The 138,236-nt window shown below is 41.7% G+C and overlaps 3 protein-coding genes across 7 annotated transcripts; 2 read left to right on the forward strand and 1 right to left on the reverse strand.

Moving 5' to 3' along the window:
- Positions 1 to 12,781: 12,781 nt before the first annotated feature.
- LOC308281231 (leucine-rich repeat-containing protein 24-like) lies at positions 12,782 to 29,243 on the forward strand (the record flags this gene model as incomplete). Its single annotated transcript, XM_080721359.1, has 7 exons — positions 12,782 to 12,946; positions 13,615 to 13,701; positions 17,502 to 17,693; positions 18,311 to 18,479; positions 21,550 to 21,812; positions 26,843 to 27,433; positions 28,830 to 29,243. 7 exons carry the CDS (start codon positions 12,782 to 12,784, stop codon positions 29,241 to 29,243), a joined length of 1,881 nt encoding a protein of 626 aa, XP_080577485.1.
- An 8,902-nt stretch (positions 29,244 to 38,145) lies between these two features.
- Positions 38,146 to 43,063, forward strand: ahsg1 (alpha-2-HS-glycoprotein 1). Its single transcript, XM_080721744.1, has 7 exons — positions 38,146 to 38,384; positions 38,993 to 39,103; positions 39,189 to 39,273; positions 40,592 to 40,761; positions 41,688 to 41,801; positions 42,142 to 42,219; positions 42,546 to 43,063. Exons 1-7 carry the CDS (start codon positions 38,187 to 38,189, stop codon positions 42,909 to 42,911), a joined length of 1,122 nt encoding a protein of 373 aa, XP_080577870.1. The 5' UTR covers positions 38,146 to 38,186; the 3' UTR covers positions 42,912 to 43,063.
- Positions 43,064 to 51,547: 8,484 nt separating this feature from the next.
- On the reverse strand, positions 51,548 to 109,948 carry nfic (nuclear factor I/C). Of its 5 annotated transcripts, none has more exons than XM_080721064.1 (14): positions 109,790 to 109,948; positions 90,190 to 90,360; positions 88,758 to 88,934; positions 87,636 to 87,819; positions 72,334 to 72,405; positions 71,046 to 71,120; positions 69,805 to 69,949; positions 69,152 to 69,273; positions 68,949 to 69,041; positions 66,962 to 67,075; positions 66,127 to 66,284; positions 65,483 to 65,651; positions 64,850 to 64,938; positions 51,548 to 61,069 (listed from the first exon to the last, which is right to left on the reverse strand). In XM_080721064.1, exons 1-14 carry the CDS (start codon positions 109,868 to 109,870, stop codon positions 61,049 to 61,051), a joined length of 1,671 nt encoding a protein of 556 aa, XP_080577190.1. In that variant the 5' UTR covers positions 109,871 to 109,948; the 3' UTR covers positions 51,548 to 61,048. The 5 variants fall into 5 exon arrangements, with proteins under 5 accessions (XP_080577190.1, XP_080577191.1, XP_080577189.1 ...); XM_080721065.1 differs by having other exon boundaries at positions 68,949 to 69,038; positions 72,334 to 72,408; XM_080721063.1 differs by having other exon boundaries at positions 72,334 to 72,408.
- Positions 109,949 to 138,236: the final 28,288 nt, after the last annotated feature.

Here is a 138,236-nt window from a genome sequence, read left to right on the forward strand (position 1 = left end):
TTAAGTATTCAGGCTTTAATGGGACTGCAAAATGAAATCCAGACTCCTTCAGTGTAATTTATTTGGCATATATATAGCAGGTAGCAGAAATATTCCTCTATCAATCCAAACATATAGCTATCACCCTATTTTCCATAACAAATGTTTGGCAATGCTGGTATCCAAGTTTTCTCATAAAGTAGCATACAGTATGTCTGGGGAGTAGAACAAAGACAAATGCAAGATGTCATGGTTCGCAATGTTGTTGACTGAATGAAAAAGAAAGATACCATCAAATGAAATACCTTTCATTGCATAAGATCATGTTTTTGTTGTTGTTACACCCAGGAGACCTTGGGCTCTATTTTGATTGTCTTAAGTACCAGTTCTTATGCCATAACTACTGTCTCCGAACACCAAACCTTTCGTCTGAGAGTTCCGACTTTCCGACGTGCAGCTTTCCGAACTCTAAATCGGGGTAATGCTTTTCAGAAGATGCGAGTGACGTCATTTTGTAGTTGAACCGGACCTTTCAGACGAAAGGTTCAGTGGTCGGAGACAGTATGGACAGGCCTTTAAGTTAAAGCATAAGAGCTGGTACTTAAGACAATCAAAATAGAGCCCTAGACTCTCATACAGTATCTGTTCACACACTAAACCAGGTGGGCACACTGTACTAGGGTTATATAGGCCTAATGTGCAGGAGAAATGATGTTAGAATATTAGATAGGAAGATTAGTGAGCGCTTGAAATACTTCGGATCAAGATTTCCACAAACATGAAACCTATTTCTTCATGCTAAGGAGGAGGAGTTAAAAATCAAAGACAAACAACCTGATTCCTGATATCAATAAGTTACGGTAGGGCTTATCAAATGAACAATCATTAAACAGAGGACTTTTGGCAGGAAAAAACATACCAACAGGTATTCATCCTATTACAGCTGGAGCACTAACTTTTACAACTGAGTCACCAGCTGCAAGTATACTGTAGGTAAAAGTTCAGGCCACTACGTGCGTAGCTGCAATTACAACAACACCTGCTGTAGCATTGGGTAATAGGGATTCCAAGACAACTTTTGTTTGTGCCTGTGTTGTTTCTCTATTTGCAAGTAACAACATACAGTAACAGAATATAAGGAATAAGTAATAAGTAATAGCTTACTCACATTACAGTGTAAGAATCTGGGTTATAAAATTAAAATATAACGTTCTTTGCAAGTAACATACAGTAACAGAATAATAAGGAATAAGTAATAAGTAATAGCTTATTCACATTACAGTGTATGAATCTGGGTTATAAAATAATGAGTGCTGTTGTGTAACAGCACAAAGTTACTATAAAGTGTACAAAAGTCAAGTGTACATTTGCGTTGTGTTGTTGCACCCTTTTAAGCCAATTCCAGCGTAATCTTAAGAAGGTATACTGTACTGAATATGCACAGTATTAATTTGTAGGATACTTACAAGATTTCCGCTAGGGTAATAAACACAATAACATATTGGAATATGTTCATTGAATAGTAGAATACCAAATTGAATGTTGTATTATTAAATATTATTGAACATATTTTATTATTATATTATTAAACAGACACTTGTACTGTCTGCTGCAAGATACTGTACTTTATAGTCAGACTTACTCATTTATTGACAATGGTTCATCTTTCTCCTGCAAATCCAACCATCTGACCCAACATGATCAGGTCAATGATCTATGTGTTGTTAACAAGAGAACCTGCTCAAATTGGGTTAATGGCTCTTGCTGTGTAACTACATTAAAGTTTTACTTTAAATGTAAACCATTGGTCTAGATGTATTTATGGAGAATTCCCACAAACACATGTGGTTTGGTGCTCTTACTGGCAATGTGCTGCTGACTGAGTGCTGTTCTGGCTGATAGTATGAGGAAAAGGCTGTGTGAAAGCAGGGAGAGTGAGTTTGTGCAAACGGCAGCCAACAGGCCATTTCCTGATGTGGTATTAAAGATGAGGATTATTATTTACAATGAACATGCACCTTGAATTGAATATCAAAATATACATTGCCTTTCAATATTGTTTGAGAGGCATTGGAAATTAGATTCCTTTTTAGAATAGTGTAACCCCATGCATTTGCATTCATAAACCTTTTTCTAGCATTAACATCCATTTCACAATGAGATATAAACGTTTAACTGAATTTGTGTGTGTTAGAATTATTATCATTGTTCATTGAAACCAGTGGGTTAGACATTTTCCAAACAACCGTTGGTGAGATAAAAAAGTTAGAATAGAATTGAGCGTAATCCTGAGACTGCACATAAAGAATAAGACTTGCATGGCTGTCTTTTTACGGAGAACTCCAAAATTAAAAGCTCTCATTTCACCGTAAAGTACTTACAGTAGGATTAAAGTAACATCCTGAGGGGGGAAATTGCCTGGCATTAACCAATGTTGTGTTTTGTAGCCTGTTCCAATAGCCCTGTGATGTTTTGCCTGGAGCATAATAATTACTGTGATGAAATCTGCATTCAACTCAATGACTGTTGTTCTGACTACATAACCACCTGTGTTGCAAGTAAAACACATCTTACCATACAGCACATCTAGGGTGTGAGAGCATTATTTGTCAAAATATAATCCATAGTGAACCTGTTGAACAGTGAATACCTTTCGAATGTTGTCATTTTCTCATGCTTGAACAGGCTGCCAGTCATAACAGAACAGGGTTAGCTGCCCATTATGTGAAAATTGTCTCCTCAAAATGATAATTTACTGATACTAATGAATCATTAGAACCTGCAAGGCAAGCAGAAAAGGGGTCGCCCAAGAAACACCCGACAGTCACCAGGACCATGAAGATGACCTGGAACCAATAGAGCAGAGATGCATGGAGATCGCTTGTTGCCCCAGAAGGGGTAGTAGGCGTAACCAACCAATTAATCCTATCTGTCTTGTCTCTTTTTCAGACATTAAGCCAGTGGTTGTCCGTTTCAAAATCTTTGTTAGGGGTCCATCAACATCAGCAAATTCTGCTTTTCTTGCACTTCTCTGAAATGTGAGTTTAGTTTATAGTTAAAAATGTCCCAAAAGTCCCAAAATATCTCTTTGAAAAGAACATTGTGTGCAAGTTATTAACGCTGTCAGCAGTATGTTATTCTACCAAGGCAGCAGCATAATGCAGCTCTCTGCCTGCAACAATCATCAACCTTGGCCATTGAAGATATCCTGTTATGTTGAAATGTTTTGTCAACCAAGGGAATTGCATATGAGCATTCTCAAAATCACCCTCAGATTTGAGGCAAATGGTCATCAAAATTGCATTTTTGCTCATTTAGAATTAGCTGGGCTGTATTAACCATTGGGCCGGTGGGGCCGTTGCCAGGGGCCCTTGGCTCTCAGGGGCCCTTGGGGGAACTGGGCCGTGTGGTCATTGACAATTTACTAAAATTGAATGTATACATTAATTACAAATCTAATGTGTGGGCCCCTCCTCTGTTGTCTACAGGTGCTTTCTTGGCCCACAGATGATAATTATGGCTTAAAATACGAGCTGGGTAGTATGCATTGGGAGGGAGGGGAGGTTTTGATGGAGGGTGGGGGGCCCAAAACAATTATTGGCCAGGGGCCCTCGCAGGGGTTAATCCGTCCATGAGAATTAGAATGTGGTCATTTTAGGTCCATTGTGCCCTAGGCTAATGACACTCAAGTCCCATCCCCATACAGTATACAGTACATGGATAATTAAGGACTGTGGCACAATGGGCCTAAATTAAGAAATCTTAGATAAAACATCAGAATAGCATTTTGATTAAGTGTGCTATACGTTTTGTGTGATTTTGAGGTGTCAACATAACTCAAGAGCTAAATTAACACTTACTTAAATTGTAGGCCTACCTTATTTACTGAATGCTTACATATAGCCCCTCACTCTGTCTGTCTGACTGAATGTTGTCCCTGCTGCCTTTCTTTCTAACTTGTCTGTTGTTCGTCTGTGTTCCTCTGTTCTGTGTATATTGTCAGGGTGTGATGACACTGGGAGACTACCTGAAGAACAACACAGATCACATTGATTCCTTCAGAATCTTAAAGATTGGAAATGTGTGATTTTAGAGTGGTGCATCAGATAGCCTAATTGTGTCCGCCAGGCTCAAGGCATGGCTGAGACTATGATTTTGCCACTGTCAATCCGTATGTGTTTTTCTTTCTTTTCTTTTTTCTTTTTTTATCCCACAATTTTGTAAACCATTTTTCACCCAATGCCTAAACTGTAATCCTGGGTGCTACATTCCCTCTGCCAACCTGGGGAGGGCCCCGAACTGAGCTCATGCTTCCTTCAGTACATGAGGAGTGAGCAGGCCGCTTCTTATCACCTGACAGGGGGGGAGTTTCCCCAGTAGGACGTAGGGTGTGGAATGAACACGTTATTCCAACCAGTTCCTTTCCCCTCCATCAGGCGCCCCGGCTGACCAGGGGGAGGCATTATAGAGACCAGGATTACTGCATTTTTTTCTGTGAGGGTACCTAGGGAACACGGGGAGAACATGCAAACTCCACACAGAAAGGCCCTTTCGCCTACCCCACCTAGCGTATGGGCACTGATGACGTGGAGGAGGGAACACGCCCCCAGCGTCCACAGCATCCCCAGCCAGGACCTTCTAGCTTTGAGGCAACAGCACAACCGACTGTGCCACCGTTGGACCAGTCGTTGTAAAACTAACTGTGCACACACATTCCCTGGAGGCCAGAGCAAAACCACATTTTTCATATCAGCCTGTAAAAGGGCCACCAGGAGCAGGAGGTAAATGTAAATCATGTAAATCGGTACACATTATCTCTTTAGTCATGTGATCAAGACGGATCTGTCCGATTGTTCATATTCCATCCTGATTTTTGACATCTAAAGTTTGCATGTCTGTGCAATAACTTCATCAACATTAATCCCTCAACGTCTACAGATTCCACTCTACTCTATAATGTCTGAATTCCAAACATTGCTGGCCCAAAATAATCTTCCTATACCTGACCTGGCGGAGAGACCCGGTTGTATTATCAGATCTAAAATATATAACTAATATTTGTATGGTGATTTAATCTGGTGCATCTAAGAGTGTGAAGTTGTGTTGGTGCTGAAATAGAACCCATTTGTCCCAAGAATGTTTTCAAACAAAAGAAAGAATGACATTTCTCTTCTATAATAGGCCTATGTCACACCATGCATTAGGGTAAAAAAAAGAAGCTAAATGCTAAATATAACTGTTTTGTGTCCATATTACACGTAGGCCTATGCTGTTTTGCATTGAGAAATATTAGGCCTGCTGATTTATGTGCTTTTATCTGTTTATGTAATGTGCATCATGTGCATGCATGGACTAATCTATATTCTGCAACACAATCATAAAAACCCTGCATCAAGAATAGATCAGACTATGTTCTGAATAATTCTGGATAGCTATACGTGTACTGACTGTGGAGTGAGAGCTAACAGCAAGCGAAATAACGAGACGGATAGGGAGTAGGAGAACCGACTCGGGAGGGAGGGAGAGAGAGAGTGATGGTGATGGCGAAGGGGGAAGGGAGGGGCCATCGTGGGGAGCGTGGGGAAATGTGATGACACGGTGCGTGCGCAAGGAGGCTGACAAGAAGATAACTGGATGGGATTTATGAAAGAGGATGACCACCAGGTCCATATAATTGTATATATAGCCTATATAAACCCATACATTTCCAGTCATGTAACGTTACTTTAGGCTTATTGTGGCCAATGCTCGTCGTGGTTCTGGTGTTATATTCTGCTAGCCTGATCTTATTTTTCTAAAGATGCGATGGATGGATCCGTCCAGATGGTCTGACCACCTCTGCATGATATGCATGCTCGTGGTTGCATGAAGCTTAGCAGGCTACTGTTTTGATGGCTTGGTCAGCAAGGCTCAAGTAGCCTAGCCTATTTACAAATAAAAAGGCGCCGTGGTGGACGGACATATTCTCCAGGTTCGCCATGCAGTGAAAAGCATCGCCTCGATCATCTCATCCTCCATCTACTGGGTATGTACAATGAATATGCATGCAGTCGTGCGCCTTTTATTTATTTTTTATATCAGTGATGGAATTGTGCTCATCAAATGGAAAACATTGGATAATCATGGCGTGTAATATCTATAGGCTACAATATGAGATTGATGTGTAGCCTAATTTCCACATTAGGCTACTATGAGGCTATGTAAAATGACTAATGACATGCATGACGTTAAACATTTCCACTATGTTTCAGTTACATCATTATGATTTGATCCTGCCTCCCATGGTAGCTACACTACAGTTAGTCTACATTCACATTTAAAACATTTGCTGCAGGATTGAGGAGTTAAGAATTAGAATGACACATAATTAGATTACAATAAATTAATCACTGCATGTGAATCACTTTCAGTGTGATCTCTGGTATAGGTATCATTTTAAACACATGAAAATGTTGACCACCATGCCATTACGGGTGTTGTGTGTAAGTATGCAAAGGTTATATAGACAGTTGTCTGATGAACAATTTCAGAAAAGAAATTTAAGAAAAGTAGGCGTCACCTTTCAGGTCAACAAACTAAAATCTAGACTTTACAGGCAAACAGCATGGGAGAAAGTTGTCTTAGCATCTGTTGTGACACAATAGCCTCCACTGTCCACAGTCCACACCATTGCTCAATGAGATATTATGACTAGTAGTAGTTTATAAAAGTAGTTTTTAATGACGAGAGATGAGAGGATATTGGTATATCCAGACTGTTCATGTTCACGAATCACAGGAGAACTGGCAAGTCAAGACAAGTTGCCTGCTGTCCATTGTTGTGTGCTATAGGACACAACAAAATACATCAGTTTTTAGTGACTTGTTAGGCTGGTGCCTGTTTCATACTGCATTTGTGCATTTTAATGTTTGATATGATCATTTCTGCATGTGCCAATCCTTTATATTGCACAGACTTTGATATTGACATTGAGGAAATAAGTAGCCGCCAGTGTGTTCTGTGCATGGGTCCCTTACATGGTCTTTTTGAGAAGAGCAGTGGAAGCAGGCTGGCATGGTGAAAGTGTTTGCATATTCCATTAAGAATGTGTATTTAACTTTTTTTAACCATTAGAAGATGCAGGGACCATCATTCATTCAGACCTACTTGGAAATGTAGTTAAGCTTGTAGAGTAGACCAACACTGATGTGAGATTGTTCACCTATAATAGAATAGATAGAATAGGAATGCTGTAGGGCTATTTGTGTGTGACCGTAATTGTGTTGTTCTGAAATCACACTATTTCTCTGGCAATATTATCAAATGATCCAGACAGAATTATTCACAAATGCAAGTACGTTTAAGTCGCTTGAGTCGAGAGACAGAGTATAATTGCAGACAAGGCGGAGATGGGATAGAGACAATTAAAATGTGGTCTGGAGAATGGACTCAGACTGGGGCCACTGAGACCAGTCTAGACTCACAGTGCTACTGTAAGTAAAAGAGCACTTAAAGAGAAGGATGTTACTGTAACTCATCATGCATTACTACAGAAAGCCATAACATCCTGAAACCTCTATGACACACTATAACACACACTACTGTATTACTGTAGCTCCTGAGACTTGCAACACTTGAATTCCACCACAGGCAAAATCAAACCAAAAGAAGAAGAGCTAGAAGCAGTGCTCTTCCGAGCACAGGTCTCCGCCAGGTCAGGTAGGTTATTGTGGCCTCCTGGTGGCGCTATAACAGGCCAATGTGAAAAGGGTGGCACTTGATCTTTGACCTATTGGGAATGTGCGTGCAAAATGTCACGGAAATAGCACTCTGTGTTCATGATTTGAGGCATTTTGTTCAAAGGTTTGGAAGCCAATCTTAATAATAGTTACCTACTCCTCCCGCGAGGGAAATTCAGATATCGCAGCCCAACCCAGCTGCTTTTTTTTCAGCTTAACCCAGCTGAACCCAGTGCTGCCCACAAGGAGCGCGAGGGGGAGGGGAGCAGTGATAGCTGGAGCGGGGAATCGTACCTGCGACCTCTGGGGCCCGTTCAGAGTCCTAGGTATGGACACTAACCACTCAGCCATCACTGCTCTGAATCAATTAGGATCAATCAGGATGGAATATGAAAAATCTGAAAGACCTGTTTCGTTTAATGACTATAGAGATACTGTGTACTTTGCGTAGTTTTTGGACAAAATCTGTCCAAAAATGTGTTTTGCACAAATCCGCCTCCTGGTGGCCCTGTAACAGGCCCATGCGAAAAATTGGGGGAGTGTGCGTGTACGGTTTCGCTGCCATCGTGCCAACGGTGCCGGAGATTAGCTGTCCACAGACAGAAGGGCACACACGCGGAAGGACACGTGGACGGACGGACGGATGGACAGGGGTGAAATCATAGTCTCGGATTCTCTGCCATGCCTTCGGCCTGCCGGAGACAATTAGACCACCACTACAACTTTATCTTGATTGTATCTTTGAAAGTGGCAAAATAAACAACACACCAGCATTTAAGCAATTAAATATTTAATATAAAATCGATGTAATCAATGAAAGCAAGAGAGTATGTTCACTATCATATCCTTTATTGTGGATGGTAAGAATAAATTTTGAAGCAACACATTGCATATTTTTAGCTGAAGGGGTGCAATTTGTTATGCTTACTTTCAACTGGAAACCAAAATTAGCATTTTGTGAACTTATCACATGTTGATTATAGTATGATTTTTGTAATACTTTATATCCAGTTTATAGAATCATGTAGGTTCTAAAAGTGGATTCCAGGGACTCTAAATTGATCTAAATTGAACCATACGAGTCTGTAACTCTGGCAGCGTACAAATGGAACCAAATGAACCCTCACGGCCGGGTTCATTTGGTTCCATTTGTACACTGTCAGAGTTAAGGAGAGACCTTGAAATTTGAAAGTTTGAGAAACACAGATGTAGGACGTGTCAGAGGCCAATAGGGTTCCCAGTTCCCGCAGCGTGAGAACTGGGAAGGAAGTGTACCTCCATAATGAGTTACAGTCAGTAGAGAGAAGGAAGTAGGACAAAAAAAGACAACAAGAGAGGGACTCTGGATGGCATAAGAGACATAAAAGTACCCCTCTATGTGAGGATTACATCATGTGTCAAAGTAGTCATCGGAGGAGTAGTTCACCCCCAAAATAACTTTTTTTTCAATTGATTACACCCACCATGGAGACTTGAGTTCAATAATATTTTTGGGGGTTTGTCGCATTCCTAAGACAAAAATGTGATTACAATAAATGTACCCCCATTGATTCCGGATGGGGACCCAAATAAAAAAATGTCTTAGGAATGCGAGAAATACAAAAATATATTATTGAACTCAAGTCTCCATGATGGAGTACAGGTAATCAATTGAAAAAAAAAAATATTTTGGGGGTGAACTACTCCTTTAAGTATAGACTCAGGATTTGCCTGAGCTGTTAGACTCAAGGCTTGCGTATTAAATACAGATACTAAAAATGGAAACAGAGGATGTCTATTTCAACGTATAACTTCAACCCATATAATAATTCACTTAGTCATTCTGGTCTTTGAAGTGTTGCATGATCCAAGCCAAGGTCATAATAAACTTTTGAATTTGAGTTCTTCAGATTCTTCGGCTAAACAGCACTTTGAGTGTGTGAATAGTCAAACTATGCTGGGATTGGGGAAGCATTAAATTTAATTTAATTTAATTAAATGTAATTACATTTAATTTATATTGTGTTAATACTAGCTGATCTGCTTTGGTGCTGTTGATAATTTATGTTTCTAATTAGAATATTTCTCTTTGTCATATTTTATCCAACATTGTATTGGCCATACCTCTGTGTTAGCAACAGATTTGTTTGTAATTGATGACCCATCTGTTTAAATCTATGTTTAATAATGAAATGTAAGTGTTACTGAATCCACTATATACACGGCCATGAAGTTATGTCTATAATCACTGGCATGATCATTCATTTTAATATAGAATCCATTGAAAGGCAATTACCTGCCAGCATTGATTAATGTTAGGAGATTAATGGTGGAGCTGCCATAATTATCTTTGTTAACTGATTGTTTGTACGTGTATGTGTGAGCAATGAGCATCAATGTTGTGGAAACAACAGTGTTTGTGTTGGACTGCATAGTGTATGCATACTGTGCATGTGTGCATTTCTGTCTACTCTACTGCATATTAAGCTGTGATGTATCCTGACAGATTTGGTATCAGTGGTCAGTGTTTAGTGAACTAAAACAATATGACATGGTTTTATTTATTTATTTTTCATTTGGTAACATTATATGCTTTTAGGAGTTTGAGATTATTTGTATATGGCATTAGTGTACCTGCCACCATGGGAGTGTAACACTAAGGAAGTTATTCAATTCTGATGCATTTAAAAGTCCCTTTAAAATTGAACCCAGAATATATGGTTGTTTTCAGATATCACCTAAATTGTTTATCAAATATTGTTCTATCATGTAGGTTATGCCAGTCTAGTGTCACGATCTGAGTCAGAGGTGCAGGACCCAAGTGCAGTACAAAAACAGAGGATGAGGCAGACACAGGGCAGCTCTAATGCAAGGTGGTTTATTCACCAAATAATAGAAGAACAGGAACACGAAAACAGAGGATGAGGCAGACACAGGGCAGCTCTAATGCAAGGTGGTTTATTCACCAAATAATAGAAGAACAGGAACACGAATAGACTAGGTAAGACACATGACTACATACGGTGACTTACTTTTACGAACGAACCAAGGTAAATAGAGAGGTAAAGACAGCCACGCCCCTTTCGCTATCTCGCAGTTCCAACCGGCAGATTCGTCGCACCATGGGTGCCAAACTGCAGCCGGAAGTTCGGTGGAAGACTGTGGAGCAGCCTCCCAGGCTCCCAGCAGCTCATGAAGTTCATGAACAAACACTATTTATGAAAAAGTGAGACCTTTATAACATACTCAGAACAGGAAAATAAAAGAAGGCGATGATGTCACACATTTTTTTGTGCTGCGTGGATTTTCGATGTGTGCACGGTGTCATTTTATAGCAGTATCTAAAGAGCAAAAAGTATGTTTCTAAACGTGCCAAGTATCGCAAGACTATCCACCGTTTCCTGTCTGGGAACCAAATCTCGCGATACTTCGGAGACAGAAACGATTATTATTTACTGTTATTATTATTATTTCATTATGTACTGTGCACATCGAAAAGCAAGTGATTGTAAAAATACCTTTGATAGGCGCGGGAGTGTGGGAAGCCTATTGCCCATCGGCCCCCACCGTTGCGCTCAGGGTCACTGGGAAAACTGCGGTCACTTCACTGACATGTATTTTATCGTACTTCCGGTGCGAGTTCTGGCACCCATGCTGAGCTCCATGATGCATGCCCAGTGGTCACGTGTTTCCATTCCTTCTAAAATAACTTCCTTGGAACGAACAAGGAACTGAAAATACAAGGGCATATCCACAATTTTCCCCGGGGGTTTACTGGAGACTATCAGGACCAAACTTCCGGGTTTAACAGCAGACATACAAGCTCACGTCGCGCCGCAGATGCAACCCGTTGTGAGCTTGTAAATCGGCGGCGGAAGCTCGAAGCAGACGTTTGCGCAATGCACTATGGGGCGTTGGAAAATCGTGGATAAATAGACTAGACACAGGTGAACACTGACAATCAACACTGGGATAGGCTGGGGGACTAAGTGGACACAGGTGGAGGAAACGTAACAATCACAGAGAAGCGAGACAGGACAGGAAACAAATACTAGGCAAGGACAGGAAATACTAGGACTAATACTACAAAACAAGATACAAGAAAGTAAAGCAAAACCCAACAAGGAAACAAGGAATGCAACATTACTTCAGAATAAAAGTAACTCGACAGAAAGGCAGCTGTCTCAGACCATATGTCAACAGAATCATATTCCATACATTCAACTGTCGATTAGAATACAAGACTGAAATAGAACAGGAATACACAAGATAAAATCCAAAAAACAATGACGAAGTCACGGTCCTTAGCAGCGGACTGTGAAATCTAGATTATCTCATCTAACTCTCTGCCTCACTTCCTGGTGCAACTGTATGTTTACTTACAATATGTTCTATCCCCCCTCCCACTCATCAACATATCTTTTTTTTGTTGTTATACTTTATAGCATGTGGTATATACCTGCTATGTTGTTCATGCATATTATGTCTAACCTCATACATACTACTGTACTGAATGGATATGCTACTGTACAAGATGCACACCCTTTACTTTGAAAGATTTCCTTCAAAATACATTTTTCATGAATTTCTGCAACCTAAGAACTTGAATAAGTCTTAGGTCACATGACTTTGATAGCTAAATCTTTGTTCAGATTGTCTGTCAGTCGTTTTTACAAGATGCACACCCTTTACTTTGAAAGATTTCCTTCATAATATATTTTTCATGAATTTCTGCAACCCAAGAACTTCAATAAGTCTTAGGTCACATGACTTTGATAGCTAAATCTTTGTTCAGATTGTCTGTCAGTCATTTCTACAGTATGTGTATGTATAATGTAGATAGATTTTTTAGATTATTCTGTCCCAGTCTGACTCATACCCCCTGAGCTCCAGGCATACATATTGCACTGTCCAACAGTGATTATTCACCTCATCTCCAGTAGCACTGGCACATAATTGCAGAAAAGAGGAAATTGCAGTCAGTGTGTGCAGCCAGGAATGCCGTTTGAGCAATAATAAAGAAACTATTGCTAACGTTACATCAGCACATTTATTTATTTTTTATTTCCTCCCTCCTCTCTGCAGTCCTGCACCTCCTTCTTGCGATGGCTCTGACGTCTGTGGTCCTGCTCTCCCTGCTCCTGCCCCTACCTGGCCCGGGACAGGGCTCTCTGTCCTGCCCAGGCGGCTGTCGCTGCTACAGCCTCACCGTGGAGTGTGGATCCACCAGCCTCCGAGACATCCCCAAGCACGTCCCGCCCTCCACGCAGGTAGGGCTGTCACCATCAGGAGGACATTTTACATGACGATTAATTGTCGCTCAAATAATTGCGATTAACGATCTCATTGTGTTTTTGTGGTTGATAATTACATTTCTAGTTCGTTTTTTTAGGTTTTGAAGTTGCACAAGGCAGATGTGACACATAACCTAAATATACACTACCGGCCAATCACAGCGCGTCTTGCCGTCTCTGCAAGAAGTAGCTTCCGTCAGCAACAGTGTTTACGTTTGTGAAGGAATCTTGCCTCATACTCCCCCAATTCTGGTCTAAAAATGACGGGAGACGGCTCTACGGATTCGTATAGGCGAGGCGGAGGCGATCGCGGTGGTTTGCGGCCCCGTTCTGGTGGTCCGCGGCGACTCCGGGCGAAAAACGGCCAAAAAAAGCAATACTGCTACTGACCAGTAGTTGAGCAACTTACATAGTATAGCTTCAAGAAGTGTTAAATGCCTAACTTGTAAATCGCCAATCCAGAAGGGAAATACTGTAGAGTAGACGACACAAGTACACATTCATACACACCTGAAACACACATGTATGCTCACATTATGTACTGTACGACTATGTGATTATGAACATGCTTTTTTGCCCTGTTTAGATTGATTGATTCGCCCATTCCTGTCCTCTCATTTTTACTACCGCCTTACTCTTTCCAGACCATCTTCCTCCAGGACAATGTTATTGGTCAGATCCGTAGACAGGACCTCTCTCAGCTAGGGAGACTGCACTACCTCTACTTGCAGGTACTGTACCATGCTCATATGCGCACGCACGCACGCACGCACGCACGCACGCACGCACGCACGCACGCACGCACGCACGCACGCACACACACACACACACACACACACACACACACACACACACACACACACACACACACACACACACACACACACACACACACACACACACACACACACACACACACACACACACACAGTCTTATGTCATTGATTGGTCACATGAAAAGTCTGATATCCACATTAGACCACACCCCTTATTGGACCCCATCGGGAAGGAAAAAAAATTACAAAATGGTATGAGCCCATCTCTAGTAAGAATAAACGTGTCTGCGACGCTGAACCGATGGTGATCCATAAAACACGCCCTTCTTTCAGAGGCCACGTCCCCGCCAGTTCTTCTGACAAGCCAATAAGCCAACACACATCAACAACCTTATTTCAAGCACATGAAACTTAAAATAAAAGAAAACTAATACTAAGCAACAAGGTTTGCACACAACAGCATCAATGTACTGCCCTGTGAAACAAAGCAAATGCAACTAGAAGCAGTGCTCTTCCGAGCACAGGTCTCCACCAGGCCATGCGTCCTGATGGTGCTACTGTATAATAGGCCAATGTAAAAAGGCTGGCATATGTTCTTCACCTTAGACCTTTCATGGCAATCGGACACTGCATGCATGATTTGAGGCATTGTGTTCCAAAAACTGAGCAATCCTGCAAACTTTGGAAGCCAATATTAGCCAATTAGGATGGAATATGAAATATCAGACGGATCGGACTTGATCACATGACTATAGAGATACTGTGTACCGATTTGCATGATTTTTGGATAAAATCTCAAGGAATAATAGGAAAAATTGTGTTTTACATAAGTCGGCCTCCTGGTGGCGCTATAATAGGCTGATGTTAAAAATGCAGGGAATGGGTTTTTCCTTGGCCTATAGGGACTGAGCTTACAAAGTTTGAAACTGATCGGTGGAGTTATAGGTAAAACCACGAATCGGCCTGTTATAGCGCCACCATGAGGCTAATAAAAAAAAATGCTGTGGCATTTCTTCCTCGACCTAGTGGGAACGTGTGTGCACGATTTCATGATAATTGCACTTTGCGTTTGGGATTTGAGGCATTTTTTTCAAAACGGCCAAATCCTGCAAACTTTGGAAGCCAAAATGTGCCAATCAGGATGGAATATGCTAAATCGGACAGATCCGTGTCGATCACATGACTGTCGAGATACTGTCTACCGATTTGTAGGATTTTTGGACAAAATCTGTAAGAGTAGTGCACAGAAATGTGTTTTGCAAACATCGGCCACTAGGTGGCGCTAGAAAAGGCCCATTTGAAAAATTTAGGGCAGAGGTTCTAGATTAACATCCAGGGAGTGTGTGTGCTCACTTTGGCAGCGTCCGGGCCAACGGCGACTGAGATTAGGTGCTCACAAACTGCGAGGACGCACGCACGCACGCACGGACGGACGGTTTGGAAGCCAACCTTAGCCAATCAGGATGGAATATGCTAAATCGGACAGATCCGTGTCGATCACATGACTGTCGAGATACTGTCTACCGATTTGTAGGTTTTTTGGACAAAATCTGTAAGAGTAGTGCACAGAAATGTGTTTTGCGAACATCGGCCACTAGGTGGCGCTAGAAAAGGCCCATTTGAAAAATTTAGGGCAGAGGTTCTAGATTGACATCCAGTGAGTGTGTGTGCTCACTTTGGCAGCGTCCGGGCCAACAGCGACTGAGATTAGGTGCTCACAAACTGCGAGGACGCACGCACGCACGCACGCACGGACGGACGGTTTGGAAGCCAACCTTAGCCAATCAGGATGGAATATGCTAAATCGGACAGATCCGTGTCCATCACATGACTGTCGAGATACTGTCTACAGAATTGTAGGATTTTTGGACAAAATCTGTAAGAGTAGTGCACAGAAATGTGTTTGCGAACATCGGCCACTAGGTGGCGCTAGAAAAGGCCCATTTTAAAAATTTAGGGCAGAGGTTCTAGATTGACATCCAGGGAGTGTGTGCGCTCACTTTGGCAGCGTCCGGGCCAACGGCGACTGAGATTAGGTGCTCACAAACTGCGAGGACGCACGCACGCACGGACGGACGGACGCACGGACGGACGGACGCACGGACGGACGGACGGAGGGGAAAACATACTCTCCCCCATGCCTTCGGCTGGTGGAGACAATTAATTCAACAAGTGCCAGTAGCAGCAGCTGATTCATTTGGATTAGATTAAATAATGGGTCATTCCGACTTCTGTGTAATGTTACAAAATATCCAGATTTTCTTTACCAAATGTGGATATGAGGCCAGCCAATGAGCCAATGAGAGAAAGTAACACGAAATATGGCTATGGCTGGCCCCATAGCCATATTTGGTAAAAATTCAGGAGAATGTGCATTTAAACGCCTACAGACTGAGAATCAGGTTGCTCCACAACACAGTCAAACCAATTTTAATTTTCAAACAAATGTGTACCAGCACTCGATTAGGCTGACAACCTATAGTTTCTGAAATGCCATAGTAGGTCCATAAGCATGATGTACTGCAGAATTAGATTCATAGCATGTACCACTTTTATTCCAAAAGTGGATTCTGATTCCTCTTTTGACTCTAAATAGACTTCTGATAGAGAGTGATAGTGCAATCATAGCTTCCTCACACCACAGCGATCGATGTCCTTTGAGACCAGTCACAGTTTGCAGGGGGAGGCATATTACTGGCCCTAATTCCCATCATCTAGAGCTGTGGTGACCTGAGGGATAGTTATTCGGCACATTGGAATGTAGACAGCCCATTTTGTATTCAGCAAAATGAAGGTCATTTTGCTGAATACAACACACAGTCAATTACTGCAAGATAGCAGAAATAGAACATTGTACATGTACTGGGGTTCACAATGCAGTGCTGTAACCTATTTTCATAATTAACGCTTAACTCACTGAAACAAGTCTTTGATGATACCCCAAACCTACATCAGTATGTGGACACCCCCCGCCCCCTATACTCATCTCCCCCCTCTTCTCTAGAGCAGCGTCAGGATCAAAACAGAAGCAGGTTCAGAGCACTTTTTTTCCCTTCTTCCAATTATATGTTTATTATTAGCCGAGCTCTGTGCCTGTAACGACGTGTCTCAATGTGATCACTCCCTTAGTCTTTTTTCTTAGTTTAGAGGTATTCTCTTGCCCGACCAACCCTGGGGCGTCAATTGGGTATGCAGGGTATGCAGCTGCCATACCCTGGGTCCAGAGGGGAAAATTTAAGTTACTTTTAAATATAAATCCATGAATGTCTCTTTGTCCATCTGTGCTGGTTATTATGTTGTTACTTAAATTACAGTAAAATAACTACAAATGGTCACTTTATCAAAGTATAATTATATTCTCCACACTTTTATTCTCCCCATCTTGACAAAATGGTATATTCCCAGGTTCCGCAGGTCAGCTGCACAGGTGCAATGCATTATTGTTAATTGTGGCATGTTTAATAACATGCCAAGTTTAGAGCTCTGCACTTGAACAACCATTCCAGGCTGCCATATCCAGCCCAAGAAACCATAGAAATGGGGGGGGAAAAAATGTACTTCTTAAAATAAATGTATCATGCCTCTTGCGAAGGTACAGTATGGCAACATGACTTGTCAAGACACCAGTCATGTTGCCATACCGTAGCTTTTTCTGAACTGACGCCACTGCACCAACCACCCTTCAAGCACATTTTGTCAAAGAAATACAGATCCACCAGCCTCATTCTCCTTTCCATTGTTCCTCTCCTCTCCAGAACAACACCATATCAGCAGTGGAACCCGGCTCTTTCAGGAAGCAGGGTCAGCTGCTGGAGCTGGCGCTCAACGGGAACCGGATTCACCTGGTGACGGCCGACATGTTCCATGGGCTGGATCACCTCCGCATCCTCTACCTGGCAGGAAATGACATCACACGTCTGCAGGATTACACCTTCCGGGGCTTGCAGGTGAGGCAGAGCCGGGCCCTCATGCATCCATTTTAAATCTGCGTCATACACATTTGACATAACTGTATGCATTACAGATTGTTTTCTATAAATGTATGTATTACTATTAATTTGACCTTACTAAAGGGATTCTTAGTTCTCAGATGAGCAAAGGAGGTTTTCCAGTTCCCTTTTGGTTTCATGACAATTAAGCTCCAACCACTCTATTACAGTGGTTCTCAACCTTTTCAGGCTGTGACCCCAAAATGATCATATTTGAACTGGGGACCCCCCCCCCCCCCCCATTACATTTTGTATAACATGGTTCTACTGTGAAAATAGCCGATCTACATGCTCACAACGCCTCGCAACACCATTTCTGCCTCTAATATTTGACAATTTGGCCAATGTTCAATTTGTAATTTTAGATGTATTAAAAAGTCCTTAAATTGTCACTTTAGAAATGTGCAGATACACTTAAACCGTATGTTGGTTTGTTGATTGAGAAAACAATGTTGCACATTAAGTTAATCATCTGGGGACCCCCCCCCCCAAATAACTGGTCCCGACCCACAGGTTGAGAACCACTGCTCTATTATCACTACAATTATCTAAACTAGCACATTCCTGCTCCACAGCGCCTGCAGGAGCTCCACCTGCAGCACAACAGCATAGAGATGCTAGCCGACCAAGCCCTTGTTGGCTTGACTTCCCTCGCCCTGCTGGACCTCAGCAGGAACAACCTGCACACCATGGGCCCGGCCTCCCTGCGGCCACTGGTCAGCCTGCAGGTTCTGCGCATCACAGGTAAGACCAAGACATTTAGGACATGATCATGAAAATCTGTCATTTCGTTTTTGATCGTTTTTAATATATGAGATCTCTATCTCGCTGTTTGACACAGAAATTGGGAATGTGCCTGACTTGCCTCCACCGGTGTGCAAATCTGCGTGAATAAGTGAAAGTAATGCATATTGTAAAGAGCTTTGGATGAAAGGTGCTATACAAATGCAGACCATTTGCATAATACAATAAAGCCATAAAGTGCTTGGCGCTGATACATTCGTTTTGAAGTGCTTGTTGCTTTGTGCTGTTCCCTACCTACTTTTTAAAGTGCTTGTTGGCTAATGCTTGCTCTGACAAAAGTGCTTGCGTGTCAGAGTTCAAGTATCAAACAGCTTCAATGTGCTGTTCTTCAGGCGAGATATCCTACGCCTAAAAAGCTGAGATCTGGGGTGAGAGGAGTCCGCAATCACCTTCTTCATCTTGAGTCGGATACGTGTGTTAGGCCTATATACAGAGGCGGGCACATGCAGAGAATGTTAGGGAGGCAGGGCTGGCAGGGGCTGACATTTCTAAAAGGGCCTTTTGGTAAAAATATCGAAAATATTTTCAGTGCTTGATACCACACTGAACTAACCATAATCAAGTCAATACTGGAGATGTGGCGTAACGGCATGGATTTCTAAACAGAGAGGGCAATTCTTTCAACATAAGATGCTGCATTCAAGTTCAGGAGAGTTTGGACAAGGCAATTCTCTTGAATGCTGCCTTCAGGTATGGCATGGAAAGAGAGCATTTGCATTTCTTTCACCATAGTAAAAACAGCATTCATGGTCTGGAGAGGGCACTTTTTAAAGACGGATAAAAGGTCAGGGGCTCAAGCCCCCTTTGATGTCTATGTGTGCACGTGCCTGTACAGAGGAGACAGAGGGAAGGTCACAGCGAGGGATATATTAGACACTGTGAGTACAACTATTTCCAGCTGTGCCCTCTCATGGGTGGTTGTGTTGCCATACAGTACAACACTGTGACTGGGCGAGGACACTGCACACAGCACTGTAGTGCAGCATCGCCTGCCCAGACACACCAGCCTTTCAAGCTGACGCAGGAAGTGAAGCCTTCAGTGAAGCCTTCATGGGCCTTATGTGTGGGTGCTGGTCTCCCAGAAGATTACATAGAGTTGAACTACTGCAAAGTACCTGTGTGAAGCCGTGTTGATTTTGATAGGAAATTCTGATTTAGTTTAGTCTTAGTCTTTCTTAAAGGTGTTATGTCGCGCACCGAAATATTACATTATGCTACAATAGGTCACGTGGTCTTTCTCCAAACAGTCTGAAAAGGGCTAAAAGTATCAGTTAGTAGTGAATGTATAATTCGTCCGTCGTACGGTGCCGCACACAACACGGCGCGTTTGGGACACGTTGTGAGCTTTTGAAGGACGGTTATTTTCTGTCACCACATGGACACACACACGCGCGCGCACACACACACGCACACACATGCACACACACGCGCGTTGTGTTGGGGGAGAAGTCACTCATGCAGAACAGTCACAAGCTCCACCGACGCTCCGGTTGCTAGAGAGCAGGACACAGTCGCTAAACATGCCCCGAGCATGGGAGGAGAAAAGCGTGCGCTTGGAAACTCATTTTTGACAGCTAGTTTGTTGAAAACAAACTAACAAACTAGGGAAATATGCCATGAATCTTTATAATTTTTACACCTACAACTGCTAGTGTTTTCTAAATTCGCATTTTCACCTTGCACAGCTTCTGTGGGGGTAGTTTCAGAATACAATGATATGCACGCTCAACTCCGGCCCCCTCCCTCTATACTAGCCAATCAAATTCATTTATTGCAGTTACTGTACAGAAAGTACTACTTTCAGTAATCAAAGGTAGGTTTACTTGACATCATCACAAATTTTAGATAATTAGATAGCCTGATTTAGCCGTTTTGAGTGTGTGCCTCCCACTTTAATAACACTTAATTTAGTTTTAGTAACATTAAATGTTACTAAATTAACTAAATGTACAGTTGTACAAATGTACTACCTCCTGTGGCTCAGGAGGTAGAGCAGGTCATCCAATGATGCATGGGTCAGCGATCAAAATCCCGGCTCCTCCTGTCCACATGTCGAAGTGTCGTTGGGCAAGAAGACACAGAACCCCACATTGCTTCCAATGAGTCGTTCAGTGCCACCATTGGTGTGTGAATGTGGGAAGTGAGGACGCTTCTCCCCCCAATGTATGAATTAATGAACCATTGTAAAGCGAAACCGTTGGAGAGAGACTGAGATGACTCTGGGTCTTTGTTAAAAACTGTTCCAGTAAAGTCAGGCATGGAAGTTCTGTTCTACTCAGTGGTGGTAAAAGTATCAATATTGCAAAATGTTTGAAAATAGCTAATCTACAAGCTTGTGAGCTTGTAGATCGGCCATTTTCAAACAGCCTAGGTATAAAATAGGGCTAAAGTGGTTAATGTATGTTTTAAATATTACAATTTATATCTGCAAAGTAACTAGTAACTAAGTTTGCAAATAAATGTAGTGGAGTAAAAGTACAGTATTTGGAGCCGAGATGTAACAGAGTAGAAGTATAGAAAGCGTTGGATTGGAAATTGGAAATAACTCAAGTAAAGTACAAATACCTCAAAATGTACAGTACTTAAGTAAATGCACAGTTATTTACACCAGTGGTTCTCAACCTGTGGGTCGGAACCCACAGGTTGAGAACCAAGATGATTAACTTAATGTGCAATGTTGTTTTGTCATTCAACAGTAAACAAACCAAAACAAAGTTTAAGTGTATAGAGGGTATCTACACATTTCTAAAGTGATAATTTATGGACTTTTTAATACCTCTAAAATGACAAATTAAACATTGGCCAAATTGTGAAATATTAGAGGCGTTGTGAGCATGTAGGATTGTCTATTTTCACAATAGAACTGCTATGCAAAATGTAATGCCTCAACTCTTAGTGCTCGTCAGGGTGGGGGGGTCCCCAGTTCAAATATGATTATTTTGGGGGTCGCGGCCTGAAAAGGTTGAGAAACACTGATTTACACCACTGGTTCTGCTCCTCTCCCATCCAGACAATCCATGGCGGTGTGACTGTGCGCTCCACTGGCTGAGGAGCTGGATCGATGAGGAGGGCCAGCGGCTGCTCAGCTCGGCGGAGCGTCGTCTGGTCTGCACGGAGCCACCGCGTCTCTCCCACCTCAGCCTGGTGGAAGTGCCTCTCAACAGCCTGGTGTGCATCCCGCCGGTGGTGCAGCTGGAGCCCAGGAGGCTAGCCGTGCGCCTCGGAGAGAGCCTGCGGGTGTCCTGCCACGCCTCTGGATATCCCCGACCACAGGTGTGGTTATAGTGAAGAATAACGGCGAAACATTGCATGTGGTCCATGGGCCATACTAGTCCAGGTGTTTCGGGCAGTATTTTGTAGCGGGGCTGTTAAGGAGAACAATACTTCAGTTCTGGAAAGAAGCACCACAATTTTACAGAGTGTACCTCTTGGGTCATTCTTTAGAAAAATCACATTAGACACTTAATTTTCAAAATGTCCGCCAGTTTTAAAGATGGCCGCCTTTTCGGATATGTTTTACAGTACGCCAGCCAGTTAATATCGAATTTTCATAATATTAGAGTTGTTTTGTAGGTTTTAAAACATCCTGAGTTCATTTATTACACTTTTAAAGCAGCCAGAATAACCTTTCTGACTTTTGGTTGGGGTCTTTCCTCACCTGGGACCCCCCAGACAGACCCCTGAGCCTATTTCAGTAATCGCTCTGCTCCTGCACCAGAACAATGTTAAATTAGATCTGAAATATGCTCTGAAATAAAAAATGACTAGTAGCAAATAACAGAGGTCTTCCACGGGGGGTCCGGGACCCCTGGGGGGGTCCTCAGAGCTATTACAGGGGGCCTGCCAAATCTCGATGAGATCTTTTTTTTTTTTTTTTTTTTTACATTTGAAACTTTGAATGTTTTTATGTATCCTGGTTTTATGTATTGTACTTTGATGGTTTATTAGTATTCTCAGTATTATTTATAATGTTTTTTGTGTTAAAACAGTTATGGTTGACAGCTGTTACTGCAGGGATTGCAATAATGAAGGTATTGCAACTTTTCACTTTGGGTGCAGAACAACATTTCCATTTATTGCACTGCACTCACACTGACAACACATACACACACACACACACACACACACACACACACACACACACACACACACACACACACACACACACACACCTAGGCTGCCAAATATGAAAACAAATAGTCTGCACCTGTACCCCAGCTCTGAGATCGTATTTAGGAGAGGTTGGTATTTAATGACCTTGGTCATGAAAGCTTCCTCTAGGCTAGGGTCAAAGGTGCAGGCCATCTCCAATACAGACACTTCCCTGGACTCTTCATCAACCACAACAACATCTGGTGTATTAGCTGTCAAAGATGCAAACATTTCCAAGTTATCACAGAGATGAAACATGGATGGAATGACACGGGAATGTTTGTACACACACACACACACACACACACACACACACACACACACACACACACACACACACACACACACACACACACACACACACACACACACACACACACACACACACACACACACACACACACACACACACACACACACCTCTTTGTTATTGTCACCCCAAAACCCTCACCTTATCCTCTTATAGAGCCCATGGTTAATTACGCCCAAAGAGATTCACTACACTACAGTAATTTCAGACATGCAGGATATATTCGTCTTCATCATCATCATCATCTTCAATGTCCAACCTAATAGTGTTGACACAGTCTCCACCATAGCATAGAGTGAAAGGCAGGTTATTTGAGCAGCTGCACCGTCCCTTACAACCTGCTTTGCAGACACATTTGATGGGCTCAAGTACTGCCTTTGGAGCAGGGAGAGCAAGAAAACTGAAACCTGGAATATACCCTCCACTCTCTGAATTCCATCTATTTTCTTCGATTGGTGGAAGCACAGGGAAATTTGTCAGGTATGATTTATCCTGCATTGTGACGGAGTTGGCACGGAGGTAATGTGGTAGCAGTGCAGCACGAGTTGGAGGTAGCATCTCACCCTCCAAGTTATTTGACAGAAATAGTTCCCATCTGAGTAATCCCAGGGTTGTTGGACCTTTTGAACTGTAAACATGGCATGCAAAATGTTCGGACTGCAATGTTGATGGAAGCTCACAATTTATAAGCTCAGGAGGAATGGCCAATGACCTTGCCAAGGTCCTTGAAGCGGTTAGTGGCTTGGTCATCATCATCATCATCATCATCATCATCAAGTAGGCATTGACCCATGTCTTTTTGGTGATTCCAACAAATGTTCTTCCCCAGTCAACACCTGAAAAACGCAAAGGAACCCTTGACATTTGTAACATCAACTTGAACTCACTCGAATATATCAATTCCCTTTTTTTGTACCGGAGGCAAGGACTTGATAAGGAATCGGGGTATCAGCCTCTTCATGTGTTTGCACTTCCTCAAAATCATGTCCCTTGATGAAGGTATCGTATTATGATGCCTACTTCGTCATACCTGACAAATTGCCCTGAGCTTCCATCAATTGAAAAAATAGATGGAATTCAGAGAGTGGAGGGTATGTTCCAGTCAGGTTTCTTGCCATCCCTGCTGCAAAGGCAAAGCTCATCAAATGTGTTTGCAAAGCAGGTTACAAGGGACGGTGCAGCTGCTCAAACAATAACCTGCCTTGCACTCTCCTCCCTGCAAATGATATAGTGGAAACTGTCAACATTATTAGGGAGGACATGTATAGTAGTGAATTTCTTTGGGTACAATTGACCGTGAGCTCTTTAAGAGGATAGGGTGCGGGTTTTGGGGTGACGATAACAAAGAGGTGTGTGTGTTGTGTTGTCAGTGTTAGTGCAATGCAATAAATGGACATGTTAGACTGTGCGCCCAAAGTGAGAAGTTGCAATACCTTAATTCTTGCAATACCTGTGAACCTGTCTGTCTAACACACACATGTTATAAATAATACTGAGAATACTAATAAAAACAGTTTCAAATGTAAAAATATATATACATATAAAAAAAAGGAACTTCCCCATCAAGATTCGGCAGGCCTCCTGTAGTAACTCTGAGGACCCCCTAGGGGTCCGGGACCCCTGTGGAAGACCCCTGGGTATTTGCTACTACTCATTTTTGCTTTCAGAGCCCAGTTACAACAACTTTAATGCTTCAGTTATGATCTAATTTAACATTGCTCTGGAGCAGGAGCAAAGCGACTACTCAGATAAGCTCAGGGGTCTGTTTGGGGGGTCCCAGGTGAGGAAAGACCCCAACCAAAAGTCAGAAAAGTTATTCTGGCTGCTTTAAAAGAGTAATAAATGAACTCACGATGTTTTAAAACCTACAAAACAACTCTAATATTATGAAAATCGGACATTAACTGGCTGGCGTACTGTTCTGAGGCAGCCATCTTGGAAACATGGCAGCCATTTTGATTTTTCAGTGTCTAACGTGTTTTATCATAGGAACAACCCCTAAGGAGTACTTGTGAAAAGTTTTAGGTTTCTTTCCACTTGTGAAGTATTTTAGTGCAAAAATGCATTTACCTGCCCCGCTAGATGGAATCGTGCACTTTATGAAAGAAGCATGAGATTTGGCACACAGTTAGAACATGCCATATGGAACATTTTTGGCTATAGGGACATCGCAGATTTGTCTTGGGAAACTTGTGGGAGCCAATCAAAGTTGGGCTCTCATAGACTTTACTATAGAGTAAAATAATACAAAAAATAAATATGTTTTAAGTAGCATGTAAGGGGTCAAACTAGGTGTTTTTCGGGATTCTGAATCCAATGCAAATATTTGTTTTGCAGGAAAAACATTCCTTGGGCTAAAAACGGACCCCATAAAACTATGGTTTAGTAATGAGTCATCACTTTTCACAGTTTTGTGGCGGCCGTTTCTCGGAAAGGAATGTTTCTCGTGCAAAACAAATGCTTGCATTGGATTCAGAATCCCGAAAAACACCTACTGTAGTAGTTTGACCCCTCACATGCTACTTAAAACATATTTATTTTTTGTATTATTTTACTCTATAGTAAAGTCTATGAGAGCCCAACTTTGATTAGCTCCCACAAGTTTCCCAAGACAAATCTGCGATGTCCCTATAGCCAACAGTGTTCCATATGGCATGTTCTAACTGTGTGCCAAATTTCATGCTTCTATCATAAAGTGCACGATTTTTGCCTGAAACACTCGGCTATACGAGAAGTCGCTCTCGGAAAGGTGGCAAAGGTTACTTAGCATTTTTGAGAAGCTCTATATCTGTAGATATATTTTGGTATGAGAACCCTTCCTGAGTCACAGCTAAATTGGTGTTAAAGTTGCTAAAGTTGGTGTCCCATTAACTTTACTATACAGGAAAAAAAAATGCAAAAAATGTATCTGCTTTAGGTAGCATATGAGGGGTCAAACTAGGGTTTTGTCATGATTCTGAATCCATTGCAAGCATGTGTTTTGCACGAAGAACATTCCTCTGGCTAAAAACGGCCCCACAAAACTATGGTTTAGTGATGAAAAGTGATGAGTCATCACTTTTCACAGTTTTGTGGGGTAAATTTTTAGCCCAAGGAATGTTTTTTGAGCAATACACATGCTTGCAATGGAACTTTAGCAGCTGATAACACCAATTTAGCCGCGACTCAGGAAGGGTTATCATACCAAAATATAATCTACAGATATAGAGCTTAAAAGTAACCTTTGCCACCTTTCCGAGAGAGACATCTCGTATGGCCCAGGGACTAATGTTAGCCAGAGGGCGTCTGCGACGACGATGTTGTTGATGGCAATGCTAACGGCAGTGGTTGTCAACCAGTCGTCCGGGGACCACCAGTGGTCCTTGAGGGGGTTCCAGGTGGTCCCCAGCTAAATGATGGAGAGTTGGTAACCTGGACCCTTGTAGACCCTTATAGATCTTTAATATCTTGAGAGTTAAATTATTGTTAAACATCTGCATCACTTAATCAGTGTGGGCAACACACTATAATATTTTTACTTTATTCCTAGATAAACTTTTAGCCAATGAGGAAGCAGCTTTCTCGGTGACATCACCTTAGTGATTGAGTAACCCCATTGTCTTGAATGGGAAAGTGTAAAAACGGCAACCACACCGCAATTTCCCAGAATTGCATCTTTCTAGTTCATATGAATTCTACACAATTAGAGAATGTATAAGAATTGTTATTTTGGGTCTGAGAGGCTAAATCTCATCAAATGGTGGTCCGTGGCACAAATGCAGAATAAATAATGGCCCTTGATATGAGAAAGGTTGAAAACCACTGCTCTAATGGGGGTGGGGGGAAACTACTTTTACTGCAGGTGACCTGGAGGAAGGCTTCCCAGGGTAAAGTGGCTCTCTCTCCCAGAAGCCTGGTGCAGGAGCTGGGGGCTGGAGGAGCAGCTGGAGGGGTCGCTGCGGCGGGAACAGAGGAGCACTCCGAGGAGGGCAGAGTCCGCCTGCAGAAGGTGGACGGGGAACGCTTCGACCCGGACACGGGCAGCGGCATGCTGTTCCTCAGCAACGTGACCGTGGCTCACGCGGGCTTCTACGAGTGCGAGGCGTGGAACGCGGGCGGTGTGGCACGGGTGACCTTCCAGCTGGCCATCAACTCCTCCACCTCCTCCTCGTCCTCCTCTTCCTCCTCCATCTGGGCCTCCTGGTCCCAGGTCTCCTCGGCGTACGCCCCCTCGTGGCCGCGGCTACGGAACCATCGTCCCGCCGTGGGCTCGGATGTCAGCCGCGAGCCTCTGTACGCCATGGGCAGCATGGCCTTCAGCGCGCTGGGGCCGGCCACCCAGACGGCCATAGCTATAGGGATCTCCCTCCTGGCGCTCACTGCACTCCTGTTGGTGGCCATGATCTACAGCCGGCACTACCAAAGAGAGAAAGAGGCTGACGGTGCAGAGAAGGTGCGTTTCGTCTGTTTGTGTTATATGGTTCACGGATGGTTAAAAATGTGGGCAAACAACCATTATGATGGTATTATATCTGATTAGATAGATACCTTTATTATCCCAAGGGGGAAAATCAGTTGCAGGATCCAGGGGGAAAACTTGGTGCAGGATCATACCGATGTTATTGCATGTTTTGCATACCGGTATATGAATATTTGACATTACTACTGGCAATTTTCCAAAGCATACACAGTTTTAAAAATGCAGTAGTTCATATTGCGATTTAGATTATTTATTTCGTTATTTATTTATTTATTATAGGATGTAACATACTTTTTGCGTCCTGAATTGGATATCATTCTGGGGACTGATAGTGATCTCTTATGTTTTTAAAATGTTTAAAATCAGGTGTTTATGATCACACTATTCTGATAATTGGCACCGTCTTGTTGGAGATTGGGGTAATCTGCGTCACACAACATTCAGTCATTTTCATAGATTATAAATAATAGTGCTGAACTGATGATGCATTGGGGTGCGCCGCCGTTTTAAAATAGTGCGCCATCAACCTGCTATTAAACAATTACGTAATTTTGGTTTCTACAGTTATAGTTAGATCTTTTGTGCTGCATCCATGACGGTATGCAAATTGGTATAGATCTACATTGTTTTGCAGTAGTGGCGTTTCCATAAAGCAGTTTTTTGCGCATTAAGGCTTATCCGCATAATTTTATGGAAACACTTAAATGTAAAAAAAAAAAACTTTTTGCGCTTGGAGGAGGTGGATTTTGGGGCTTAATCGAAAAAAACTAAATGCGCATCAGTGCAATGGAAATGGGTCTCTGTTCTAGTCGAGGAGGGTTTCTGAAATACACAGCGCAGTGAGCTGTGAGCGCGCACACACACACACACACACACACCGCAGCCCTCCGCTGTTCTCGGAGAGGCAGGGGAGGTGTGCTCAGCAATGGAGTAGAGAGAGAAGATGACCAGTCTCACTCAAAGACAAAGTAATGGTGAAAATAAGCATCGGACACAGTAGGCTACAGGTCTAAAGTCCCGGGCAGATTTGGTCCATTTTATGATCGGATCCAATATAATGCGGCTCCGTTTCGGACCGGATCCACTCTCGGTGCCGTACATTCGGTCCAGATATCCTCGGCTCCCATTTGTTGGACCCGTGCTACCCTCTATCTTGCAGACCAATAGCCTAGGCTACAAAGCTGTGAGTCTGTGTATAATGTTTTTGTATAAAAAGTTAAATGCATGTCCAATAATGTGTCTCACTTGACATTGGCATTTTATCATTGAATGGAAACAGGCAAAATGTGCAACTAGTGACACTGAAATATTCTCAACCAATTCTCTAACCCTAACCCAAAAGTGGTTGTCCTGCTATCTTAATATGCAGGAGGAGAGCATCCTGTATGTGAATGACTACTCAGACGGCCCGACTACATTTGCCCAGCTGGAAGAGTACAGAGATGAGCGTGGCCACGAGATGTACGTCCTCAACCGGGCCAAACCGGTGTTGCCACCTGCACCGCCCACAGCTGTTACCACCACTAACCTGGGTTACCCTGCCCCATCGGAGACCCTGTCCTCCAGCCCCGCCCTCTCCTCAGGGCCTGGCCAGACCACAAGCCCAGTGCTCGCCCCCACCAAGCAGCAGCAGCTACAAGAGCCGGACATACGGACAATGCGGAGGATGGCAGGGGAGGGAGGGGAGGCCGAGCCTGTGATCACGTCAGAGGCTGAGGGGATGTTTCTCAACCATACGGGTCTGTTCATGGACTCACAGATCGCCTACGAGATCCACTGCTGAAGGAAGGGGACGATCCAGACAGAATGAGGTTCTGGCGTTGCAGTGTGGTACTGTATAGTAGGGGTGGCTTTAACACAGCAGGTACTCTGTACTCCAGGTCAGTAAAGACTAACATATCTGAGACGGAAAGAGATTGGGAGTTCACTCCTGGGAACTGGATCCTCAAGGAGAACACTCATCCTCAAGGAAAACGACTGGAGGTGGTAAGGTAAGGAGAGAACCAATCGTACTGTTGGTGGGTCACAAATGCAAAAAGGGTGAAGTTACAATCACACTTTTGATTTGGTACAACAAGACTCATGCTTACTTAACGGAGGCAGAGACAGTGAACACACTGTGGCCATGAGATGGGTTTACTGTGAGCCCACACTCCAATACAAGTCAAAGGAAATTAGGTTCATACTGAAGATGGATACACTGTGACCCAACAATCCAGTATGAGTCAAGAGTAACTATACTAGGCTGCTTGAGGTGGGTTATACTAAGCTGGTGGCAACCAGGACAAAGGGAAGATGTATTCCATATGGCTGCATAAACCCTTGACTACACTGCTGATTGTGTTAACAGTATCTTGTTTAAATGGTAACTTCACTGGTATTTAACTTGAACCCCTATAGTTCTGACAAGGACATGGAAATCGACGTAAAGCTCATCGAAATGTTTACATTGGCAGGCACCAATTTCCTAGCACAAGCTGGCGACGGAACACATTTGGAAGTGTTATGTCCCATTTTGACACGTTCTCCTCGCAATAGGATTACATTAAGTGTCAACAAAGTTTGCTTTTAACCTCTGGCTATTTTCCTGGCATCCTTGGATCCTTTCATCATCTTTACTGTGCCACAGCTTAGAACTAGTATCTGCTGGGTCGCGAAATTAAAACTCATGTCGAACCTCACAAGATGTGTGCTGGGTGAAGTGAAGAAAGAGGAAAAACAGGATGAAAGTGATTGTTGTCAATGACTGAACACATTTCAGGATGTCGCCCTTCATAACTTTATCTGTGCAGCTGCAGACATGTTGAATTTTAAAGGCTTTGAGGTGGAAAACTCCGAAACAATGTGTTCAAAAACATTGGTCAAAACAGGGAAAATGTGACCAAGAAGAGAGGTTTTCAAAAATGTATTCTAGTGGTGGTGAGTTAAGGACTGGGAGGTTAAGCCAACACAGCTGATCTGTGCTGCCGTACTTATAGACACTGTGGATACAAAGAAGGAGTTGACCTCAAAGGGACATCTTTATATTTCAAAATGTATATTATTTTCTTGACCAAGCACATGCCAAAATGTGTTGAAAAGACTAGTTTTAATGGTTCAGTTGCCCTGAAGATTCCCCCTTTGGCATTGTATGCATTAATGTATACTGACTGCTTACAGTTAATGGAATCTGGTCAGTGTTAATGAGGCTGAAAGACAAGTAATCTTGATGAAGCTTAAGGAAAGTAATGCAAAATCCATTTTAGCATTTTTACTAGAACAGCGTTCTCAAGTAAAGTGATTGGAATATTAAAGTAGGCTATTCTTTTAGACAGCAATTCTCTATACATCTTTACAGAACAGACTTCACTGAAAGGTTTTGTGAAAAACAACAGGAAAAGAGAAGCGTTAAATACACTACACAGACCACATTATATCGCATAAAAGCAAGTATACTTTGTCATATTTATTTTTTTGATTTGTTTGATTCTGCATTTATACCAGTTTAAAATGCAAGCTGCAACTCTCAACTGTTCTTCCTGATACTTTATGACCCTTTGGCCAAATATTTAATGTTTGACTTTTTTGTAATTTATTTTAGGAATGTACATTTTATGGTATCTATCACTGATGGTGGTGGTCTTTCCAATACCTGTCATTAGCTATCCACTGCTTTAGCCATATTTAATACAATTTCCTGTTAATTTATGTATTATGTATTTATTGATTTCAGGGTTCTTACATTTTTCTCCATAGTCATTAATACATGACCAAACTTACTAGAATAATTCAGTCAATGTTGGTTAAATCATTGTGTAGTTAAAACGTAATGGGCATTTGAAACAGGGACAGTTTTTGGCCAAATTTAAGATGCATCAAACATAAAGTGCTATAAAGTTTGAATGAAATGAATGGAATCCTATGGCTTCCTTGAAAATAAAACAAATGATGGCATGCTTTGGAAAGTGTTTAGCATCAACGTATAAGTACTGTAAGTCATATTCTGGTATGGTCCTTTAAAGGCCCCATGAAATGACTCGACAGAACGCCATTTGATTCTGCATATTAAATTGTTCCCTTTAAACCCATTAAGACCGATTCCACAAAATGCCTTATTAATCGGTAGTCCTGACACTTTCAAGATTTACAAAAATGTTCAAAAATATCTAATGTACAAGCTTGCACGAAGTGACCCGCTGTGAGCTTGTAAAAGTCTAAAATGACTTAGATGCTTTTTCCGCGGTTTTAATGGGTTATAAACAGGAAGATATAAGCTATTGGTAGCCAAACGGATTCACGAAAAACCAAGTGATTCACCCGGAGGCGGTGCCTTATGGCTCTCAGTGGGTCATCTTCTCAAGCTTAGCTATAAGCTAACAAAACCAGAATCTAAAAAGTTGATTATTAACATGGTTACACCCACAGGATAGGCTACCTCACACATAATTATAACTTCAAATAAAACATTGTGATAATTGATTGACAAAGATACCACTTGCTGCTGAAGCCTGGTGGTCAGAGAAACTAAAAGCTTGGCATTGTATGGGTCTGTATGCCAACCACAGATAGCAATGATGTCCTGTGGACTGTGCAGTCAGCAAATAGCAGAATTTATAAAAAATGGAGGCAGGACATAAATCTATACAATTATTTAATTGGATAGACCCGTAAGTGCATTTTGTAAGTGCACGATGAGCCAACATTTTAGTTTTGTTTTCAAGGAAAAGACAAACTAGGTTACGTTCAGCGCAAGAAATAGAGTATGTGGTAAACAGACTTGATTTTGATTGCATGGGGACTGTTGGTATGCTGAAAGAATGCAAAGGAAATGCTACTTTTTTACAAGACGTTCCTGCTATTTTTTACAAGACTTCCTAAGGTTACACACTAAAATCCTCTGTGTTCATTTATCCATTTGTAACTCTGTGACCGTGTACAAATGTAAATAAATGGACCTAAACCCCTTTTGGCGTTCCATTGGGATTTCGAGCAGTGATTCTGTAATGGATTGGAAAGAAGTTTGACAGCCAGCCCCACTTCAGACCTCACCGGTACCAGTAATAGGTTTGGATGGGAAAATACCAATAGGCCTATTCAAATGCATCCATACCAAATAAAACGTGGCACACAACACAAAGAAAGAACACTATAATGGTTGCACTGTGGGTACAGTGCAAACATTATAGTGTTCTTTCTTTGTGTTGTGTAATTAATATTAACCAACATATTTTAGGTGTACTGTATGGGAAGAGAAGTCGTTATAAACAGACAGAGGACACCAAACACTGTGTGAGATGAAATATGTTTGAACTGATGGGAGTATTGCTTGCTTTGGTCATGAGGGAAGGAGAAACTCCTTCTGAACATTAGTTTAAAATCTATTGACTTTGTCATTTCATTGTGTGCCAAACGTCTTTAAATGCGGTTCATAACCTGTTTCTTTTTTCAAAGATATATTTTCAGGAACCCTTTAAATTGCAATATGCTGGTTTCTTTCTTTACTCTTTTTTTTTACTGTTCTCAAGATTTTACCAGAGCTGTGTTAGAATGTTTGGTTTTTCCCATCTTATTGCATTGAAAATGACAGAAAACAGAGTTATGATAGCCTGGTTCCAGACCATGGACCCCGCCCTCTCAGAGTGGACTGTTTGAGCAGAGTCTGAAATCAGGCTAGAGTTATGAATGAAAATGTAACCAATTCATTTTTGTATAGTCCTGGACTACATCCTTTGACAGATCCCTACACTGTTTTTGACCTACACATTTTCTACAGCGTCAACATGATTATAAAGGGGTAGTAAACTGATATCTAACTCAGAATGACCCAATTATTCTTGTTTTTCCCGTTTCAAGTCAGCCATTGTATTTTTCCTAAGACTTCACACACAGAACTTGAATGGAGAGATAAATGCAACTACTGCTGGGTTTACAATGGCACAACCCCCTGTGGCACAACAACAGTCTGCTATGGGGCTTTAATGGTGCTGTCACAGAAGTAACATGCTTTTATGTCAGCATAACTGCTGCTGGGAGGTCGAGACAAACAATGGGCTTACAGAGCCTTATATGCACCAAAGTCATTCTCAGTGAAAGAAATTATTAAACATTGTATGGCAGTTATATTAAGGCTGCGCTGGGTGGGCATCCACTGGGAGCCTCTTAATTGCAGTACTGACCACACTGCAGCATGTTCCCGAATCCCAACGCCTCTTTTGTTATCATTCAGCTCCTCACACTTCTAGCGGCTTGTTAATAGTTGCATAGCAACAGTAGCCATGCCCGGCACCAGCTCTAAAATAAATCATCTGTTCAATACCGCTTTGCTAAGAGAAATAAATAAATAACGTTTGCACAGCGAACACAGAGGAGAGCCCAATTTGCTGCACCAGCCGAGGCCGAGCCCATCCCAAAAGACGTGTGATGTACTGTAAGCAAGAACGCACAATCTTTCCAGTCAAGTTCTGAGGTGTCAGAGAGAGCGATCCCATCGTTGCTGTCCTCCTCACACAATCACATATGAGACATTTACCAACCTAGATGTACAGTGTGGACATGCATGTGACATTCGAGGGCATTAGCTATCAGTCCTGTAATTTACTAAATGATGGTCCCAAACGTTTCTAACTTTAATTGTCCTGTACAGAATCGTGGGATTAACTGGTTTAATGAATGTGCTCTGTCACCCTTTCTATAGACCTCAAGCCATTGATCGTTAACCAATCACAATGCCATGCCATGTTACTTTTACTGGTAACGTATACATTGTGAACAGTAGGCTCTACCACTGGGTAACCAAATCTCACTTGTTAATTTGGGGTTAAATTGCCTTATACATTCCAGTTCATGATTGTAATGTGACTTGTAGTGTGATCATCACAGTCAATCGACGCTATTATTTAAAGACGTGCATCTAAATGCTTTTTTCTCCCTCCAACCTAAACTGATTCACGAGGTTTGTCAGTAATTAATGATTGTAAAGAAAAAGTGTAATCGGATTACTGTGATTTTACCTATGTATAATCTGTTAGCCTAAAGCCCTGTTTTGCCATGCTAAAGTATCTTCATCTTATGTTACTCTATTCGGTCAGTATCGGAGAAAAATAAGACATTTACTTAAGCCCCAATGTTGAGCCTCATGAACCAATTTAGGTGTTGAATTTTTATATTCGTAACTAGCATCTTGTTTGTATATTGTTATTTTGTTATTTATTTATTTATTTGTTTATTTATTTATTTATGAAAGAGTTTTTTGTATCAGTTACTAGTTTTTACTTATTCAAACATTCATGTTTCAATCATTTGTCTATTACATTATTTATTCGGTGGGATTTATACTGTCGAGTGTGTGCTGTTCTCTATTTCCAAATAAAGACAGTGTTGTTCCAACTGTGGATGTATAGTGCCATTCATGAGGTTACTTCAGGTAGTCAATGTGGTTGTTCATCTGTTGTATCAAATACATACACTCCGGTTGTTGATGTGCATTTCAACTAATCTTTGATGATGTCTCGAAAACATTTTTTTTTTATGATACATCTCATATTGACTCAACTCAACTTTCCCCTCCCTGTCTATTTATCCATCCATTATCTCTGTGTTCCTTCAAACCCATAATGCATTTTGAGCGTAAAAATTATGCCAATTTTTTTCTTTTTTTTTTCTTGTTTGTTGCCGCCATATCTATAGCCTAGATATGGCGGCATATTCATAGCTGCCATTACATCATCCGGATTTATATTTTCTGATGTCAAGATTGTTTCGTACATTATTTATACAGGACAGGTTGACTGTGCATACATGCTCTTCCATTGCAATGCCTTGTCCATACAGAATGAGCATGCACGTCGTATGTGTGCAGGGGCGTCACAAGGGGTAGGAAAGTGGGACTGAGTTACCAGGGCCCAAGGTGGAGGTGCCCTAGTAACTTTAGCTATTGAAAAATAGCAGATATACAAGCTCACAGCGCGGCACCGAGTGCCGCGCTGTGAGCTTGTAGATCTGCTATTTTTTTAAAGTCGTGAAAATGTGCGCAAATCTTTGAATATATGTATTTTTTAAGTGAAATGGTAAATGGTAAATGGTGCATTTATATAGCGCTTTTAATCCAAAGCGCTTTACATAGATTGTGCATTACATTCACCCATTCACACACACATTCATACACCGGTGGCGGAGGAAGCCATGCAAGGCACCAACCTACTCACCGGAGGCAATTAGGGGTTCAGAGTCTTGCCCAAGGACCCTTCGACATTAACTCAGGGGGAGCCCGGATTCGAACTGGGAACCCTTCGGGATTTATACCCTTCGTGCTCTAATACCAGTTTCTCTACCCCTGAGCTATGCCGCCCCTCACATTTGTAACTCAAATTTTGCTTCTGGGGGGTCCCTGGAACTAAATATTTTGAGATGGGGGGTCCTTCACATGAAAAGGTTTGAGCATCACTGACATGGAAACATAGGTTTCTTGGCACACATTTTCACGATTTTTCAAAAATAGCAGATCTACAAGCTCGCAGCGCGGCACTCGGTGCCGCCCTGTGAGCTTGTATATCTGCTATTTTTCAATAGTTAACATTCATGGGGGGCCCGCAGTGAATCCTTGTACCCAGGGCCCAGAATTTGGTGTGACGCCCCTGTATGTGTGTGGGAGGAAAGTGGAGCGCCCAGTGGAAGCCCACATTAACTTGAGGAGAACATGCAAAGGCTACACAGAAAAGATCCCAATGAGATTCAAAGCTTGCTGTGAGGCAACACTGCTAACCCGTAACCACTGAGACCACTGACCCTTGATGTTTGAATAACAGCTTCACTCCCCCAAACAGCATGACACGTGAACATGAATTAAACACACATTTCTAAAATGGTTTACGTTTCAGGGTCAAAACATTAACCAAAACTACAGACCATATAGATGCTTTCCTCATTTTCATAATTTTACCTTTTTTCCTGTCCATTTCTATCTTGCAATGTTAATACTGAATTCAACATTGAAATATTGATAAAAAATACCTAGTTAATGATTAAGCATGGCAGAATATCTATCCTAATTACCTCTACCTGATCCAGTCCATATCGATCAGCCAATTGTTAACCTTGAAACATTGTGTAATAAACAAGGTACAATGTTGGCCTCTGGCACAGATACCTCACATGACATTTATCTAAAATAGGTTTCTCTGTCTTATTTATAAAAAACATTTATGCTATTCTCAGTCATTTATATTCTCTCGGATAACTGTAGCTAAATCAATGCTTATAGCCTTAGCATGTCAATGACATTCCTGCCAAATACATACAGTAAATGTAATGTTTAAATTGAGTCAATCAATGTTAGTAATTACTACTTCCATTTGCATTTGCAATACTATATGATTGAAGTTCATGTCTTGGCCCCTCCAAGTAGATACTTCAGCTGCAAGAATGGCCATTCTACATGCTATGCAAAAAGATGCATTTGAAATTGAAGATTAACAGTAATATTCTGATTTGGACACGCACGCGCGCACACACACACACACACACACACACACACACACACACACACACACACACACACACACACACACACACACACACACACACACACACACACACACACACACACACACACACACACACACACACACACACACACACACACACACACACACACACACACACACACACAGTACAGTAAGACAATATTTTCTGCAGAACGTTTCTGTCTGGCACTTTCAGATAACAGAAGAGAGAGAACGTTTCTGTCTGGCACTTTCAGATAACAGAAGAGAGTTAATGACAGGCAAACGTCCAATGTAAAATCATTTACAAACTCCACTGCCTGGTTAAAGTCTCTGTTTGTACATACTGTGACAGCTGTCTGTTCAGTCCCCCCCAAAAAGGATACAGATCAAGAGAATGATTTTTCTGTACCCTTTGTGGCCTCCCCCCACTTTATCCCTCCCTGTTCATTTCTTTCTCACAGTCTCTCTCTCTCCCTCCCTCCTCTGTCCTCCATCCTGTCCACGGTTGCCAGATTTTGGAAGAGAAATAAGCAGCCAGGTCTATGAAAACGTGCCCAAAATAAGCTACTGTATAATAACCTATGTACAAAAACGGCTATGTCAGAATAGATGATCTAAAAGCTCATATTGCGGCGCATTGTGAGCTTGTAGATCTGCTATTTTCAAAAAAGATCTGAAATATTTTTGAAACATTTTAAAAACACAAATCTGGTACAAAATGTTTTCATATGGGGGATACGCGACTATAGGGTACCGTGTAGGCGTGTACCGATTTGCGTGTTTTGATAAAATCAGCCTCCTGGTGGCGCTATAACAGGCCGATCTGAAAGATTCAGGGCAGACGTTCTGCTCTGGCATCCAGATTGTGTGTGTCCACTGTTTCACTGCAAATGGCTCAACTGTGCCGGAGATTAGCTGTTCACAGACGTACACACAGACACATGGACGGGCGGACGGGTGGACGGACGGACGGACGGACGGACGGACAGGGTGCAAAACATAATCTCGGCCATGCCTTTCGCCCTGGCGGAGACAATAAGCAACTACAAGCCCCAAAAAACGCAACCATCAAACTAGCAATACAAGCCACTTTACAGAAAAACAAGGCCAAAGTCGCTTATAATAAGTGGACAACTGGACATGGCAACCCCGATCCTGTCCATCCTTAAGCTCTCTGTGTTTATATAACTACCCTAGCAGCAGTGCCCATATCAGTCCTGTGTGTCTCTGTCTGTCTGTGTGCCATGAAGCCACTGTTGGTGTTGGTAAGCTCGCTGCTTGCGGTGCTGACATGCAGGGCTGCTCCAGCTGTGGAGCCAGTAACCTGTGCAGACGATGGGGGGATTGCAGCAGCGCGCCTGGCCCTGCACACCATCAACCAGCATCACAAGCATGGTTACAAGTTCCAGCTCGACAAGATCCGCACAAGCAAAGTGGAACAGGTACAGACTACAGAGAGTGACAGTGTGTGTGTGTGTGTGTGTGTGTGTGTGTGTGTGTGTGTGTGTGTGTGTGTGTGTGTGTGTGTGTGTGTGTGTGTGTGTGTGTGTGTGTGCGCAATACTGTATAGGGAAGACTGTTGTTGTGGGGGCACTGGGGGCCATACTAAGGAGAGGTGGGGGACATTGACCTAATTTTGCATGGACAGATGAGAGATACAGGTAGCCTATACGGCAAAGGGATGATGATCAAATACTGGAATTATAGACATTTATAGACAACTAATGATGACATAGTAGATGTTAGATAGTAGATATTATAGTAGTAGAATAATATAGAGTATTAGAGGAATATTATATGTAGAGAAGGAATTGCGTCATACAGTAAGTGCTGTGATAGTAAGTCAACAGAATAAGATGTGCAATATTCATATTTTAATTACATCCCTACCCCCTAACTAATTAAAATATAAATAGCCCTATGGGAAAGACATTTACTGTTATGTATGTTACCAAGACACACATTATTAATAAATATTATGTCTACCAGCCTACATATCTTGTAATAACAATATTAAATGTGGATTGTGGATGTATCTGTTTCTTTCCAGGTTCAGGGAGAGTGTAACATTGAGTTGATGCTGGACCTGAATGAGACAGAGTGTCAAATTATCAACCCCAAACATTTTGAGGAATGTTTTTACAGAAACGAGGCTGAAACGGTACAATATTTCTCAACTGTTCAGTAGTCTGTGGAGAATGTGAAAGGTTTCTGTCATTAAGCTGACATTTACGTCTCTTTTCCAGAACGTGATTGCAGCATGTAGTGTCTCTGTGACTGTCAAAGACGGTGTCGCCAACGTCACCAAATATAGCTGTGACACCAAACGAGGTGGGCTTCTCCTCGAATGCATTGAAAGCCACGCAGGGATAGCCAATTAATTGAAAGCCAAGCAGTGCAAAGTGCAATTACATAAGTATAAAAAGATAATTAGACACCGTTTAAAACAATATATTATTTACAGTATGTATTCAAAAGGTTCAGTCTGATTTCTAGCTCCTTTAAAATCTGTGTTACTAATGTAGCACAGATTCATACCACTGTTCTTTAGCAATAAAAACCCACAGTGTGTTCTGCACTGTAATTTCAGGAAAAACACTGGTATAGGCAAGTACACACTAGAAGCTGAGTGCATTCAGCATTACAGAAATGTCCATAATCACAGTAGAATACTGAAGAACTCTCAAAGGCACTGTTGGAATAACTTGATTAAAAGTGGTACTGTATAAAACAATAGAAAGCCAGCAGGATTGCTTAAATAGGCCCCAAGCTTATTGTTTTGTATCATCAGCATGTAAATTGGAGTGTGAAAATAGTTATTGCTTGTAAAAACATCTTTACAAGACAAGTAGGAAGTTAACGAGTGTGATCAAAAAAGGTCTTGTGGGGGATTGTGTGGAACTATAATGCACTGCATCGCAATAAGTTGTTGTGAGCTTAGATCTGCAATTGTTTTGGTTCACGACACCGATGCACAGTCAAGTATAAATCCACTGTGGCTTTGCACAGGCCTACATACAGTACATGAAATACATACTGGAGGTCTCCCTTTATTGGAGCATTTTGAGAGTAATGTACTGTGCAAAGAATGTTAGTGTGGATTGCTCTTATTATTCACCCCACCCATTCCATTCACTCAAACCACTGCCCAGGGGGCCTCACTAAAGTATGGAGACATATTTTGAGTAAGGTATCCTTTAAAGTCGAATGAGGATTTCCTTCTTCTTCAAAAGGAATATTACTGTAGATGTACAATACAGATACATACTGGATACAGTATAGTGCAATAGTGCATGTACCCTCAAAGGACTGCAAACCCTGTTCTATTTGAAATAACTTAAAGGGGAATACCGCTCATTTCAACATCAAACCATATATCTATATACGTATATATATATGGACATGGTTCAATGTTGAAAACAAGTGGTATTACCCTCTAACTGATTGGCATTTGTTTGACCACATTCCAGGTTTAGAGGAAGATATTTTGTAGAGAGTATAACTCCTTCACAGCAGTCACATGCTATCAGTCTCAATTATTTACACAGAGCCAAACATTCACACAAGACAAATTTACTGATGTTTGTTGACTCAGTTTGTGTATTGTATGTGCGTGTGCGTGTGTATGCACGTGCGTCTGTCTGTGTAGGAATAACGGATGAGGAATTAAAGAAGAAATGTCCTGACTGTCCCACCTTGCTAGCGCTCAATAATGCAGATGGTCTGAAGTATGTGCGTAAAGGCGTTACTCTTGTGAACCAGAACGTCACCAATCCACGCTACTTCATTCTGATGGAAGTGGGACGAATGTATTTAGGGGTACAAGCACACAAAACGAACATGCACACATTCATATACTTTACACATGCCGTTTTGACTCCAACCCGGATGTCTTCAGTGGTTCAAAATTACACTAGAAAGGGGTGCTCTGTGGAGCACAAATCACCACCGGGGGGCACACCTCTAAAATAATAATTCACCCTTTGTCAAGTCCTGCCCGTTGTCCCGCCCCTCTTCACACCCATTGGTTGCTGTGTCTTGGTGGGACATTCCATCCACTACCATTTTAATTCAGTTGCTTCGTATTGTTATTCTGTGTGTTCAATTCTAATTTCAAACTTGGTTTCAGTCAAATGGAGCTGCTCAGTGGCAGTATAGTGACTCAGCATGTTTTTAAATGTTTTTATTTCTCCAAAAATTATGTTAATAGCAAATTCAATATAAAAAAGGCGGAACCAGGGCAGGACAAGGCAGATAGAGCTTGCTGGTTGGTCAGTCAAGCAGGGACTCAGGGACCAACCAGAAAACTAACAAAGGGTGAATTACACGTGTTTGTCCCTGATGCAGCAACACGTCAGGCAGAAACCTTGTAACTCCAAGTTTCAAAATAGTATGTTATTTCATGAACTAAAGCCCTACTTCATCATACAAGAGTGCTGCACAAAAGTAGTGAAAACAGCAGATCTACAAGCGCACAACGCCACAATGCCAACACAGTACATGTGACATATTATGTGCCACAAGGTCTCCGTCTGTATACAGTGTTCTTCATCATCATACAGCTTGACTGAGACCGGAATATTTTACACCAGTCTGACACTGCAAAAATAAGAAAGAAAAAACAAAACTCACTTCTCTGGCCGGGTCACCCATTATAAAGGCATGTTTCGTTTTTTATTGATGTAAATATGACACTCTGAATTAAATTCAATGTTTCCAACTTACTCCTTCTCTTCCCCTGCTAGTTCATGATGGGAACGATGCACCACTATGCAGAGTTTGCCCTTGTGGAGTCACACTGCCCAATGGGGACCAGAATAGTTATCGAGGCATGTGTGCCCCTTTGCCGTGACAGAGCTGTAAGTGCAATGCACCCGTGGTTCTCAAACCTTATCATTTAAAGGACCCCCAGTTTGGTTTTATATTATAGTCCACGGACCCCATAACTCTTGAGTGTACAAATGGTACTAGATCGATCTATAAGGGTCCATTCGGTTGCATTTGTATACTCTCAAGAGATACAGATCACTGAGGGGCCGTTTGGCTCCTTACTAGGAGTCATTTACATGAGGAGCCCAGGACACCTGGGGGTCCCTGAACCACACTTTGAGGACCACTGCAATAAACACACAAACATATTGGGCCCTCACAAAGACACAGGAGTCATTCTCACTATCATAACCTCATCTTTTATTGCAGCGTCACGCCAGCTGCCAATCCACTTATAGCATATCAACAGGAGAACAGCAGATTGAGTGTGAGTTCTATCCACCAGAGGTATGTCCAGTTCCACAAATCCAAATGACATTCATAATGTTTCAATATTGCATTTTGGTCAAGTCACCCATGTAACTTCCTCTTCTTAAAATTCTTAAAAACCTGTTCAACCCTATTAATACACTATGGTACTAATACTTTAACACTAATAAAACTCTCAAAACTATCAACATTCTTACTTCTTAGCAATCCCAGACTGTTCAGGAACAGTACGTTCAAGTTTGCTTTTATTCTCTCCAAATACCACACCCTTCTTTGTTGCTGTTATGTTAATATTCTGCTCAGAAAGACAGCACTATCCATTATGTTTTTTTTACTCTCATCAGAACACCACTGCTGTGGACATTGAGCCCAAATGTGGACGCCCACACCGCAGACCCCCTCCCATGACTCGTCCTGGACCACCTCCATTTGATAAAGAACAACGCCCAGAAGGCCCCCCACCCCACGCTGGAGGCCGCCCACCCCACCCACCCCACGCAGGGGGCCCCCCACCCCTCCCACCCCACGGGTGGGGCCCCCCACCCCACCCACCGCATGCTGGCGGCCCCCCACCCCACCGACCATGTCCGCGTCCGGGGTCCTTCATCGACTACCATCCCTTCCATCCCTTCCATCCCTGCCCCCAGGCCAATCAAGACGGTGCTATCCATCCCATCTGCCCCTGGCCCCTGCCCCACTGCACACAGTGAATTCATATGTACACCTGCAAATAGTTGCTGTTGGGGCGGAAACCCCGGAAACCGTTACTTTTCAGGAAATTGGAAAAAGAATCCATGTTCCATGAAGTTATTATTTAAAAAATGAATAAAGTTAAAATCTGGGACAGATCGGATGCTGCGTTCATGATTTGTCGCCTTTTTTTTAACTAAATGGGCACCTCCCGCAAACTTTGTAAGCCAATAGCCAACTAAAATTAAATATGACTAATCTGACTGATACATCTTGATAAAATAACTCCAGAGAGAATGTGTACCGATTTGAGTGAGTTTTTTTAAATCAATCGGAGTAGTAGTAAAAAGTGTGTTCGCTAAATAATGGCAAATCTTGTCAGGCGGAAATGGGTGTGGTCTATATGGGGAGTTTTGTACGATCTACGGTTCAAGAGTTATAGGCCAAGGAAGTTCAATTCCGCGTCATGGTGAAGACTTGACATTTGTCCTATAACTCTTAGATATAGATAGATTGTACAATAAAAACGTAACTTCCCATATAGACCACACCCATTTCCGCCTGACAAGATTTGCCACCATTTAGCGATTACTGGTACTTCAAAACACACTTTTTACTGGGATATTGGGAGAAGTTTCACACCAAACTGTCCAGCGGGGTCCAACATAAGCTGCACCTAGACAGACACACTCACGGACAGGGGAGAAAACATAATCCTGTGTTCTTTGGATAAGCTTCAAACACCTACAAACACCTAAAAAAGCCTAGTCATATCATATACTGTACCTGCTTTACTTTATAGAGACGTCATCTTCAGTCTTCTTAAGCTTCTCCCCCAAGGAAAGGTTCTCCTCCTGAAATATTCAAAAGATGGTTTTCGTACAAACGTGGCTTGGATACGATCACAAAACTGCAAGGTGAGGGTAAGAACGTCTGCATTTAAATGAGAACTTTTTCAAAACCCCTGTTTGGGGAAATCTCGCTAAATAACATGTAGCAATGTGCCTCGTGCTCATTGAAGGTTAGATGAGTTAACATAATGCTTTTTATTATGCTTCTGGTTTAATGATAGAACTCACTCAATTGAGTTTTTTAGCTTGAAGTAGTATTTGTCTCAACCAGAGTGAAGTTAGCAGAGCTGTCAAGCACTGGGGACTGACTTAACTGCAGCAGAAATGTGGAAAGCATGAAAAAGGAATAAGGAATAATAATAAAGCATGAATAAGGAATAATTTTAAGATTATCTTTTAAGGCAATAGCTTTTTCAAATCAGAATAATCACATTATGAATTTATACTGTTTGTACCTTGGATTATCAGTCTGCAGAGATTTAAGGTCAATGAATCTCTGATGAGATATTATTTGAAGCTCATCAACACCTGCGGAACCTTTAAACCTATGACAAACAAACACCTTTTCAGTGAGGAAAACCTTTGAGTAAGTAAACACTCATCAAACTCTTCAACAGCATTGTAGTGAGCAGCACAATGTGTTTGTAATTCAAATGCTTACCTTTGGATGTCATCCTCTGATATGGAGAGGCTCAACAGAAAATACGGGTCAGTATCAGCATCTGTTACTGTTATTTTAAAGTAGTAATGAAATAAAGTGGTATGAAATCCTATATTGTTGCAACGCTTACTGGATTTTTAAGTGTGGCATAAATGGGTACAGTGTTTGTAGTCCTAAAACCCAGATACAAGTTCATCATGGGCTTCCTTGTCAGAATTCAAATACCACAGGGTTTTCAAAATAAAATATTTAATGTTTTGGACTATGACGCAAATTACACCTGTCTCGACTGTGAATTTTGAAGCTGTTTGGTGTCATTTCTTTGTCCCTGTGTGTCAACTCTCATCCCTTTGTTTTTGGAAGGTGTTTTGACTTTATAACGTGAATTTGTGCTTTAACGTTTTAACAAAAAAAAAACATAGTTTAAGCAAAAAATATCACTTACCAATCCTAAATTAGTGGAGCCCATTTGTCTCTTCAAGAGTAGACAGTCTAGAGACTCTAGACACTACCGTGTATGTACAGATGGCTACCGTCATCACAATCATTGCACCTCTAGGCCCCTTCACTTGCTAACCTTTCTTACCGTATTGACTGAACCACAGAACGCATAGGGTCTCGTTTAGATTTTGAAACAATGCTGGTCTGGATTTGTTAGCCTAGGCCCTAGGCCTAGGGGAACTGTGCAACCTGAAACTTTCTAAAGTATGGAACCCCTCTCTCCTTAACTCCCAAAGAATTACCAGCCATCAGGAAAGTCAGTTATACAATGGGTTATATTTTCTATAAAAGCTTCAGAATGGGTGACGGCTAAATAAGAACCAAAAGTTACCACCCTAAATTATCTCTCTAAAATAATATAAATGGTAAATGGTGCATTTATATAGCGCTTTTATCCAAATCGCTTTACAATGTGCATTACATTCACCCATTCACACACACATTCATACACCGGTGGCGGTGGAAACCATGCAAGGCACCAACCAGCTCACCGGAGGCAACTTGGGGTTCAGTGTCTTGCCCAAGGACACTTCGACATGTAGACAGAAGAAGCTGGGATTTGAACCGCTGACGCATGGAGCATTGGCCAACCCACTCTACCTCCTGAGCTACAGCCACCCAATATAACCAAAAGACATCGATAAACCTAACTCCTAACCAACAAAACAGGATTAATAAATGCTACCCACCCCTACAGTTCAATTTCTTTGCACAATATGTGTTTGCTGAGAGAGGAGAATGCAGGAGCTCTCACCACCAGCCTCTTACACACTTCCTTCCTAGTAGGCTGCAACCAATCATCTCCCTGGCGCCACCTACAGTCTCAATCATCCACTTAACTCATTCATTCATTCACTCACACACACACTCACTCACTCAGCTCCAGGCCCCTGCAATCAGGGGCCGGGCCCCCTCACACAGACCACCTTGCACCTCCCCCGTGCATCTGTGAAACCGGCAAGTACTCGAAAATAAAGGCGAAACACACATTTGCATAGTGGTCGCAATCTTAAGCTCACGGATGGTCCCCTAAGTATAAAGCCATTGAGTCCTGCCGCCGGGCCTGCTCAGCTCACACACCTGCCAACTCCACAGGAGCACCTCACACACGGACAAGAGGGTTATTATTATTATTATTATAACTTAATTACATTTTTATCCCACCATTATGTAACCCATTTTGTCACCAGTGTCAATTATCTAATGTAATCCTGGGCGCTCTCTGCCAACCTGGGGAGAGCAACGGACTGACTTCATGCATGCTTCCTTCTATGCATGGAGTTTACCCGGTTGGACGTAGCGCATGGAAGGAACGCGTTATTCCACGCAGTTCCTTTCCTCTCCATCAGGCAGTATAGAGACCACGATTACTGCATGTTTTTATGGGGATACCTACCCTAGGAGACACGGGGAGAACATGCAAACTCCACACTAGGATATGGGCACTGATGACGTGGAGGGGAGAACAGCGTCCCCAGCGTCCCCAGCAGGAATCAAACCCAAGACCTTCTAGCTGTGAGGCGACAGCACTACGGACTGCGCCACTGTGCTCTGCAAAGAGGGTTATTATACCTTTATCCACAACTTTCCAACGTCCCATCGTGCATTGCGCAGAAGGTGTGCGGCAGCTTCCGGCACCGCAGCCGAGTGTGATCTACAAGCTCACAACGGTTGCATCTGCGACGCATGTGAGCTTGTATGTCCGCTGTTAACCGGAAGTGTCCCACAGATAATGCTACAGTAAATTCTCGCGGAAACAGGTGGATACACATAAGATGCATTAGAAGACCCTAGGGTCGTAACAGGGTTGAACAGGAAGTAATCCAACCAGTAATGAAGGTGGGATGTGCAAATCTCGGCTTGTACAGTGTTTGTTTATTGCTTGCTCACCATCATTTTACGCAGCATGAACAGTCAGACCGGAAGAGCCATGACACCATCAAATATGGTGCGGAAAAGGCCAAGACACATCAAACATCTTTAGTTAGTAAAATATCTCACTTTGACCCTTGATGGAAGTATTATTGTGACGCATGGGACAAGTCATTAAGTTTCGAATGACTTAAACCAAATAATATCCTTGCCTGGTAAAGAGATTGACCTGACTCCAAACACTCCATGTCCAGGTGAGGTAGGGTAGTCAAGTCACAATGACAAGGCAAGGGATGTCATCATCATATTAGGCCACTAGAGGGCACTGTTACATTACAGCAGCTGACCGTGTCTCACTATAATAATTATAGCCTACATTTATAGGAATAGTATTCCTATAATAATAATATATATAGGAATACTATTCCTAAAATAATATATATTATTTCAAACTATTCCTGGAAAAAAAATATTATTTTAAATGGGATTATTAGAGTAACTATAATGGTTTCCTTAAGTGTGTGTGTGTGTGTGTGTGTGTGTGTGTGTGTGTGTGTGTGTGTGTGTGTGTGTGTGTGTGTGTGTGTGTGTGTGTGTGTGTGTGTGTGTGTGTGTGTGTGTGTGTGTGACATCTTCATTAATTAGCCACCAAAAGGCTCATGATGAGTCAGGCACATGAGCTATGTTGCTCTCTCCTTCTGTCTGAAGTCAGATCAAAACTGCTCTTATCTACACTACACCTCATTACATTGACTCCATTTATAAATGGACTATAGTCTTACACAATGTTCAGCTAATGTCCTACTACACCCTTACCACTGCTTACAGCCACAGCCTAACAAGAACAGCTGACTCTGCTAGCTTGAAATGGCCCATTCTGTAAATTAAATGGTGTCAACTGAATAGGTACCTGTATTTGAAGACTATTCTTTCTTGTGGGTATTAAACACGTCTGTGAAGCCTGGTGGCCTGGTGTTTCTGCTGTGCGCACTAATGTTTAATTGTCCCTTTTAAAGAAGTAGTTTTAAGCAGTATCAATATCTGTTACTGGTTACTGCTCTTAAGAAAATGCTCCTACATAAGAATCAGAATAGAACAGTTTATTGTCAAATCACAGGTTTACAGAGGTTATTTATCCACCTGTTTCCGCGGGAGTTTACTGGAGATTATTTGGATCACACTTCCGGTTTAACAGCAGACATACAAGCTCACATCGCGTCGCAGATGCAGCCCTTTGTGAGCTTGTAAATCACACTCGGCTGCGGCGCCAGAAGCTCGGTACAACGTCTGCGCAATGCACTATGGGGCGTTGGAAACCCGTGAAAAATTTAAAACAAAATATATCTATATAGCCTACACACATGGCATATCCAGCCGGGACAGTATTGTACTGACCCTGAAAGAGATCGGGCCGTAACTCGCTCATCCAAGGGAGCTAGCTCGCTTGGCGTTGCAGGTTGCTTGCCAGGTCTGCTGAGTGGGGCGCCCGTGTTCGTCCCCGGTTGGAAGCAAACTTCAGTCTGCTAAACGTTACATTGGTGTCAGAAGTAGGATCCGTGGAGCCTGCCCTCGCGTGAGGGACCGGCCAGGTTGGCAGTGAAGTGTGAAGTGCGGGGGCGGGTCTGTGAGGAGGAGGTAGTGTAACGACCCTGCAAGAGATCAGGCCATAACTCGCTATGACAAGCAAGCTAGCTCTCTTGGCATTGCGGGTTGCTTGCCATGCCTGCTGAGTGGGGGGCCCAGGTTCGCCTCCCGGTTGGAGGCGAACTTCCCCACTCAGTCTGCTAAACGTTACAATATGTAGGCCTACATGAGGATAGACATAGGGTGCATGAACATAGCAGCAGGTATGTGCACGACTGCACGTGCTGTACATGGTACCAGTAAGACTCCCAAATCGGGAGATGCATGTATACACAAATTGGCCTGTAAGTGGCATTGGTTCTGGGTACATACAGTTAGCACTTCAGTCCAACAGTATATAGACTTTGAGGTTAGAGATAGTGTGTACCGCTTTGCGTGATTTGTGTGCAAAGTCAGTAGGGTGAGTGGCAAAATATGTCTTTTGCTAAAATGGGCCACATGGTGGTGCTAGAAGAGGCCCATGTGCAGGTAGATGTGAAGATTTTAAGTGGAATGTATGCCAATCCAGCAAACTTTAGAAGGCAATCGTAGCCTATCAGGAGGGAATATAAAATCGTCCACATGGTGGCGCTAGAAGAGGCCCATATGGGAAAAGGTACAGATGCATGTTGCAGACATGAGTTGCGAGATAGTGTGTACCACTTAGCGTGATTTTTAGGCAAGATCTGTAGGAGTGGTGGCGCTAGAAGAGGGGCATGTGAGACATGAGACATGAGACATGACGGACAGACGGACAGTTAGTGGAGGTTTTGATAGTAACTGCGACCTGACGGTCGCAATTAGACACTAAGCTGCAAAAAAGAGTATCAGTGCATGGTACATGATATTAAGGTGCAAAGAAATCTGCACATTGTCAGGTTCAACCCCATAGTTCACAAAGGGCGGTAACTTTTACAGGTAGCCTACAATCCACATGGTAGATCCACAAGGAAAGGTCCATGGCCATTCTGGTGACAGGCGGTGGTCACGCCTTGTTTAACGGTCTTAGCAGGAGAGGAAACAATAGATTCACCTACCCTGGGTGGAACTGTATGAGACTTGGTATGTTCTTTGTGCCGGTAGCTATAAGGATTTACGACACACACTTTTGATGCTCACAACTGTCATATAACTTGGAATAAAAGATTTACCAATGTACCAAGGACTCTGACCTCTAATGACACTTATTGTACTGATCGCACTGTGGACACTCACTTTTCTTTGCATTGCACTGATTGTGTGGACACTGTAACCTGGTGTTGTTGTTTTTCTGCATAGTGTAGGATAGTTGTATAGGTGTATACTCTTGTATACTGTTGTTCTTAATTGATGGTGCTTTGTATTGTTATTTCTTACCTTTGTATTGCTGTATCAGACAGTACTTTCCTTACTCTGTATCTGTAACTTTGTAACTGTAACTGCTGTGCTGCCTCTGGGCAGGATCAATAAAGGTATGTATCTAGTCTAATGGTAGCTGGTGGAACCAGGTGGTCTTGCCCTTGCCACTACGGCAGGCCTCCTTGCCTGGCTGCAGTCATTGTAGGAGAATGAACAGTTTGTGGCTGGTCCTGTCCTGATGATACGCTGGGCTTTGACTACACACATCTCTTGCAGTTCCTGGAGGGAGGGAAGCTCACCTCACATTATATGTGCTCGGCCGACCGCACCACTCATTGTAGGTTTTTCTGTTTGCGGGTGGTGCAGTTTCCGTACCAGGCAGTAACCCAGCCTGACAGAACACTTTCAATGGAGCTGTTGTAGTGAGACTGCCTACTGCGTACATCTACAGGCGACAGACCAGTATAGTCACTGCTGAGCCTTTTTCTCACATGCGTGTTGTGTGTGTGTGTGTGTGTGTGTGTGTGTGTGTGTGTGTGTGTGTGTGTGTGTGTGTGTGTGTGTGTGTGTGTGTGTGTGTGTGTGTGTGTGTGTGTGTGTCCCACTTGAGCTCCTCCTCGATGTGTACTTGCTGACCCTTTCCTCCTGGGGAATGTATGTATTTATTTAGGCACTTTGAATTGGGGAAATAATACTTAATTAATAAGATTGGTTCTCCCCTGTACTAAGGGGAAAAAGCATAAAATACTGCATAAAATAATGACTGTTTACATCTAATTATTCAGATTATCTGACAATACTACAGTATAGTACATCAATGCATTATCAATAGTGTCAATACACAGCATGTCTTATTTCCAGTGTAGAGTGTAGGCTGCTCACACCCTCTTCATGAGACTTCAGCACCTTGGACAGTGACCATTTCCTAAAGTGTAAAAGGTTAGGTCAGAGTTCTTAACTTTGGCTATTGCTAGAATTGTTAGATCATTACTGTAATCATAATAACCATACCAAACCAAACTCATGCATAAACCTAACTAAACTGGATTATTTAAACCACACCATTGATTGGTCAGGGGTAATGTCAATATTATTCTTCTATTCCTACACTTCGTACAGAAGCTACAGTAATGACTTGTGTCTTCATCAGTCTAGTTGTCTCTCAGGGACTTACACTATATACCTTGAAAGATTGAAAACAGGTTGTTCAGTTGGACAACCCTGGATTAGATCATGAATGAAAATAAGGATCTGCAAAGATGGCAGGTCTCCTCTGCAATTCAGTTAATATGACTTTATAATCCGGAATATTCTAATTTTGATTGATAAATACCTACAACTGCTATTGAATTACCTTATTGGGATACATTGAAAGGATTGACAGAGAGACTGGGCATGGGATGAAACTGTATTAATATGGTAATGGCGTATAGTTCTGTCCTTGTATGCCTCAGCCCAGTCTCTTGTGTTAGTTTCCTGAGGCCCTTTTTTACAGAACTGATGACACTCCATTTTGAAGTAGATCTCAGCCTGTGAAAAACCTCAGTATGTCGATCCCCTTTCTGTTCTCCCTCCAACATTTAATTAGCTCCATTTGTGTTTGGACCTCTAAATTGTCATGCTCTGTCTTCAAGCATCCCTGTTTTGTTAGCCAGCACACCACAAAAAAGAAATAATAATAATAATAAATAAAATAAGTTAAAACAGCATTTACGGAAGATAACGTGAGCAAATGCTGCCTGAAAACGTTGATACAATCTCAAATAAATGAAACTATGTAGAAATAACTGGAATAACCAACACAATTGAGTTGTGGCATAGCTTGTTTATTAATGGTATATTTTGCATAGGGAAACATACTCACTTCCAGTAATGAATTCATCAGCATCTGCTGATAGCAATGGCTGAATAGGGTTATAATGAAATATTATCAAAGCTCTTAATATTCCCCACACCAGCTCAATAACATCAGTTCGGGAAACGTTACTCTTAAGGTCAACTGTTAAGCCTAATTTATATTTCATCTTACGACTGAGTTACTTGTCAAAATGTACTGATTTTCAACTAAAAATGTTGACACCTCGTGCTTTTTAGTGGAAAACCAGTTCATTTTGTAAAGTAATTTTTGACTTTATAGGCTGTATTAAAATGGCAAGAGAAAACTAAGCCCTCTGAAGAGGACATGTTTTATTCACTGGTCACATCATTTATGTCAGATTCTTTTAATCCTATATGTATAAATGTAGCCTTTGAGTGAAATTCGAAATATTGAAAAGTAAAGTTTATGTTTATAACTGACTTTTGTTTCAACTGAAAAACTAAACTGTATCATTCTTGAAACTGTTACTGAAGTTATGCTATAGTATAGCTGGTCTGTAGACATAATTGTTCAACACCTTGAGCTCTAAATTTGTACTGCAGTTAATAGCTGGATACAGTACTTCATAATTTGGTTTCTTTCGAGCAGGCAAATTTATACACATAATTAATGCTTAATTATCACATAATTTAAGATGAGTTCATCATCAATTAAGTGTTAATTGCAAAGATGAATGTGCATGCTCAAGTAAAGTGTTACAGATAATTTACTCCCTTTTCAAAGGTCATTAGATGGCCCAGATCAATTCTAATACTGTTGATAGTGATAGCTAGCACTGCTGCAGGGCAAGTAAAGTGAATGCTGCCTTGAAGTCAGGGCTAGCCCACTTTAGTGCCAGTGTGAATGGGAAGTTAGCCAAAGGCAAAAAGCTCTACTAGCCGGGTTTACAAAGATTGACTTTTAAATGGCTGTCTTTAACTACTGTTTCATTTATACTCTGCCGTATGACAAATATAAATCAGGCTTAAGTAAATTGTGAAAAGGCAAATTTGACTCTGGGCTTTGTTGTCTAATAGCAGAGCTGTTCCTCCTTATGTTCTCTCTGGTGTGGGGGACATATGTCTGGCGGCAAGCAAAGCAGTCCTTTACAATAATATTATCTGAAAAGTTATAATGAGAAAAAAAGTCCTTAAAATATGACACTGCATTAAAAATGTTCTCTGAGAAACAAATAATGTTTCTTCCCTTCTTTAGAAACTGTCTACAGCACATGGAGAAAACTGCGTGCAGAAACAAAGTACCAACAGATACAGAAATGAACCAATAAAGCACTGCTGTCAGAGGAAAACCTTGCATCTCTACAAAGTCAGAATTTACATAATTAAGAAATATGGAAATTTGTTATTTTCCAACTTCTGTATATTGTCGGAACTACATAAAAATTGTTTTTTTGTGCCTGTGCCAGGGCCAGGAAGCTTAGCACACAATGAAAAATTCAAGTATGAAAATAAAAAATGGAAACTGACAATATTAGAGTTACTTGGTTTTCAGTCAACAGCAGTAACAGAGTGGAGTAGAACATAGGGGAATCACATAAACTGTTATAGAAAAGAGCCCTCTATGAAAACCAACATAACACTTGAATGTTTCAATAGCTAATTCAAACCAGCCTCTATACCTCTTATTGCATCCAGCCATAAGTTTGGAGAGATCTGAGTCATTCCTCTGCCAACAACGCAAACAGAAATAATCAAGAACCATTATAATGGCTTACTTGAAACACCCAGAAACCCTTTTTGTTGTTGCTAATAATGCTAACAGTGATCATCCATAACCATTATAACGGCTGACAAATACTTTAAGAATATGTCAGAATAGTTATAATTGGTAACAATTCTAGCCAATCATTGTTAGCAGTATCGGCACCAGTGTGCTGGTGTTTTCCTCGCTAACAATGCTAACAGTGATTACCCAGAACAGCACTTACGTTTTTATCAGAGTAAAACAAAAAAAATAGAGAGAATTCTGAAGACATAAATCAGTGTCCCAGTGAAAATCTCGATCTAAAATGGATTCAAATGAGATGATCTGTAATGATGTGCTTTGTCAAACTGCCCATTGTTACAGTGCATATTTCTAAATGAAATCGGAAAATGTGGTTGTAGTTGTTTTTTTGTTTTTTTATTTTTTTGTTAGTTTTTCAGCTCATCTTTTACACTTCTAGGTGGCCCTTTTTTTATTTCCCCCACTTTCCGTTCTCTCTATTTTTTTATACTCTTTGGTTTGTATGGCTTGTCACCTCAGGACCTGCATGGCCCATTTCTATTGGCCAGGGCTGGTGATGACCTCATCGCAGTCCACCGTCCCCTCCAGACTACGATGTGTCATATGACCATGCGATATTTGAATACAACAGTACTGCACAGCTTAGCATACAAAACAATTCAAATTAAATCAGCAGTAACATAATAGGCACTGCTTGTTGAGATCATTTTTGGTTTTTTCAGTTTTCAAGCTGTTGACCTGCTGGTTTTTTTTTTAAATAGAGGCGAGAGAAAATGAACACTGTCCATGCCAACTGGAAAGGGGCAATTTCTTTGACCTGATGAGAGAACCATGGAAGGCTAAACATGGAGGTAGAACATCATATTCAAAGCAAATTTTCATCAACCCTAGTTCAGTCTCTGGTGATGTCAACATTCTCATCTTGATAAGTAAGTGGGACATTAACTAGTAGTTCCCAGTTGCTCAAACACACACCAAATCAGTTTACCAACCTCAGTTATAATGGTAATGTTGTTACATCGTTTATAATGGTGTTACATCGTTCAAAATGGCGTTACATTGTTTAAAATAGTGCTTTTCTTGCAGTGCTTGTTTGATATATCTTGTCAAGTCAACCATGGCATTAGTGTTTCACTGTTCGATCAAAATCATTCATTTTTGTAGACAGAACACATACGATTTCTCGACCTGGCATGTTGTTGTCATAATCAGCATACCCAGACAGGGCGGTGAACAGCTAATCAAAATAAAATAAGAATGTTTCAATTACAATCTAATGCAAGATGGTGATTTATGTAATCTGTACTTTTTTGATGACGATGACTGCACAGGCTGATGGGTAAAAAAGACCACAAATAAAAGCCAGTCAGTGACAACAGCAGATCCCTAGCACCATTTAAGCCTCACTTTGCATAATAACACAGATCACCTCTATGCTGAAACAGCACGGCTGACCATCTCCAAATCTTAGAGCTACTTTCACAATGCTGTATGGATCTATCATGTCTATCGTATATCTGATTGGTATTGTCATCGCGTTTAGAGAAGGTAGCCGAATCGCTTTGTGGTTGTATGATTGGATAGTTACACAGCGATAGTACAGAGCGATAGATATGAAGAAGGATCACACTTCATAACCTGCTTCACCACAGCACGCTCCATATGTTGGCAGCCTGTCATTCAATATGCTTCTCAAGAGCCCGATAGACAACATTTGGCTTTGTTAAATAGAAACGTTATTGGCCATCTCAATGGGTTCTTTACAAATACAGTATTTCCTATTTGAGGTATAGACATAACATACTGTATACTATACACCCAACATTTTGATGATTGGTCGTTTTAATAGCATCTAACTCCATAATGCAGCTCCATTTTTTCTATGCTAGCTGATCTAAATGTCTTATGGATGTTTTCTGGTCAGACATATTGGATATTTCCAGTGAATACTTCTTAGTTCCAGATAAGGGAAAGCAACCATGCTCAGAATACAATTCCCTTTATCAATATAGCTCTAACCTCATCCATTTATTGTTGTATATGAAGAATTGACCAAAAGAAGCACCAAGGATGCAGTGACCTTCCATTTTGTAGTTTCATACTACAAATCACACACAGATCAGTGTCAGCTATTTGTTGATTTATATTAGGACAGACACACTCACAAATAGCATGAAGTGGCGATGCTGAGGCTCCAACCTTATCTGGTGTATCTGTTCTGTCAGTTATCTATCTTGTTTCTTTCTGCTGTTCTGTCTGTAGTCCTTGAGGGCTGGCAACCTCAGTCGCTGTGTTGCCATTATGCTGACAGTTAATTCACCTCACTAACCACAGCATACCATAACACCCGGTTAACCATACCACCTCCATCACAGCCTCACACATCACTTACTCACGTTGACATACTTCACACAATTTAAAGCTTTTCTTCATCTCTACTGTTCTCAGCAACTAGCAACGAGCAACTGATTAAAATAATTTGGACATGGTGTTGTTTAGTAATATCCATGTTAACACCACAACCCTGCTATGTTGTTTGATGCCAAAGGCTACTGGTTCTACAGAAGTTCCAGTAACACGTTAAAAATGTCCAAACTCTCTCTTTGCTTGACTTTGGCAGAAACGTCCTCGGTTAACAAGAGTAACCAACACAAATGAAACTAACTTCAAGCTGAAGTTAGAGACAAAGCTCTGCTCTATTGACCCCTAACCCATAGTTTTCAACACACCATATCTCTTCTATTAATCATTTCTCATCTCATCATCCTTTACACAGTTAAATCTTAGCATCAGTCCATCCAGGTTTCTTCCATTACATGGAACATAGTATAGTCTGTGGCTTGGCCACTGGCTTTAAAGAGCCCAACTTACACACACAAACATGGACAATCTTAAACATCCTATACACATTGTATCCTTTTTATCGATATGCCTATATTGTACATAATATTATACACACTATTGTGTTGAAAACTGTAATAGTTCTACAAGCAAAGTAACAATAACAAATAAAAAATAAACAAAAATGAAAGCCAAGTTGAGTAGGCATAGTCTATGCCTAATATAGTGTTTAGTGCATGCATCAGAATGAAGCTCAAACCTCACTTATGGCCTCTTTTTAACATCCTGTCACACGATCAGTCACATGGTCAAACTCAGCCAATAAAGAAATGGACGGTGTTCTGCCGGCATATCAGAAAGCTGCAGAACCTTTGAGCCCACCAATAGCTGACAGGCATAACTCTAAACCTAACCCTAAACTTATAACCTCGATGCCTTATCCATTTCATGGAAGTCATACTCTGTGGCTTAGCCACAACCTCAAATGAACTACATGTTAATACAGTACATGAACAATACGGGCATAGCTAAACACCTGACAAAATATTCACAATAAATAGTAAGACTTTCTGAACAGACATGGTGCCTTTCTCCAACACTATAATGTCTACGTATTTAATACTTCTTATTACATCTTACATTACAATTGCTATGGCAGCATCGCCACAACAGAGGGGAGACAGAGCTAACTACAGACTCTGAAAATGGCTTTTATTCATATCATATTGTGAATATTTGATCAGGAGTTTCCACCATTTCTCTTTTTTCTTTTAGATGTGGGATTCTTACCCTATCACTAACCATTGTGCCATTATCAGATCCCAGGTAGCTAGCCATAACTACACTCTTTACAGCAAATCCAAGGGGGTAGTTTTAACATCACACTTTATGAAATGTTTCAACATTATGTCAGAAGCACATTTTGTTGTTGCTGTTACATATTCCGTTGAAAAGTAACATACACTGTAAAATCCAGAGTGTTAATTTAACCACATGAACCCTACAGTAGCATCCCTACTCTGGGGCAAACATTCAGTGAAAACAGCTAATCTAGAAGCTGCTCAACGTGTTGTGAGCTTGTAGATTGTTTATTTTCCCAGAAGATATTTGGAGTAGAGTGAAAAAGGAGGGGGCCTATAGACCCTGGCCCTGGGGGACTCCCGTCAACTAAGAATATGGGGTTTAAGTGGTTAACTCTGAGAGTATGCAAACAGAACTAAATGGTTTTCTTCCATTAGTACACTGTCTGAGTTAAATCAACACTGAGGATTTTACTGTGTACACAAAGAGATGCACAGAAGCTGGTGAAGGCGTTCCACGGAGAGACACTTGGGTTAGTATTGTTACTGACAGACCATTTGAAGGATTCTTTTAATGGACCATTTTCTCCTAACCTAAAAACTGTCTACCAGCTAAACTGGGCAACAACAAGCAGTCACACATGCAGCATTTTTTTCTGTTTTTGTATTTTTGAAATGTTACCAGTTGTACCAAGAAAAGAAAAAGAATGATCACTTTTCCTTAATAATGTATTATTGTTATTTAACTAAAGGCAAGGCACATAATGTGTTTTATGAAATATCGTGCAAAAGAGAAGTTTAACAACAGGGCTATTATTAAAATCCAAAGGAGTAGATTTGATAGGGAATCACTCTTCCATATAACGCCCTCTGTTGTCATACAGAGGGGAAGAGAAGAGGGGAAGAATGAAGGAAGAGTATCAGAAAGAGGAAAGGATTAAGAACAGGATCAGGAGGGAGAGGTATCATCAGGTTGAGCCATGCATTCTTTAGGTCAGCACAGCGACCACAGCAGCACCATGCAGTTTACATCAGCTTTCAGCTAACTTTAATGCCAAATTTATATTCCATCATCCGACTATGTCCTGAGACGAAAATATCCTATCTACAAGCTCAGAACTTGTCGCGTTGTGAGCTTGTTGATTGGCTATTGTTGGCATGGGACACCGTCATACAAATAAGTATAAATCAGGCTCAATGGGCTTAACCCAAACCCTCTTCGAACCCAGTATACGATCCAGGTCATTGACCATAATCACACTGCGGCCATTTTGCTCTTACATCATATTTGGGGAATGGGAAACTCTCCCAAGGATGGTATAAGAGCTAAATAGCCGGAGTGTGAATATCATCAATATCAGCACCTTCTTTAGATAATCCAAACCTGTAGCAGTCATAGGCCACTGCTAACTTTAACCCTAAAAAAACTAGCGGTTCAAACAAATTTCACTCTCACACAGACCACCCTTACCAGCAAATTACTGTACAATATATTGGTTTTCAAGAGCACAAGGCCTTAGAGGTTAGCATGTGGCCATTTAGTATGAAACACTTGTAGAGTGTGCAATACAACTTGGTATAAGCAGACTTCATGACCTCTCAGAAGACCCTATCTGAATAGACAAAATGTCACAAGAAAGCTATCTCACCTTTGTACCTCTGCTGGAATTTTATTAATGAATGATCAATGCAAATAAGGTCATTTGGGCTATACAACAGACTGCTTTACGCATGCTGATGTGTTTCACAATTAGATTTAGTTTTGACCTAGTCACTGCCAAAAGACCTCTCAGACCTCTTTCAGATGTCTGACCATTAGCAATATGCAGGAGGTAACTCTTAATTTGTTCCTTCTAATTGATGTTTGGCATATATTGATATTGACTTTGTATAAGACCAGTGTTGAAGCTTCCATTCTGTTAAATATGAGAAATGTTTAAACAAAGCTGTTTCAAAGTTGGATGCCTCAAACTGGGCTTGAAGAATGTACAGTTAACTCATCCACTGTAGCTTTGTGTGATCTATTCTTGGCATGTTGCACATAGACAACCCAATGTGCTGAAACCAACCCTAAACCAAATCAAGCATTCGGGGTGCCACTCTGGCCTAAGTCTATAAATGTATCTTGCTCATCCTTACATCCCCCACATTAACTCTTAATTTCGCTGCCATGGTTACCATGGGTTACAGCTTAAGAGATATACGCCTCCATGCTTTCAGCCCTGGAGGGAGGGTCAGGAAGGATGAGGGTAGGATGAGTTCAGCACTTGAACACTCATTAGGGAAGCATTCTAGAACTGGAGAGAGGGAACCTGGGTTTTGTGCTCAGTTCAAAGTTCAGCTCATGTACCCTGCTGTCAAAACCATTGACAACCTCTACAACAACACAGTAAAACCCACCGCTTGGCAACATGCCACACTATCACGCCAAAAAGCTGCTCGAAAAAAAAGTGCAATGCCTGTTATATCCAATAGTATTACACCTAGATACAAGTACAAACCCCTTTCCCAAATAACCAATACTGTGTCCGCTGAGACAATCAGGGACCGAAAATCTACACACAAAGTCTCCTCAGGTGAGAGCAGGGATGAGTTGTGGAGATACAGGAACCATATTCACATTCTTGCACACAGCCACACAATGTCAGAGTTTCACATCCTGACACACACATCGCCACACCATGATAGAGCTTCAAACACACATGCTAGACAGCAGAATGTCAGCATCACAATCAAGTTATCTTGGCATTTCAACATTACATCTTCTTCTACAGCTGTTTTACAGCAGTAGCTCAACTCATCACAATCCTTATCAATCAGGCACATGCACAGATCAGGTCCAACGAGGGCTTTAGCCCCAGTCACCCACAGTCCTGTCTTAGAATATTATCATTCATGTAGGTTTTTATATAGAAATTAATTTCACCATCATCACTTAAACAGGGCAAGATGTTCATGAAAAAAAGAGGTACACTATTTTGGGTGTACCCTTTTTTTGCTGGTGCCCCTGCCCTCCAAAATATCTGTGCACTGTCCCACTACCAGTACCACTTGTGTATGCAACTGTAGCATTGTGTGCTGTGTTAGAGTACTGTAGGCATGAACATAGTTCTTACATTCCACCATGATTCATTGTTTCCTAATTCAAAAACAAGAGCACAATCAAAACAGTCTTAAGAAACATGAGCCTCTGAAAAGCAACATGACAGGTACAGGCCGATGATTGTCAATAAAAGGAAAGAGAAAAGCCTCTGTCTTTTGGTGGGAAGAGAGCAACGAGCTGCGCTGTCTGAACTCCAATTTCCCCGAGCACATCCAAAAACATAGTGAAAAGTGCAAAGAAATAATATATCAAAAAACTGGATCTTTCACTCTCTCTTTCTGGTTGATTCAGAAAATAAGGGAGGCTTATTTGCATATATAAGAAGCAGCACCTGCAGCGGAGAGGGGCATTCTGAGAGTGATGAGGAGGGGAGGAGAGGGGAGGGGTATGGGCTAATGTCCTTCCCAGTGAGGAGGCCTTAGTGTTTAGAGGACTACCACTCTGGGAGTGGTCAGGGAAAAGAAGGAAGGTATAGAGAGATGTCCGTCCCATGTAACAAACCTTGTTGTTGTTGCCTTGGGGATATTTTTTAGGAGAGAGGCCTCATGGGACACGGTAGAGGCCTGAATCTGGCCGGCTTCACAGCTGACAGTTCATGTGGGCTGCACCGAACACCCCCTTCAATCCGTCGCTGTCGTTTGGATATCACAGGTCTTATTGGTGTTCATCTTGCTGCAGCCATTTTCCATCATCATCTTCCTCTTTGCATTGTGTTTGGTTTGGGGGTGCCCGCGGTTCTCCGTCTCTCTCTTTCTTTCTGTCTCTCTCTCCATCCAAAGGATGTCTCTTATCATGTTTAGGTAGATACACATATATAAATATATTCAGATGTACATTTATATATGCATAACAACACATTACGCTTTTATGTGTATTTTTCGGCTTGTGTTTTCTTGACAACATCATTGCCTCTCCTTCAGGACATTGGTTTGTCATGATAATCAGCCTTCTTCTAAAGGTCACTCAGTTGCCCAGGTACCAAGACTGAAACAGATAGAGAAGACAGATTCAGGTAAAAAACTAAAAGTGAATTTGCGGGCACATAAAGAGATTTTGAACATACTGTGTAGTCACAACCTGTGTGTGTGTGTGTGTGTGTGTGTGTGTGTGTGTGTGTGTGTGTGTGTGTGTGTGTGTGTGTGTGCGTGTGTGCGTGCGTGCGTGCGTGCGTGCGTGCGTGCGTGTGTTGTAGACATGTACACACATGTCATCTTTGGCTTATCTTTAAGAATAAAATAAAATACAAAATACAAATACTAATACTTTGCCGAAGTACATGTTGTGCTCTCTTTTATTGTTTCAACCATCTGCATCAATTAGCACAAAGTATGACAGTTGAAAATTTTGATGTTTATAAACTTCAAAATATGAAATCGATATTAAAACAAGAATCTGTGAAAGAAAATCCATTACACAAGAGCAAAGCAAAAGAGGGAGATTGAGAGAATCATTCACAAAACCACTCATATTTTTTTTATGGTTTTGCAATGCAGTGTTCATATATTATGTCTGCATCAGCAGTAAACCATAGTAAGCCTTCATAAAGCTATACAATATGAACAAGGTCATATTTACGGCACAGCACCGAAGGGGCCAGCTGTCTCGAACAGGGGTTGTCTGTATCTCTGTCCCTATCTTTGTCCCCACAAAAACAGACCGATCACAGCATCAGCTCACGCTACCACAAAGCTCAGCTGACGCTGCTATGCCAATCATCTCACTACTGTACTGTTTGCAAACTGTTAATAACATATTCAATCAAAAAATCTAAACTCAGTTCACGCTAGCCCAATCTTAGCTCAGCTCACTCCCAAACGTTTTAGCTTGAGACCCCAAAAAGATGTTCATAATAGTAAAGACTATAGCAATGTGATGTGTTGTGAGCTTGTAGATCTGCTATTTTCAGAACTTCTTAATGTTGTTATTCTAATTTATGGAATAAAAATAAATAATAATAATAATATTTTTTATGAAATTGTAAAAACAATATATATATGGAACATTTTGGGGATATTTTTTTGGAAATCTTTTGAAATGAAAAACAAAATATACTGTGGGAAATTAAAAAATAAAGGGAAATTAACTTGAGTCTGGACCTGCTAATAAATGTTAGCACATCATTGGTGCATTGTTCATCACCGTATCCAAAAGTAAAAGGATGAAGAAAAGCAATTGTCCCACTACAATACGAAATGTTTTCAATTTACATTTCAAGAATGTCAGCTATTACCTGCATACCGTATGTAGTGGGATTCAGGACACTGAGCCATATACTGTAACTGCAAATTAATTTAGCGAACCTTTCAGTTGCCTCTGTCTGTTTTACAAAACAGGGATCCCTCGTAAATAAAGATCTCAATGGGATTTCACCTGTATAAATAAAGGTCAAACTAAAACATGAGAAAAAAACAGGGAAACCACACCGTTATTAGATTAGACTCTTGTTTTTCTTACGGTCACATGTAGATTATTTAAGAATTCTTCATTTAAAAATTATTTCCACTGAGAGTACAAAAGGAACCAAATGGTACACAGTAGCTGTTGATTTTACTTTGCACATTCACTCAACACTCCAGGATGTTTAAATACTGTAATTCTGTTTTAAAAATCACACCCGTGTGAACTGAGCGGTGGTTGTGTGTGTGTGTGTGTGTGTGTGTGTGTGTGTGTGTGTGTGTGTGTGTGTGTGTGTGTGTGTGTGTGTGTGTGTGTGTGTGTGTGTGCGTGCGTGCGTGCGTGCGTGCGTGCGTGTGTGTGCGTGTGTGTGTGTGTGTGAGAGAGAGAGAGAGAGAATATTGCAGTTGATGCTCAGACTAGACTCAAGAGCACCCTCTCTGGCCACTGAGTGGTAGTTCAGGCTACATACACACATACATACACGGATACACGGATACACGGATACACACACGGCCATGCTATGGAGCGGTCTACCACCGCTCAAAAAACATCTTAATGGTTATTATAACTCCATTCATAATACAGATTTCACTGACTAATTTGAGTAACACAGCAGATTATGTTGGATGTATTAGCAGGTAATAAGTCATCTGTGACGTTTAAAAAAATAAACTGCCTTTTATGTCAACTTCTGCCATGTTGTCATAACTGTGTGTTGCGTTAACAGGAATCTAAACAGACCACAGTGTATCAGTATACTGTCGATCCTAGACATGGCACACTAGCTCTCCCCAGTTCTATAGGGTCTGATCAGGCAATTAGATGAACTATTCTGACAAGCTTAGTCTACACACCTTACCGTCGCTCCAAACTACCAAGAACTTATTTCACCTTGCATTCAGTTCAACAGACACATGCAGACGCGCACGCACACATGGGCGCCCGCGTGCGCGCGCGCACACACACACACACACACACACACACACGCGCGTACACGCGCACACACACATATACACACACACCCACACACACGCACACCCACACACACATATACACACACACCCACACACACATACACACACATTCATACTCCTGGCTCAGCAGTATTCGCCGAGCTGTTTTATGGAGCAGAAGCACTGCAATGCAGCAGCAGCAGCCAGCAGCCACTCTGCAGTCTGCTACCGGGCCTGGGTCGAGCACCTATCGAAGCATTGTTATTATCTAACTAATTAATCATCTACTTTAAATAACCAACCAAATCCTCCAGTAGGAGGCATGGGACTACATATTTATATTGCAAACTAACTATCATGTATAGCAATAATTAAATCTCCGGATCGGTCTGTGTGTCTGTCTTCCTAAGCAGTCAATACTTCACACGACAGAGGCTATTTGGCTCCAGTTGTGCGCAAGACCTCCCTAAATTTAGATGGCAATGTGGTGAGCATTTACTGAAGCGAGATTTACACCTCACTAAATTAAGCTGGGCTGCACCATACAAACTCTTACGTAGAGCTTAGTTGCTATTAAATATACACCTACCAACTTCTAGGCGTAACTGTTACGAACCTACACACTGCTAAGATCAAACTTAATAAAGGTGCACATTTGAGCTCTGCTCCTTATCCACACTATATAATCACCATAATAAACCAACCAATTATCACAGATTTTGAAACACTACATGATATGTGTATACATTTTTGGATGTATAGCTAACAAGCTAACATGCTGTGATAGCAATAGTATAAGGTTATTCTGTGTTACGTTTTTCTTTCTTTTTTTAACATAAATGCATTGACAGCACATTATAGAGGCCCCACTACAGATTAACTACATTTAACTACTATTAAATTCATCATTACTGATACAATTATTTATACTGTATGTATATGCAAAACAAATCAATACATTAATGGCAAAAAGTCAACTAAGTTTAATAAGTTGCTGTGGTCTACTGACGGTTATTTTTGGAAGTTCTGTTATTCCAATTCTGTTGATGCTGCAGTGACTTCTGTATTTACATTGTTTGTTGCTTCATAATCAGCTTTATGATAATGCTTTACTAGCTAAGACATTCCCAGTGTTTGAATGGTTTAAAACTAATTAAAGTTTTAATTACTATGATGAACTTTCTAAGGTCTTGGCTACTTGTTAAGGATTTACAATAGCTGGTGCCACCCCAGCAGTTATTGAAGACATCCATTTCTGATAATCCAGGTTTGGTACAGTCTGATAACTTCCAGTTAACGTTTTCAATGCTACAAGGATGCTTTAGGCAAATTGGACATCCTTAGTGTGCTATAGGAAACAGGACTGACACATCACAAGATGTTCTGCTCCAGTTCCCACTGAATATTCTCTAACCTGGGCTTGGTAAAGTCCACCTGGGTCACGGGGGGCGACTCCAACAAAGGAGGACCGGTTGGCTGGAGGTGTCCCAGGGGCCGAGTATGCTTGAGGATGGAGAAGATAGAGGTAGGGAGGCAGAGACAAGTCGAAGATAACCATTAAACCCATAATGCCTTATGTCACGGTGCTCAATCTCGTATTCATTCTCTTAAGAACCTAATTGGGATTAGAGGTAAAGTACGGTCAACATTTGCGTAATTTGTACGGCCAAATGTTAAATAGCTCTATATTCCGACAGCAACCATTGCTATAGAACTTTAACTTAGAAATTAAATAAAACATCGCTTACAACACATATATCTATAATTAAAATTTAGGCCTAACCTATAGAATAGGGCTAAATCAGAAATTAGCCTACAAAACAAATATGTTGCTACATACTGTACATGTACTGTAAGCCCCTCCCAAACAGCAAAATGTGTTCCCGGCCTGAATGGGTTAATAATTGTAACTACAATTTGAGTTTAATGCTCTAAGAACAGCAACTAAAAAGATCATAAAATACAGTGTCACACCTCACTCTCTGAATTGAGAACAAAATAACCCCAATGTAAACTTCACATTTGTATGTGTGAATGTGTATCTCACTGGGTGATGTGGGAGAGTGTGCCCCTCCGTCAGAGGAGGTGGTACTGGTCTTGGAGTCCACAGGCAGAGTTAGCCTGGGGAGGGAGGAGGGAGGTGCAGGGCCGGGCGGTGCCAGCATCTGAGAGGAGATGTAGTGACTGGGGACTTTAACCTGTCCACTGCCATTCAGCTGTTTGGAGAAAGCCACGCACGCACGCACGCGCGCACACACACACACACACACACACACACACACACAAACACACACACACACACACACACGGATGAGATATGGATGACCCAATCATTGAATCAATTCATGAATCACATTTATTTTATTATGTACGATAAAATGTAATGCAGTGGGGTCCTTACCATAAAAATTATTAATCAATTCAAAGAAAAGGAGAGGTGTACATTTTATATAATTTTTTATCGCTCCTACATCTGGCTTTGTTTGTCCCGTGTCTGTCCAGACTGTCATTGGTCAATTATTGGTGTCTGTTTGTATGGTGTCTGATTGTAATGAACTCATAATTATCACAGTTCCCTTCACACTGGGTGTGTTTTTTAATGGAACGAGAGAAAGTCACTAAGAAGGGAACCTCTGCATTTAAACCCGATTGATGCTATTCACAAAACCTAGTTTGATTGGTTATACTTACAGAGCTGGGAGTTTGATTGGCAGGGTCACAGGCCAATGAGACCAGGTCTTTGAGGGGGTCCTGGGTGAGGTGAGGAGGATAGCGGATCGCTCCATGAGGGAAGTAGGAGGAAGAGGGGAAATGCAGAGATGATGAGGGATGAGGACTCCGAGACAGACCTGGACATCGACAGAGATCAAATCAAACAAAATAAAAGAAAGATAATAAGAATAAAAATTGTACAAAAAAAACATGATTTTACTGTGTGGCTAAGGCTGATTGTTTACTGTATTTGTTTTTCGTTTAGAGTAGACAATTATTTTGACTCCATTTCTCCCCAATTTAGTCATTATGCCAATGAATTCCTCCCACTGTGTGAGGAACCCCCATGGGGAGGACGTAGAGCCTTTGTCCTACTCTTCCCGCTCAACATTCCTCGCCGCCCCAGCCTGTAGGAGTACATTCAGTGACCCTCCTCACCTGGCGTCCCTCCCCTGAACCAATTATGTTTGAAAAGACACTCAGCCAAACTGAGAGCACTGCGGCCCATGGTCTAGTACAGTACTTTACCCCAGCACCAGCCAAGTGCCCCGAGGCTGATTAGTTTAACTTTGTGCTACAAAAGAGAAACCAAAATGAGTATCGCTTAAAATGCAATTATGTTTTTGTGAGTTTTCTCATTATCTTGGTACAAATCCCAGGTACAAATCACCACAGTACACAATGCCAGACAACATTTCAGAGACATTCGACCTGTCAACCTCTGCCCATGGAAGATGAACAATGAACATACTGTATTCTGGTCAGGATATCCTGGTGTTCGTTTCTAGTATTGCAGTACTGTGTGTGTACGAACCACTGTGTACAGCTATGACAGGCCGATGGTGTTGGGTGAAGGAGCCCAGTCTGGGTGAGTCCTCCTGTGGAGAGGGACTGTCCATCTCTGCCTTCTTGACTGGAGGAGACAGACCTGGAAGCAGACACACAGAGACAAAACAATGTACTGCAAATCATCATGCTGTGCCTACTGTACATATTAGAAGTTGACCTAAGACAATTTACTAACTCTTGGCACTGGTCCTCATTGATATGCCATACACTGCGTACCACCAAAGTCAAATGTGATAAATGTGCATTAATTTACATTGATCGTAGAGGTTAATGTAAATTGTCCACATCTTGACCCACATTGATCTAAGCATGAAACATATTCTACTGATGCTCTAGTACTGGTTTCTCAAACTAAAAGCTCCGGCAGTTGGCACAATCCCAGCATGCATTGCCTTGATCAAAACCACGGCATGCTGGCAGGAATCATGGAGTGTCACTGATGTGTTCAGTCTTTTCAGCAGCAATCTTTTACACTAATAACATATCAATTAATCAACGAAGGTTTTGTTGTCTCCGCCAGGGTGGACCGCACATCTCTGTGTGTGTGTGTGTGTGTGTGTGTGTGTGTGTGTGTGTGTGTGTGTGTGTGTGTGTGTGTGTGTGTGTGTGTGTGTGTGTGTGTGTGTGTGTGTGTGTGTGTGTGTGTGTGTGTGTGTCCATCAGTCCGTCCGTCCGTCCGCCTCGGCATGACACTTGGCACGCACACTCCCAGTAGGTCAAGATATTATGTGATTCATATAGCCTACAGTAATAGGATATAACAGGCAGCTTCACACTTTGGCCTATAACTCTTGAAACATAGGTCATACGGTCAGAAAAGATTTTTCCTTGGATTCTGTGGATCATGATGAACTCTCCGTGCAGGCCACGACATTTAGCATTTTGTTCAAAACACACATTTTGCTACTACTCATGCAGATTTAATTTTATCCAAAGCTCACACAAATTGGTACACGTTATCTCTGGAGTCATGTGACCAAGATGTATCAGTCAGATCTTTCCTAATTCGATACCAATTGGCTATGACTGACTTCCAACATTTAGATAGATAGATAGATACCTTTATTATCCCAAGGGGGAAATTCAGCAAGTATTTGCGGGCCCTGGTAGGCAAACCAGCCTGGCGGAGACCTGTGCTCCGAGGAGCATATTTTTCTAGTTTTTAATTGTATTTTTTATTTAAGCTGCCTTGATACTGGTGGGAAGAAAAACAGAGTAAAGTGTGAATTTAAAGCAAGATTTGGGCTAAGCTATGCTCTGTGGAAATTACTTTAATGTCAACCTATGTTGCAGTAGTGTTGAGTCTTGAATCGTTTAATCTAAAAAGGAGGCTGAGGTAGCGTTACAGACCTCTAATGCAGAGTAATGGGCCAGAGCTAGTTTTACAGCAGGAGAACACTTAGCTAGCAGCTCTGGAATCATTTCTTTTCAAAAGGCTCTAGCAAATTCCAGTTCTGTGCCTGTCTTTTGAAGTGTGCCGTGAAATCATAAGGTTGAAATGGATACTGGCGGCTGGCGCCAAGCTTTTGAATTCATTTTGCATGATTTCCTGCCAGAATGGTGGTGTAAATAGATGCAACGTGTATCTTGTCACGTGACGTCTGTAGCCCTATGGGACTGGACCTAAAATGGGTTACGGGCCAATTTCTGGTGGAGCAGCACAAGAAAAAAAATACTTTTAATGAGTCTCCCCAGGTGTAGATCCCCATGTGTGTTAATGACCACAGTGAAAGGGTCATAGGCTAAACAAACATTACGAAAACACTAAGAACTTTGGCATTTAGAGTTTAAATAAAACAGATGGGTTACTGAAGTCATATGGTACTTTCCACAGCCACAGAACATTCCTCAGAACGCTCAAAAACGAACCAGACATATCTGATCATAGATCACAGCAGATCATAGTTTTGAGTAATCCCACAGAAGCTGACAAACTTGGAACGTTTAGTTACAAAGCCAGTTCATTTGTTCCTGAGTTTTGCCCTGGGTCTGGGTAGATGGGAAGCACCCTCTGACGTCAGCCCTCTCTACGCCATGGCACTCTTCTGGGAGACACAAAAGTCACATCAAACCAACCAAACACCGGACTGTTGTGGACAATCACCTCAGGCCAAGAATCAAGTGAAAGACGCATGGAGTGAGAATAGAAACTTACCTCCTTCCATGTCATCAGTCCAGTTCCTGGAGCTGCTGGCAGGGGAGGAGGGGGAGGGGTAATACTCTCCACCTGGGCTGTCTGCCTCCTCCTCCATGGAGCCTGACTTATGGCGTTTACTCCTGGAGACACAGAGACAACCAGAGACATGCAGTGGTGTAAAGTAACTAAGTACTGTACTGTAAAATGTTGAGGTATTTGTACTTTACTGCAGTATTTACAATTTACAATTTACACTTCATCTCAGAGCCAAATATTGTACTTTTATTCCACTACTGTACATTTATCTGAAAACTTTAGTTACTAGTTACTTTGTAGATAATGATTATTAATACAAATCATACATTAACCACTTCAGCCCTTTATACATTTTGGCCATTTGCCGATCTACAAGCTCACAATGCGTCGCGATGGGACGCATTGTGAGCTTGTAGATCTGCTATTTTCAGTTTTTTATACATTTGAAAACTTGCATAGTACTACTTTTACTTTTGTACTTTATGTAAATTTTTATACCAATACTTTTGTACTTTTACTCAAGTACATTTTGAATTCCAGACTTACTTGTGACATACTTGTGTGTGTGAGAGTAATTGAGTGAATGAGTGAGTGAGTGAGAGTGAGCGTGCGTGCATGCGTGCCTGTGTGCGTACCCGCTGGATGATGTGCTAGCCAAAGACCGTCTCAGGCTAACTGGCTGGTTGACCGACTGGTTGACTGATTGGTTGAGGTCATAGGCCAGATGACCCTGCAGCTCTCCCAGAGAAAAGCTAGGACCTGCCCCTGTTACAACTGGAGCTGAAGAGACAAGCAAATGCATGCACGCACACACACGCGCGCACACACACACACACACACACACACACACACACACACACACACACACACACACACACACACACACGCACGCGCACGCACGCACACACACACGCACACACACACACACACACACACACACACACACACACACGCACACGCACATACACATACTGATGATGAGTATGCAACTTTTTCACAGAACTGGGAGCTACACATGTCATCAGCAGAGCTAGAGACAGATAAACACACATTCACATGTGCACTATGTAATAGCATATGGTAAGCATATGGGTTGTGTCCGGGTAGCTCAGTTGGTAGAGCGCTTGCCTTTGAATTGCATGTATCCTGGTTTAATAGTGAACTCAGTGAATTAGCAGGGCGTCTTGGGTGGTAAGGATGTGCAAGTACTGGTGTTTAGGGCAGCAACAATCGATTATTTTCTTAGTGTTTATTCCATTGAGTCCTTTTTCAATTATTCGACTAGGCTGGAGGTCTTCAACAGGGGGTCCGGGACCCCTAGGGGGTCTTCAGAGTTACTACATGGGGTCCGCCAAATTATTGTGTGATCATGTTTGATCACTTGAACCCTAGCATCCATATTCTTAGTGGAACATTAGCCAAAAAATAGCAGATCTACAAGCTCACAACGCCTCGCACACAGATACACACAGATGATAGTGCTGTCAAGTCTAAACTGTATAAGAGATAATGTACATTTTTAATCTGCAACACAATTTTATACGATATGTAGTGGGCGTCCCTGCTTCATCTCTCTCAGAGCTAAGGGGTCCTTGGCCTGAAAACGTTGAAGACCCCTGGACTAGGCCTAATAGAGATGCACTTTTCTTTTGGATTCAAACTAATATTTTGTACAGTATATCAACAATTGGATTAACCTCTTAGGCGTTGTTTTATGGGTGTTAATGCACCCATAATTAGCACTGTACAGGATAACAACAGAAAGGAATATTACTTCTACCTGGGCCAAGAGAAGCTGTGTTGTGATTATGATGTACGAAACAACAGCGGCTGTAAAGTTAAGGGTTATGCCAGGATGAATGGTTACAGTACTTACTTCTAGAGACCTGGACCAGTTCGGTGACATTGAAAACTCCTGACGTCACAAAACTGTCCTGGAACTCTGGACCATCTAGAAAAACACAACAGTAGTAATTTACACGAGCGCCATGTGCCTGCGTGCGTGCATGCATGTGGGTGGGTGGATGGGTGTGTCAGAAAATTACTAAATTAGAGTCCGCACATTGTTGTTAGCTCCCACTGTTTGTAACGGGAGCGCGTCGCTGTTACTACATGTCATCTTTTCGACACCCGACCGATTCTAACCTTCACCCTAACCCTAACCTCCGTGGAGTGAGTCGCTAACCCTCCGGTCGAAATGATGGTCGTTCGAAAGAGCGCAATTTCCCCATTTGTAACAGATCAACGTTTCGATCAAAAAAGTATCTTCATCTTCTCAACCCCATCCTGATGAAGATCCTTCATCGAAATGTTGATCATCAATAAGAGTGGGAGCCTCAGACAAAAAAAGTGTGCGAACTGACTATTTTTATGCTATGCTGTTTGTCCTGCACCTATTCCCTAGAGTGGATGTTGCAATTTGTTGCATGCTCTACGTTCCTTATTACCATCTAGGGCAGGCCGATATAGACAAAATCAAATCAAATATTTTTGACCAAATGCCTCAATATTGTATGCCCATATATGTAGTTCCCTGATGTCATCAATATTAAGCCCATATCTAACAGGACTTCATATGGGAATGCCCATATATGGAGGCCACATCGGCCACATACCACACTAACAGAATCCATATATGGCCAAGACAGACGATATCTGTGTGGCTGGTTCTACAGACAGCGACCTCCATGTATAGGCATAAAAGGGATTGTATTTATGATCATAGATGTCATAGGACTTTCACATAATGAATAACTGAGTAAGCATGTTTGGGCTCTCACAGCATATCTCCATATACAGTACATGGATCTCCATATATGGGTACCAGGGGTCTACATATATGGGTAACTGGCCAGATGGCAGACATGGCGTGACCTCACCTTGCCCTTTAGGGCTTGCGTCTTACTAGTAATATCGTAGAGACGATTGTTATTTCTTTTTTTAATTGTTCGAAAATGTTCAATAGCGCAAATAGCAGATCTTGTTCAGAATTGTTTATTTTATTGTATTAATTTAAGTATAAAATAGGGTTTAAGTGATTAAAACCAGGACGTAAGTGAAGCCGTATCATGTATTACAATAGCCAAAGCCCCATGTCCTAATCATAACCCAACATATATAATATCAATATCCCCCTGCCCACTGCAGCCCTGTGATCATCTCACCCATGGTAGCGGTCCTGCTGTCATCCTGATCAGACCCCACTCCTGTTCGACTGGGACTGCTGCTCTGCTCTGCTTCTGAAGGGAAAGAGGAGCAAACAGAGAGCAACAGAGAGACAGACAGGGGACATTAATGAGCTTGTAGCTACAGTACAAGGAGATGAGGCTCAGTCACCAACAAATACACAATGAAATCCATCGTTTTAATTTTCATTTTAAGTTGATTTAACTCTGAAAGTATACAAATGTAATCCAATGTTGCCAACATTTTAATCACATATTTTTTCATCATTACAAACTGTAATGGTAATGTGCTACTCCTCAACCATGCCCGACATAATCTCTTATGATTGTTACTGTTGCTATGTCATTTTCTGTTGTTTCTGAGGAAAGAATATTCTTTTGGAGCAAATTGTTTTTTTCTTTCTTTTTTCTTCTTTTTTGTTCTTTTTTGGAATTGTGTTTTTTGGCAGGAGCATCGAGTGCAGAGGAGTTAACTGCTGGCAGACTATTCAAACTGCCCCCACCCCCCAGTTTTCCTTATACAATCTCTCTGTCATTCTCTCTCTCTCTCTCTCTCTCTCTCTCTCTCTCTCTCTCTCTCTCTCTCTCTCTCTCTCTCTCTCTCTTCCTCCATTTCTCTCTCTCTCCCTCTCTCTCTCTCTCTCTCTTGGCCACAGAACCTGGGTGCCAAGAACTAAAGCTGCTGTTGGCACAGAGGTACTGACTCAGAGAAAGAAACAGAGACAGCGACAAAAACAGAGTAGTGAGAGAGGAAAGAGAAAGAAAACACAGATGGAGACAGAGAAATGACTGACAGACAAAGGCAAAAAGAATCAGAGAACGAAGCTTTTTCAGTGTAGATTCTCCGCGATACGACAAGAGAAAAGTAGAAACAAGAGAAATCTTGTAGCGATTAAACATTTTCTAACTCTAACATCATGTGTAATTTTTTTCAATGAACACTCTTAGAACAAATAGAAAAGACGACCATGAAAAGCCCAATGATGTCCAAATCATATAGCTGTACTTTGTTAATTTAATATTCTCAACATTCATAAAATGTTCCATTTTCAACACATCTGACTGCAATTTCAGACAGATAGATCTCCCTTTGCTTCTCAACACGGCATGCTTATGTTGGAGACATATCACAGAGATATCTGCATACCACATGTTACTTTAATGAGTTATGCTGATAATAACAGTCCCAAACTTCAGTTAATACTGTGTTGACCAAATCACAAGGTTTTCCAAATTATCCAGAAACTTAAAATAGTCAAATTATAGGCAAATAACAAAATGCTCTCTATTTCAATTTTAAGCATTATAGAAATAATTATAAGAAACACAGGGGAAATGATTGTGGTTGTTACCATGTTTTAGTATGAAAACCAGCATCTTTAATTTAACCATGCATCATAACATCATAATTTGTAACAAACTAAACCGCTTGAAAATCGGTTTAAGATTCACAGAGTTGTGATGATTGTAACTGTGGATATAGCTACAGTAGCTCATGCCTCAATAGACACACACTTGAATGTGCAGCTGTATCTACATGTCTATGGTCTATTGGTCTTGGGTGCAGCATGCAGGTAGGGTACAGCCAGGTAACAAGCTAGCTTCTACTGTATGTCTTGTGGATGTACAACTTATAACGGGCCGGAGTCAATAAGCAAAACTCTGTGTGAAGAACATTTTTTAATCTACATTTTAGGACAGAATATACATTTAACTCACTAGTCACTAAGTATTTAATGTAATATTCACCTGGCTTGCTCAATGCTCATTTAATATCTTTGTATATATTTAGATTTTTATTCAAAGAAGATCTAGGACTACTGTATGCTATTGGGAGTGGTGGGGCGGCAACCTCTATTGGCCAGCCGCCAAGTGGTGTGTGGGCGTGCGTGTGTCCGTGGGTGCATGCGTGCGCACTTGCGTACATGCGTGTGCCCATGCGGGTGTGTGTCCATTTAAGTATACCTACAATATATGGATTTGTGATGATTTTGTACATTGTGATACTGAATGATAATGCACAACTAGCTTCTGCTTGTGTCAACCTGAAGCCTCAACATGCCTGAGGGGGAAATTGTAGCTTTCCACAATGCAGCAACTTTTCCTATTTAAAAATGTTGCATAACTTGTGTAAAATATATAACACCAACAACCCTTGCCAAATCAATAACACACAAACAATATTTTCAAACATTACGCAAGCGAAATAAAAAATCCTTGTCTCCTGTTCCATATTTTAATATTTAATACAAATCAATGTATGTATGTATGTATGTATTATAGTCGGTAGCAATGTACTGTAACTCTTATTTGTGTTACATATTTTATATAGTAACAAAACAAAAGATTTGTAAAACAACAACCATCCTTTCTAAAAAGATTTTCTAAAAAGATTCCAGGTTAGTATACTGTACATAATACAATCCTAGGTGTTAATTTATCAATTTCTAACAAGTGTACAAATATAACCGAATGGATCCTCACAATTTGGTTAGATTGGGTTACCCAGAGGCCATACTTAAATTAACACCCAGGATTTTACAAGTGAAGTAAGAACTGAGTGTTCAAACTGACCGTGTTCTATCCATTTATAGAACTGCAGATACTGTGGCTGAGGTCAAGTCCATCAATTCACAGAGTGGGCGTACTAGCTTTCAAATGCTGGACAATGCTTGCAGCAAGACAGCAGCCATATTCGCCTGATTGGAAAATAACCGAAACCCGATGGTGGTGGTCTTTGTGAGTTAATTGCGGTTTTTCCATTTACATTTTGAATTGGGTAAATTGCACATGAACTGACCCCCGGTCTTCTGAGAACAACAACAACAACAACAACACACGCGAATAAGGATAATGTGTTTTTAATGCTTACGTCTTGACAGTGTGTGGCTGGTGAGCTAGCGCTGCCTCTGAAACCACAATATTAAAACCAGAGCATTGACTCTGGGCTCTGGTTTGGTAGGAGGGTTTTTTATGCCCCAAATGACTGTTGGTACTGTTTATTCATTTCATATGGGGGGGGGGGGGGTGGAAGGCATTTGCTGTGGAGGCACCCAGGGGCGTCACAAGGGGGGAAACGTGGGACTGAGTTACTAGGGCCCAAGGTGGAGGGAGGGGCCTTAATTATTTTATACTTTAGCTATTGAAAAATAGCAGCTATAATCTCACAGCGCTGCAAGCTTGTATAGATCTGCTATATTTGAAAAGCCGTGAAAATGTGTGAAAATCTTTGAATATATGTATTTTTTAAACGAACATTTGTAACTCTAATTTTGCTTCTGGGGGGTCCCTGGAACTAAATATTTTGAGATGGGGGTCCGTTGCCAAATACATATCATTTTGGGGGTCCTTCACATGACAAGGTTTTGAGCACCACTGACATAGAAACATAGGTTTTTTAAAAAACCTTCAAAGACAAATGTTCCGATAATCTGGTTTCAGCTCGATATTGTGGTTTGTAGGAGCTGTATGAATCCCGGCTCAGCAATACGACACTGATGTACAATATAGTAGGAGCAGGCAGTGCAACGGCACTGTAAGACCCAGAGTTAAACGGATGCTGAGGATTTTAGAGTGCACACAGCACTGTGACCCGTGATGTCACGGGTCACAGTGCTGTGTGCACTCTAAAATCCTCAGCATCCGTTTAACTCTGGGTCTTACAGTGCCGTTGCACTGCCTGCTCCTACTATATTGTACATCAGTGTGTATTGCTGAGCCGGGATTCTACAGCTCCTACAAACCACAATATGAAAACCAGATGTGAACATGGCGTTCTCTTCCAGTTGTTTTTGGACTCGACTCACAGTCGTATTAAATATGTTTATACAAAAGTTTTCAACCGGCCAATGGGAAAGAGGCATCCGCGGCAGGATCGCCTGTAGCATCGAGAGCAACTCTGAGTTGAACCTTTAACAACATCAGCAACTCTTTAAAGATCCTCTCTACTACGCACCATTAATAGGGATATACCAGTAAGACTCCCTAATCGGGAGATAAGCGACCGTCAGGTCGCATACACAAACTTTAGAAAGCAAAGGTTGCCAATCAGGAGGGAATATGGGAAATGGGACAGATCCATGTTGATGACATGACTTTAGAGATAGTGTGTACCGCTTTGCGTGATTTTAGGACAAAATCTGTAGGAGCAGTGTCCAAAAATGTGTTTTGCAAGAATCGGACTCATGGTGGCGCTAGAAGAGGGCCATGTCAGAAATGAGGGGTAGAGGTTGTGGTTTGGCAGCCAAGGAGTGTGTGTGCAAAGGTTGGCATGGATAGGGCATAGGGGCAACGGTGGCGGGGATATGAGTAGGGCAAAAGTGTGACATGATGTGTGACGGACAGACTGACTGACAGACTGACAGACTGGCAGCCGGTGGAGGTTTTGATAGTAACCTGACGGTCGCAATTAAATGTGTTGGGAAAATATATATCAAAGCAATAAATTACTAAAAGTTATTCGCTATCTAGGATCCAGGATATGTTCCTTATCTTCTAATAAGGCAATTATGTCCACACTGTAAGCAAAAGATTCACTGGCAAATTTCACTGTAGTCTTATAAAACCCTTATTAAGATGTTTTTTTTCACATTCTTGCTTACGCTAAACAGTAAAATCCCTAAATCTGTTACAGTATGCTAAAAATACACAGCACTGAATGTGAGCATGAAGTCATTACTTTGTTCTTGAAAATCGGACTTTTTGGAGATCAAAGGATTACTTTGAGAGCATGGCATGTCCTCTATTTAGTGTCTCTATCAAAAGGCTTTAAAAGGTGCCAATTAGTTTAAAATCTGATCAGTCTAATGTAGTCATCTCATTCTCTGCTTTAGTACCACAAAAAGGCTTCTTCATTATATTTCACCTATAGCACTATCAGGATCGTTGGCAGCACTATTACCTACCCGTACAGATTTGAGGAAATTACATTTCATAAAACCTCATTTGTCGCAGGTTCCTGACCTCAAAATAATCATCAATTGGTAATAAAGTAAAGTATTTCCTCTCCACGAACTTTGGCTCCAAAATAAAAATAGAATGTGATGGTAACACATAATAACTTCTTACTTAATAACTTTCACTTAATAAGTAATTATAAGTTATTGGTTAATGATGAACTAATCACCGATCATACAAACAGAAAACGAAGGGCAAAGCCTTGTAGTGTTTAGTACCGAGCACTGGCTGGGTTATTGAGTGGCTGAAATAGGCTCGCTCTCCCTTTCTCTCTCAAGGATGCAATCTTATATTGCATCTACTCTTTTTACTTTTAATGCCAAAAACTGGATTGCGTACAGTACTGTGGGGGCGTTGATGAAAATAAAGCTCATCAAATGACTTTTCTCGTTTACAGTAACGATACTTCTCCCGTTGTGTGCGCGTATCTGCATGATTGTGACGTTGTGCAAAGTTGTGAATTGCAATGTTGAAACTGTGCATTATTGTGCAATTGAAACGTGTCTGAACAGTGTGGCCCATTTCCACGTTAGTTCTCGTCTATACTGGAAATGATCATAATGACTATTTCAAGTAGCGTTCGGATCTCAACCAATAGAACGTGTTTGGGGCCGCCACAACTTGCTCAACAACAGACACAGCAAAGCAGTGTTAATTCCGTTGACCAAGTTATTTCACTGACTAAAACTAAATTAAAATGTACTTATGATGGCTAAAACTATGACTAAATATATACTGACAAAGTTGTCATCAAATCAGAACTAATTTAAATGAAAATGTAAGGGAGGACTAGTGGACAAGAGATCCAGTAGAAAAACAAAAGAAAATAACGTCCGCAAACACCAATTTACAATGGCATTACAACGCCATCAAGGCCAGCCAAAATGAAACGTATAATATTTAATCAACTAAAACCATAGACTGTAAAAAAGATATGGACAGTGCGAAGCCATTGGTTTCTATGTGGCGAAAATGACGCTTTTTTTTGTCCCTTGTATGGGTGTCGCCATCATTGTTTGAATGGTACCCCAGGAATCAAAAGGAATGCTATTGGCTGCCAACGGTCACATGCAACCGCAGGGATACATGGGAGAATGTGGTCGGAGCCTCCCGAAATACAGTACACGAAGAAGAACACAGCCGGCTGGTATCAGTTTAGTTGGCCACGCACCCCGCAACTTTATCATCAATTTCAACATAAATGGGACCATATTTGCACAAAACACATATCATGGTAATTGAAAGGCAGTTTTTCACTAGCGATAGGAACCATAAAGTATTTATGACGATGTTTATTAAGGTTAGAAAATCATAGAGGAAAATTAACTCATTCAGAGCCCCAGACATTAACGGATTATAATGTCCAAAGTGCCTCCTTCAGGTCCCATTCACTTGCGTTGTCTTATTTTGAAGGCCAGAAGTCCACCGCACAATCACTTCCGGTCTGACGTCATCGGATCGTGCGCCGGAACCGATCCGTGTCCACGTGGAGTTGTGTAATGGCCGACCGGGAGCTTTTATAACTGTGTAACATAAGCGAGCATCTGCCTCCATCCTAGCTTCTAAAGTGTAGTTTTGAGATAATGGACATTAAAGATGAGATCCCCCGTCCACCTCAATGTTATGGATGGGACTATTTTGTGCTCGTGGAGCCGTGATGATGCGAAATCAGCGACGGATTTCGTCTCCGGACCGCCGGTCATTCTTCTCGGTAATGTACTCGCCGTTACAGTAATCTATTACTTTTCCCGAGATATCCCGTGAATGGCACTACAGATACTCGAGTACATTTCGCGAATCGCGAGACATCTCGCGAATGGCACTAGATGAGTTAATGGGGTCCAGTGGAGAAAAAATCTTTTTGGTACCTCGCGGGGAGAAAACAGCGCAACTAGCGGCCAATCATGGGATCTTTCTCTTCCGGGAAAGCTTCATGAATAATCCAGGCAACAACACCCCTGACTAAAACTAGACTAAAAATTTGAGAAGACTAAAATATAACTAAACTAAATCAAAATTTGCCGTCAAATACAGCAGCAAACTGATATTTGAGGTGTGAAAGACATTGCCGCTCTATTCACTGTTGCTTGCGGAATATCAGCAAAGTGATTCAGTCTCACTGAATCACTTTTCCTCGCTCGCTCACGTCACTGTAATGGGTGTAACCAGCGGAACTAACACTAGCAGTGACGTAATGTGAGTTTCCCGGGCCACAACAGGTCCTGACAGCTAAATAGAATGCTTTTCCCAATGCAGTACACTCGTATCACCATTACAGAAATAAACAATATGGATCAGATTTGTCGGTCTGTCACCCATACCCCCCAAAAACAAAAAACCTTTCAGATCTGGATGATTCACACCCCAGAATGATGTGGAAAAAAGCGCCATTTGCCAAAGATTTTCCCTTCTGCTCTCACTCTACCTCTGTCCTCTCTCTTCTCATGCTACAAAATGATATGCACGGAAAAACTAATTTCACCCACTTCTTTACACCTTGTGTAAAAGTGATTTGACAATAAAGCTGATAGTGATTCTGATTCTTCATTGAAGTACAGGGTGTGCTCCAGTATCTCTGGAGAACTGTTCTTCTTAGTACTGTCTGAGAGCAGCGATTACCTTGGGGAGTGGCTGAAGTGCAAGAGACCCTGTCAAACCTCTCCATTACCGTTGACAATACCAATATATTATAGACAGACTGCCAAGACTGTTTTATACTTCCTCAGTATCTCTGACCTTCTATGATATCAATAGAACTATTTCTGAGCACTGGGGACCTGAACAATGTGTTGCTTGTAATATCTACAATTCGATGCATCTGCATCTGAATAAGGGTGCAAATTTAGTTACTTTACCATTTGCTGTTATCCCTTCAAAGTGTGTATTATCTTACTCTTTACCCCTTCAGCACTAGGAGCATCTCTCCATGTGCTCTCAGGTCAGGGAGACTCCATCTTGATCTTTTTTTGTAGGTTGTCATCCCCACTAATCTTCTTCCACTTTTCTCCCCCCCCCCCCTCCCCCCTCCCTCTTCTCCTTTTCCTCCCAGTATAAATTAAAGCAGAGCAGTGGTTCTCAAACATTTTCCCGACGAGAACTCCAAAATGGATACATACAGTATTAAGTCATGAAATACCCCCATAAGGGAATATGTTTGTTGTTAGAGTAGATTAAGTACAGAATTGTGTAATTCTGTACGAGTGGTTCTCAATCTTTGACATTTCAAGGACCCCCATAACTCGGTGTCCAAATTGAATCAAATGGCGTCCCTATTTTGTGTAGGACAAATTTCAGCTTTGGAACCCCTGAAGCCACCTCAAGGACCCATGGGGTTCCTGGACTCCACTTTGTGAACCACTGCATTATAGTGGAGTATGCTTTCATCCATGTGGTGTGCATTAAGCTCCAGCCATGCAGACTGTCTGCTTGAGTGGCTGTGATATCTCTGTTTTCCTTCCATCCACTGTCACTCGCCTTGTGCCCCAAAGTCTCCCTCCTGCCCTCAATCCTTCTTCCGTAGGGAAACAGGCCAGGTTCAGGATTAAGTTACAGTTACATCCCATTATACACGTGTAAGAGAGAAATTGCTGGGTTTCAGCTCCTTGACATTGCCGCAGCAAGAGAAAATAACAATAGAAGTAGCTGTAGAAATAATGCTCAAAATATAATACCAGTTAGCTTACAGTTTTACAGGCTAAGTGGTTAACTTAACTTGCTGGTAGCCATGTTCATTTAGCAACCTTGCAAAAAATAGACCAAAAATATACTGAAATATAAAAATGGTGGAGTGGGTAATAAAAGAAAAAGGGGGAAACATTTTTCACAAGTGGACGTTGACCCACCTCAATAATAATAATATGGACAGTTCCCACTCCTTTAGGGCATTTTTGTCACAGTACATTTGCACATACAGTAAGTGAAATGTGTCCATCCTTTAAGTATTACGGGAGCCACTAATACATCTCCTAGGGAGCAATTAGAGATTACATGTCCTGCTCAGAGACACTTTGACACATACAGTAGGCTAGTGCCAGGAAGCGCACCGGGGACCCTCTGATTCCAAGAAACATTCAGCTGTGGCCACCCATAGCCAAATCAAGACCCAGGGGCCAGGGGGACGTTTTGCAGTCAAGGTTGTCAAGTTTGGGGCTAAAACATGAACAAACAAAAAGGGTCTCAACTCACGGGCTTGCGCATGGAGGTACAATTTACAATTTAGGCATTTAGCAGACGCTCTTAATCCAGATCAACATTAATACATCAAATTCATATAAATATCAATCTAGACAAAATAACGTAGGTAGATCAAGCACCTAATCAGTAAAAACTTCATATCTAACATATAATTAGAGAGAGAGGTCAGTCAGTCACAAAATGCATTATCTATTCACTCGCTTCAGCGACTGATCTCAAATTTAACATGGCATTGGTCATTAGCATTATACACACCGTGACGGAGCCCGAATTTCATTTTTCCCAAATTCTAGCGATTTCTTAGCGTTTCTTCACTCTATAGCTCTACAGCCTGTTGTCAGGGTTACGGTCCGTTCCTCCAGGCCATGGGATCTGTAGCCCTGGGCCCACACACACCTCTCTCACAGTTAGGAATGTTGCAGTCTCTCTCTCTCTCTCTCTCTCTCTCTCTCTCTCTCTCTCTCTCTCTCTCTCTCTCTCTCTCTCTCTCTCTCTCTCTCTGCATGGGTCACGCATGCAACGGGTGATGTGTGTCTCATCTTCCAACGGGTATAGAAAACTTATGTGGAGCAAATACATCCTCATACTTCTATTCACCTAATTTTGCTGTTAAATTATTTGTATCCATCATAAATATACACTCCTCCATGGGCTGCTCCTTACATTATGATGCTCCCACATATTCTCACGCACGCACCATGCAGTTACAGTTACTTTCCCCAAAACCCACACTCTGCACATATTTTGCAGCACATATATTCGAACGGGTAAGGTCTAGTAAAACCTAAATATGCTATCTAGCTTTCATGTATGCTATTCTTTCATGTATGGTCATTGAGGGTAGGCGAGTGCTACGGTAAGTGCTATGGGCTTAGGTGGAGTCTGAAGGCCACGGCGAAAGCTAGGGAGTGAGTCTGTTGTTCTAAGTGCGACAGGGAGTTTATTCCACTGTTTGGGGGCCAGGAGGGCGAATTGTCTAGGACGAGTGGATTTGCGAGGTTGTTTGGATTTGCGAGAGGTAGTTTGAAACATCACTGACGGAGACGCAAAAAGGACACTAATATGCATGCTTATAGGCCCATCGTGTCACCAATTGGCAGAAATGAGAATGTAAATCGCCTATGGCTCTAGCTTGGAATTTGTCCAAAATGACATGGAAAATATCTGCAACAGAAGGCTATTGTTTAACTTTCCCTATTACAGTTTTTCTCGATTGCTTTGAGTGAAACAGTGGTCCACTATAATCATTCATGACCATGACTTACTGGTTTTTGCAAAACACAAAGTAATTCCTCATTGCTTTCACACAAAATGCAAATATTAAGCACACTTTTGCAAACCAGTAAAGACAATTCCATACAAAAGCTACAAAAATCTAATAAAGTAAATGTCAAATAAAGTATTTGTGTCAGGCAGCTGATATAAATTGCTTCCATAATTGTGAATCTCGTCTGCATGTGTGTAAAACCTCTTTCCACATTCATTCAGCAATCAGTCCTACAAGCATAAAAGAGTCAACTGTGAGATGGTGTTTGCAAGAAAGAATGGAGCAAGAATAAGAGATCAAGGACAAGTACAAAGGAGAGTGGGCCCAGAGAGTAACTCAAAGGGGAAGACAAAGAGCCAATGTTTAAGATGAAATCTGTGTCACGGTTATTGATCATGTCATCAATCACAGCCTTTCAGTGAGAGAGGCTCTGCAGCAGGGCCAGCCCAACCTCAGGGGATCAACTGTGGCATCAATAGAGAGAATATTCAGGAATGAGAATCGGTGAGTGACTGCATGTACCTTACTGTATGTACTGTATATCGTCACTGTCGGGCAGAAACCTCGTATCTCCAAGTCTCAAATGTGTACGTCTTTTGGTAAAGCAAAGCCCCGCTTCATCATACAAGACTGTTGCACGAAACTAGTGAAAACAGCCGATCTACAAGCACACAACGCCTCGCATCGCGAGGCGCTGTGTGCTTGTAGATCTGCTGTTTTCACTAGTTTAGTACATTTTATAGATGATAAATACAAAACGAACGGTTTTGGAAATACAAGGTTTCCACCCGACAACGACGATAAGTAAAACAGTTTTTCCATTGTTTCCGATGTCCTCAAAACATCCTTTTATTCTCACAAATCTCTTGACAGAATTCCAAGACAACCCTGTGCTATTGACAGGGAGTAAAGCATTGAGCTATTAATAAAGAACTGTAGGAGGCATAGAAAATCCCCTGACATTAATTTCATTTAACTCACCCAGTGGTTTTGATGACAATAGAGCATGCGCATTAGAGTCCTTTATCCATCGTTCTTCACTATACTCAAACACATTGTGCGCCCAAGCTTACAGTACCAGAGTTGGCTACATGTCAACTTTTGCTTCAAGTAGCACACAAGATCACCACGTGCCACGATGGTTCATGGCCAAATACATATCAATATCAACCACTGCTTTTAGTGAACAAGCATACAGGCAGTGGTGTGGTAGAATGTTTACTTGCCTTTACATAATGTACGTATAACAAGTATGTCCGTAGTACTGTATATATACACATATAAAATACTGTATAATAAATTAAAAAAGAGGAACAATGGTTGTATATTCATAGCTGTAGTTAGAGTTTATTGGGCCATTGTGTAATGATTGATAGATGACAAGTTCTGTGAGAGACCAGCTATGCTGTTTAGGTAGACTTATTTGATTTTGTGACATGTATTCTATGTTTCGGGTGTCTTAGGGCATTTACCAAATGAAATGTGTCATTTTGCGTAACACGATTCAGGGATTTGGGGGCAGTGTTAGCTGTTTTGCAAAAGTGAATTTTGTTGGGAGAAATGTGCTCAAGCAATCAAGAAAAATTGTAATGCAATACACGGTGAACTGACTGGTCTGCACCACTGTTCCCATGTTGTGATGATGTTGCAATGTAGGGGAGAATGGGCTATTCAGCGTTTTCCCCATATTTGACAGGAACTACACTTTACCCAACATCCATATCAAGACACAACCAGGCCTTTCCTCTCCACTTACCCGTTGTAGAGACATTCATTGTAGTTAATACGGTGAATGAGTGTCTAACTAAAGTTAGCTAGCCTACAGAAGAAGAGAGGTGACCTGGTGTGGTTCCCCTTAGTTATGTTGAAGCTCACAAGATCTTTACCTAGTGGGCAGTGCACATAGTTCTATTGCCAATAGAACTGTGTGTGGCCAATAATTGGCCACACACGCGCAGAATCTTGTGGGCATTATATTGTTGCTCAACCATGCCAAGTCACCTCTACTTATAAAGTCCTATTCTGTGGAAAAGAACTAAGGCTGGAACTGGGATGGAAACTAGTAGAGTTATCTAGCTAGCTACCTTACAATTAGCCTGGTTGGAAAATCAAATCTAGGTCTTCCCTCACTGTGTCCACGGTCTGAGAGACGCAGTGAAACTAAAAATAACCTGGGAACTCACATCAATTCATACACTGCCAAGCCATCCAACCATACAGTGTGAGTGACTCACTCTCTCTCTCTCTCTCTCTCTCTCTCTCTCTCTCTCTCTCTCTCTCTCTAACACACACACACACACACACACACACACACAGGGAAACAGGGCATAACGTTTAACTGTGCTAATACACGGGGTAGAAATGTGTCTGGCAAAATCATGTAATCAAAAGCATTTCAGCAGCAACTAAACAGATAAAGAAAGCACCGAACCCAGAACAGTTCAAAAGGTCATGATACAACGGAAACATTTTGAGATAATAGACAAGGACGCTTTCACCCACAGTTTCAGTATGAGCAACAACCTCTGTTGACATACTTTGGTTCGTTACATGTTGGCAACATTGATTTTGGTCCCAGCTGCCAGCACACATCTCTACTGAGTGCTACAATAGAAACCTCCGTTGCTGCAGATGTCAATACGTATCTATAACCTCGGCGTATTATGCAGAGTAACGCTGACATTGTGTGTCATGTTATATGATCAGTTGAAACACAATAAAAAGACACATGAAAGGGAGAATGCTGCACAACATGCTGTTTTGTATAACACTGCCCCTACAGGGGGAAGAGTGGTATTACAAGGATGACCTGACGTGACCTCTCACCCTCATTGCTTCCTTCCTGCTTCTGTCTTGCACATCTCTTCAACAACCCCCCTCACCCCCCCCCCCCCCCCCCCCTCGTCTGTCTCACCTTCTGCCTCACTTTCCCTTTTCCCTCCTCCATTCAAACTCTCCAGCCCTCCTCTCTCCACGCCCCCGATCTCTCACTTTAATCTCTTTACTTGTATCTACGGTAACTGTCTATGCTATGAAGAGCACAGGCTGCATGCCAGAGGTACTGCTACGATTCTGTCTCAAATCATGTCCCTCTGTTCCAGCTCAAACTCTATCTGTATGTTTCCGCTCTATAACTCTCTCTCTCTCTCTCTCTCTCTCTCTCTCTCTCTCTCTCTCTCTATCTCTCTCTCTCTCTCTCCTCTCTCTCTCTCTCTCTCTCTCACACGCACACACACACACGCACACACACCCCTTCTTTGTCTTTTTTATTATGCTTTTCTCTCGTTCTCTCTCCCTCGGCCTTTAACAATAAAATGCTGACTAGCTATTCTTCCCCTAACCTACTTCTCCCTCACTCTCTTTCTATGTATGTGTGCGTGTGTGTGTGTGTGTGTGTGTGTGTGTGTGTGTGTGTGTGTGTGTGTGTGTGTGCGTGCGTGCGTGCGTGCGTGCGTGCGTGCGTGCGTGCGTGCGTGCGTGCGTGCGTGTGCTCAGCCACCCCAGGTGATAGCATTATGATAGAGCAGCGATAAAGGGAAGGAAGGAAAGAGGACTAGGGAGAGGCAGATGGAAGGAAGGAAGTGAGCCGAGGGGAGGAAGGGTAAAAGTATTTTATACTGTAAGAGTTGTAAGCTTGGCATCCGCTTATCTAAACAATGAGCAGATAGCTATAATAAGCACTCAGGAAGTTAGCATCACACAAAGCTAGCTTGCTAGCCAGGCCCATGATTATCTGAACAAACAAGAGAAAAAGAGCACAGGAGCGCAATTTAAGCTGAATAAATAAATGTGACTCAGGTTGGCAGCATCAAAGCTGATCGAGTATGCGATGTGATCCTTAGAACAAACTGGTTTTCCAAATGCTGTTATTCATAAAGCACAGTGTTTTGTGCCTCGGCAATTAAAATGTGGATCCCCAAGTGTACTGTTCAACTTGTTTCTATGTCAGTCACAGATAACGACATCGTTTCTGAAATCACAAATCCCACAGGTGAATACAAGATCAAACTAACTGCAATTTCCTCTCCTACCTCTGTCTGACAAGAAGAGCATCACCTCTCTTCAGATACTTTACATCAGGGATGTTAAACTCAAATACACATAGGGCCAAATTTAAAAAAATTGTACAAGTCAAGGCCCAAGGGCCGGACTGGTTCAATGTTTATTTAAAACGTATTGAAATGACTGCACAAATTGAACCTGGACCTAACACAGCATATATTATTGCACTAACATTAATCATTAAATGAATTAATTAAAACATAAAATCTGTTGCAATATTTTCTTATGGCTCTGTCAGTAATTTCAAGTGAAATGTTTTTCTACAGGCAAACAGCAAAAATCCTTCAAAAATGAAACTGCTTGCATTAAAAATAGAAAATGCATTATTAAAGCTCAGTTTGCTGCTCTATGATACTCACCAATCACTGATTTAATATAGTAAAATGAGAAAGTAAATCAAATCCACACAAAAGACACAGGTTTGCCCTTTACATCTGTGAACATGTACTGTAGGCTACTCCCACCTGGCTTGAAAACCCCTGTTTTTGGGAGAGGGGTAGCTGAAAGTTGACCACAGGCAATGCGCTTCCTTGCGCTTGCGGCCCCTCGATACGCGTCAATGCACTCGCAGTGCATTGTGGGACTTGTAGTATTATGGTGGTGCATGCAATATACCAGAGGGCCAGTTCTAATAGTAATTAAATATCATCCCGCAGCCCAAAGATAATTCATTCACAGGCCTGAGCTGTCTGGTCACGGTCAAAGAGAGTAACTTCATGTGTGTGTGGAGGTGTCTATGTGCATGTATGCGTGTGCGACTGCGTGTCTGAGAGTGCATGCAGGCATCCGTGTGTGAACATACCTCTCTCTTGTACGTAATAAGCCAGATAGAGGTCCAGCTCTTTGACGGAGACAGCGATGTGCCGAGGCTGGACGCAGAGGATCGGGTTGGAGCAGTGACCTCCTTTCACCAACCGCTCGCCATCTGTGCTTTCTAAAGGGATTCCTTTAAATAGGATTACCATCACCAGGTCCAACCTCCACACCTAAAACAACAACAAAAAAAAGAATGTATTACCACAGCTATTAATAACATTAACATAGCAATAACTCTACTCTTGACCAGGCTTTCTCCCTTCGCTTTCTAATATGATTGTCATTAACAGGATACATACAGTGTACACACCTATAATAACAAGAAGAAAGAATAACAGTGATTATAGTTATTAACATCATTAACATTAGATTGGCTCTAATCACCCCCTATGTCTGTGCTTTCTGGATATTAATTTACACAGGATTACCAGCACCATGTTCAACCTACAATATTAATCCTATTTGAAAGATTCATTCATGGAAATTCTGTTTTTCCAAGGCCACACAGTGATGGGAAATAAAGGACAGGGATGACATGCAGAGGAATTTATTAGCAAGAATTAAACATGTCTTTTGTATGTTTGATGGCAATTGCAAATCTTTATTGCATTGCATTTAGCGGTGGTTATGTTCCAAAAGCAGCATTTAACATTGACAGAGAGAGGTTCAAAACCACATAAACCCTCTATACTTAATAAACTAATACATAGTTGACCGGGATTGGAACCAAAACTCTTCTGTAAAGTACAAGCTCAATTTCAAAAATAGTGGAAATAGCAGATCTACAATTTTCTGCAAAATCTCCCCCCAGAACAGGTATATATATGCTAGGTTTTAATTGTGATATATCCTGAAGTCTGGATCCTAATGAGATTCAAAGATTCATTTTAGCACAGATTTGGATTAAGAATTTAGTCTGGAGATTTAGCTTGTAACCGTGTTTTGTAATTATTTTGTATTATTTATGGTGTTGATTGTAATGATGTACTTACTATGTAACATGTAAATCTTATGTATTTACAGCACATTTTAAGTATAGTTCATTAATCCAAATTGTCCCTCCAAAAATAAACAAATAAAACAAAGAAATGAATGACATTTATTTGACCTTGTCAGCTTGTCTGAGGCAGTCAATGCGCCTCATCTTGCCTTTCTGGTCAGGGTTGGAGAGGACACAACAAGCTGCCTTCTTCCCGGTGATTGACAGGACAAAGTCTTCTCTGCATTCAGGTCTGATGTCCTTCCGTAGCTTAGCCAGCAGACGACTGGCCCATTTCTGTTTTACCTGGAATAAGAATTTAAAACAGAAAATAAAATAAAAACATGAGAAATGGGAAAACAAAAGCCTCATGTTTATTTTTTAGCATAATATCTAATAAACTTTACATAAGTCAACAGTGAGTGAACAACTACCCTTCACTCACACAGAAGGCTATTTGGGAAATTGCATAATGAACCGAATGTAATCGGTGGATGTTTTTATCCAAGATACCACAAGAGCATGCATGTTGTGTTTAGTTGTGGCCTGTGTGAATGCATATTGACACTGGTTTACTGGCTCTGAACACTGTTTGTGCTGCACCCGATGCCTAGAACTCACTCCATACAATACATTTGGGCCAGTTATCAGCCTTTTCTTTAGGTGATTCAATGTTAATGCATGTGTGGCCTACCACAAGGCTCTGGTAGGCCGTTATCAGACATTCCTTTGGGTGATTCGTCACGTTGAAATACAGCCCGAAACCCCATGCCAGCACCTGCCTCGGCGGCATGCCTCGCTAATCATTAGACTTTCAGCCCCTACCTCCTGGGATCGAATCACGACTGAGGCGAGCTGTCAGAAACAGACTTGAGTCCCTTGAGGGGGGAATGGTGGCGCAATCGGTAGCGCTGTCGCCTCACAGCTAGAAGGTCCTGGGTTCGATTCCCACTGGGGGGCGCTGGGGGCGTGTTCCCTCCTCTGCGTCATCAGCGCCCACATCCTAGGTGGGGTTGGCAAAAGGGCCTTTCCTTGAGGAGTTTGCATGTTCTCCCCGTGTCTCCTAGGGTAGATAACCTCACAAAAACATGCAGTAATCCTGGTCTCTATAAAGCCTCTCCCTGACCAGGGGCGCCTGATGGAGGGGAAAGGAACTGGTTGGAATAACACATTCCTTCCACGCGCTACGTCCAACTAAAATAAAATGTAAGGAAAAAAGAGAAACTTGAGCCACGAGAGGCACTGCCGAACGAGCTCAGGCGAGCGAGTCACGGTGCCGAACGTTATGAAGGCCGATTCTGCCTACTCAATATGGACAGAATCTTTTCCAGACAAACACTGTACGTCTTTTCCGGGACTTGGACAGGTTACGTGACAGCACATGCTTCAACATTGAATCACAGGAAGAAACTAGTACTAGTAGATGGGCCCAAATGTATGGGATGTTTTGTGCTGATTTGGATTTTGGGGTGATAACGTGAAGATCGTCTTGTTTGTGTTTGTGAAATGCTAAGCACCAGTGCACTAAAAGTGCCAGTGTTAGGGATTCCATGTAACTCACCTCTGCCTTCTCTCCCAGCAGTTCATCTTTGACCGCTCTCTCTTCTTCTTTAGTCATCCTCTTCTCGTGTTTTTTGAAGTACTTCCTTTTTCTGGCCTGAAGGTTGAACCAGGTGTAGGCAAAGGCACGGACCTGGGGCAGCAGGGCCTCGATAAATGGATGGAATTCATCCTGAAACCAGACAGACAGATATGAAATCAACTAGACAGATAGACAGATAGATAGATAGATAGATAGATAGATAGATAGATAGATAGATAGATAGATAGATAGAAACTGTAATCAGTATAGGATTACATTTCATTGTAACCATCTCTACCTTGTTGTTGTTCAAAGGTGATGCGGATAAGGTCACAGCTAACAGCCCTGCTGGCTCACTGCCTGGCTAACAGTAATACACACATACAAGCACGCGCACAAGCGAGCACACACACACACACACACACACACACACACACACACACACACACACACACACACACACACACACACACACACACACACACACACACACACACACACACACATGCGCGTGCGCGCTGCCTCTCCTTTTCACTCTCAGACACAGGCTTGTCTACTAGCCATTTCTAAAAACAGAGCAGGTGCAGTAAGGCTGAAAATGAAAGAAGACACTGACACATTGATACTACTCCTTTCACTGATATTACTGACACGTTATTGACCGACCCTACAACCCTACTCCTTTCACTGACATCACTGACACATTACTACTGTTTTCACTGACATCACTGACACATTACTACTGTTTTCACTGATATTACTGACATATTACTACTCCTTTAACTGACATTACTACTCTTTTCACTAACTTTACTGACACATTACTACTCCTTTCACTGACGTTAATGACAAATTACATTTCAGTGTAGTGATGCACCACAATGAAAACTCTTGTCCAAAGCCGAATATGAAAATACACTTGACCAAATTCCAAATACCGAATGCATACCGGCAGTTTTAAAATGTGTTGTTTGTTTTGTTTTATTCTTGTCTTTTTTTGCCAATTTTCTTTGTACCATTGCTGTCATGAGTGAGAGCAGGGAATGAGACAGATACTGCATAGTATATTATGTGTACATTTTATGTTTAACATAGCCTACAGGCCTATGCATTTCTGTGCTACTGCCTACAGTTAAAGTATCCTAATGTACGTCCTATACACTGCTCATTGGAAAGTCAGAACACACAACGACACAAGTGACAATTCACAAAGTTCATAATACGAAAAACATTATTTTCCCTTCACTGAAACAGAAATGGATAGGAAAGAACCAGCAGACAAACACAATGTGGTAGGGGGAAGATAAATTGACAGAACAGAGAGATTTGGAGAAGAGGAAAGAAAGAGAGACAAGTAGAGACATTTGCGCCAGTAGCTTACTTATTGGTCTGGTGTTTTTTAATGACAGGGATTCCCTTCAGATGATGTATTTGCGTTTTAAGCTTGATTTATACTTCTTCGTCTGACAGTGTCTGTAAGCTCGCATAGTGAACTTGTGGATAGGCTATATTCGGGCGCAGCACCATCGTACGACTTAGCATAAATAAACATAGCCAGCGGAGGGGAAGGGGGGGCTCGTAGCCTTGTGGCAGTCGCTCTGCAGAGAGGGAGAAAGAGTATCCTACTACTCAGAGCATGATAGACGGACAGTGCATCTATACAGTGCCAGCCACTCCCGCATTCATGTTGTGTGACTATATCACTGTTTTGGTATATATATTAGTTTTTCTTTTTGCACATTTAGCGAACACGAAAATGCCTTTTATTTATTTGTTTCCGTTTTTGGCATAATTTCACTGACATATTACAACTAATTTCACTGATATTACTGACACAGCAACACATCTTAACTGTGACTTTATGAAAGCATCAGTTTACAATCATTTAATTAATAAAATATAATAAAAACTGTTGACATCACAGAACATAATAGAAATCGTGTCTCATACGAACGGTTTCTTAAAAACTGTGGGACCTAAATGAGGTCATGGACCTGTTTGTGAGTGTCCCACATGAGCAGAGGGCTAGTATTTGTTAATAATCTCACAGTGAGAGACTTGAACTTGACATTTGAGTAATGAGTATAGAGCAATTTTCGTTCAATAAATACTATAACACTGAATAGCAGCACGGATGACTAAATGACATGATAGCGAATATGCACCGTCTTGTTTCTTTGCAGTCATGCACATGAGTTGATCAAGCTCAAATCAGTACAGAGTCTACAGACATAGCAATAGTAACAGATTTTCTAAATTTGCGATTAGGTAAAGGCTACTTCATGGTTTTATAAAACAGACCATCACCTTTCTAATGGATGACATTATTTGACTGGATTGTACATCACATAATGAGACCAAAACAAGAGGACTACGATATATGACAGAAAGACTGTGTGCTTACGGTGATGGATGGATAGGTGGAAGATGGAGAGGGAGGGATAGAGCGAGGGTGAATACAAAGTGTAAAATATCAAAACTGGGAGGAGGGGGGTATTTGACAGCCGCAATAGCATCATTATAAACAGCAAACTAAAACTAAAGAAGTGGAGTCAGCACATGTAGACTTGTTTTTAAATATATACACTGGAAGTAAATTGTAAAGTGCAGACTCCAGTTTTTCAGAGTAGCCTACTTGGTAAGAAGAGAGAGAATCTCACCATGTGGTCTGATGAAGCTGAGAGGCCTGGGTGGAACTCAACATGAACTTCACCAGAGTTCCGACAAGATGGCGACCGAGTAGGACGCGTTTGTTGAGCTCTGTGGAGGTGCATAGTTTTCACATTTTTTAAGCCCATTTTTTACTGCCTTTATAGTTCTTTTGAGACTTTAAACGCCCAAAACACTGGTGAGCGTCTGTTTTTGCAGTTGTTTCGTGTTTCATGCCGAATACGATTAACACGAGGTCGAGGAGTACCAGGTCTCCGACCGCAAACGCCGACAACATGGCCGGCGCAATGCAGGGCGACGCTGACGCTCCGGTTACAAAGAGCATGCTGCGCGAGGTCCTCAAGGAATCACTGAAAGAGTTTATGGATGGTTTTATTCAACCCATGATGCTTGGCTTGGAGAAGAAATTACTGAAGAAGATTGATGACTTCGGAAAGGAGCTGCGTCCTGCAGTCGCCACGCTGAACACGACCGTGGCTGAACAGGGGGAGGCCATTGAGAACTTTGGTTCCTCCATGGACAGTTTGCAGATGTGTATCACTGAATTGGAGAGAAGATGTGCTAATCTGGAGGAGAAGCTCGTCATAGCAGAAGACCGGAGTCGTAGGAACAACATAAGAGTGATTGGGATCTCTCCTGGGCTAGAAAAGGCTGACCCAGTGGCCTTTATCCAGTCTTTTTTGCAGAAAACATTCCCCGACGAGTTTCCCGACTCCCCCCCGGAGGTGGATCGTGCTCATCGGACCGGCAATCCACGTTCTGATAAGCCAAGGGCTTTCCTGGCAAGGATCCATTTTTTCCGGGTAAAGGAACGCATACTCCAGCTCTCCAGGAAAGCAGGCCAACTGACATACAATGGCAAAAAGGTGTATATTTTCCCCGACTGGTCTGCTGAAACATCAAAGAGAAGGGCAGCTTTCGGGCCAGTAAAGGAATTCCTACGTTCCATCACCGCGGAAGGGGTTAAATACGGAATAAGGCACCCGAGCAAATTCTGGATAACCGTGGATGAGGCGACTTCTACTTTCAACTCACCCAAGGAAGCTCTGGCCTTTTGCAAGGATAAGTTCAAGACTCCAGGTGCTGCGGACGAGACTCTAGCTACGCAGGATGATGAGACGACAGTTACAGAGAACTAACTTTTACCAGGGACACTTTTGCTTTCGTGATCGCGTGCTTTCAAACACATTCTGCCGATGTGATATCCTTTTGCCTTTAATGGACTGTTGGTAAGCTGGCTGGGACTTTGGAGATGACTTTTACGCAGCGTCTTTCTTTCCTCACTCTCTCCTCCTCCTCCTCCCCAAAGGGTGAGTTGTTAATGTAAGCCTACTTATTGTTTTGGACTCATCATCTGACTTGACGTTGTGTTTTCAAGTGTTTCGTTTCATAATACCTATTTTATTTGTTTTATTTTTTAACAAGATCTGTAAGCAGATGGGTGTTACTCGTTTTAATTTAGGTTACCGCAAGGAGAGAGGATTTAGGGCTGCTAAAGCTATAAGCATAATTCACTGTCTTTTTTGTTTGAATATAATGGACATTGTTCTTGTTATTATTGTATTCCTTTTCTTTGCTCTTATTGAGCGTTGTGCTGCTTACTATATAGGTCTAGAGGGTTTTATCTCTCTCTGTTAGGCTTTGTCTAACGTGTTCCGTGTCGCGGTTCGGACGGAGCCTGCTCTCTCTATCGTCTTCCCTCTATGTCTCTCTATCTATCTCGGCTTTCCCTCTCTCTCTCTCTCTCTCTCTCTCTCTCTCTCTCTCTCTCTGGCTCTCTCTCTCGCTGTGTGTGTGTGTGTGTGTGTGTGTGTGTCTTTCTCTCTCTCTCTCTCTCTCTCTCTCTCTCTCTTTCTGTTAGGTAATGGCGGCTATGTTGGTTGTTAGTTTATGGTTCGTTTATGCCGCCTAAAACGCTACTTTTTCGGGTAGGAGGGCGAGACTGGGCTTTGGCCTTTGTATTGAGTAATGTAGCCTACTGTTTAAGGTGAAACAGATATAAATAATATGGTCTAAATTGTGAAGGCTCCGCGGTTCCAGAGACCACTCGCTCTCCCGCCCTTTCTCTATGTCTCTCTACCTATCTCTGCTTCTCCTCTCTCTCTCTCTCTCTCTCTCTCTCTCTCTCTCTCTCCCTGGCTCATTGACTCGTTCTTTTTTTTCCTTTTTTTTCTAATCTCAATAGCTGGCGGATGTACGATCTCGTGGCGCGTTGGCTCTACGTGCTTGTGGATCCGCTGTCTGGGGGGGGGGGGGGGGGGTAGTTATTTACCTACTTTACTTGTTAAAATGTTAATTTACTTGTTAAAATGTTAATTTCTTGATGGGGGGAGAGGGGAGCTCTGTATTGGGATATTTATTTTGTAGTCGTGATTGGGTAGGTTCACTGTTTGAAGTATGGTAGTTTACTGTTTAAGACGGAAACAGACTTAACTAATATGATTGACATTTATCTAAGTTTGCACTGGCCTTTTGGGCATGTACAGGGAGCTGTATATGGCGCAGTATGCATTATGTGTGCTGTGTTGTATATGGTTTCCTGATCATACATAACTGTGTTTTATGCAAATACTTATGTATACAGACTTTTCTTTTCTTTCCTTTTTTTCCCCCTTCTAATTAGTAATTGTGGTTTGTATGCATGGATGCATGGGGGGGCTGTATGTGGCGCAGTATGCATTAACACTGTGTGTGCTTTGCTGCATATGGCCCCCCGGATGTGCTTTTAATTTCTATTTCTAACTACATATGTAAGTGCATATATTTTTATATCATATACACTGATTTCCTTTTTTATTTATTTTTATTATTAATATTATATTAGTGCCTTGTCGTGGTGACAGCCTTATTTCCACTTATCTGTCACAAGTGTTTGGTTATTTGCATTAGCGTGGCTTATAGGGCTTTATCACATTCTAAGTGGGCCTAATGCTGGACTGATTATTATTATTACAGTTGTTATAGTCCCCTCAATTTTTTTTTTTTCCCTTTATTCTTTTCTTTTTTCTCTCCCCCTTCTTTACTAGAAATGTTAACATACCATTCTCATTTATTTAAGTGATATGAAGTGGGGAGATTGATCATAATTTGAGCTGATGGAATGTTTGAGAGCTATTCAGCCACAAGAAGGCACTTTTTTGTTGTTGTTGTTTTTACTTTGGTGATCTGTTATATATTTACATAACCACCAGAGGGCAATGTATGGTTACTTTTGGGCAGTTACTTGTTTGCACTCTCTGACAGAGTGAAATGAAGGTTGACTAATAGGTTGATGGGGTGGGGAACTGTTTTTGTGCACTCTGATGCTAATGGGGTTTTCCCCCTCAAGCTTCAATGTTATGTGTTTTTTTATGTTCGTTTGATGTTGCTTTTTCCTTTCTGTTCCTTTTGGGGTTGTTTTGTTTTTCTGTTGGGAAGGTTTGTTGTGAGGGACCAACTAGGAAATTCTAAAATGTTCTACTGTGCTTGCTGTGCGTATGGTTTGAACCACAATTATGACAGAATATAAATTTCTAAGTTTCAATGTAAGGGGAGCGAATATACCGCATAAGCGAACCAGCATTTTGGGGGTTTTGCGATCTAAATCAATTGACTTTGCATTTATACAGGAGTCTCATCTTTTAAAAGAGCATTCCAACCGATTGGCTAATAAACATTATCGTGTTTTAGCCTTTTCAGCTGCTTCTTCCAAAACCAAGGGAGTAGCCATATTGGCTAGACGTAACCTTAGGTTGGATTCTTTGGGTGATTGGTCTGACAGTGACGGGAGGATAGCTGTTGCTAAAATCCGCTTGGAGGGTAAAATGCTAGCACTAGTCTCTGTGTATGCTCCAAATGTTTTAGACAAAGAGTTTTACAAATTACTAACTAAAACCTTATTGGAACTGACGGATTTCAAAATCATTGTTGGTGCTGACTTCAATGCAACATGGCAACATAACCTAGATAGATCCACTGGGGTAGAAAGCAGAGAACAAGCACTAGCGTCTGCAGAACTACGTGCTTGGGCAAACTCAACTGGCTTACTCGACATCTGGCGTTTAATGAACCCAACGGTTAGAGATTTTTCTTTTCTGTCGGGTAGGCATGCTTCATTCTCTAGGATCGATTACGTTTTTGCCCCTGTTAGCTTGTTTCATAAAATTGCCAAGGTAGAGTTGCTCCCAATGTCACTCTCGGATCACAAGGCGGTGCTGTGTGTTGCTTCACTGAAACAGGTTATAGATAGAGCTCCTAGATGGCGGTTTAACACCACACTGCTGCGCGATGCGGCATTTGTAGCTCAGTTTCAAACTGGTTTGCGTGAATTTATAAATATCAATACAGGCTCAGTTGAGGATCCCAGAATTCTTTGGGATGCAATTAAAGGCTTTATCAGGAGTAATACAACCCTCTATGCGTCCACTCAGAGAAAATTAAGGTCAGCCAAACTGGTGGAATTGGAATCTCGGTTTTCTACTTTGGATAATTCTCTCCAAAATAACTTTGATGTTAGTACAGCAACTCAGAGGGAGCTAGTTAAGAAAGAAATTAACTCCATTCTCAAGCGCCGCTCAGAATTTCAAATGAAACGCACAAGGCAAAACTACTATTTTAATAGTGCAAGACCCAGTCACTTACTGGCTTTACGTCTTAGATCCAATGAGCATTTTGCTGATATTGTTAGTGTCAAATCAACAACGGGAGCCATGGTTACAGAACCCAAAGAGGTCAATGCCACGTTTCGTGCTTTTTATGATGAGCTCTACACCTCCGAGGTCATTCACGATGATGCAGTATGCAATAATTTTTTATCCAACATACAGTTACCAACCCTTAGCGAGGCGGATGCGGAAGCCTTAGATAGACCGCTCCATCTGGCGGAATTACAGGAAGCTGTGCTCGCAATGCGTAGGGGCAAGTCGCCTGGTTTGGATGGGATACCCCCTGAACTTTATGCCATCTTTTGGGAAGATCTAGGTCAGCTGATGCTAGACATGTTTCGATATGCAATTGAAAGTGGCTCTTTCTCCAGGGATGTGAATGTAGCTATTATATCATTATTGTTGAAGAAGAACAAGGATCCCACAGATTGCGCAAGCTATAGACCGCTTTCACTTTTGAATTCTGATCTAAAAGTTTTTGCTAAGGTGCTTGCGCGTCGCTTGCAGGGTTTTATGACCACCTTAGTACACTGTGATCAGACAGGTTTCATAGGAACTAGACTAGCCTCTGATAATGCTAGACGACTATTGCATATCATCGATAGGGCTAAGGAGCTGAGGACCCCCGCCGCAGTGTTGTCGCTCGATGCGTTGAAGGCATTTGATCGTCTGGAATGGTCTTACCTGTGGGCTGTACTAGATAAAATGGGATTTGGTGCTTCATTCATACATTTTGTTAAAGTACTTTATTCTAATCCGTCAGCGATGGTCCTAACCGGTAAGATCTGTTCGCCGCTATTCACGATTGGCAGATCTTCGAGGCAGGGTTGTCCCCTTAGTCCTCTCCTTTTCGCACTTTCACTCGAACCCTTGGCTCAGACAGTGCGTCAGTCTGCAGATATTACTCCTGTTTCGATTAACAACACACAGCATCGCATTTCCCTATATGCTGACGATATTCTACTGTTCATTGAGAATGCACCACAGTCAATTACTCATGTCCTTCAAATCTTTGATCAGTTCAGTTCCATTTCCGGCTACAAAATTAATTGGACGAAGTCAGCCCTTCTACCTCTAAATGATCAGATGAGATCTGCTATCCTGCCGCCCATAATCCCAGTAGTAAGCCAATTCAAATATCTTGGCATAGATATTTTCCCCTCTCTTCAGGCTATTGTTAAGAACAACTATGGTGACACTCTAAATAAGATTTGTCTTGATTTAGATAGATGGTCATCTTTGCCCAACTCTCTCCAAGCTCGAGTTTCAATCATAAAGATGAATGTTCTTCCTAGGGTTAACTTTGTAAGCTCTATGCTCCCTTTGCCACCACCGCCGCAATACTGGAATAAGCTTCACTCTTCGATATCTAAGTTTGTGTGGAAAGGGAAACGCCCTCGTCTTAAACTTTCTCTATTACAGCGTGCTAGAGATGATGGCGGCCTTTCATTGCCCAACTTTAAATTTTATTATTGGGCCTTCACGCTCCGCCCCCTTTTAAATTGGTTTAACCCAGCAAATAAGGTTTCTTGGAGAGAGCTTGAGGAGAGTTTAGTGCAGCCTGTTGAATTGAGAGATCTTATCTATTCAAACATAACTACACATCAATGCAAAGTTCGCTTTGGACCTATCATTTCTCATTTAGTGGCAGTATGGAGAGCAGCTGAAAAGATGTGTAAGATTGATTGTAAATGGAACTTATTTTCCCCAGTGTTCAATAATCAAAGACTTTTAATCGAGGATCGCCCCATTCGCTTTCCAAGGTGGAGGGCTAAGGGGATTCGTACATTAGGGGACTTATTTGATAGAAATGGTTTACGACCTTTTCGAGATTTGTGTGACATCTTCAATCTGCCTGGAAATACCCTTTTTTTCTACTTCCAACTGAGATTGTCCATGAGGACCTATGGGGTCCCATGGCAAGCTCCCCTTAGATTGCACCCCTTCCATGAGTTTATCTGTGATGGTAACAGAACAAGAGGTTTGGTTTCCACCCTCTATGGTTTTTTATTAGACTGTAGTTATGGGCCCCTATCTGTTGATACTGTTTGGAGGAATGATGTACCAAATTTGGACCCTGACTTTTGTTGGGACACAGTGTGGTCTAACATTAGGCTATCTTCTAGAAATCCAGACCATCAACAAATTCATTTAAATTTTGTTCATCGGACTTATTTAACTCCCCGCAGACTATGTGCTATGAGGATTTTGAATAATCCCAACTGCACTCTCTGCGCCTCAAATAGTATTGGTACCTTCCTTCACATGGTTTGGGAATGCCCAAATGTGTCGTCATTCTGGAATATGGTTGCCTCAAAACTTTCAACTATTTTTAGTATTAATATCATATCTTCTCCTTCTTTATTTTTATTAAATGACGTCTCACAGTTGCAACTAAACAATATACGCAAGCGCATCTTCTTTGCTGGATTAACGGCGGCGAAGAAGATGGTAGCTACGCGGTGGAAACCTCCTCATACGTTAACGTTTCGCCAGTGGGCCTTAACCTTTCTAGATATAGTATATTTAGAGCAGTCGATAGCAAGGTTACACGGAGCAAAAGAAGAAAACATTAATATGTGGTCGGACATTGCAGATAAGCTTAAGGCTATGATTCAAGAAATCACTATATAGTGGTAACAGCCTAGCACAGGCATGCACTATTGTACATTCCGTGTTGGTCCGGGGAAAGGGGGTGGGTGGGTTTCTTTTCCTTTTCTTGTTTTGCTATTGTTTGTGTTTGTCTGTTAATTGCATTTTTCTTTTGATTAATGTTTTACTTTTTCTTGTTCTATTCATATGTATGTCTCTAATTTTATGTTATGGAAAATAAAAATAATTGATAACAAAAAAAAAAACATGAACTTCACCAGAAATCTGATCTGAAAAGCTCCAAAACCCAAGACAGTTCTTTCTACTGTAGCTGTGCTCCCTCCCCTTCTGCCTGGCCTGTCAGTCATTCTGGCCCATGTCAAGCTGGAGGGAGCTGCTCCACTTAAAGCCTTGTCCTCATTTATACTTTTTGACACAAATAAACAACTCCTCAAAACTCCTTCAACTCTGTAGACACCACAGCCTATACCAAAATTATGTTTGCATGATTTTAGTATTACCATTAGTGATCATGCTTTCAGAATGAGCTTGCTGACACCAAGAGCCTGCCAGTCATTGTACTGTGGCATAGTTCTAACACAGGTAGGATTACCTTGATGTTAGCTTTGAATTAGCATTAGCTTGGCCGTGGTGCTATCATTACTGTAGCAAGCTGACAGTTGTTAGCACAGGCCCAGTTACTGTGCTTGCCTGTATACTGTAGTCTAATCCAGCTATTCCCAACCTTTGGGCTGGGCCTACTGGTGGGTTGTGAATATATTTCAAGTGGGCCCCCAAATAATTGACTATACACCAAGATACTATGATACTGTCAATGATATTATCAACCGTGAAAAATGGGTTTTCACTGTGTTGACAATAATAAGAACTTAATGTATAATTTGTTGTTTTTTTAGATCCAATCCGGAACACAATTGATTGGTTGATCATTGCGACTGTCAGGTCACAGTTACTATCAAAACCTCCACCGGCTGTCAGTCTGTCCGTCAGTCTGTCCGTCAGTCTGTCAGTCAGTCTGTCTGTCTGTCTGTCACGTCACACTTTTGCCCTACTCATATCTCCGCCCCTGTTGCCCCTATCCATGCCAAACTTTGCACACACACTCCTTGGCTGCCAAACCACAACCTCTACCCCTCATTTCTCACATGGCCCTCTTCTAGTGCCACCATGAGGCAGATTCTTGCAAAACACATTTTTGGACACTGCTCCTACCGATTTTGCCCTAAAATCACGCAAAGCAGTACACAGTATCTCTACAGTCATGTCATCAACATGCATCTGTCCCATCTAGCGCCACCATCAGGCCGACTTTTGCAAAACACATTTTTGGACACTGCTCCTACAGATTTTTCCCTAAAATCACGCAAAGCGGTACACAGTATCAGTAAGTCATGTCATCAACATGGATCTGTCCCATTTCCCATATTCCCTCCTGATTGCCTACCGTTGCCTTCTAAAGTTTGTGTATGCGACCTGACGGTCGCTTATCTCCCGATTAGGGAGTCTTACAAACATGCTCTGAAAATGCACCATGTTAAGTGGTCAGATGGGTGGGGTGCAAACGCTTTCAACGTTTTCAAGTGGGCCCTGATCCAGAAAAGGTTGGGGACCACTGGCTTGGCCTATGTGTTGAAAAAACAAATCAGACAGGATTTCATAAGTATCAGGGCAGGAATTCTCTGTGTGTTCACTGTGTTCAAAAAAATTATAATCGTAATGAACAGGACGATAACTTAAATTCACAATTTTCCTGGCAACACTTAGGTACTCTCAGCCTTGGGAAACCAACTTTCACATATCTAATTATTCCATTGCCCAACGAACTGTGCTGTTCCCACAAAGGGCCTGCAGAATGAACTAAACAGAAAAGAAAGATAATCTAATATTATTATGTTGTTTGTTTCATATACACACATTTAGTTTTGTTGGAATATTTAGTCCACTCTATAGCCTATATCTTTTCTTCCACCATGCTGCTTACGGTGTTAATGGAACTGCTGTGACTGGTCTGGCTTCAGTGCTCATAGTCAATGTGCATTTGACTTGTCACCACGTCTGTTCTACTGTGGGCCAAATTACATTTTGAAATATTGGCAGGTGCACTGTACTGTACAGTAAGTGATATTCCTTGATTAAAACAAACGTTGTTGTTTTTTGTGAAAATGTTAAAGCAGCACTATGTAACTTTTTTGTATTCATAAAATCTGCATGGTAGAGTATGTTACTACAATATAACTTTATACAATTGGGGTGGTTGTATTGGTTGTATCCCCCCCTCATGTCTCACCTATAGACACAGAATCTGACACAAATTTTGATCTGATGGTCATTCAATGTACAGTATATCCTGAGCAAGCAGGCAGGCTCTATTAGCTCAGCACTTGAGCAAGTTGTGCAGGAAAGCGGGGTTCAAATCCAGGGTAGAGGAGTAAAGTTACATAGTGCAACTTTATTCTGATAGTGATATTGCTAACGAGAGTCATTTGTTCAGTAACTTGTCCTCTCTCTCTCCATCTCTTTAAAGATTTGTTTTTGGGGCTTTTATGCCTTTATTGGATTGGATAGTATAGACTGACAGGGAATGAGGGGAGAGACAGTCGTCCGGATCGGGAATCGAACCGGCGACGCCGTCAGGCATCAATGGCTATGTAGTAATGCCTATGTGGTATGCACCTGGACCAGTAGGCCTGCGGGCGCCCCCTCTCTTCAGCTCTTTAATAAAATTACAATTTACAATAAATTACATTTTCACGTGGGTCACCAATTTCATCCAACCGGGAGAGATTTATCAACTTAAATGTTATAGTGTTCATTCTTTTGTTTCGTGATCATCACTTATTCACTTGTTTATCCTGTATCCAGTCTGATTGGATGAAGTACGTATCCCCAACTGAAAATGTATATTTTCTGTTTACGGTACTAGAAGAGTTGAAGAGATGGAGAGACCCCTGTTACTGAACAAACACTCTACACATGATTACAATGGGATTAGCTACTGTATTTAATACTTAACAAATATCACTTATACATGACTTACCTTTAAAACAAATATTTTGTAACAGAAACAACAAACTAATATTGCAGTAATAATATACTACAATATAATAATGTGTGCAGCACTGGGTACAACAGTATATAAGGTTTTACTGAATTTATTGCTTTGGTCAAGTGATTTACAAATCGTGGAAACAATCCACTTTCGTCAAAAACATTTGTCTTTGGCAAATCGTTAACACATGTTGTGGTGAAAAGTAACATACTAAGCTATGCAGTAACTACCCTCGACAGCAGCTACTGTATCTGATATGTAGCCCACCTGAAATAAGAGTAATGGCCCGGTCCATGAACTCAATATATCAGCGATTTACTCCAGAGACACAGAGTGAGAAAGAGAGAGTGAAACAAAAGAAACGGGAGAGAAATTATTACATTTAGGAAACACGTCATAACTCAAATAACTAACTATAATATTTTCAGTTGTGTTCTACGAATCCCAAAACATATATCACTTGGTACAGTACGCATACAGTACACATCTGTATGCAGGAGCCAAGGATATGTCTTGGTGTCTCTCTCTATATGGCAGAGGCTGACCACAGACACACTTCTTTCTAAGCCATTAGACGGTGGGGCAGAACGTAATTAATGGCTCATTCAATACATTGATAAAATAAATATTGCTCCTGTCTGTGACATTAGTATAGGGCCATTCTGGGACGTGTGTGCGAGTGAGGGAAAGGGGCTGGGAGATGCAGAGAATGCATAGAAATAACTCTAGAAATAAAATAGGACATGGGATAGGCCCATTAATGACCCATTTGATTTATGAAATGCTGTAAACGAGCTGAGTTTTATTAGCCTTTCCATATTTGTGAATAATAAATGTGTATCATTTTAAGTTGAGAAGGACTGACTGCTCCTCCGTTACGCATGGCAAATAACCACCTGGACTGACCATATATAGGGGAGCCTAACTTATTCTTATAATTATTTGACTTCGTTATTATCCAAAAGTCTAAAGAGGAACGTCGACAGTGAAAACGAATTATAGGTTCATCCTACTTATATTGTCATGAATGCAAACCCATTGTGTCTTATCAGTCCACATGCTACAGTACTGTACCTAATATTGATTGCACTACGAGGGGTTCGGCGCCACAGTGCAACCCACTGCCTGATTTGTGATTGTTTGTGCCTGTCTTTCACTCTCAATGGATTAAATAATCATTCTTCAGGTGGGGTATTTGGACATTATACTGGTCACTGACTCAGTGGGAATGTCGGTCTGATATTGTAAAAAATATATTATTATTTGCTCTAAATAATTTGCCAGGACAGGTATCCTTGCTGGTATGGTTCTGGCCCATATATGCCACCTGTTGCCTACTACTGTCTATGGTTAGAATACCGGTATGCATGCACTAGTCTGTGAATCATGGGATAAAAAAAACTTGCTTGCTTGTAAACTTTGTCACATTATCCAGTCACTTGGATCCTGCCTGACTATAATTGATAAAGAACCTGACATACACACATAGTTGATCTCCTGGTCTCCCAAACAACAGCAACTTAAAATGGGTCCACACTCCATGCTTGACAAAACAAACATGTTTTGTAAGCTTGGATAATAGGCAAACACAAATGCACACATGCATGCACACACACGCACACGCACACGCACACACACACACACACACACACACACACACACACACACACACACACACACACACACACACAATCAAGAATCAAGAATCCACAAATCATAATCATGCAATAGCCTAGTCTGCTGGTATCAAACACTCTTTTAACCACTTCCAACAAATGAGCAATTGAATTACAACTAGCCTACAACTCCCACACTTGTTCCCTCTTGTTGTCAAATAATTATATTATAGGCTATCCCGTTCCAAGCCAGTCTGGATTTAAAAACGTAATTACCCTTGTACTATAGACTAATATACAATCAAAATTATGTTAGTGCTGTAGGCTAAATTCTGCATAATTTAGCCATATTTGAGAACTTAAATATTAAATTAAAGATTAATATAAAACAAAACTATATAGACCTATGACAGGGACAAAGTCTCGCAAGATGAATGATCCAGCTCAACAGTTGCATGTGTGCAGCCAATGATGTGGGAAAGGGTAGTTCAGAAATATTCAGACCGTTTGCATTACTGAAACATGATTCATATTGCCTGTTCCCTAGGAGACGGTCTCGATTCAAACCCCTGCCTGCCAATAACCAGTGACACCCAGCCAGCTCCTCTCTTCTCCCGCCCTTTCTGAAGCCAGAGAGCTGCCCTGGTTCTGCCCTGCTTTTTGACCAGACCCCGCTAAAGCCTGTCAAAACCCGGAGAGAGAGAGCCAGACGGATCTTTACTCCCGTCCCGTCCTGACTCCTGTCCCGTCCCGTTCCCCCGCTACTACTCCACGCCGCTCGCCGAGTCGCCGACACGCGCAGATGCACAACATTAGTTTAGTTTTTACCTGAGACAGCGAGAGGGGAGAAAACATCATATTGTGCACACACGGGGCAGAGTGAAAGCAGCATTCACTTCAGCGGCAACATCCCAGGCTGGATGGAAGGATAAGTATCCATAATTATTTTTCACGGGGTTGGTAAGAATAACACCGACAGGTCTTTTAGATTCGTAGTGACATCTCCGGGTTACAAAGTAGAGAAGCAGATCTCCGTAGTCGTTCCATTTGGGCTTTTTAAGAAATCCGAGAGAGTGAGAGAGAGACCAGTGGTCTCCTTGGATGACTCCACTACGCAGGAAACGTAACGTTATAACTCCAGAAATGATGACACGCCAGAAAAGTTCAGGCTGAGGAAAAATATCCCGCAGCGGAAAAAAACAAACAGAGACACTGTGTGGAATATAGGCTTAAATCTTCAGGAGAACATAACGACCAGAGGGAGAAACGAAGCCAACCTAACCGTATCGTTTATAGAAAGAAGTATAGTGGAGGGAGGAGAGAAATAAAGGAATGGGAGAATCTATGGAGGGAGGAATGGAATGACGTTATGAATACAGCCCATCCCAAACACTGGCTTAAAGCAGCAGCAGCTGTTATACACTTTCATTTGCAAAATCGGGTTCATAATAGCCTACACAGGCTACATTGTCAGCACATTATCGGTGCGTTATACGGTCCGATCTTAAAATTCAGAGGATATTATATATTGCTCAAAAACACGAGCTTGCAGAAATTCTAGGACTAGAATTGTGCCTATTAAGCTTAGAATGCAGTCGCACTTAAAGTGTTACCTAAAACTTTTGTGGCAGTAGGATAATTCTGCCATTCAATATGGAACAACTTATGCTGTAGCCGGAGTCTCATCCACAATATCCATGCGCATGCACTCTCGTGCATATCCATGCGTAATCCCACTTCATGTCAAAATCTATTAGGCCTACATGATTAATAATATCACTCTAAAAACGTGGAACTACACACTGGTTATGGGAGACGAATAGGTCGTTAAAGCATGCCGCATATACAGTAGTTACATTTGATGGCCTGATATCAACTAATAACCTATATAGAATTGACTCCATCTCAGTGGCGTCAGTTCAGAAAAAGGTAAGGTATGGCAACATGACTGGTGTCTTGCACGCGCGCAAAGGCACGCATGCAAGACACCAGTCATGTTGCCATACCTTAGCAACAGGCATGATATTTATTTTAAGAAGTACATTCTATATTTTTTCCCCCAAAATGGCTATGGTTTCTTGGGCTAGATATGGCAATAATGAATTGCACCTGTGCAGCTGGACTGCGGAACCTGGGAATATACCATTCTGTCAAGATGGGGAGAATACAAGTGTGGAGAATATAATCATAATACCTTGTTAAATTTTGCATTTGTAGTTATTTTAATGTAATTTAACAACATAACCAGCAGATAGACAATGAGACATTCATGGATTTATGTATTCTCCCCCCTGGACCCCCAATTGACGCCCCTGCTCCATCTGTGTGTGTTTCACAGGCACAGCACACATATCAACCTCCTTAGAGTCCCATGCATGCAGGATGAGAGACATTCAGTCAGTTTTTGGTCCCTGCAGGCTGAAATCCTTTCTCTGTGGATTATAGCTTGACGTCTGGTGCAGTATAAAGAAAACTACTGTTTCAGTGTTTCCTATATCCTTAAACCAAAAGTCATTTAAACACACAGCACCGCAGTTCATCCAAACCAAAAGAAAGACAAAAGACAGTCCACACAAATAACCTAACAAGCAAGGCTGTATAGCAGTACAGACCATGCACAACTACATATAGGGCTTCAACTAAATTAAACTTTAACGATTTAATCTGCCGATAAGTTTCATGATTATTAATTAAGACTGTCAAATAATTATAGGCTACACCATAGGCTAAGTGGTAAGTGAACCTGACAGAACTATACCGGTACTTTAATTCTTTTCATGAATGAAAATATATTTACACAATACTAAACCAATTATTCAATTGCCATTTAATTTGATTCCTTTCCTGCCAGTTCATTAGTTTAATCTCCACACAAAGAAACTCTGTGTGATCATAACCTTGTCATTTTATTAACATTATCTGTGGGTCTACTCTAGAGCCATGATGCTCTCATCAGCCATGAATGTTAAACTGAAGAAATATATGGAGGTCTTAAAATGGCATATTGAACACTATAATGCAATATTTTAGGTTAAGATACCAGTTTTTATCAATAGAAAAGGGTGTAGGCTACATCATTATATGCCTCTCTCTCTCAGTGTGTGTGTGTGTGTGTGTGTGTGTGTGTGTGTGTGTGTGTGTGTGTGTGCGTGCGTGCGTGCGTGTGTGCGCGCGTGCTTGTGTGTGTGTGCGTGCGTGCGAGTGTGTGCGTGTGTGTGCGTGTGTGTGTGTGTGTAGGCCTACACACAATGTATCACTGCCTGTCTACAATTCCAGGGTAGACCAAATTATTGATTGGTTTAATCAAAACCTTCATGGGAACAGCAAAAAAACAAACAAATATTTCAGTGTAATAATAATGCAAGCTTTACAGCAAAAGTTTGATTATACAAGGCCACAATTATATTCTCACAGCTAGACATGATTGACAATGCCAGATCTCTCCCATCCCATGGCATGACATCAAAACTGCTATTCAGGAGGAAATTCCCTATAATCTATAGAGCATTGGCCCTCAAAGTGGGGTCCAGAGACCCCCAGGGGCCCTTGAGGGATTTCCAGGGGGTCCTCAGCTAAATGATACTCAGAGTTAAATTAACATTGATTTTACAATATAATTTGGGCTCCCAGCGATAAAATGGGGGTATATGGGGGTCCGTATAGCCCTAAAGGCCCATTCCCACTGGGCCAGATAACAGATATCTGGAGATATTTCTCCAGATATTTTTCCATGCAAAGTGGATGGTAGATACAGATAAAAAAAATATTTGCCACAGATAAAAGTATCTGTGGCAAATATCTGTGGTAGACTTTTTTTTTTATCTGTATCTACCATCCACTTTGCATGGAAAAATATCTGGAGAAATATCTCCAGATATCTTTTATCTGGCCCAGTGGGAATGGGCCTTAAACCATGTCAAACTGGGGGGTCCTTGAATATACACTGGTTGAGAATCACTGCTAGAGCTGTAAAAATCTTCTCTTATATGGGGGTCCCTGCCATATCTTTTCAAATGATGGTACAAGGGCTAATAAGTGTAAATGTCAGGGTCCTTGGCATGAAAAAGTTTGAGAAGCACTGTATTTAGAACTGCTGCCAAGTAGGTCAGTTCAGGACTTGAATAGTAATATCTCTCTCTCTGTCTGTTCCCATTAGGACTATAATAGCTAGGCCTCATGTGTACATTAGGGCTGGTTCAGAGGGCTAACAGTCCCTGCTAACCCTGCTTCCTCCAGTGCCGGACGGGTCTGTGTTTGTCCTGGCTCGCTATGATAGCGGCTCTCTGCTCTGTCTGCATCCCGGGACAGGCTGCCCCTCCGACGGCCTGGCCCTCTAACGCAGCCCGCCGGCTCCAAACAAACTGCGGCCATTTTCTGCTGACTGACACACAAACCGGGAAGGGAAACGGGTCGGGGAGGGAGGCTCGCACTGAACTTCAACTTGGCCTTCCTCTCCTCTCTCCTCTCCTCTCCTCCCCCGTCCCGTGACGAACGGACAGACAGGGCCTGCAGGCACAGCACAGCACAGGCAGCCCCCCCCCCGCAAAGCCCCCCCTAAAAAAAGACTCAACAACTTTCACTGCGGCGGCACGCGCCGATACACACACCGTCCGACCGACACGTTTTTAAAAAGGCTTTCTCTGACTGCTCCTCACGCCGCCGCCGCCGCGCCGCCACCAGAAAACACAAATAATATTTTAGTCTGCTGCGGGTGAGACGGCGAAACACAGAGCGAGAGAGAGAAAGCGAGTGAGCGAGAGAGGGAGAGAGAGCGAGAGAGAGAGAGAGAGAGAGTGAGAGCGAGCGAGGGGAGAGGGGGGGGTGATAAACAGGGCAACTCCTGCTGTTTTCTATTCGACTTTAAACTGCGTAGCTACTCTTGTTTCCTCGCACTGCGTCTTTCGGGAGCCAGAAACGGGGCAGTAGCAGCAGTAGGAGCAGGATTGTTGTTAACGGAACAGATTTGGGGGAAAAGGAGAGCCTCCTACCATGTCGAAGCAGAGCCGCCACCGGGGGAAGTTAAAGCTGATCTCACCGCCTGGCCATCTCGTGCTGTCGGTTGTTATCATTCCATATTCATTTTTATTGTGCGCGTGCAGGAGGAGTAAATCCGCGGCGCTCGAGAGCAGAAACGTCCCGCGCTGAGTCTCGAGCTCCACGGTAGAGTTCAGTCTCCCCCCCCCCCCCTACGCCGCGCCGCCCGGTAGGCTGCGGCAGGAGAGAGAATGTAGAACTACATTTACCTTATCCCGCCCTCCCTCTGTGCGAAACACTCTCTCCTTTTCCTCTCCTCTTCTGTAGTTATTGTCCCATCTGCCTCTTTCTACTTCTATCACTCACAGTCACTGCTCACTCAGCCATTGAACACGCATGGGGAAAGGCTCGTTCGGGACAAAATGACACAATTGACTCCTGCCCAGTTAAAACTTGCGAAGCCACATCAAACCCATTGCAAATAGTTAGGTTATTGTTTTTAATCACAACATTTTGGAAAATTGTTAAACATTTGATTTCTAAGAAATGTATATGTATTGTATAGGGGAAAATATTAGGCTATAGTGTTGCATTCTATTCAATCCATTTGATTTGATTTAATTAATTGTATTTGTATTTATAATTGTATAAGTAGCTCATTATGTTCAATAAGAATTTAACTGATGTATTTATTTTAGTATAGCTACAAGCTTAGAGACATTCTATTAATCAGATACCTCATCTAATATGTGTGTAAGAACAAGCTGTTCCCCAAAGCCAAAGAATCAAGACTTTGATGTGTTAAAAAAAAACATGTGACGCTTTGGCCCAAAAGCAGACTTTAGCACCTTGGACAGTGACAGTTTTAGCTGATTTGTGTGATGGGTGTCATCACTCATCACCCACAACTGTTTCACTACACTACACCTGCCTCTTACCTGAGTTTAAACCTGCATAAGGCCTTCAGCATTGGAGTTAACTCATATCTACTCTCTAAAGGTAACTAAGCAGCACCCTGAATCTGAAATAACAAAAAAATAACTTCTGTTCTTTTTCTACAATGGTGAGTCTGCCGTCACTCAACTCATCCACCACTGAACAATTGCTTTCCATTCTGCATCAAGAGCTGCATCAATACCCTGTCATCCAATGATGCACCAAAAAGGTCCAAAAAGAGCTACACATCTGCATACTAAGTATAGATCCATGCAAGAGGGACTACCTTGGCCCACATACTGTGCTGTCTGGAATCGCATTAATTTTGAGACATTGCCCTATTTAGAGTTGGAAAGGTGAAACACCAAACCCATCCACACTGATCACAGCTGTCTTCCCTATTAAGCAGACCCCTGGAATCCAGGAGAAAACAGCAACTGCCAGGAGGAATCCAGGAAATGAGCTATTGTCGATAACAGAGGATCCCTCTAATTTGATCTTCTTGTTTCCTGGCCCAGAGGAGATGGATGCCCAATGCTCCCATGCAGCTGATATAAAGTCCTACACATATTTTGTGGTGATTTTTTTATTTTTGTTTTATTGCATTTTTTACTTGTGTTCAATCTCAAGACTGGTCCATGGGGAAGACTGAGCGGAACAATTGCTCTTTTCAAAGCCAAATGCTTGCGCAATCGTTTACCTGACACCCAAATGCTTCAGGCACCCACAGAGAAACCAATTGGGTTCACGTAGGTTCTACTGCATGGTCTCAAATGAGGAAAGCAAGTCTGGACTCCTGCTGAGTGCATGCCAGAAAGAAGCTATAAATATACTACTATGTTTCAGGCTATTTGTTACACAATACATTCATTCTTTACCAGTATTATAAAGAAAAAGCTTGAAGAGTTGGTCATCTAGTGGCTATGAGTCCTGCTATGCCTTGTTAAGAGCAAGGAACATGTAGTCTATATGTACGAAACTTCATTGATCAAAGGTGTTTGCTGTTTCAAATATAGGCTACATAAGACCTAAACCAGTATCTTACTCTGGACCTTTAATTCTAGTATCATTATTCAAGATTCTCAAGGTTACATCTATATATGAGCACATATTGGTTTTGGTTCCTCAGCATTATAGCAGCAGCAACAAGGGAAAGGGAAAAATAGCATGTACATTAGTCGTATAACACTTTGAAGTGCATGGTTGAAGGTGCTGTGTGTATGTTCCTGCTTCTAAAAATTATCGATCTTTATGTGCACTGCGCAGTATAGTGAATATGTCTTATAATATCTATTAGGAGGTCAAAGGAAGTCCCTCATTAGACAGCTAGAATAACACTAGGTGGACACATTTAACTTATTGGTATAACCAGCATTACTAGGGGTCCCTGAGGGCCAGAATGGAGAACCACAGGCCGAAGTTATGCCTAGACTCCCAACCAGGGACGTGCTGGCCATTGGGAAAAGCGGGACAACTCCCGAACGGCCGGTTCATTCCCGGCCGGTCCAGAACGGCCATTAGGGAAAAAAATAAAATAAAATGACGGCCTTCGTTCCATTTTGGGAGCTGGGCGGCCAACAAAGTAAATTGTCACTGTCGGGCAGAAACCTCGTATCTCCAAGTTTCAAATTTATAATTTTTTTCACAAAGCAAAGCCCTGCTTCATCATTCAAGGCCGTTGCACAAAAGTAGCGAAAACAGCAGATCGGCTGTTTTCACTAGTTTAAATCATTTTTAAAATGATAACTACAAAACAAACGGTTTTGGACATACAAGGTTTCCACCCGACAACGACAAAATATAACTCATGTAATTGGCCCACTGGCTTGTCACTTGTCATGATCTGAAATGGCAAATCTTTGAGTAGCAGCAGCGCAATAGAGAGAGATCTCTCTCTATAGCGCACAATGAGGGCCTCTACAACTCTTTTTCCCTCTTTTTGCCCAGCACGTCCCTACTCCCAACCATATGTGGCAAGCCCACTAATATAAGGCACATTGATAATTAGGGGTTGCAGTCTTTTGAAGAAAAATAGTGCTCAGATATGACATACAATAATCTAAGAAATGACTGCTCTCAGGCCCCAGTAGCCTGTACAAATCACCACAGCGCTTTGCACATTGAAGACATTATACCTAAACAACAAAATGGAAAATCAGTTTGGAGCAATTCTGGAAGATGTCAGACCCCAGACAAAAACATTTGAAACGCCTTTGGTGTGCAGACTCTTGTCTCTAGGCCAATCACAAGTATTTATTTCCCCCCAAATGTGTTCTGAAATCTATAGTAAAAAAGGATGCCTTTCATTTCTTCCAACTGCAGACACATCAGAAGGTATAGTACATTCACAAGTGAAGTCACATGATAGTGGAAAAAGGAAAAAAAAAAAAGGTAGTGTGGAAAGTCTGGCCACATTGGAGTGCTTCTTTCTTTCCAGCAGCCAGAGTGCGTGCCAGCTCCTCTGAGCAGAGCAGCATTTTACTGAGTGTTTACCAAGGCCAAACTGGCTGTAATTTTCCCATTTTGGGCCATTACTGTTGCTGTGGATAGCAGGGCCGGCCATTAAAAACAACTGCTAAAGGCCCAGCTCAGAGACAGAGCACATTCACCCCACCGCTGGCTTGGATTGTTTCTATTTCATTAGACGCTAGATGTTCTATCAATCTCAGATTTATTTACTTCAAATAGTTCATTGATATTAAATTGAAACCTTGTAACTTGTTTTATTCATACGCTATATTCATAATACCCATTCATTATTTTTGGAGGGGGGGGGGGGGGGGGGGGGCAACAACAACAAGCCAATCATAAACTATGAGCCTTTAGAGAATCAGGCTCTATTTTGATTGTCTTATGTACCAGCTTTTATGAAGGCCTGTCCATACTGTCTCCGATCACCAGACTTTTCATCAGAAAGGTCCGGTTCAACTACAAAATGACGTCACTTGCATCTTCTGAAAAGCATTACCCCGAATTCGAGTTCGGAAAGCTGCACGTCGGAAAGTCGGAACTCTCCGACAAAAGGTTTGTTGGTCGGAGACGGAGACAGTATGGACATGCCATTAAGTTATACTTAGACAATCAAAATACAGCCCTAAGTTTTCATATTCATCCTCATCACCACACCAGGTTTCTCTCTCTCTCTCTCTCTCTCTCTCTCTCTCTCTCTCTCTCTCTCTCTCTCTCTCTCTCTCTCTTTCTCTCTCTCTCTCTCTCTCTCTCTGTCTCTCCAAAATGCAGGAAAAGAAAAGAATAGAAAAGAGATTGGACAAATATGCCAGAAAACTATTCTGTGTAGTAGCAATTCTCAAAGAAAATAATTATCCAGGAGAAGAGATTATAGTATTTCCTCTCTCTACAACCACATCCCATGGTTTATGCAGGTTCTTGATGGAACATTCCAAAAGATATTTTGAATGTTGACGTTTTCAACCTTTTGGACTTGAAAGCATTCAATTTCCCCTGATTTATTGTGGGCTCGCCTATAAGGCGAGCACACTTTAGATATTGTCATTATTTATCTATCAGTCAGTCAGACAGTAGACGGGAACTTCGGTTCCTTTCTACTCCTACATACTTAGTGAGAAAATGAAAATAAAAACATCAATGTGTTCAGTTTACAGTGGCGAAGTGCGCTATTATTTTTTATAGCAATCGGCCAAATGGTGGCGCTGCACGAAGCCTTCGAAAGTGCGAACTTTGAACAGGTATAGCTCATGCTGTGTTTGAGGTACAGGCATGAAACCTGTATACACGTATGCGTCTCCTCATGCCGAACAACTTTTAGCCTCTGACTTTTGACCTCTGACCTTTAGATCTCCCACAATTTGGAATTATATGATAAACAGTAAAAATCTATCTCCTCCTGGGATTTTCGCGATACGCGCATGAAACTTTTTTCACATGAACTTTGGACCAATACGGTCAAACTAATCTCGGCGGATTTCTTTTAAAGTGAAATATCATTTTTTAATAATTCAATCAATATTGCGGTTTTATGCAAATTATTCTTCGGCCTCTAAATCATACATGCAAAGTTACACATTCATGGCATTTGGCAAAGACGTGGAGGGTTAGTCAAAGTATCACTGAAACCAATTTTATTCCAAACGGCCAAAGGGGGGCGCTATACGAAGCGTTTGAAAATCCAAACTTCAAACGGGCATAAGTCATGACTCGTTTCGTTTGAAGACATGCAACTTGTTACACGCGTGCTTTGACTCAAGCGGAAGACATCTGTGTCGTTGTTAAGTAAGCTCCGCCCTTCGATTTTCCGCCATTTTGAGCAGTTTGTAAAACGCGTAAACCCGCTTTTATTCTGGAATTTTCGCTCCACGTGCACAAAACTTTTTTTACGTGAACTTTGGACCGATATCTAAAGATCTGTCAGATCGGATTTCTTTAAAATCGAAACATGCTTTTTTAAATAAATTCAATGAATATTGCAATTTTATGCAAATTATTCTTCTGCCTCTAAATCATACATGCAAAGTAACATGTTCATGGCATTTGGCAAAGATGTAGAGTGTTAGTCCAAATATCACTAAAACCAATCTTACCCCAATTGGCCAAAGGGGGGCGCTATATCATTTTGAGCAGTTTGTGAAACGCTTAAACCCGTTAGGATTTTTTTTTGCAATTTGCATGAAACATTCTACACACAATCTAAGGACCTTTATCTAATATGCCTATGAAGTGCACACACACAAAAATAATAATAATAATGAATATAGCTGCGATAAAGTGGCCAAAGCCAAAAACACCTCAAATCATGAACACAGCCTGCAATGTGCGTGAAATCTTGCAAGCACATTCCCAATAGGTCAAGGAACAGATACCACCCTTCTTACATTGGCCTGTTATAGCGTCAACTTTTGCACAACACATTTTTGGAACAAAATGGACCAATCTTTGACGTCAGTAACGTCAAAGAGAGCACTGCCTGCGATCTTGACATTTTGTACTTTTATAGCCATTGTTTTCTGGCTTGAAGCGAGCCCACTATTGTTTCGAAGGAACAATATTTTTCTAGTGTTAATTGTTATTGCGTGTGCTGTTTGCTATGGCAGAGTGTAATACACCATAGCACAGCTCATTGCAGTATTTCACCATCGCTGTTTAGAAAATTGCTTAACTAAATTGCCTCTAAATTATATCTGTAGGCTATCCTATCATCCCCTTAGAAGTAGCTTCAGGTACAATAAAGAGGAGTTTAATTAAGCTGAGTATGGCAGAACTGAGTACAGTAAGTACAGTAGCTACAATAGAGTTCAGCTCAGGTGGGTACACTATGGGCATGATACAAATCGAATAGAATGGAATTATAAGGTGTTTTGCAATATTGCAGACAGAAATGACAGTATTTATGTAAGACACAGACACCTGACTGACCAGTTGACCTAACACAATGGACAATAAGCTGTGATCAGTCAGTGTGATGTATGTGTGCGTGTGTGCACGTGCGTGCGTGCGTACGTGTGCGTGTGTGTGTGTGTGTGTGTGTGTGTGTGTGTGTGTGTGCGTGCGCGTGTGCGTGCCTGCCTTAGAACAAAAGAAGAGCAATTGCTGACTCAGCTTCCTTCAATCTGCATAGGGACTCCCCCTGGAGGTGCAAGCGTGCACTGCGCACACACACAGACAAACTCGTGCGTGCGCGCAGCCTTGCCTGAAGGTCTGTATCAGATAAAGGGTGGCTGGTTTGCAGTTTTAAATCCCAGATGAAACTATAATACCAATATTCTTATCTTATAATAATGTATAACTTTTTAAACAACTGAAGTCCCTGCTCCTCTTTGGGGGGTTTCTCTTAGTTTTTGAGGATTTGTGTGACCCTGTTGGGATGAAAACTCTTTCCAAAGATAACTTTGAAAGTGGTTTCCCCTCATTGACGCTCATTCATGTTGTAGTAACAATAATATGGGTCTTAAATTGTATTTTATAGTTGAATCTGATACAGTATAGGGAATGCACATGCATGCAACCAATGTAAATGCTTCAGTTTATTATTCCATAGAGTCAGCAGACAGAGAATGCAAACTTTCAGTCTCAGTCTTTTTCAAGGTTGTTCCATGTGGATGGTAGAAGCCAGCAGGTACAGTATAGGCTATATTGAGCATCAGGGAGGAAATCACTGCAGACTGTAAAGCTAAAGAAATCATGCATAGGATATACTAGGCTGCTCCTATTGGTGAGCTTAGCAATTATTTGAAAAATAATATTACATATTGTAGGCAAACGTTATGCAGAGTTATACACTGTTCACTGGCAGACATTGTGTTAAATGATTAGGCCTACTCTTAGCTTATTCACCGGCCAAATATATGACCCCATGACAAGGTAGGCTATAGGTACACATTATATGTATAGAGTATATAGACCTAGTGTTAGACATTTAATTTGATTGACCAAGGATGCGATCCAACCATGCAATTTCATAGTTTATAAATTACTATGGCAACAACTCTTGTGACATTCATTTATAGTCCTTTGAATAAAACATTTCACTATGTAAGGTTTCTATACAACATATGAAGAGATGGAAAACATACTGTAACTGTATCACATGGTGATAGCTTTTGAATTAGGCCTACTATGCAACACCGAGTTGAAAATGAAATGCACCTGACAGCGAGTCAAGTAAAGCTCTTTGGCGCCCTCTAGTGGTTAGAATATTCCAAACATTTAAGCACAATACATTATGCTTTATGTCAACGTCTGTTGTTGTTGATGATGTTGTTGTTTGATCTGTAACCCACCTGAGATGGAGACCGTTGTTACAATAACACCAAACAAAACTCTATAGCATTACCCTAGAATAATTATAGGCCTTTATTTATTTAACTATTCATTGTATTTATGTATTTCTTTTTAACCATAAATACAAAATAATACTAGTACTGTAGCTTGACTTGTTCAAACTGACATCTTTACTTTTCAATGTCTGTCAGAACAACAATTTCACAGAAAGATTAAAATAGGCCCCTAAATTATTCTGGAGAAATTGGTGGTTTCATCTACACTGGACAATTCATGTTATGTTGCCAAAGCCTTCCCTAAAAAACAAAAAAACTGCAGACCTCTCTCTCTCTCTCTCTCTCTCTCTCTCTCTCTCTCTCTCTCTCTCTCTCTCTCTCTCTCTCTCTCTCTCTCTCTCCCTCACTCTGTGTGTGAAATCTAACCTCTCTGACCCTGTTCAAACGGAGGTAGGCCTGTTTAAATAATGTGTGAATGTAAAGCTTATCCAATAGCTATAGCTATAAATAGATTTTTGATCTCTGAGATTTTCGTGGTTTAATAAATCAAGGACAAATATTGAGTTTTAGGATGTAATAGAGTACCTTTCGATACATTGACTAGTGTCACTAAAAGCAACTCTTCCGGGCAAACATCATATAGAGAATAAACCTAAATACACTTAACGGAGTAGATCCCAGCATAATGACGCACCTCCTTGTAGCCTACCAACAGCAATAAAAAAATAAAAACCTTACTTAATCACACACCCACACACACACACACACACACACACACACACACACACACACACACACACACGCGCGCGCGCGCGCGTGCGCGCGCACACAAGCACGCACGCACGCACGCAAGCACGCACGCACGCACGCACGCGCACACACACACACACACACACGCACACACACACACACACACACACACACACACACACACACACACACACAATAAAGGAATCCTCACATTGGAATGTGCATCAATGGGGAGGAGTTGAGCAGGTTGCTAGTTTAAAGTTCCTGGTAGTCCATACCGATATACACTGACCTGTCCTGGAGCCTCAGGACCTCCCACCTGGTCAAGAAGGCCCAGCAACGCCTCTTTGTCCTGGAGGACCATGAGGCGTAACAGATTCCCCCTAAAACCACCTTCTGCTGCACTGTTGACAGCCTGCTGAAGTACTGCTGTACAGCCTGGGACACTATAGTTCCGCCGCAGCAGACAGGAAAGACCTGCAGCTGCTCTACACTCACAAAGCAGAGCAACGTCCATTCGAGCCGTCTCCACTAACACATCACAGGAAGCCCCTCACTCTCCGAAACACCCCCTTTTTACATTTTATATATTTCATAGTTTCATATAGTGTTTTAAAGCATCCAACAGTCTTGTAACTGAGCTAGTCTGTCACAGCCTTAAACAGGTCATAGTCAGAGTCACTTTAATTTACAGATCTGATTTACCACATCCAAATGTATATATATTTTATTTTGAAAGAAAAACATGATTGAAAAAACAAATAAATATATTTCTAATTTTGATCTCCATGACACCAACGTAGCATCTACTTAAATGTTAGACCTATAGTTTTCCCTTCCTTCTCTTGGGTTCCACTTGCGATTATTGGATTTAATATTTGTTAGTCTAGTCCTGTACTGTTGTTAGTCTGGATCTATAATGAAAAAGAATGGCGTTATGATGAAACAGAAAAGCGAGAAGAGTAAAACAGAGCTGAAATGAACAAGTTGCAAGGGAGAGAGAGGAGGAGTTAAGGGCTGCGTGTTATTCTCTCTAAGCAACCAGAGGACAGATGTTAGCAGAGGGCTTATCAGGCCACTGCAGCCCCATGCTTTAAGACAGCTCAGCTGGATTTCTTGCGGCTTCAAGGTCATTTAGTGCATGGCTTCCTTAAACTGTGCAGTCTAAAATCAGTTATAGACGTGTTAGAAGCCCTTATGACAAGAGTATGGTTTAATGAGCCTGGAACCTATTAGGATGGTAGGCCACAAATACTCCATTTGGAACCCTACATGGCATAGTGTAGGCTTTAAGCTGCTGGTATTGAAAATGGTTATGGGTACCAGATTAAGAAGATAAAACTCCTCAGCATGGATTCTCTTTTGGGTGTTGTCCAACTCTGTCTGTCTCCACTTTACTGTATACCGGACGGTATATCTCTCAAATACAGTATGTGCTTGGAACGTTGTTTTGTTTTTAGTTTTTTAGTTTTTCATTCCACGGCTTGTGCTTGTATATGATGCTAATACATATTCTGTCTTTCTCTTAAGCCTACCTCCTATTTCAACAACTCTCCCCCTCCATCCTCCTCATCTTTTCCCTCCTCTTTCCTCTCATTATGAAGATGATTACTTAACTCCTACCTTTTCTGACTCCCCCCCTCTCTCTCTCTCTCTCTCTCTCTCTCTCTCCCCCCCCCCCCCCTCTCTCTCTCTCTCTCTCCCTCTCTCTCCATCATGTGCCACCCAGTGAGTTGTTTAAAGTGAAAATTGGTTGTGATTGGACCAGAAGCAGTGGTTGTTAGCCAGTCACAGGGGGCGTAGATTCAGCAGCAGATTTAGGGTTAGCCTGTTGTTTGCCAGAAAACCTTGAGAAAGCTCCATGTTTTGCTGCTACTCACACATGTTGTATTTCAAAGCAAAAACCTAAACAACCCACCCTTTTAAGCGAATTCACATTGCTCTTTTGATCCCACAGATGATACTGTGATAAGGTGTCAATATCAGAGCAATACAGCAGGGGTCTTCAACAGGGGGTCCTCAGAGTTACTACAGGGGGTCCTTCAAATCTTTGTGTGATAGAAACATTTTTTCCCATTTCTTAAATTAGGCACTTGAACCCTAGCGTCCATATTCTGAGACCTTTAGCCAAAAATAGTAGATCTACAAGCTCACTGCGAGGCGTTGATCGACTATAGATCGACTATAGATCGACTATTTTCGCAAAGAGGTTTTTGTGTAGAGGGCAAAAAAGAGCACACTAAGTACAGAGTGAAAGGTCAAGTCTTTTAAGTATTGAAGGTTCAAGTGGTTACATATCTGATAACACAAATTGACATGAACCCAAAATACACTGATGATTGTGCAGTCAAACGTTGAAACTACATGGAATCTGGGGGTCCTTGGCCTGAAATCGTTGAAGACCCCTGCAATACAGTATATCAGTTATGTTGGGTGGGGTTTCGTCTCAGTAGTAGAAATGTATATACAGTATAGTTAGTGCAGCCTCCTTGTTGCCACGCAAATGTCAAACACTGAGAAATGATGATTTATAACAGGAGGAATGGTTTTGTCAAGCATGGAAACTACCCAAAACACTGGTCTGTAATAATGATGATACCCTGTGAAATGGCTGTTTGTCTCACTGTTGCAACCACACATGTTTGTTTAAGTTCACTTTACTCTCTAAATGCACACAGAACATCCAGGTGCACTACTTGAATTTCTTGGAAGCAGAGTACCTTCCTTGTGCCCACTAGCTGTATCAGCAGGCACATGGCATGTCATCACATCCAAACTACATATATTTTCTAAGATTATGACTTATCTTTTAATATATTAGGAATGTTTTCATAAGCCAACTTGGCTGTAATTCCTGGATGCCCACAGCGAACTGCAAAGAAGTGAGCATTTTGTGTTGCTGAACATTTTTTAGAAGGTCTGGTAGCGTTGATATACCAGCTGTCAATTTTGTATAATACATGTACAGTATGTATTTATTATGATACAATGTTACCAATTGCAGAGACTGCAATTGTTTATTTTGATAGTGTAAACAACTAATTAGAATATGTATGTCCACATCTTCAAACTAGATTCAATTTGCTGAAGCTGATATCCACAGAAATACTTAAGCGCTAACTGAACACTGAAGAAAATTGAACATTTGAAATGACAGCAATGTGTGGAAACTTGCTTAATTGATCTGGAGTGATCTCAGTCTAACAAAATCCTCAGAGTTTATACTAAACGAACACTGAGGATTTTACTGTGTGATACTACTGTCCTTAGTAGTGGCTCTCAAATAAAAAATATTGTTGTTGTTTCTCCCAGGGACCAAGGCTTGTAAAGGCTTGCATATTGTACAACACATAATTTAGGACTCATTCAATTCTTCATAGATATTTATGAAAAACCTTTTGTATTGACAACCACACATTAGTATATTGCAAATATAATGTGTGGTTGTTGTCACAAAACCCAAGGCACACCTAGACGTGACAACAGTGTTCCTTCGATATCACTGCAATGACTTAGAGAGGTTAGACGTTAGAGGTCAGAAATGAAACTTACCATCCACCATGTCTTGGCTGTGACATCATAACACAGCTGCCACTTCACTGAACTGTCTGGCTCGCCACAGCTCCCTGGCACACCAGGCGCTGCCATAGCACCCAAAACAAGATGCGAGTCAGGTGGTTATGGCGAGGGCAGAGTCTTGAATCTCTGCAGTTTCTACTACAAGCTCTCATCCATACAAGCTACACAGCAGCCACGATGTCTGATGTTGTAGCCTACTGTATCTGAGTTCCTGTTGACTCAGTCTGTGATGTGTTTAGTTCCACTCGCTGCAGATGTTGGTCCCAACTTAGTTCTAGTCCTTGAGATGAGAGTCGAGTTCCAGAGATTGTTTTGGTAGTTCATCTATTTCATGACAGCCTCGCTCTCTGCCTGCATGTCCCCTTGAGCTGTAATCTTTGCCACTTCTAGTCAGTTTGTGTGAGGGCAGAAGATTGCCCTGTATTTAATTAGGCATTTTCTGGTTCCTGGCATGTGAGCAATCATGTTCTCAGCCCACATAATTCTCATCACATTGGCTTTTTGCGGTGTTGTGTCCCAGTTGTCCAAGTGTCACCTTCTGCGTGTTCTGACCCTGTATGATTCTTCGTTGGGTTCCAATCCATCTGGGATCCAGGCTCTGCTCCAGTACCTGTCAAAGTTTTTAGTTTCCAACTACAGTATGTTAGTTAGCATGCTTAGTTCTGATAGCTCTATCATGTCCACTCTGGTCCCACTCTGAATTCATACAGAGCTTCTGAAGCTCCTCTCTTCTCTGTTCACAAACCAACTGCTCCTCTCCTCTCTGACCATCTCTCTCTCCCTCTCCCTCTCCCTCTTTCTCTTTTTCTCTCTCACACACACACACACACACACACACACACACACACACACACACACACACACACACACACACACACACACACACACACACACGTGCACGCAAGTGTACACACATCTTTAATTGTGTGGGTCGTCACTAGAGGGGAAGATGAGGTACTAGTAGCCAGACACGCACACACGCACCCGCACACGAGCACACGGACACGCACACGCACACACACACACACACACACACACACACACACACACACACACACACACACACACACACACACACACACACACACACACACACACACCTACCACATGCTTGCCTGCGCATTGCCAGCTGTCTAAACACACACACACGTAACTTGATATTTAGAATTTAGGAGATATTTAGGAGTATTGAGTAAATACTGGAGAGACAAAGAAAGCACAGAGCTCTTATAAATGATTAGAGACAAGTTAAAGTCTTGGAGACTACTCGTTGGAGGCTTTCTGAGTTTATCCGCCTGTATAGATAACTCTGTTTGCCTCACCATCCATCCACAGTGACTCAGTGTCCATTTTGAATATAATGACATTGACCTTCTCTCTCTCTCTCTCTCTCTCTCTCTCTCTCTCTCTCTCTCTCTCTCTCTCTCTCTCTCTCTCTCTCGCCCTCAGCAGGGGACAGTGTGGTGACAGTGTGGTTAGTCCTCTGTCTGTGTCAGCCCACAGTGCTGAAGGGGTGAAGGTTAGGGCTAAAGTCTTATAGAGTCAAATGGTCAGGGCTGGTTGGAGTTTGAGAGAAGACTTGGGTCTGAGTTACACAGTCACAGTAAAAAGGTTTCAGGCTTGTGGGATCTGAGGAACCACAGCTGGCTACCGAGAAGGTCAGGTCTCCACCAGCAAATGTCACACTGCTGTTTTGGGCTGGATGGTCGGAGGAGAGGTGGGGAGAAGGGAGGAGAGAAGATCAGTATAACGTTGTGGTCGGATGGAAACCGTGTATGTCCAAAACTGTTCGTTTTGTATTTATCATCTAAGAAATGTACTAAACTAGTGAAAACAGCCGATCTACAAGCACACAACGCCTCGCACCGCAAGACGTTGTGTGCTTGTAGATCTGCTGTTTTCACTAGTTTTGTGCGACGGTCTTGTATGATGTAGCAGGGCTTTGCTTTACCAAAAAACATACACATTTGAAACTTGGAGATACGAGGTTTCTGCCCGAAAGTGACGATAAGTATAATTTTGTGTAGACACAATTGTGCCTCCTCTCTTTTCAATGGTCTTTAAGATCACGTTGAAGGATTAGTTAGAAACTATGTGTCTTGCTAACACTGGCACATGTACAAGGAGTTTAATTTAAGGATCTGTAAAAATAACCCTTCTAAATTCAAGAGACAGAGTTTTGCAGAGGAGAGGAGAGGGGAGCTTGCTTGGGAAATGGAAAAGTGGAGAGGAATAGGTTAACTTACAACTTACAGATGGTCGAGCAAGACAGGACCCCGTCAACACACACACACACACACACACACACACACACACACACACACACACACACACACACACACACACACACACACACACACACACACACACACTGAGGCCAAAACACAAACTTGTAATTAGTAGTCCAATCAATCAACCCCAGACTCCCACTCCCTTGACCAATTAGCCAATTAGCCTCCCCCAGAGGTGTAAACAACCAACCAATCAGGTTTAACCACAGAAGCCTTCAGCCAATCACAGCCATGAGGAACAACAGGAGGCAGAGAGAAAATTACAGAGCAGGATGGAACACACACACACACACACACACACACACACACACACACACACACACACACACACACACACACAGCAATCGACTACTACTACTACTGCCCCCTTCCCCAGCTCCCAGAGCAGAACAGACCTCACACAAGGATAGTGCTCACTGACAGCACACCAGGAAAAGCTACACCTCTCCACTACCACTACAACCATCACCTTCACATGGCAGTGACAAAACTGATGTCATTTGATGTTCCTCAGTAAAACGCAGCCAGCCGTGAAGCACAGTCAAATGGTTTCAAATGCATGGTTGTCATTATGAAAATATATTTACTTTACACACTTTGGAAATGTGTTCATTCACCTTCTTTTAAACGGTCAGCTGGTCATTTTATTTCAATACTACTCCCAAGACCCGGTCGACAGTGACAGGAGACTTCCCAGAATGCCTTGGGGTTGGGGTATAGCCTGGGACGGCTTCCAATTTCGGGCTTTTGATCCGGTCGGCAGCGGATGGTATCCTACGTCATTTTGTATTCAAAACGGACTACAGTTTGGCAGGAAACACCAAACCGGAAACAGTTTAACCCCTACTTGCGCATGCGCTAACTACTTGCGCATGCGCTAACTGGGTTGAAACTGTTTCCGGTTTGGTGTTTCCTGCCAAAGTGTAGTCCGTTTTGAATACAAAATGACGTAGGATACCATCCGGTCTAGACCGGATCAAACAACCCATTTAGTAAACGAAGACCAGGCTTTCCCCCAGCGGAAAGCCTGGTGACGCAAGGTTAGGGTTGGGGTGGTTCACTCACTATAGTTATTTATTGTGGTAATTCATGTGTCATGTTGTATTGTGTAATACATATAGTGTTTTATTTTGTACTGTATTGTGTTTATGGAAGACATCCCTATCCAATAGGGGTAATAATAGGGAGCACAACCCTCCTTACAGTGCTTCATGCTTCATGTGTAAATGGTTTGGTTTTTGGCGTTATAAATAAAGGTCATGACGTCTCCTTCGGATGAGAAACCCTTGTGTCATTATATTGGTCATTATGTCACACAAATGGGAAACCTTCCAGCTTCTCCATGGGAGAAACCCAGGAAGTTGAAAAGGGGACGCCACTGTGGGTGTCTGGGTTTATGCTGCTCAGTGGTGTCAATTCAGAAAAAGCTAAGGTATGGCAAGTGGCAACATGACTGGTGTCTTGCACGCGCGCCTTCGTGCGCGTGCAAGACACCAGTCATGTTGCCATACCTTAGCAGCAGGCATGATACATTTATTTTAAGAAGTACATTCTATTTCCCCCCCATTTCTATGGTTTCTTGGGCTGGATATGGCAGCCTGGAAGTGCAGCTAAACTTGGCATGTTAGTAAACGCGAAATGTGCCACAGACAGTTAACAATAATGAATTGCACCTGTGCAGCTGACCTGCGGAACCTGGGAATATACCATCTTGTCAAGATGGGGAGAATACAAGTGTGGAGAATATAATTATAATACCTTAAAGTGACCATTTTGTTAAATTTTGCATTTGTAGTTATTTTTACGGTAAGTTAACAACATAACCAGCACAGATAGACAAAGAGACATTCATGGATTTATATTTAAAAGTAACTTGGACCCAGGGAATGGCAGGGGTATGCAGCTGCCATATTGACACCCTGATGCTGCTGAAGACTCTCAAAGAGGAGAGCAGCACTGGAAGACAGCCACAGAGAGAGGATGCTCATCACCAGGTGACAGAATATACCACTGATACACCCAGCTCTCCGCCGGCCCAAGGGAAATGGGACTGTTCAGAAACGGGTGAAGCTTCTCAGGTGGGTCTGTATAACATCCCAGGTGATGAGTGGCTGAGGAGACTTTCCAGCATGTCTCAAGCCGCACACTCTACATTTATTATTGTGTTATTAGTTGTTATGGGGAATTCATGTCATGTGCTCTGTTGTTTTGTGTCCATTATTTTAGCATTTATATTGTATGTGTCTGTGGAAGACACCCTAATGCTTAGTGCCTAACCAATAGGGGTAATTACAGGGAGGTTGATTTGGTGTTTGGCGTTACAGTATACATAAGAGTGTTCCTAGCTAAAGAAAGTTGTTGTCATGACTTCCTATTCGGTGCAGAAAAACTCATCGGTCACCAGTACAATACTATGAAACTCCATAATATCTACAACAATAAACGGTTAAGATTACATGAAAATATAAAAAAGATGACACCATGTTACTACCGCAAAGATAATATTTCTAGTGGAAAGGTATTGAAAATAAACTGTACATAATAAAGTATAATTGGAAACATTGGCCCTCTGTAGTCTGTACTTGATCCAGCATTACAGTAACAATACAAGCATACATCAATTACAGTTCTATTAGAGTGCTAATGCAATGCTGTGTATCTGTATTGTAGGGCCCTCTAGTGCTGACTACCCGAAATTACAGCAGCTAATTAGGAGGGCCAGGAGAAAGAAATCAGACAACAGAAGCTTCAATTAACATTCAGTGCAATTTATCATTAACAGACTTTCTTTATTTTTCATAAATTACAATTACTCATGGTAAAAGCATATGAATATGCGGCTTTAACAGAAATCCACAACTTAAATTGTATTCGTAATCCAGGTGTCAAGGTAACAAATTAATAGATATTGGATGACAACCAGTAATGAAAGAGTGACTGAGTTCATGTTGGTTTTCATTGGCTTGAGCTGAGTGGTAAAGGCCTTCACACCTAGAAGTTGGTTTGTTTGTCTTCTGTCTCCATCTCAAGGGCCGTGTGTTCAAAAGAACCACCATCCTTCTCATCCTCTCTGGAACAGAACAATAAAAGACAACTGTTGATTTCACGTTTTAACAAATTATAACTTTGTTACTTGTCTTAAATTACTTCAGTTATGGGTCTGCATAATTTATACTGTTAAAGTCTGTCTGAGATTATATCAAAATAAATGCAATTGTACCATACTGTACTGTACTGTACTGTACTGTACTGTACTGTACTGTACTGTACTGTACTGTAACTAAGATGGAAGATATAAATCCCATTCTACTGTTAACTGAGCTATTTTACTTGGTTTTTCATGTACACACTGTCCCTTCCTCTGTGTGTGTGTGTGTGTGTGTGTGTGTGTGTGTGTGTGTGTGTGTGTGTGTGTGCGTGCGTGCGTGCGTGCCTGCGTGCGTGCCTGCGTGCGTGCGTGCGTGCGTGCGTGCGTGCGTGTGCGTAATATGTTCTCTTACCCGTCCTTTCTGAGCACTCGTTTAGCAATGAGCATGACGAAGACGATAAAGAGGAAACCAACTACAGCTGCCAGCCCAATTAGCCAGGGCTGGACAGTCCTAGACTGGGACACAGTTGCCCTGTGACCTAAAACACACACACACACACACACACACACACACACACACACACACACACACACACACACACACACACACACACACACACACACACACATTTGTTTAAAGAAAAAGTTAACATCTCCTTTTATGGGGGTCCCTTTCACAAAATCTTTTCAAATAGGGGTAAGAGGCAAATACTGTATACATTCATTTGGGGGTTCTGGACATGAAAATGTTTGAGAACCACTGGATTAAGAGACCAGGATTAGGCTACATGACAGACAATTATTTACGAAACAGACTTCACCAAGCATACGTAATACAAAAAGAAAAAGAAAAACATACACAGCATACTTTCTGTGTCCATGCTGTATAGGCAAATGTGCGCTTAATGTAAAGTGTTCTTTTTAAATGAGTCCTTTCTAAGATCACGGTACAACTGACAATATAAAACTACACGTATTTCGTTCTCTATTTAATTGAATCCACATAAATATCAATGCAGTTTCCAAATGTAAAGCCAACATTCCAGGCTTCATCTGGACACACCATCTTGGACAGATTGCATTTCACACATTTTTCAGAACTGAGATAACTTTTTATTTAACCATATGTTTGTTTGATTTCTTTGAATTGTCAAAAAGGACCCCCAATAGGTATCAGGTCACGGACCCTCATTTGATCAGTTATATCTCTGGGACCCCAACCAATACAATGTAAATTCCTTAGAGTTAATTACATTCTAAATGTATACAAATGGAATCAATTGGACCTGCACGTGCCCATTTGGTTCCATTTGTACACTCAGAATTATAGACCTGTAAGAGATCATTTGGTTTACAACTATCAATCATTGACCTGGGGACCCCGTGGAATCCTTCGACGAGCCCTGGGAGTCCCCGGATCACATGTTGAGAACCAATGGTCTAACGTACATCACAAGGTTCCCATACCATGTCTCGAGTAATGGTCAAGGGTTGAGGCTAATGTGTTTACTATGTCATCATTCTGTACCTGTTCACATACCTTACACGTACACATAAACTATAATAAACACAGGGGCAACACACAGGGCAGCACACATGGTATACAGTACAAGCTTGATATAGCTTGGTGAAGGTAGAAAGGCTGCACTGTTGCAGGTAAAACTGCCCATTATTATACAGATCACAATCATTAACTGATCTTAGTTCATATCAGGTCTATACATCCACATTTTTCTCAAGGACCAACTAAATCATATATAGTTTTATATAGGGAAAGTGGTAATTGTGTACATGGAACTCTAATTCTATTGGAAACCTTTCAGCTCCTGATTGCTACATAACTTCTTGAGACACAGTGATAATCTACAGTAATCAAAGTCATTCTGTGTACAAAAGCAATAACCTTTTAATAATTCCCATGTTTGGTACACAAGTCGGATGCTGTCCCACACTAATAACAGTGTTTAACAATGTTAGAGTTAAGCTTCCTTACAGCAACCAGCATAGAATGGCAGGATATTCTGTATTCTAAGGATATGTTTGGTCTGTTCTTCTGTGTAATAAAGGCAGAAACTGATTGGTATAAATCATAAGGGATCATAGCCGTCAGCTGGATTCACCAGGCCAGTCTATTTCATTGCTATAGCAGGTGATACAATTTTTCACACAATGTATTCAGTATGTGTTGTCTATAATGAGCAGTGATTACTCATTGTCTTACCTTTCTGAGCTGTACAGCTAACAACAGACAGCAGCAGACAGAACAGAACTTGTAACGTAAACATCTTAAATGTTGTCCTCAGCACACCTGGATGAAAGCGTGAACGGGTCCAACGCTGCACTCAACTGGGCTGGACTATGTACAGCTCTGTTGAGATATTTGAGTGTACACGTGTGTGTGTGTGTGTGTGTGTGTGTGTGTGTGTGTGTGTGTGTGTGTGTGTGTGTGTGTGTGTGTGTGTGTGTGTGTGTGTGTGTGTGTGTGTGTGTTTTTTACTCTAATTAGGCTCAAAGTCCAGAGGGAGAGGCCAAAATGTGACAATTCATACATTAGTTTATGGCTGTGTGTGTGTGTGTGTGTGTGTGTGTGTGTGTGTGTGCGTGCGTGCGTGCGTGCGTGCGTGCGTGCGTGCGTGCGTGCGTGCGTGCGTGCGTGTGTGTGTGTGTTTTCTACAATGTCAAACAGCAAACATGTTCTGCAGCATAGATGCATTCTCCGCCAGGCCGAGGGCAATGTGTAGATTACTGTATGTGTTCACCAATGTTTTTGAGCAAACCACTGGACCGATCAACGCCAAACACGTTTTTCCTAAATATAAAACATCACCTTTTAAATCTATTGACATTTTTAAACTTTTTATAATGGTGGTTCATAATCAATGGCTGAAATGTTGCCCATATATGGAGTCATACTGTATATCTTGATACATCATAGATGGCTTTTTTTTTTAATAACTTTTATCCCACGATTTTGCAACCCATTTTTCACCCAGTGCCAATTGCCTATGTAATCCTGGGCTCTGCGCTCCCTCTGCCGTGCCTGGGGAGACAACGGACTGACCTCATGCTTCCTTCAATGCATGAGTAGTCCAAGTTGTTTCTTTTCACCTGACAGGGGGGATTTCCCTGGGATGGACGTAGCGCGTGGAAGGAACACTTTCCCCTCCATCAAGCCCCCCGGCTGGCTAGGGGGAGGCGTTATTGAGACCAGGATTACTGCATGTTTTTGTGAGGGTATCAACCCTAGGAGACACGGGGAGAACATGCAAACTCCACACAGAAAGGCCCTATAGCCAACCCCACCTAGGGTGTGGGCGCTGATGACGCGGAGGGAGAAACACGCCCCCAGCACCCACAGCGTCCCCCGGCGGGAATCGAACCCAGGTCCTTCTAGCTGTGAGGCGAAGCGCTAACCACTGTGCCACCGTGCCCTCCCCCCCCCCCCACATCATAGATGGCTGATGTCACACAGCCCTGGGTAAGCCACCCGGCCTGGCGAAGCCATGGAGACATGTGCTCCATTGAGTGCATGAATCTTTCTACTTATTATTTAGATCAGATGCTGATTGAAGTCATTTCTATTTGTGTAGGAGTGAAATGAAGGCTGAAGTATTTCTTATACTTTATTAGGGATTCAAGTCATGAGATGACAGTACTTTTCAAGGCGTAATTTATTTTCCTGTTTATATAATGTAAGTAATGGTTGAGGATAGAAATGTTTGCGTCAGCAACAGTATCCCTGTTTTTGTTCCTTTAGACCAGCGTCGGCAACCTTTTTGACATGAAGTGCCATGTTTTCATTTTCTTGATAGTCAGTGTGCCGTAACAACATGGAGTTTAATTATGACACCACATCAAAATGTCATATTTCCAATTAATTTTGACAGGATATGAATAACAACCTTTATTTTTGCTCTTCTTCTTCTTCTTCTTTAAAAACATATTATTTTATATTAGGATGTAGGTCTAATGATCATTAGACTCAAACAATAACCCACATATCTCCCAGACTCTCTCCCCAGTCAAAGTTACCAGTTTGAAAGAATGTACAATGATATGCAGAATGTGAATTGCATATACTGTAGATGTGAGTGGACTTAATTTAACTTACTGAACTTTCTTTTGCAATATTTAATTTTAAACCTCTCTCACACTTATGCCAGTGATCACCCACTGCTGTGCCAATGTTGGCACCCTTGCCTAAGGTTGCATACCCCTATAGCCTGGCGTTGCCAGACTGCATTAGACAATGTAGCTCTAGAAATGTGTAATAGATCAAAGTCTTTTCATTATAAGCAGGATGTGTTGGACAGGGTGTCATAGTCACTCAGGGGTCATCGCCACAGCAACAGGAGATTGTGGAGTCATTTAGGGAACTTAGGTGGTCCGCACAAAAATAAAAACATGGAGACATTCTGAGTGAGAATTAAGCATTTGGATGGATGTTTAAACTGTGAACAAAGAAATCATTTTGTCTTTGTGCCAGAGATCTGAAGGCATTTCATTGCGATGAAATGCCTTCGATTTATGTAAAACTTTCTTTGTCTGTTTTTACCACCACACAAGGTGAACGATCATGTCCATATCACAGCTTCTGGTATGATGTCACTTGGCCTAATGCATGGATGCAATGAGAGAAGACAGTTTCAAGTTTCTGTGCCATTTAAAAGCCATTTAAATGTAATATATAGGACATGTTCTGGATTTCATCCTCCTGTCTTCTGTGACTTCTGATTGGTCTCTCCATCCTCATTGGTACATACATCATCATGGGTGGGACCAAGCATCCAGTCTGTGTACACAGAGAGGAGAGACAACGTGTGTGTGTTAGTACGTGCTTGCAAGTGTGATAGATTAGGAAGAGAGGGAGAGTGAGATTGTGTGTGTGTGTGTGTGTGTGTGTGTGTGTGTGTGTGTGTGTGTGCGTGCGTGCGTGCGTGCGTGCGTGCGTGCGTGCGTGCATTAATCCAAGTGTTAGCTGACAGTGTAGGTCAGGTATAGCTATATGAAGGTTAAAGTGAATCAGAACAGCTCAGACACACCAACCCTATAAGCTGATTAAAGGGCAATAACACTCAAACCACAAAACAATAAAGTGCATGGGGGCCCTGGAACACGAACCATATGAACATGTGTGGGCAGGAAATGGGTGAATATGGTGAAAAAGAAGAGGGTCAGTGCAGAACACAGGCAGTTCAGAGATTAGAGTTTGACTCAAGAGCCGTTTCATGGGGTTAAAAGCATTTTACACTCCCATTCATTCCAGACACCCGACAGCAACTTAACGCCAACATCATGGTCCCTGTTACATCAGCCAGCTGTCTTGCAACAACGCCTTAAACAGTAAAGTCCTTAGTGTTCATTTGACTCTGAGGGTGTACAAAATAATGGAACCAAATGGACCCAGGTTACGTTTGTACATTCTCAGGGTTACAAATGGATAAATTAATACTGTGTAACTGGCATGAAAATAAAAATGTAGCTTACATGTACTGTAATTATAACTGAATGGTTGACTACATGTGATGTACACAGACTATGATGATGATGAAGAAAACAGTATGGTTATGTGTCATTTTATTAACATAAAAATAATAATAGGCTACAATGCCATGTGTTTGGTCTAGAACCACCGCTTATATCCCTTAGATGTGCAACGAGCTACAAGCACTGCTACAAGTATCAGTTTACAGTTAACAAGAATAAGAATATAAGAATACCTTTCAGACCGTGATAACGGCCTCTGGATCATCTGGCCCCTCAATCTTATTACAGAAGACCTGTCTTAACAGGAAGTTCCACAGAACCACTGTTAGAGAGGTGTTGACTGATAGTATGCTGACTAGCAGTGGATGGATCATGACTGGACGACTGGCTCGCTGGACAGCTGGAACTCCTTCTGGTCAGCTGGCTGGAGGAGTGACTGTGCTAGCTGTTTGATGGGAAGGCTGATATGGTGTTAAATTAGTCACTAGACGTAATCGTGGCTGTGGACTGCTCAGCAGGTCGTCTGTTGGACGTAAGGCTGGTGCCTCAGTACCTATAGAAACAGGGTTAGTTTGGTGATTATGTACTGAAGGCTGGTTTGGGGTGAGCAATCTTATCAGTATGCTGCTGATCTGTCTGGTCCTGTTCTTCCCACAGGTAGAATGCTTTGTGCTTCCACAGTGAACTCATCAATATAACTGCTGCTGGTACAGCTAAAGTGTGTGAATCTGGATTATTATTATCTCTGTCAGTATGATGCTAGATAATACCCACCTCCCAACACATGCATGCACGTGCAGTCGTGCACACATATACAGTACACACACACCTGGGTTACCACATCGACAATGTCTAACATTTTGAAGTCACTTCATAAAAGTGATTGACACATTGAGAGTGTGTACATCTGCTATATACTGTAGCCTATTTGAAAACGTATTCTTACCATCTCACACAAATCTCTGTGCCCACATTTAATCTGACACGATGAGATAACAAATGTATACTCAATCTTAAATCCCTGTCGTATTGCTCAGCATACTTTCACATTTTGGAAACACACATTGTGTGTTACTCTGTATATTTATAAGTAAGCCTTGCCGAGCCATGAGACCCATAGGGCATGAGCCTATCTCCTGTTTCTGTAGTGTGAGGCAGCTTGATGTAAAGCCGCTGGACATGACGCTAGTGGCTAGTATGTCGCAGGGACTTACCCCCAAAATCCAAACCTTGATGCTAAGTGCCAATGGGGGAGACACTGGGTCCCATTTTTCTGTCTTTGGTATGACCCGGCCAGGGATCGAACCCCGACCTCCCAGTCTCAGAGCGGACGCTCTACTGTATAATTATACTTTTATCAATTAAAAAAACTGACCCTTTAAATAGGTAGTGTGACTTGTTTCCATCTCTCCAGTTTGACCGTTATGTACACACTGTAACAGACATTGTTCCATTGTTCATATAGAGAAATTATAGACATACTGTAGAAGAATTTCAAAAAGGCACAGTGTCAGTGGAGATAACAGCCAATGTGCACTTCCTGTGGAGGTAGTCTGTTGAAGCTTTCAGTCAAAAATATCATGTACCAGTCAGTCAACCATGTTTGTTTGCAAGTTAGCCACCCAATTTGTAAACTAATCAGCGATCAGATGGCATGGTTTACTCAAAAGATAATCCGTCAACAGGAAACTAAAATGTTCTGAAAATAAATGTTACTGTGAACAGATCAGCTCAAAACACTATCTGAAAGAGTGTTAGCTAGCCCACACTAGGGGTTTTAGCAGTATAATTTGATATTATAGTGTACAGTATATAAAACAAAATAACAAGTTTAGCACTGCAATGTAAAGGGGTTTAAATCAGCCCCGAGCTCACTGTACTATGTCCTGTTTAAGAACATCTTTTACTGTTTAAGTAAGATCACAGAATGCATGGGAACTTTAAACACACATAACCAAGTTTACCTCTGTATTCCATCTTTAGATACACCACAGTAACAAAACAAATTACATCAAAAGAACACATGCAACAACAAACAGCACAGCAGATTCATATTTAGACTGGCATCTGCCTTTGAACTTAGTGGCATCAGTTCTGGTTACTCCTTCTATAGTTAGAACAGAAATTCCAATAGACCTATACACCAACCGATTTGACTAGCATTAGAGTAGAACAGAACAGTACAAGACTAAACAACAGACTAAAACAGGTTATAACAGTCTATGATAAATTGTGTCACTAAATTAGAATAGGACGGTCTGTGACATAATAGTCAAAGACTAGACAAGATTAGAATAGACCAGAGTAGAACAAACCATGGTATACCTGGTCTATTGGTAGTCATCACGTTCTCTCCTCCTATAGAATGCTTCAGTGATGATGTAAATCCAATAGAAAACAGTGATGGATATATTCACCACCAGCACGCACATGATCACTGGATGGAGCATGGCACACTGTCCAAGTTTTGTCTAGTCCTCCGTCTTTTAGTGACTAGCTAGTATTTTAGTCTCTTTTTTTCTCTCTCTCCTTCAACCACTATCACTCCCTCCTTTCATCATCTCTACATGAGGCTGGAAAGACACTACCAGATTCTGACCAGATTTAGCCCTCAGGAAAGATCACGTTGAAAATCCTACATTGTACATTGTAGAGCTTCTCAAAGGCTTTATCACAGCGCCCCGATTCTGTCCTACATACATTAGTGGCAGGACGGCGACTTAAGGCTTCTTTAGCTGAAGGAAGGTGGAAGAAAACAATTCTGCTTAATCACCACTCACTCCCCTGCTGGGGGTTGTCTTGGTGAAAAGATAAACAGTGTGTGTGTGTGTGTGTGTGTGTGTGTGTGTGTGTGTGTGTGTGTGTGTATGTATGTGTGTGTGTGTGTGTGTGTGTGTGTGTGTGTGTGTGTGTGTGTGTGTGTGTGTGTGTGTGTGTGTGTGTGTGTGTGTGTGTGTGTGTGTGTGTGTACGTCCCGTACATGTGAGTCACATGGGGAGAGGGGGTTCTGGACCCAAATGCTTTTTATTTGACCCATTGCTGTGTTCTTAATGAATACTTCTCAATTCACAATAGAGTAATTACAACAGTGTTCGTAAAAGCTGCAGCTCTGCAGTACTGGGACAGGAGGAGGTAGTAAACTTAATTAAATGCCTCCATCCCACTTCAGGTCCAGGTCCCTTGCAGTGGTGGAAGTAGGCCTTACTCAATAACTGACTTAACGGAAGTAAAAGTAGAAATACCACAGTGGAAAAATACTGTAAAAGTCCCGTTTTTCAAAATTGTGTCCCTTTCAGAATTACATGTTATTAGACAATAATTAACGAGCATTAACCAATTAAGCCCCATTGTATAGGCCATTTCAGCTATTCGAAAATAACAAATGTACAATCTCTCACAGTAGATGTGAGCAACATTTTCAATTCATTTTCAAGATATGTGATTAATAATTTTTTTAATTATAATAATCAAAATCGGCAAAGTAACTAAAGCTGTCAGTTAGGCAATATCTACCCATTAGATGTGGAGTAGAAGTATAAAGAAACTGAAATACTCAAGAAAAGTAAAAGTACTTCAAATAAAGTATAAATTGTCTCTGCGTGCCTGTGTACATTTTATGCATTCCCACACCCTGTCAGATTGAGCTGTTATTGTGAGGAAGGTCATCATGGGCAAGTCAAAACCCAGGCCATGCCCACATAAAAGCCACACCCCCCTCAAACATCAAGTCACACCCACACCAAAATAACCCAAACCCAGAATGCACCACCCATATCCATGCCTAAAGAGCGGCATGTCATGAACACCTTTTCTATGAACATCCTTATAAACCAAGCATCCATATTCTATTCTCCAAACATCTGTCGTATATTAGACTATATTCCACCCCATAGAAACATTCTTCCCAAGAATTATGAACTACTCAAGTTGCCTCAACCGGTTTCATTCATGGTCAGCTATGTTGGATGTTCCTCCTTTGGAAATGGTAACAATCTGTATGCGCTCTCCAGATGTCAAAACCACCAACATTTTCAATCCAGAAGCATCAAGTAAATAACATCATTTGGTACATCTGTTAAGTCAGCAAGTCTGCATGTGTGCCCAAAAAAGAAACACAAGGGAGACATGCTGTAATTTATCCACTGCCCACAATGTACCATAAACTGTGCTTCCTTCAAGTACATGTGTGATATTGAATTTCCCTAAGGATCAATAAAAGGTGTATTAAACATATTCAGTCTAACCACTCTAGAAGTGTACACAAACATATTGCTTTGGGCCTATTTACCCTGGGCAACACCAGGTACATTGCTATTATACCATATAGCCAACAGACTAACCAGCGAGTGATATAATTGAGCAAGTGATATAATTGAGCCAACTAGGTCAATATGTGGCCAATAAACTAAAAAGCTACACAAAAAAAACTGACTGAAAAACAATCCACCTGACAATAATTGTCCTTAATTAAGCATGCAGAGATTATGCACAGCATAACTTTGATGACAGATTATTTTATAACAGTATATTATGTTTAATGTTGTTTTATTGTGTTCAATACAGTATCTGGCTTAAAGTCCTGTTCGCAATTTGGTGTTAGGGGAGTTTCTCACCTGAACTGAGTCAGTGGGTCCCTAGACATGAAAAATCACCGAGGTGCTCGTCCGCCATAGTGCCACGAATGGCGCAATGGCCAAATCAAATATGGCTGCCATCGGCTATGATGAAAATCCAACTTTTCTGTTTCTGGGTGTATATGCACATGTAATACCTCTATTTGGACTAATTGTGGTGTGGGGAATTCATTTCTGATATTGTTTTGACCAGTTTGGGTGATTAGGACCTCACAAGGTCATGGTCAAGGTCATTTTGCTATTCCGAAGACTGTGGGCCATAACTTGGCCATTGTTAGGAGTAAAAACAGGTGCAGTAGGTCTAAATCAACTAATGCTGACATGTATAATTCATTCCTGACATTGTTTTGACCATTAAGGATCATCTTGTCTTTGAAATATCAATGTCAATGCCATTTTTCAAAAACGATTTTGTTCATTACTTGCACTTTTATAGTATTCTTTGTAAGTTTGTTACTGTTTTATAGTAAGTTTGTTTTGTTTATAACAAAATACATACTAGTGCATGAGAAATACAACAGGTAAACATCCACATTTAACTTTAAAGGGGGGTTTTAAATGGGTGTTTAAATGAGCAAAAAGACTATTTACGAATAAAAGTGACAAATAAAATCACACAACAAAAGCACACACAAAATTAAATAACAATTTCCCTCAAAGTGCAACATATTGTGATTGTGTGCATCCAAGTTAGTATGATGTGTTTTTTACAGGATGTATTTGCCATTGTTCCATGGCAAAATATGATGCACCGATATCCATCAGCAAGGCAGCCATATCCTCGAGAGTCAAAGTGTTCCTTGCATCCATCCATGTTCCATTGGTTCTAGTCTTTCCTCAGGTTCCTTGGCTGTTGCAAGCAGGTGGCAAGACATGCACTAGAAAGGTGCCTTTTGTTGGTCTCAGCAGTTGTACTTCTCTGCTACCAATGCTGTGTATTGTTC

The sequence above is a fragment of the Nannobrachium achirus genome (assembly GCF_963921795.1).
Source record: "Nannobrachium achirus genome assembly, chromosome: 1".
Taxonomy (NCBI): Eukaryota; Metazoa; Chordata; class Actinopteri; order Myctophiformes; family Myctophidae; genus Nannobrachium; species Nannobrachium achirus.

Coding starts and splice junctions, on each gene's coding strand:
- nfic (XM_080721063.1), bottom strand. CDS start 109,870: ATGATAACAACCGACAGCACGAGATGGCCAGGCGGTGAGATCAGCTTT. Junction 72,409..87,635: donor TTATTACGTACAAGAGAGAG/GTATGTTCACAC, acceptor CTTTCCCTTCAG/AAGCAGAGCAGAGCAGCAGT. Junction 69,274..69,804: donor GCTAGCACATCATCCAGCGG/GTACGCACACAG, acceptor CTGTGTCTCCAG/GAGTAAACGCCATAAGTCAG.
- ahsg1 (XM_080721744.1), top strand. CDS start 38,187: ATGAAGCCACTGTTGGTGTTGGTAAGCTCGCTGCTTGCGGTGCTGACA. Junction 38,385..38,992: donor GCACAAGCAAAGTGGAACAG/GTACAGACTACA, acceptor GTTTCTTTCCAG/GTTCAGGGAGAGTGTAACAT. Junction 39,274..40,591: donor TAGCTGTGACACCAAACGAG/GTGGGCTTCTCC, acceptor CTGTCTGTGTAG/GAATAACGGATGAGGAATTA.